The sequence below is a fragment of the Podarcis pityusensis genome (assembly GCF_964106645.2).
Source record: "Podarcis pityusensis genome assembly, chromosome: 12".
Classification (NCBI taxonomy): domain Eukaryota; kingdom Metazoa; phylum Chordata; class Lepidosauria; order Squamata; family Lacertidae; genus Podarcis; species Podarcis pityusensis.
Window position 1 is genome coordinate 37,237,121 of NC_138037.1, and position 122,436 is coordinate 37,359,556.

The following is a 122,436-nucleotide window of genomic DNA, read 5'->3' on the forward strand; positions in this document are numbered from 1 at the left end:
CAGAGATAAGTCCAAAGAAGAGACCTGTGTCATCTCAGTATTTTAAACCCATAAAACACAGACTCCAAGAAAGCTATATTTTCTTGCTCTGAAATTCCTTAAGATGTCCTTCAAAAAGAGTTATCTTGTTGTTGTGTTTGCTTGGAAATTTTTCAGACCATTCCACAAACACATTGTACTTACTTTGAAACACCTGAGTTTCCAGGTGTCCTTACTCAAGACATCCAGAGCCACAAGTACAAAATTTCCTATGATTCCCAAACACTGCCACAGTTTCATACAGGGCCGAGAAAGGAAACTCAAGGTCCTTCAGAAGCTGCCGGACTCCAATTCCCAGCATCCTTGAACACTGGCCATGCTGGTTCGGGCTGATGGGAGCTGAAGTCAGAGGCAGATTTAGGGCAGCACGAGTAGTGCAGCCACACTGGGCATGCAGCTGAGGAGGACGCCTTCACAAACCCTGGTAAGCACTTGCCCATCTTTGGGAAGGAGGCATGAGGGCTCTAACAGGGTCCAAGAGTTCTCCTTACTCTTTCCCAAAACCGGGCAAGTGCATACTGGGCTTTGGTAAGGAGCAGGGAGGGCTCTAGGACCCTGCCAGAGCACCGTGACTCCTTGTCAGGGACTGGCTGGATGAGAAGAGTGGTGGGAGATGCCAGTCCAAGACCCTCTCCAGGGATGACACAGAGGAAGAAGACTTGGACCCAGGACAGTGGAGGTGGGGCACTGAGGACCAGTTTTTGGAAGGGACAAGCTGAGAGGTGATAGAAGCAGGAGGTCTGAGTGAACAGACAAAGCCGGTCAAGGACAGGGTGGGTGCTGAGGGTCTCAGAGTGGGCTTTCTTTAGGAACGGCATCTCTCTCCATATAATTTTGCCCAATGTTTGAGGTCAGCAGGGGAGGCCACTCTGGCAGTGCCATTGTTGCTGAAGATAAGAAGGTATTCTCAGTACTGTAATACCAATCTGTTTATCAAACATCCATCACTTTGAACTTTGGCTGGCACCAACTTTGGTACTTTTATGGCAACAGCTGAAGACTCTCCCCTTTTGCCAGGGCTTCTGGGCGGGTTGCTATGTGCCCAAGAGGTACTTGGCTGTGTTAAAAGGTGGAGATTAAAAATATATATATTATGGATGCTTTTATTTTTTATTGTGCTTTAAATTTCTGTAGCTTGTGTGATGAAGGGCAGGATATAGACAGATGATAGATGATAGATTAGATAGATGATAGATAGATAGATAGATAGATAGATAGATAGATAGATAATAGATAGACAGATAGACAGACAAATGATAGATCTGGCTGCCAGCTTAACAGGTCCATACAATTGCTCTTAATGTCTTTTCAGCTGCTCTGTATTTCTTTAAGTATATTAATAATGTCAATCAATAATCTGTAGATTCTTTGTCCAAGAGAAAATTAGTTGCCATTTTAGATGCAAGGCCAAGTAGTACAATTCTGTATTGAGAGAGAGAGAGAGAGAGAGAGAGAGAGAGAGAGAGAGAGAGAGAGAGAGATGGTAATTAGGGATACAAATTTAAAAATAATGGTGTAATTTAAGTAGAATGCAATGCATTCCAATGTACTGGGGAAGACTGTGACCTGGAGACCTGAGTGCCTGCTCAGTCTGCTATCCAAGTGCTCACTAAGAGGCAGCTTCAAAATCCCAGCCCCCTTTCTTATAGTTCTTTACTATTATCTATTGTTAGACTGAATTTGGACTAGACTGCTTTGCAAACAGTGGATCCCTTCAAGCAGAGCACTGGCCTCTGCAGAGGAGGACACCCTCACACCATAACATTTCTGCTCTATACCTGTTTTATTCATGCTCACTTTCACCACAACCTTAAGAAAGGAAACTCTTTGACTTATGATTTTAGAAATCACACTTCATTTATTGCATGCTGATGAACACTGACAACCTTTCCCTGAATTGCAACGTCTTGTAATCATCTCTTGATAAATCAGTTGTCTTGTCCATATTATCCTTCCAAATGCTGAGAAGTATTTTACCACTTTTCTGCAACTGACCAAGTCTAAGGATGTGGCAGGGATGACCTCACCTCTTGGTCACCTTTCCAGTAGTTATATGAACATCCTAGCATCTTCCTTCTTTATAAAATGGTTCTTTGCATTTGTTCATTGTCTTGCCCAAGGTTTGAGGCAGGTGTAGGGAAGCTTTAGCACACAACTCCCACCAGACCCAGCAAGCATGGCCAGGGGCCAGGGATGATGGGAGATGTAGTTCACCAACATCTTTAAGGGCCAAATGTTCCCCACACTTGATTGAAGACATGGACAAGGATCAAGTTCTCTGAAAACAAGCACTGTCACACCTTTGATCTTCCCACTCAGCTGAAAATCCATTTTCTTATTATTTGTATACCACTTAATTGCAAAAACCTGTAAGATGCTTACATAAAATATAAAATTTACACTACAGTTATGGATAAAGGCCAGAAGGTTACCTATTTCCTCTCAAAATGTATAAATAAAACCAATAGGGTTTTTAAAAAAAAAAATGCATTGTAAAATAAAATTACGTATTAAAATACGTGTCAGCTTTGCATATTTGGGTAGGCATGCCAAAACAAAAAAGACATTGTTAGCAGGTGCCAAAACCAGTACAGCAAAAGCACCTACCTAATGTCAATAGGCAGGGAGTTCCAGTGTGTATGTGCCACCATGCTACTAGGCTGATTACTTACAGCTGAACTGATATTAATTGGCATTTGTGAGTTCTGCAGATTGAAGTAGTTGAATGAGCGTGTAGGAGGTAAGACAATCCTTCAAGTAAATGAGGTTTGGTTTGGGGATAGATAACTAGTAAGCAGTAATAAAAGTGTGCAGTCTATAGACCGTTAAGGGTGCACGGATAAGAATTCTCCTTCCAGCCATCTCATAAATGAAATGTGATTTGTGAAGTGCCAGGGGCTCCCTTTCCCAATTAAGAATATCTGTAGAACAAATGCGGTTGAATTAGGAATCACTTCAACCATTGAAATGTAACAACAATGAAATAAACAGCCACAAGCTTTAAATTCAAAAGAGCTTATTTACATTTTGGAGAAGTTGCCTTTTCAAAGGAAGACCTGTTCATTTAAAATGTGTAACATCATTATCTTCCCTTTGGCTGTTTCCCCCTTCTCCTTTTTTTAATTGGTGGTTGGAAAATTGCAGCTTTGCAATCCACAGAGCTTCATTCCCTTGTCCTTTCAGAAGAGAAGGCTGCAACTCAATTAATATATATTTAGGCAATATTGTTGTTGTTGTTGTTGTTGTTGTTGTTGTTGTTGTTGTTTTGCAGCCCAAGGCTTACAGCACTCTCATTTGCTTTCAGTGGTGCTTCAGACCCAGTGACTGCCATCAGCGAAAGAATAAATTTTGCAAGCATTACGGATGTATCCATTTGGGAAGCAAAAAAACCTAAAAAACAAATATGCTGTAGACCCAGCTTTTGTCATAGATAAATAGTTCTTTATGTAGCAAGCCCAGGAGTATTTAGAGCATCGCTGCAAAGTCCAATGAAGTGTCAGCTTAAGACGGCAGTGTTATCATTTATTGTCAGCTAGGACCTTCATCATTTACAGCCATCATCGGAAATATTGCTGATGATTGATACTGATGGCAATGATGATTACTCTTGCAATAAGCTTAATTAAAATAATGAAGTACTGTTGCACATAAGTTGGTTGGTGCACAGTCAGGATAATGTATAAACAGCACAAGGAAGTCACAAGCTCATAGAGCGCTCATCTTTTAAAACTGACACGGCTGAGGAGCCAATAAGACGCCACACATTATTTCCATCCATTCCCCCATATGCATACATGTAAACATAATTGCGGAGAGAGGCACAGCAGCAGGAATCGCTTGGATATTAATCTTATGGCAACAAAGTCTATATTGCTGTGGACCTAGCGACAGTCTGCAGGTTCTCTGGAGAGTTCCTAAGTAGGTGTCATATTTGTGGCAGTTTAAAGGTAGGTTTATTTCTTGCTGTTGGAAACCAACTTGCAACAGTTGCCGGGGGCTTGTTTAAGATGTTTAAAAGAAGAAGAAGTAAAGGTAAAGGACCCCTGGACGGTTAAGGCAAATCAAAGGCGACTATGGGGTTGCGGCGCTCATCTCGCTTTCAGGCCGAGGGAGCCAGCATTTGTCCACAGACAGCTTTTCCAGGTCATGTGGCCAGCATGATTAAACTGCTTCTGGCACAACGGAACACCATGATGGAAACCAGAGCGCACGGAAATGCTGTTTACCCCCCCCCGCCATAGCAGTACCTGTTTATCTGTTTGCACTGGCGTGCTTTCGAACTGGATGCAATGCTAATTCTGCAAAAGCAATTAGCATGACATGTTTTTTCCAGTGTAAACAGCATCCTCTAAGCAGAATGGGGGTGATAGCATGTGAGGATGAACATTAATGTTTCCTGATGTTCTCGTTCACAAAGCTCTTGTTAGTCCTTGGAGGGAAGCCACCAAGTGGTAGGTATGATGTCATGTCCCCACCACCTTCAGCAAACTTAAGTTACCATGTTGCCCTATTGAGTCACATTACCTGAACTTCTCTGAATCATGACCCTTGGCTTGACTTCTGTTTTGCAAAGGTCACAATTGGCATCCAGATAACATCATATCGCTTTAAACAACAGCCCCTATGGTATTTCTCAGGAATGTTCAGAAGGCAGGCAAGTTTAGGAATGGAGAAATCCAGAACATGGGAAGTCATCTAAAATTGTTTAATTTGATAACATTATGTTTGCTGACTGGGAACAGTTATGGACCACAGGTATGAAATTTACGGCATGTAATGCCTTAAGAGAGAATATTATGAAAATGATATACAGGTGGTACATAACCCCAGTCAAGCTTGCGAAAATCTATCACTTGCCCGATAACAAATGTTGGAAATGTAAAGAAACTGAAGGTACATTTTTTCACCTTTGGTGGACGTGCCCAAAGATTAAGGCTTTCTGGGAAATGATATATAATGAATTAAAAAAGGTATTTAAGTATACCTTCCCTAAGAAACCAGAGGCCTTTCTCCTGGGCATAGTCGGCCAAATGGTGTTAAAAAAGGATAGAACTTTATGTATGCAACAACAGCAGCAAGAATACTCATCGCAAAGTATTGGAAGACACAAGAACTTCCCACGCTGGAGGAATGGCAGATGAAACTTATGGACTATATGGAACTGGCTGAAATGACTGGTAGAATCCGTGACCAAGGAGTAGAGTCGATGGAGGAAGACTGGAAGAAATTCAAAGATTATCTTCAGAAACACTGCAAAATTAAGGAATGCTAGAGTGATGTTGGACTGAAAACAAGTGGTTTCCAGCTGCACAGGTTAAAGTTAAGGATAGATTAAGATTAAAGATCAAGATTAAAGATGTTTAAAGAAATGGAAATTTGATATTAAAAGGGAAAACTTTAAAGTTATATGATATTAAGATTAAGGATTAGGTTTAAAAAAGCTGAAGTTATATATTTTAACATTTTATTAAATTAAAGATTGGGATTAAAAAAGTGGAAAAGAAACTGCTGGACAAATAATGTGGACTGGAATACAAAAGAGGGAGGTATGAGGAAGTCTAGAAAATAAGTAATTTAAAATTGGAAATGGAAAAGAGAGTTTGTTTTTAATTGTTGTGTTTTGTGTTTTATTGTTAAGTTTTGTACTGTTTTTTGTGTGTGTTGTTTTTCTTGTTTTGTTGTTTAAAACCTTAATAAAAAATTATTAAAAAAATAAAATAAATAAAATTGTTTAATTTGGAATTGGATAATTGACTTTTTAAATTGAATTATAATTTGGCATTGTATTAATGTGGCTTTTATTGGATTGTTATAAATGGAAACTAATAAAAAAATTATAATAATAAAAAGTTTAGGGATGGAGACTGAGCAGTTAAGGATTAGATGAAGGATTCCCCAAATGCATGATGGCAGTAGACAGGAGCCTGCCTGGACTTCCTGGAATGCTTTAGACATTATGAATAAGTAGCAAGCTGGCTATACACACAGTTAAAGCACCTTATTAGAGAAAACATGCTTCCAATCCACTCAAGCAGTGGGTGTGCGGAGGGTGAGTTGTGTGCAGAGGGTGTGTTGCGGCAGAAGGTTTGTTAACTGCATCCTAAGCTCTGTAATTGAAACGTGAACTCTGAGGCTGAACTGTGCAAAGATAGGTAATATCATTGTTTGCTAATACGGACTCCTGAATCTTCTACAATTTTTCTAGTAATGGTGCCAAGCACATCCAAGCAAGCCACACTGCAAGTCGGTGGTTTGATTTAATATCCAGTTCAAAGAGAAGGGTGAGATGTTGCAGATAGTTTGCTTCCCTCTCCTCTGTTCTCTTTCTCATGCAAAGAGAGGGGTGGGCAATGTTCTCTTATCCAAAGATGTCTGAAACACTTCTTACAAAATTACTGTATATGGCGGAGGGAGTGGAATTATAATGGCAAGCCCTGCCTCCCCAACACAGACATGCTCAGTAGACTGCATGAGTCCTACAGGCATACAAATGGTATGTCTAGTTATTGATGGTGCATACAAACACCTAGATGCATGCACTTTTCACATGATGCAGTCTACTGAGCCTGTGTAGGACGGGGCAAGGCTTGCGACCCACTCTTCCACCCGCACACCCCCAGACATGTTCGCTGTATACATGATGATCATGCGAAATGTGCTTAGCCACACTGGGAGATGCTGTGTTTTGTCACTATATCTGCCATGCAGTGGTGATGGCTCCTGAATCTTTGGTTGCAGATGGTTCACACTCACAGCTTGGCTACATGTACATCATGCAACAACAACAACAATTTTATTATTTATTATATTTTTAGGCCATAGCTTCAACCAAGTTTCACAGGCTGCTATATAAAGGGCAATAGTTTATCGAAATGAGTCTGCTGAAAAATAAATTAAACAAGAGTAGCTGAGCGATATTTCATTCTGTATTTATATACTTCATGATTTAAGCATGTGTCTTATATCACTTTTGTGCTTACATAATTTAGAGAATCAGAGCCAAGACATATGCTGGAAAAAGGATTTGTGGCCAATATGTATATTTACGTATAGCAGGCCATCAGCCTAAACAGCATCTGGTTACAAAAATCCATATGCTACACTTCGAAATTATTCACATTGGAGCATCATATAGGGGGCTATGAATCCAAGACTTGCATGTTTCAATTAACAAGATGTGCATGGATTTTGATAGCCATAGAAAATCTGGTAAAAGAACTGATGCAATAGCAATATTGAAACAGAAAAATACAACTAATGTATAAAACTGTAGACTTCTTGGCCTGATAGTTCTGTTAGACTAAATTACAGAATAGCCAATATGAGAACTGACACAAATAATTAAGGGATTGAAATGCAATTAACGGCAGTCAGCACGGCAACATGGCTGAATAGGAATCAGACAGATTTATAATCTCAGAAAATAACATCTTATTTGATAGTTTAAAGCAAATAGATAATATGAATGTACAAAGTCTACATGTACAAAATTCATGGCATCATCTATCCTACCAGTGGCAGTGATTCTCCAGGTTTCCAGGTAGGAGTCTTTAGGAGCTCTACCTGGAGATGCCAGTGTCAGGGACTGGACTGAGGGGGACGAGACCGAGGAGGAATGGTGGAGACCACCACCTTCCTCCTGAACCTTCCAGAGAAGAGGAAGGCAATATTGAATTACAGCAGGGGGTTGAGGAAGGTCACAGCTCAGAGACAAGTGAAGAGAAGAGTTGAGAGGTGTTGGGAGAAGAGAAGGGGAAGACAGAGACAGAGCAGTCAGCTGACACGTTATCACTGGAGAGCATTTCTGACCCCCCCTTGTCTCAGAACACAGTGTGCATTGAAAGTGGGAGAGCAAAGGACTTAGAGACAATTAGCCCCTGGCAGCCACTGTAAGGGGAAGTGCTATTGCTAGGAAGGGAGTGTGGGGAGCTCAGTTGGAGCAACACAATTAATCTAAGAAGCAGTGTACATGAGCCTCTCACTGTGAATTACTGAATACTCAGTAAGCGCTTCCTTGTCTACTTCCTTGACTGTCTGCCGTGAGAGGGGGGAGGATCAGAATTCACTGAAGCCTGATGGCTGGGGAACCTTCTGATGCAAGCAATGCTCTATTACTGACCTATGGTCCTTTCCCATAGTTTCTAATATTTAAATCATACTAGGGCAGGAGGGAGCACAAACACTTTGTGGATTTCTTAATTCTTGTACTTGCCTTGTGGTAAATTAAAGTAACCTGACCATTAGGTCCAGTCGTGGCCGATTCTGGGGTTGCGGCGCTCATCTCGCTTTATCGGCCGAGGGAGCCGGTGTACAGCTTCTGGGTCATGTGGCCAGCATGACTGAGCCGCTTCTGGCGAACCAGAGCAGCACATGGAAACGCTGTTTACCTTCCCACCTATTTATCTACTTGCACTTTGATGCGCTTTCAAACTGCTAGGTTTGCGGGGATTTGAACCACCGACCTTCTGATCGGCAAGCCCTAGGCTCAGTGGTTTAACCCACAGCGCCACCCACGTCCCTGTGGTAAATTAGGAACAAATAAATTCAAAGAGAAATTGATGAGCATGTAGCTGCCTCTCAATAGAGAGAATACATACAATGTTAAATCAGGGCTAGATCTTCCATTTCATGACTTGTAACCAATAACGGGTTTTAAGAGCATTCCTGTCCACTTTTATTGGACTAATCAGAAGGCCAGAGAAAGAAGACAGTGTCTACATTACTGCAGCAGGATTCCCTCCTCCCTGTGAGGTTTTTTGTTGTTGTTGTATCCTTAAAACTGCCGGGATCAGATCAAATCTATGGAAAGATCATTGAAGAGTTCAATCTCATTCTTGAAATATAGATTAGTCAGGAGGATAGCCTGAATTCAGCACTTCTAAGTAATGCTGTTTCATTGATTCTTTAGGCCAGCTGGACTTCATTTTAGACAGATACTTAAAAAACAAGTTTTAATACTTTACTGGGGTTTTTTTTAACAACCCTTTTAAAAACCTGTCAGAAAATTAGGTAGGAAAGTTTTCCCCTCCCTTGGTATTAAGGAACAGGTTTCAGTGAGGGAGGGGGAATGTTTTTGCTAAAGAACGAACTTTTTTACACCACCCTGGAAAATTATTTTTTAATGTTATTGTTTTATTATGCTTTTATATGTGTAAGAAGCCACCCAGAGTGGCTGGGGCAACCCAGCCAGATGGATGGTGTATAAATAATAAAATTATTGGTATTACATTATTATTATGAAGGGCACGGAAGGAATGCTTTAAAGGAATAAAAATGCACAAAATAAACTAGCTATGCAACCTGTGGCCCTCCAGGTATTGTAGGATCCAGTTCTCATCAACCCCAGCCAGCAGGGCAAATGATGATAGGAGTTGTAGTACAGCAACATCTGGAAGGCCAGAGACTGGCCACCTGTGCTACATGTAATCCAATTCTGGAGAACATTCAGATCAACATTGCATCAAATATTAAGTGGGGCAATATGCAGTAGTGTGTGTGGTCCACTGTTATGGAGAAGCACAACAAAACCAGATTTTGGTACTGAGCACAGATTTCAGCATTTGGTCAATCCCAGAGTCTATTTTTTAAAAAAATTAATTTAAAAAATCACAAAGGCCTGAAGTATGGCCACCATCTTGGACAGCTTTAAAAAGGGATAAGAGAGTGACTACTAGCCTGACATGGACTGGCAGGACAACAGGGAAGAGAAAGAGGATCCCGCGGCTGAGGGGTTCAGCCGTGACTGGGACCCACTGGGGCAAGCTGGGGATGGGAATCGAGAGGTTGGGGTTGTGGAAGGACACACAAGATGGCAGAGGACGATAAGGGGATTGGGGTCAGTGTGCAGGGACCAGAAGACCAGGACCCCTCATCAGAGCCAGAGAGGCCCCTGTCTCCACGAACAAGGCAGGTTCTGAGGCGTAGGGAGCAGCAGGAGGTGTGTGTGTGTGTGTGTGTGTGTGTGTGTGTGTGAAATATTTTATTTATTTCTATTACGGATACAAAATTATAACAAACCAAAGGCATTTCCATATATAGCGATTACTCTGAATCTCACGACTTCCCCCCACCCCCTCCGTGGGTCTTATTCTCAACTTTTATAACTGCGTATTATTCCATAATCTATATTTTATATCAATCCCTATTATCCATAGTATTTGTTACATTACAAACAAGATTAAAATCCTGCTAATGTTTCCATCTGCTTGCAGTGGTCTCCTAAATAACTTATAAAATTTTCCCATTCTTTTTAAAATTCTTCTAGGTTCCTGAGTTTTCCAGTCAGCTTTGCCATTTCAGCATAGTTCATCAGCTTGACTTGCCATTCAGCTCTGATAGGCACTTTTTTTGGACAAAGGTTATTTTAAACAATTTTTTCATTTCATTATATATCATCTCCCAGAAAGCTTTTATTACGTTACACGACCACCACATATGATAAAAGGTACCTTCTTTTTCTTTACATTTTCAGCACGTATTTGTTCTTGTTCTATACATTTTTGCTAACTTACTGCATTTTCTGACTGCTGGGCTTTGGACTTTGCTTCTGTGGATTGACCCCTGGATTGTTGAACTTTGGACTTGACATACTGTATACGTCAATGGGACTTGCTGCCGGGTAGGCTGGGGGTACAGGACATAGTCATGATAGCTATGTTCTTCTTCCACTGTTGGAGACAATAAGTGTCTGATTACCAGATGCTGGAAATCACAAGTGGAGAGATCAGGTTCGGCTTGTGGGCCTCCCATGGTGATCTAATTGGCCATTGTGAGAACAAGATGCTGGACCAGATGGGCCATTGGCCTAGTCTTCTTATAGTCTTATGCTCCACCTCACATTTTGTGAGGGTAAGCTATGGAAGGAGAAAACCATGTACAGTGGAACCTTGGTTCTCAAACGCCTTAGTTGAAGAACAAATCGGCTCCCGAACGCCGAAAATCCAGAAGTAAGTGTTCCGGTTTCTGAATGTTTTTCGGAAACCGAACATCCGACGCAGTTTCCGCTTGGCTGCAGGAGCTTCCTCAGTTCCTCAGCTCCTTGGTTTTAGAACATTTCGGAAGCCGAACGGACTTCCGGAATGGATTACATTCGAGAACCAAGATACCACTGTATACCACCTTGAGCTCCATGGAGTAATGTAATGTAACAATCCATAAATTAAATAAAATCTCAAATGAGCACAGCAACCTTATGCATGCTTACTCAAAAGTGAGTGCCATTCTAATCCCAGGAAAATGTGCATCTGGGCTGCATCCTAAAGATCTTCATCAAGGTGACATTGAATAACCAGCTGAGAAAGATGTGAAGCTTAGAAAGCAACGTACAGTTTATGGTGGAGTGAAGGGCAGAGTGAATCCAAAGTGTGTCTGTCTCTTAAAAGATCAATATGTTTGTGCCACCAGACATGATACAGCACAGCCTGATTGAATAAAAACTGCAGGTCACAGGCAGCTGAATCTAAAATAAATGTGGATGGTGATGGGTTTAGCCTCGGGGATGCAGGAATTAAATTGTTTGCCTGGCTGCACTGGGATGGGAGAGGGTGCTGGAAGCCATAGCAGTTCCTTACTTTCACAATACTGTAGTGAGTCACACACAGAGAAAGCAGGGGGTGGGGAGTTCTAACACAGCCAATTGCCCCTTTGGTTTACCTTGCAAGAGGCTGACAAAAGATGCTTCATTGCCACTTCCTGCCCACCTGCCTAGTTCTTTCAGAAGCCAGAACTCCATTAAACCAGGAGGTATTCCCGGTCGGAAAATTTAGCCCTAATGTAAGCCATTACAAAGTAATCTAGATTTCTCCCAATCCCCCACCCCCAATAAAGGAGCAAACCATGACATTCTTCTACATTTAAGTCACACTGATGGTGACCATAAATGCTTCCCTTTGCAGAGGAGGAAGGGCCACATTCACAAATGGTGCAAAGTGACATTGCTTTGATGAAGCCAGGTGGATTTCCTCCTTCCAAAGCTCTATTGTGCGCTCTCTCTCTCTCTCTCATTGTGGCTTTAATAATTCATGTGCCTTGTTCGCCTTACAAGAGAGGCTGTGCTTTGCAAGTGGTACAGGGTGATTAAAGTACCTTTCAAGATCTTGTTGGCAAGATCTCCTGAAAGTGTTTAAATTTTAAAGAGATATTCTTAACACGATATTGTTGCTATGCATGATGGGAAACTGGCTTCCTTTCCCAGAGCCTATCTAGCCCAATGTCACTGAAGAATGGTTTAATTGGTTAATCATATAAATTACATTCACTTAATCATTTTAATCACCGGCAACCAATTATCGCAAAGTTATGGGCACTGAGATAACACTTATGCAAATGTTTGCTCCAACACAAGCTACTAAGAGCTTTGGGAGGGGGGAATCAACTTGACAGTGACTGATTTTAAGAGGAACGCAAAGGAAAGCAATCATTTGTTGGCCAGGACCTTTGGTTTAATAAGCCCATTTAGCATTCTGTATTCTGAACTTTGATAAAAATGGATGTGAAATTTAGTAAACATGTTCAGCACACAATTCTATATTTTAAGGTCAACTATCACATCTCCCACCGCTTGTCTAAAGGGGAGAAGGGAAATGCAAGATTGTGTGGGCAAACCAGTTGTGCTCCCTTAAATCTGCCTCTGAGGTGATGCACCCAAAGTTTTATGTTGAGTCTTGAATCCAGGTTTCCCCAAAATCTCAGCCGAACACTCCATTCAGACCAGTTTGAAAACAGTGAACAAGGTACCTTTTTTCCTGACTGCAACTCTTTGTGTTGCACCAGCCCACCAAACCTAAGATCATTTAATGCCTGATGCTTCCCTGTAGAATAGCCATACATATGCTATAAATATACTTTTACTACGAAGGGCATAAAGGGAATTATACAGCATGTGGAAAGGAAGGGAATAGTGAGTTACCATTTTTGATAGCTCGCCTCCCAGTAACGGTGCTTACAGAGTCAAGTGCTGTTTAATTGGTGGGTAAATAAAGACAAAAATCACACTTGTGTTGCAGAAGAAAATTAGAAAGAGGAGTGATACAGTTCAATTAACAGGGGTGTTTTGTTGTTAAGACCTGGCAAAAAAGGAATACAAGACTGGCCTGGGCAATGAACGTTAAATGCTGCAATAAATGGGTAACGTTAAAAGTATGAAAGGACCATTATAAAACTTCTAATTTGGTTTTCTTAATAAAATGTGAAAGTTGTCATTGCCTGCAGCAGGGAACACACGAAAAGTTGGGCCTGTGTTAGTACAGGGGGCCTAGTGTGAATGAGGGAGCAGAGGTGAAACAAGAATCAAACCTGGAACAAACAGGTGTGATTTTCTGCACATGTTGAGTTTGACTTATTACTGTTTGCAATGAAAGGAAAGCAATGAACAGTCTTCTTACAGCTAGATCTTAATATAAGTCAGGGCTCCATTCAAGCTAACACACTAGCATCCTAGCTTTCTCACAACCGAGGGGCTTTTGATGCGGGGAGCATTCACACATGTAACCCAACCACTCCTGATGTGCAGATGAGCACACATGCATTCACAATTAGCACAATTTGCACCATTGGTTCTTGAGAAACTATTTGATGCTGATATTACTTATAGAACTGAAAGGCAAAAGAACATCACTCATGTCATAGGGTCCTGATGCAGTTGCAAATGCTGCACACATTCTGAATTTTCTTTTAAAGGAAATGGGACTAAACAAGAGATATTAGATAAGCACTGTATTGACAGTTTTGGTTCTTGGAAAACCTAGGATTTCAACAAATAAAAGATGACAGGGGCAGAGGTGGATTTAGGGCAATGCAACTAGTTCACTGAGCCTAGGGGTATTGCAGGGTGTTTAAACTATGAAGTAGTGGACCTAGCAGAATGGAAGGCAAGAGGTGGGGGCAGGGGTGCCAAATTTTGGCCTCGCACAGGCAAACCAAAGCATCTATTTCCCAGTCTTCTATCCATCGGCTATTATTACTATTATTAAAAGATTGACTGTAGGTCTGAGGTGGCTGGTACCCAGTTCAGGAGTCTAATGTGCCCCTAAGCAATTTTCGTGACTGCCCCAAGACCCGCCAATTTTGGAGGTGGCAAAAGGGAGGAAAATCGAAGCAGACACAGTGGATGGAGCCCAACAGTATGACCAGGATCAAAATCACTGCCTCCCTAGTCATCAGATTGATCATTGGATGAGCAGAGAGGTGGCAATAGCTCCCCGGCTCAGTTGACCTGCATGGACCAGCTGGAGGGAGTGGGGCTGTGTACAGGCGAGGGTGTGTGATAGCCACACCCACAGCTGGCATGCATTTTCAGAGGGTTGGACATAACTGAATGCAGGTTAGCCACTCCTGTTCTAGATAATCAGGCATTCCAATGCGTATCAGACATTTAAGATTATATACCTAATACAGTATGCTTCTCTGATGTAGCAAACTGGGATTGCATATTTAGCAAAAAAGATGAAAGACCCTAAGGCTTTTGGTGTGTGTGTGTGTGTGTGTGTGTGTGTGTGTGTAAGCTATAGGAGCTGTGGAAATGAATGGGGATGCTAACCTTGCAAAATGGCCGAGTAGCAGTGGCAAAGGCAGTTCACACAGATAGCTGCCTTTCAGGTGAGTTAAGAAATTGTCTGGCCTCTCTTGCAAATTTCATTAGGCCATTTTTGGATTAATGCAAATGATTGGATTTGTTACCCACCAGGCTGGCCTCTGGGGATTCAGGGAAAGCTGTCGTTTCTTCCACAAGAATTGCTGCTTTCACTTTGGCAGCAGTGAATCCAGATTTATGGTATTCCATTACGGAGGAATGCATTAAACTCTGCAACTGTCACCGCCACCTTGATGTCAACGGAAGTGCATTGCCTAGCTTTGCTGACTTGATTGATGAAAGAGAGTATATCAGGCTAACCTCTCTCTCTCTCTCTCTCTCTCTCTCTCTCTCTCACACACACACACAGAGAGAGAGAGAGAGAGAGAGAGAGAGAGAGAGAGAGAGATAAGTAAGGCAAGTAGCCTGGACCCCCAGCTCAAAGCAAGCTCAGTTTTGCACTCTTGGCTAATTTTCCTGCATTATCGGTCACCAGCCCCCAAAACCCCACCTCTGCAAATGAGTTTCTGGTTTGGAAATGCCAGCTTTTTTTACATTGATCCAGCTTGAGCGACAAACCATAACCTGGAACAATTTGGATCCAGTAGTAACGACAAATTTCAAGTCAACTGCCCATGCTACAACGTCCCATGCCATCATCCCAATGGCCATTTCTCCTCTCATTATTCATTCATCTTTCCCAGGCTAAAATCTACAAACAACAACAACAACAACAATTTATTATACCCTGCCCATCTGGCCGGGCCTCCTTGGCCACTTTGGACAGCTCCCAACAGAATATTAAAAACACGATAAAACATCAAACATTAAAAACTTCCCTAAACAGGGCTGCCTTCAGATGTCTTCTAAAAGTCAGGTAGTTGTTTATTTCCTTGACATTTGATGGGAGGGCGTTCCACAGGGCGGGCGCCACCACCGAGAAAGCCCTTTGCCTGGTTCCCTGTAACCTCACTTCCTGCAGTGAAGGAACCACCAGAAGGCCCTCGGCACTGGACCTCAGGTCCGGGCTGAACGATGGGGGTGGAGACACTCATTCAGGTATACTGAGCCGAGGCTGCTTAGGGCTTTAAAGGTCAGCACCAACACTTTGAATTGTGCTCGCGAACATACTAGGAGCCAATGTAGGTCTTTCAGGAGCAGTGTTATGTGGTCTCGGCAGCCACTCCCAGTCACCAGTCTAGCTGCAGCATTCTGGATTAATTGTAGTTTTTGGGTCAAAGTTAGCAAACAAAACAACCAACCAACCAACCAATCAACCAACCAACCAGACAACAGTTTGGCAGTCTAGGAAAACCCATTCTCACTGGATGAACACACATGCTGCCTCCATTGAAACTGATGGGGAAGCTATTGTGTATGGGGAGCTCTTTATTAACATGATGCATCACTTTTCTGTCTCATCAGAAAGAGAATTCACAATTCAACCTTCTTTGCAGTTGTTGCTTACCATTTATCTCAAAAGCCAGCCCCAGACTCTTGCTTTATACAGGCCTTTCCTGAAACAATTCATTCAGGCAGAGTGGGTGAGGGCATCTTATTTTGCTAAGCTCTCAGCTTTAAGGATCGTCCATAGGGAAGCAGCTCATGCTCCTGGTTGGGTTGCCATAGCCCACAACTGGCAGGTGATACCCCTGAGAAAGGAGCCTTTGCTCCTGGACCATTGCTGTTCAGACTAGCTATCTCAAGCTGGTCCATCCATGCTCCTTGTCACCTTGTGGACAAGGCAATAGGATTGTTTGTATGCCCTTGGTACAGATGCACATCATGATGGCATCCATCCCTGAGAGCTAGTGTGATTAGTTGCCAGAGGGTTGAACAAGGAAGAACAGCCTTCAGAACCCTGCTCAGTTATGAACTGACAAATCACCATTTCTCAGTGTAGCCCACCTGACAAAGGGTGTGTGAGGGTGATGGGGCAAACCTTGCACATTCCACCCCATTCCACACCTTGGAGGATATAAAAAAACCCAAGTACATCTGAAGGAACTGCCCACTGCTTGCACAAAGTGCTCTATGAAGTGCACAGCATTCTTTTCCCATTTTTATTGGGGCATTGTCCTTGTAGACCAGGGGTCAGCAAACTTTTTCAGCAGATGGCTGGTCCACTGTCCCTCAGACCTTGTGGGGGGCCGGACTATATTTTGAAAAAAACACACATATGAACAAATTCCTATACCCCACAAATAACCCAGAGATGCATTTTAAATAAAAGCACACATTCTACTCATGTAAAAACACGCTGATTCCCAGACCGTCCGCAGGCCAGATTGAGAAGGCGATGGGGCCGGATCCAGCCCCCGGGCCTTAGTTTGCCTACCCATGTAGTAGACCTAATTCACAAGCCTTCACTAATAGGCTATCTGAAAACAGATGCAGTCAATGAACGAAGTGGTGGGACATGGCTGTTCTCTTCCTGCATGTGTTAGAACAATATTGCATGTAGCATTGTTCACCCTGCCAAAAAAAAAAAAAAAGGTCTGGTTTGTGGCAATGGATCTATCAACTTTCCTTGAAAGAATAAAGTAGAAGCAAATACTTGACACTTAAGCTGTTTGTTTCTAAATAGTCTATACATTTTGCCTTCAGTTTCAATTTGTGTGAAGATTCCCATGAGCTCAGCGGTATCATTTGCTTGCTTGCTGCATGGAAAGATTAAATAATGGCTTTAGAAACAGAGATTAAGAGATAGAGCTGATGCACTGATGCTCCTCCAAATTCAACTATCTTACTAGAGAGGATTTGCCATGTGGAATGAATTTGCTTATCTAGTGAAGTATTTACATGGCACCTCACCATGATATCTGAGTGCTGGAGAGTCTGAAAACACTGGATTCGGTTGTCTGCAGGGTAAAATGTGCAGCTAAATGTGATTTGTAGTGCTGTTGTGTAATTGATAATTATTAGATAACAATGGGAAAGCCATTTTGGCTGGCAGGCTTCCCTACTGACTATGAGAAAATGGTGAGACAACAGTTTTCAGTGGATGGAGTAAGGAACCTAAAAAGTGAGCTGAAGTGTGGTTCTGTATTGCAAAATGAAGATTTCCCACACTGTCTCCATTGCTAGCAATCTACAAGACTGAGCTTAAATTCTAAAGTTGTCCTTTCACAAATTTATAGAAATTATAGATTTAAAAAACCTGCTGCGTATTTTGTTATAAGCTGTCCTGAGGCACAGTTTGTAAATAAATCGTGCCTTCACTTTGCTCCATCTTTTGTGCATTGAGAAAACACATAGTTAGACCTCTTCCTCTTTGCAGAACTTGGCTTCTTTCCTTCTGAAGTCACTACACATTATCAGCACCCTCTCTCACAGCAGGAGGGAACCTGTGGCCCTCCAGATGTAATTGAAGTCCAACTCTCATGATCTCTGACCAGGAAGGGCTAATAGGAATTGTTGTTGTTGTTTAGTCATTTAGTCGTGTCTGACTCTTCGTGACCCCATGGACCAGAGCACACCAGGCACTCCTGTTTTCCACTGCCTCCTGCAGTTTGGTGAAATTCATGTTGGTAGTTTCGAGAACACTGTCCAACCATCTCGTCCTCTGTCGTCCCCTTCTCCTTGTGCCCTCCATCTTTCCCAACATCAGGGTCTTTTCCAGGGAGTCTTCTCTTCTCATGAGGTGGCCAAAGTATTGGAGCCTCAGCTTCACGATCTGTCCTTCCAGTGAGCACTCAGGGCTGATTTCCTTAAGAATGGAGAGGTTTGATTTTCTTGCGGTCCATGGGACTCTCAAGAGTCTCCTCCAGCACCATAATTCAAAAGCATCAATTATTCGGCGATCAGCCTTCTTTATGGTCCAGTTCTCACTTCCATACATCACTGCTGGGAAAACCATAGCTTTAACTATATGGATTTTTGTTGGCAAGGTGATGTCTCTGCTTTTAAGATGCTGTCTAGGTTTGCCATCGCTTTTCTCCCAAGAAGCAGGCGTCTTTTAATTTTGTGACCACCATCTGCAGTGATCATGGAGCCCAAGAAGGTAAAATCTGTCACTGCCTCTATTTCTTCCCCTTCTATTTGCCAGGATGTGGTGGGACTAGTGGCCATGATCTTAGGGGTTTTTTTAATGTTGAGCTCAGACCATATTCTGCGCTCTCCTCTTTCACCCTCATTAATAGGAGTTAGTGTCCTACAACTTTGGGGGGGGGGGGGCTCTGGTTCCCCATCGCTTATCTATCAAATCACCAAAGGCATGCCTTTATGAAGTGAACGGCAGTAAAGAGCAATTAAGGAATGTGCCAAAGATTTTCAAGAGACAGTTCGGGTTTTAAATCAGTCAGAAGATACCAAGTTTGTCAAGCTACAAAGCCTTGCTATGGAGGCAATCTGATCTGTGCAACTCCCACTGATTTCAGCAGGGCTTACAGGGGGAGAATAGGAACATAGGAAGCTACCTTAGATCAAGTCAAACCAGTAGTCCATCTATCTTGGCGTTGTCAGTACTAACTGGCTGCAGCTCTCCAGGCTAGAGTTTCGGACAGGGGACATTCCCATCTGTTATCTGGAGAGGCCAGGGATTGAATCTGGGACTTTATGTACACAAAACAGATACTCTACTATTGAACTACCACTGCTTTCTGAGTTTTTCTCCTTAACTTCCTGTTTAATTATATTCATAGTGAAGGGTCCATATAATCTGAGGTGGGGGCTTATACTCAGCATGGTAGGGTGGGGTGGAGGATGCACAGCTTACCCAGCTTCTCAACGTTGTGGGGTCACTGCCTGTTACCAAGAGGGAGAGGCAGTAGGTGGTGGGGAGGTCAGCGTGGTGAGAGCACTATGGTGGAACCAATCCAATGTTCCTGCTGCTGCACCTGCACTGCACCAGCCTCCTTGCTGCCTCGCCCCTCTCAGAAACAGGCAGGCACTCTAATATTGGGAAGTCAGGTAAGCAGTGTCTTGAGCACCAGCCACTACGGCTTCCAAATGTGCCCTGATCTATATCAAATCTAGTACAGCTTGAAGCCTTGTGTTCCCAGGACCAAAGCTATATCCTTTTACCCCTTTGGAGCAATGCAGTTGCAATTAATCCTTTCATTATAACAATGTGATAACAGAAAGATACTAAAACAAAGGGAGTTTCCTTTGAATAAAAAGGGACCTCCAAGAGGATTTTTCCAAACTGGGTGAGTGAGCAGGACAATTGAAAATGCAGTTCAGTGCAAGCAATTGTAAAGTGATGCTCACTGGGGCAAACAATTGTAACCACATATATGTTAATGGCATCTGCATTGACTGATCAGGAAAATGATCTTGAGTTGTGGTGGACAGTTCAATGGAGATGTTGACCCATCACACAGCAAATTGCATTCTAGGGATCATTAGGAAAGGGATTTAAAATAAAACTGCCAATAATGCCATTATACAAATCTGTGGTACGACCACACTTGAAAGACTGTGTACAGTTCTTGTCACTGCACCTCCATGTTTTTTTCCTGAGAGCTGGAAAATGTACAGAAAAGGGCAACCAAAATCTTCAAGGAGCTTGAGCTGTGAGGAAAGGTTATACATTAGGGGCATTTAGTTTAGAAAAACAGTGAGTAAGGGGGTATCCGATAGAATTGTATAAAATTATGCCCAGGGTGAAGAAAAGGAATAAAGAAATTTATGCTTTAAATGTATGGTGTGGATGTTCTTGTACCATTTTAAACTGTCATGGCCTCACTCATAGAATCCTTGGAATTACAGTTTGAGAAGAGTGCTGAGAATTGTTAGGAGACTCCTATTCCCCTCCCAGACTTACTCACTAGATCATCACCTTGTTGTGGTGAGTGGGCTTGCATGTTCCTCTGATCCTTGTGAGCGAAGCCGTCGGGAGTATCATACTCCCAGTAGGGTCACCCAAGGCAGTGAGGTCAAGGGGGAGGAGCTTGAAAAAGAATGATCCAAGAAGTCCTCAATGGCAGAACAGGCAAAAGATAACAAGTGGTATGTTTCAACAGTTGTGAAGGCGGATGAAGGCTGCAGCAGATAAGAATCTACTGTTCATCATGATACTCATGCCATCAGAATAGAGCCTTACTGTGAAGACTGTGCATTGGTCAACGTGCACTAATCTACACACATAAAACAAATCCATGCACTGGCGTCTTCCCAAACCCAAACCCAAGAAAGTCCCATGGCAATCGACAAATGGTAATAGGAGCAGGACCGTGAAATCTGGAAGCCCTTAGTCATAAACTGGTATATGGGCGGTGGATACAGATTCAGTCATTTTGACTCAAGGAATGAGGCAGTTGAGTAGCTTGGCAGCTGTACCCATGACTGAGCAGTCCTATTCAGGATCCACTCTGGTCAATCTTGAATAGGGGGAGGGGCTAGAAAAGGTGCCCTAAACATAGTCTGCCTTCCTTTTTCCCTGACTGGAATACCTCACCCAGTGGGGTTACCATCCAGCGGTCGTAAAAGACAATTGAACGTCCCCTCCCAGAGCTACCATTTCCAGAGTGCTCTCACAATCAATCCCACTTCAGAGGTAACTCTGGAAATTATAGCTCTCTGAGGCGTATCATTGTGCTTTAAATGTTTAGTGTCAGTGTGAACATAGAGGAGCCAGGCACTGAACCTTTGGTATGCACCCCTTGAGCTACTACATCATTCATCGCATGGCTTCAGCTGAAAATGTTTCAGCATTATTTGTTATGTGTTTCCATTTCCCCTTTTATTTGACACAGGATACTTGTTGCTTCTCCTAAAGCCCATTGACCGACAGTCGAGTTTCTTTTCATTTCTCTTGCTGAGACATAAACATAAGAGGCGTTGCTGCAGCATCCAGTCCAAATGACTAACACATAAACCTGGATCGATACATTACATTAACAAATTTATTGTTCCTATCCCCTGCTTAATTCCTCAAGTTCCATCACTAACATAAAATGCGAAGCGAACTATAGATTTCAGATGATAACTGAATTACAGCTGAATGCAGAAGAAACTTAGGCAACTGGTAAAAATCCAAAAGGCACTGTGGAGGTAGGGAAAATATTTATTAGGACTGGCTAAAATGTCACAAAGTAGCTTCAGGTTGGATATCCAGCAAAACAACACTGGGGTGAGAGAGAGAAGAACTGATCATACTGCTGTAGGCCCAAAGTCTGCTGTTTGAAACAGTCTTAAGATGGAGTGCAGGGGGAATCAGAAGAACAGCAGAATCCTATTTGTGGGTGGTTACTGGCACCCGTTGTGATTGGTGGTACAGAAAGCAGAGGGGCCAAGGATAGGTGGAGCCAGGGCCAATCACAGACAGAGCCAACTAATTCTAGTTACTCATCCTAATTCTAGTCCTTGTCCTCCTCTCTGCTGAATTCTACAGCAGAGCAACACTGAAACAGAGCAGGAGGAAGTTGACAGACAGGGTCCCCCTCTAGACTAGTTGTAAGATGGTAGGGCAGGTGAGAGCTTGCTGAGGGCAGACTGAGGTTGGTAGGACAGCGTCCCTTTTGCCCTAATAAACCAGCCACGATGGCTGCATATTTCCACTCAGGAGTCACTCAGTGGGGAGCATTATTAGGCTGCAAGCCTATTTGCAGTTAGCTGAAAGTAAGTCCTACAGATCTCAATGGGGTAACTTCTGAGTAGAGATATATTGGACTGCCCTGGTAATTAGATTAGACTCTGTTAAGTGCAAACCTGAATTTTGGTTGCACTGAGGGCAGCTGGTGGAAAGGAACCATGATGCCAATAAGTCAAGGAGATAGTATGAACTGAATATATTGCCATGTAACCAACAACGTGGACTATGGCTGCAACCCTGTGCACAAGTGTCACCGAAAACAAAAAGCTGTCTTCTACTGAGTCAAAGCATTGCTCCTCCTTGTTCAGTATTGTCTAGACCAGTGTTTCCCAAACTTGGGTCTCCAGTTGTCGTTGGACTACAACTCCCATCATCCCTAGCTAGCAAGACCAGTGGTCGGGGATGATGCGAATTGTAGTCCAAAAAAAGAGCTGGAGACCCAAGTTTGGAAAACACTGGTCTAGACTGACTGGCAGCCGTTCTCCAGGGTTTCAAGCAGGGGTCTCTCAATTCCTTACCTGGAGATGTCAGGGATTGAACCTGAGACCTTCTGCATGACAAACAGTTGCACTACTATTGAGCCACAGCCCCTCCCCACCACTCAGGTATAGCTCTTCTCCGAACTCAGAGAGTCATCTAAATAAACATGCGTATTGTCTATGTTTGCCAATTCAGCAGGCTGACAAGTACAACACTATATCACCAAGGTATTCTACTCAACAACTAAAATATATTTTAGCATGGGATGATAAACATGTTGTTTGGTCAACATAAAATCTAGTAGTAAAAGCTACAATCAACTCAATAAAGTTTATGGAAATTGAGTTAGAAAGCATGCATATTTAACACTCAAGTATCTACTGGTTATATCCAAAATTGGCTTTTTTAATGCTGCAAATGTTTTCTGATGCCACCTAAATCGGTTATCTTAATTGCTATGCATATTGATAACAATAAAGTCATTGGGCTGTTAAGATGCTTCATGCATGGGGCCTTCAGTGGGTTGTGTTGTGTTTATCTAAATGCATTCCTCCCATTCAATTGTTCAAAATTTGAGGGATGATCCATACATTACAATTACAACTTGTTTCCTTCTCCCAATTAATCAAGTGTCCTAGCCATGTGAGCAGTGTAATGTGTAAAGTGACAGAGTGATGTGGCAATTGGAAATATCTTCTGCTCCTCTGATCATGGAAGCTGCTTCATAATAGTCTGTCAGTTTCTGGTTAACACGTTATACTTAGCTTAGCAGACCATTCGGCTATTCACAAGGAGGAGGGGCAGGAAAATAAAGTGACTGATTAAAACAAAGGAATCAATAATCTTTAGGATTAACATGTATATGTAGCCACTACTGATTGTTCTAGTGTGATGATCCTGAGGCAAGCAGCATCTCCCAACCAGGAGAGACTCCGAAGGCCACCAGTTTCTCATGCCTAAAGGCATACCCCATGGTCCAGCATCACTGGTTAGTCATTGTTGTTGGCAGCCATCTGTCTCAAGAGACAATTGAGTATGCCTCCAGGGTGAAGTCAAACTACTGTGTTAGCAGCACCAAAGTGGCCATCCATAGTGCACAAGCTTGGGTGGTGTGTGTGGGATTCTGGGCTAGCCAGATGCAAAGACCTTCCTCTCAGCCTCATTAATGTGGTCCAAAGGAAAGCTGAGCAATACATTTGGCGCTAGCTTGGCTGCAGGAGTTGCTGGAAGGAGGTGTACAAGGCGCATAGCTGTCAACTTACAGATTTGAAAATAAGGGACCAGCAGCCTCGAAAATCAGCAGCCAAAATAAGGGATTTTCCGAACACAGGTATGTTCAACTTCTGAGCCCCTCCGAGCCAAAGGCAGAGAACCCAGCCAGGAGCCAAACGAAGCCTCAAGCGGTGGTTCCCACAGCGCAGCAACCCGGCAAAGGGGATGCAGCAAGGAAAACCACCGTTACCTCTCCCCTGGGAAGCGCTGAGCAAAGGCGAGTCCCCAGGCAACGTGGCCGATTTGATCGGCACAAGGCATGCAAGCTCCATCCCCCAGTCGTTCTTAGACTCCTTATTGGGTGAGCAACGCAGCCAAGCAACACAGTTGGAGCCTCCCTCCTCCCTGGCCGGCAGGGAGGGAGGGAGAGGAGCTGCTTCCTTTGAAACCCGGGAAATTTAAGGGACATCATCAATAAGGGCAGCAGCAGGACACAGCGCTGGGATAAGGGACTTTCCCACCAAATAAGGGACAGTTGACAGCTATGACAAGGCGCCCTAGGGACTGCACTCTGGATTTGTGTAGGGTTTACTCCCAAAGATATCTCACAAGGCAGCAGAAGTTTTGGCTCAGAGTTTTCCTTCTCCTACCTTCCCAGGTTGACAAGCCCCATCTGCCCTTCACTTCCCTCTACATTATATGCAGAAACTGCCTTCCTGAATGTTGGACCCACTATTGGCCTCATCTGCTCAAGCTGCCAGAGTCTGCCTTTGCATGTAGGGAAGTCCCTAACTCACAGATGGCTTGAGACCCATTGGTTACCCTCACCTGATCTAGCTGGCCAGTTGAAGCCAGTCCCATGGTGTGGCCACTGTCGCATGCTGACAGCTTCTAGGAACTACAGATGAGAGTTGAGGGGACCAAAGGTAGACAAGCTATCCCAAAAGGTGCACGACCAGAGGTACTACCCCTCCCTTAACACCCCACACACCCCAGTGAATGTTACAGAGCAACATTAATCAGAACATTAATTGGGTACATAGAAGGAGATTGCTTGTCTTTGAGAGATTTACTCAAGAGAGAAAGGGAGAGCTTTCCCTAAGATCAACTTTCCTTGGAGTTTGTTCTTTCTTCTTCTTTTTGCATTAAACAACAAAAAACAAAAAAGTGTTGCCTAAGTTGCCCATGTGCAGTGTACAGCCCTGAAAGAAGCTCTTAAACAGCAGCATACCTTGTATATTACAGCACCTTGCAGCCAATTACAGTAAAAGGTGGCTGCTTCCCAAGAATGTGTTTCTGCCTTCTGATTTATGGCCATTCTGTTTCCTGCATTATCTCAGACCACCTCTCTCTTTTGCTCTGGATATGCATTTTAATGCGAGTTCCCAAAACAAGGAAGCCAGTCTTTGGGCTGGTTTGTTGCTGTGTCCTTATATATGGCTAATTAGCCGTCTTGCTGGTAAGTGTAATGGCACTTCATCATTATTTAGATCCGTTCAAATCTGGGTTCAGGCCTAGCCGCAGGACTGAGTCTGCTTTGATCGCCCTTTACAGAGAGAAGGGACCTTGCTCTTGCTTTTTTATTTTTCTATGGCTCTCAGGTGTGCTAACTCCCTGGGGCTGAGGCCCCCCAATGTCTGCTGGGATGGGACACAGCCCCCCAATCTTGAGGGGGCAGAGAAGGCTGGGTGGGATGTTGCCATGGGCCGCACTGTGTTGGGAGACACCATGAGGACCAGCACAACCTGGTGGGTGAATGTCTCATTGGGAGGAGTCCTGCTTGACCTCTCCTGATGCAACCATCACACATGCAATGCACATCATGCGTGACGTCATGCACACACACGTGTTAGGTTCGCCCCCTGCTGCTCCCCAGTGTCAGGCACAACTTGGTGCCTGTGGTAGCTCTCAGAACCTTTGACCCTGGTATTCTCCTGGACTGGCTCTGTAGATAAGGAAATTGGGGGCACTGTACTATAGCAGATCTGGTCCTAGCTACAGGACCAAGTCCAGAAAATAGCATTGGAAGAGCATTTTATGGCCCCTGGTCATTACGCTATGGGGTGCTGCAGGGCAATATTTTATCCCCAATGCTATTCAGTATCTCTCTCAAATTACTGGAAGAAGCGGTCATTAGGGGCTTGGGGGCAAGTTACCGTCAGTATGCTGATGACACTCTGTTCTATTTATCCATAACATCTAAATCAGGAGAGGCCACGTGGCACCTAAACCTGGATTCGGTGGGATGGATTTGGGTGGGATGGATGAGGAAAAATAAATGCAACAAGATGGAGGCACAGTGGCTGAGTGGTTGCCATGTCTGAGAAATTGCTCAATTGCCCACCCTGGGCAGGGTTGCACTGCCCCTGAGAGGGCAGTTAGGGAGCCTGGGGCTGCTTCTGGATCCAGCTTTGTCACTAGAAATGTAGGTGGTCTCCATGTCTAGAAGCACCTTTGACCAGCTGTGATTGGTATGACAGCTACAAATGTACCTGGACTGGGAGAGCTTGACCACCGTTGATTCAGGGATTGGTGACTTTTCTGCCGCAAATGTGTTCTGAGTTGGGCTTCCGTTACACGTGAACTGAAAACTGTCATTTGGGCAGAATGCTGCAACACGGTTGCAACAGGAGTAAGACAATATCATCTCATGACACCTCTGCTCAGAGATCTGCACTGGTTGCCTGTTTGTTACTGGCTAAGTTAAAGGTGTTAACTATTGGTATATAATGGCCTTAACAGCTTGGGAACAGGTTACTTGCAGGATCACCTAATTCCATATGTGTCAATTTGACCACTTCAATCTGGAGAACTGCCGCTGCTACAGGTGCCACATAATGTTCATTCCACAGTTGTAATAAATCAATCTTTTGGTGTGGCAGTGCCAACACTTTGAAATTCCCTGCTTATTCCCTGCATATAAATTACTACTAATGCTGTTGACAACAGGCTGACACCTTCCCTGGGCTCTTTTTGGTGCCTGCCGAAAACATTTTGCTTGGGCAAGCCTATCCAAACACATAGATTCTGACGGGTTTTAATCTTTTGTACTGTTTACTTTAACCATCTTTAGATGTTTTTAATTGTTTTAAGACATTTTATAAAAATAAAGCCACCGATTACCTCAGGTAATGGGGGTGGCCACCTCACCAGCTTGATCAGTAGGTTTGGATTGCTCACATAAGACCTGAAGAAGACCCCTGCTGCATCAGGCCAGGGCCCCCATCTAGTCCAGCATTCATTTCTCACAGCAGGAACTGATTGTAACTAGTGCCAAATTACCAAATAGGCAGAGCAGGCACCGGCCTATGGGCCCAATGCCTTTTAGCGGATCAAAATAATATTGTGTCAGGCAGCAGAGGAACCAACCCCCACGGCAGGTTGCTAGGAATGGACAAGACAAGGGAAAGCTCTTACCATCTGCTTTTATTCAATATTCACAGAGAGAAGCTTGGGAATGTGGCCTCTTGGAATAATGGCGTTGCTCCGAGTAATTTTCCTGTCCCCTCCTCTCCCACTTCCTCATTCATCATCCCTTCTATGGCTGGTGCTGAGAGCCTTTTGCTTCTGAGTCCTTTGCTCTCCTATTTTTAAGGCTCGCTGGGTTCCAAGGGATGGTGGGCCTGGAATGCTTTCTAGTGATAAAGTTGTCAGCCAGCTGCTCCAGCTCTGCCTCCTCCTCCTCTCCCATTATTTCCCAACTTTTCACCTCATCTTCCTCTGAGCTGCGATCTCCCTCAAACCTCTGTTGTAATTCTGAACTGTCTTCTTCTCTGGAAGGGTCAGGCTGGGGAGGCAGTCTCCACCACTCCTCCTCTGCCCAGTCCCTGACATACGGATTTAATCTTGAAAGAAAATTACAAGCTGTCTTAGTTCAATGTTATTCCACTAGAGTTGGGGGAGGGCAAGGTTTTGACTGCCTCAGGATTTTAATCTGGCACCGATTGTAACCACAATTGCCCCTTTTGTTTCGGCCTCCTCCCTTTATTCCAGACTGGGACCCCCAATTTACAGTAAAGCAAGTTTGGGGAACCTGTGGCTCTCCAGTTTTCGTAGGGTTGCCTCCTATCACCCTTCACCATTGGCCATGTTGGTTGGGGCTGAAGGGCATTAAGAGTGTATGAACCTTGGAGTAATGAGGTCACTGGTCCTCTTTCCTTGGAGTAAAAGGAAAAGGAACAGTTTTGTGTACCATAAATTTACAAGTTGACGTTCACCCCAAGTCCAGCTTCAGCTCCAGTGAAACCTGACACATATGTTTCAAGTCTGGCTTGGATGGGATGAAAAATAATGTGGATAATTGGTTGTCCGATCTCATGCTGAACCATTTACCACAGATTTCCTATGTGGGCCTCTAAGGAAGACTAAAAAAAATATTATACATATCCCCTCTATCCTCCATTGGAATATGGTCTTGCGTTGCTGGCAGATAGAAAGATGAGCTGACACCAAAGGTTGACATCTGGTGTAAAGCTGGAGTAGTGATCTAACCACTAGAGAGGATACACAGGTGAGAACTCATTCCACAGGAACATTTTCTCCCAAAGGTATTCTTTTAAATGGAAGTTGGAAAAGATAATTACCTGGTAATAAGAAACATAATGACAAACTCTTGGCTGGCTGTATTTGAAACAACACCAGTATTTATATTAAGTCACTTCTAAACTACATCAAACAATGACCTTGCTTGTAATTTATTTCCCCAGGAGAGCCTAGCTCACTCGCAGCATATGGCTTCCAGCAGTTTATCCAGCTCAGGTGAGTGAAACAAGTTAACTTGGATTTCCATAAGGTCACTCAGATGTCTGCCGCTGTGCATGGCGAAAAATCTCCTGTGAGGTAAAATGTGCCCTTAACTCCCAGCCAAAGTTTTAGGTATCATTAAGTGCTTGTCTTGGGTATTGCACAAGACATAACCTCCTGCCAAGATCTCTATGATATATTCTCCACATAACAATAGTGCCTACTGGGGCTTGACTGGCTGTGCTATAAAGATGATGAAAACAAAGACCAAAATTCAATCATTTTGCGCTTTTCACCTAATACACAGCCATGAATAAAAAGGTCTGATTTTTCAAAGGCACTGCATAGATGCAAACGCAAAGGCCTCCTCCTGGAATATAGGCTTTCTGGTCAAGGATATCCTGAAACAGAAGAGGGGAGGGTGACCACTTATGCCTCCCCTCAGAAACAAAAGGATATATATAGCCAATAATAAATAAATAAAATTTGGGTGCTGATTTGCATAAAATTTGCATATGGTGATTTACATGCTAGATGCACATTTAGAAATAAATAGAAAAACAGCGCATCTCACCCTAATGAGAATCTGGGGGTGGTTGTTCATAGACAACCAGGACCTTGAAAGTTGGAATAATGGTCAGTATATAAATAAGCTGGACGTGGGTGTCGCTGTGATCTAAACCACTGAGCCTCTTGGGCTTGCTGATCGGAAGGTCGGCAGTTCGAATCCGTGCGACAGGGTGAGCTCCCATTGCTCTGTCCCTGCTCCTGCCAACCTAGCAGTTCGAAAGCATGCCAGTGCAAGTAGATAAATAGGTATTGCTGTGGCATGAAGGTAAACAGTATTTCCATGCCCTCAGGCTTCCTTCACAGTGTTCCTTGCACCAGAAGTGGTTCAGTCATGCTGGCCACATGACTGGAAAGCTGTCTGTGGACAAATGCCGGCTCCCTCAGCCTGAAAGCGAGATGAGCACCACAACCCCATAGTCTCCTTTGATTGGCCTTAACCGTCCAGGGGTCCTTTACCTTTACCTTTATATAAGATATCAAATGTGGAGTTAGGCCTTACATACAGCTACTCAGGGTGTTTATTATTTTTTATAGAAAGTTTTACTGGATAGAAGAGTTCAAAAATGCTGGGAGGAAGAACATTGTTTGGGTTTTGTTTGCACACCAGCAATCTGTTCTGATTTTACAGCTATGTTACAGAAATGCTGATCTATGATTACTAGACAAACACAGTTGGGGGCAGAGGAGGAGGAACTTGGGTTTTGTTTTTTCCTCCTTCTTAAGAGGTTTCCTCTGCCTCCCTATTTTTAATCTTCACACTTCATCAAACAGCAACTGATTTAGCTAGAAGCCTGTTTTAAATATACCTTAATTTCTATGGTCAACCTTTCTGATCTGGATTAGAGGCTGAAGGATGAGAGCAATGTCAATCAGCACAGCAAAAGGCTGAGAATTCCACTTTGAAGCTTGCTAGCCTGGTATCTAAACCATAGGACTACTAGGGAGATTCAACTGCTGTGAAATGTAAATGAATGAAGAAAGCAAGCTATTGAAAAGCCATTGACTACTAACTACAGAGCTGAGCCTGGGTCCTTTAAAATAATTTGTTATATGCAAAAATTATATGCTTTGAAAGTAAAATGTAACCCAAGCTGCAACCATTACCTGGGAGTAAGTACCACTGAAATCAATGGGGTTGCTCCCAAGTAGACCTGTGTAGGATCAAAGTTTTGCTACCAGGAAACAAAATTAAAATTTAACTGCAACTTTCAAAACACAAAAGTTCCTGGAATAATGGCCTACCTTTCAATTTACCACACCAGGTTGCAAAGACAATTGTAAATGCTTCCGGAAGTAGCTGAAAAGTCATCTGTTTTAAAGTAAAAACACAGGCGTACCAAAAAGTGGCAAACTTTCCTTCTGTCTATAACTTTAGTTGAAATCAATGGACCATCCATATATGCAGTAGTAGGCTATCCCATACCATCCAGTCTGCTCTGCAAGAGCAGAAGGAGATGTCCCATCTAAGTGGAAATATGGTTCAATGTGGGGAGAAAAGGGCCTGTTCTGTGGCTGCCCCCAGAATATTATTTAGACATAGAGGGCAGGTTGCTCCACCTCCTCCTCCTCCGGTAACTAAATGTGTTTTTATTCCATCAGGCCTTTATTTTATGAGGCCATTTTTATTTTTATTTTTAAATGCCTGGTTTTTCCTTGCAACTTCTGTGCATTGTTAAATTAAATTGTAATGTTTCATGTTGTGAGCTGCTCTAAACAAACGAATAAGCAAACCTGCCTTCCACTTCAGAAATTTCCCCACTTTAAAGCAGCTTGCAAGATTTTCTGCCATCCCAAGGCAGAAAATCCAAACAACGCCCCAACCCGATTCCAGGTGGTGAAATAATAACCTCAACTGACATCTTGATCTCCTCCTAATTGTAGGGCCAGTCTTACACCAAGCTAGATTTTATTACCCCAGGGGAGGACCACAGCACTCTTTTAGCAACTTGTTTACCTTTCAATTAGCCATGACAACTGCATAGTAGATGCAGTGACCTCAGCCACAGATTGCTGGTTTCTATTTCCCTCTCACCTTAGCTCAGGGCATTTTCACATGGGAGGCTTAAACGGAAAATGTAAGATGCCCATGGGAAGCCAAGGTGCAGTCTGATCCCTGCAAGCATCTTGCATAAATTAATTCAGTCTGCAATCTCCATCTACAGAAAGAGTCTAAATTCCAAGTGCAGCCCTTGCTTTGGCCACTGAATTTTGGTGCCTGCAGAGCCCAGTGCACAGTAACCTACTGGACTCCCTGCTGTGGGATGTAACATAAGCAGTCAAATACAACATTTCCTGTTTGCCTAGAGTGGACATGCAGGGGAATGTTGGTCCAGCCAGTTGAACTTCCTGTTACACCTGGTCTGGAGCATCCTTCCTTTGCTTGTGACCAGGTAGGTGGGCATGACTGTGGGATGTGAAACTTATAGCAGTCAAGCACAACATTCCTACAGTGGACATGTTAAGGGATGTTTTGTACCACTCAGAAGAAAACTTCCTGCTTCCTCCTGAGCTGGGACAGACTTTCACTGCATGTGACTCAAAGAGGGTGTGGCTTCTTCTGGGCAGAGGAGCAGACATTCCTCCATGTTGTTCTGTTCTTCTTTTTCTCCATTTTTGTGTTCCTAAGAGTTAGGAGAAGTGACTGCTGAGTCGCAGTCACTTGAGACTATTTCCCTTATGGGATAGTTCACATAGTTATACGTTGTTCTGTAAATTAAGTGTGCCTTCAGGGATCTTATTGTGAACTGGATGACTGTAAGTAAACTAGTTTTATGTTAACTTTAATCAGATGGTCGTGTCTATTCTTTTAGGATGGATATAAAAAGGGAAACCAGGAATCCTAAATAGTGAGGCTCAGACGAGCAGCAACTAGCCAACTGCTGTGTAATTTAAAAGGGGGGTTGTTTAACAACTCTGCTAAGTCATAGAACTTGCTGACGCAAGTTAGGAAGGATACCATAAAATAATATATCCTCTCCTGCCTCCCTAAACATCCCCACGCAGACCCCACAAAAGGTCCAGTCACGCAACCACCTTCCTCTTTTCATGCCATTTCTTCTCTTGGACTGCACTATACCCACATGGGATAAATCCACTCCTTCTACTTTCTTTCTCTCCCCCCGTACATCTTTTAAGCACCCCCCCAAGACCTAAATGCCAGGTGCTGCTGTGGACAGATAACAAGACAAAGCTCTTCCCTTGCGTATCCTGCAGAGATGGCTTGTTCTTCTGAAGACACTGCTTGAGCTTCTCTTGGAAGGAGGTGGTGGTGATGGTGTAGAGGATTGGGTTCAGAGCACTGTTGATGGGGCTCCTTCTACTTATTTGTAACTCTAAGCTAAAGCCTGCCTTCAGGGATCCAGCTGTGAACTGAATGTGAGCAAACTTCTTATTACTTTTAAAAGAAGACTGTTGTGTCTTTATTCTTTTAGGAGGGAATCAAAAGGCTCTTACCAGGAATAATAGAACTTAAGAGATTCTAACGAATCTGCAAATAGCTTCCTTGCTGTGTAAAGAGGGGACTGTACTCTGCTGTATGAATAAACTCACTAGCGTGAGTTAGGAAGGATAATATTTAATCAATATATCCTCTTCTGCTACCCACAACAGTCCCACACCTGCAAGCACCTGATCACTGGTGCTTACAAGGAGCTGTCCATGGTGCTTTGAAGCCCCAACAGTTAGCTAATAGTTGGGGCTGCAAAGCACCAGGAAGAGCTCTCTTCAAGCCCCAACAGAAAGCTGAATGTCACTGCTTGCACTTTGAAGTCTGAACTCTTAGCTGATGGTTAGAGTTTGAAAGCACCAAACACGCATGCATGTTACCTTAGGTCATTGTGATATTAACTGACAGGTGTGCAGCAGGGGTAAGCAAACTAAGGCTTGGGGGCTGGATCCGGCCCAATCGCCTTCTAAATCCGGCCCGCAAACAGTCCAGGAATCAGCATGTTTTTACATGAGTAGAATGTGTCCTTTTATTTAAAATGCATCTCTGGGTTATTTGTGGGGCCTGCCTGGTGTTTTTACATGAGTAGAATGTGTGCTTTTATTTAAAATGCATCTCTGGGTTATTTGTGGGGCATAGGAATTCATTCATATTCTTCCCCCCCCAAAAAAAATATAGTCCGGCCTCCCACAAGGTCTGAGGGACAGTGGACCGGCCCCCTGCTGAAAAAGTTTGCTGACCCCTGACTTAGGAGATAAGTTTCTCACTCCAATCGAAAGGAAGACCTCAAGGCCTAATTTTTGAAATTTTAAGTTGTGTTCCTCACCATCACCACCTGCAATTTGTGCAAAATTAAGCCTGATCAAGAGTTCTGGAAAATCTTAAAGCTTGCTATTTTGTGCTATTTTCTTGGGTCCTAATGTAGGTATTGCTCAACTGTGGATTTTGAAGGTTTCCCTGCACCTCCTTCTAGGTTAACAGGACTGCCTTTGTTTTTTACACACCACAAAGTATTGCCATTTCTCTATATGATATAGTCCTGGCATGTCCAACTCCCAAGAGACTGCGATCTACTCCCAGTATGAAAAACCTGGCACTGATCTACCATTGTTATTGGAGGGGGGAGGAGCATGCGTAGGGTGGGTGGATTGCCCAGAGTTGTCAAGCTTTTTGGGGGGGAGGATTGCACAGGTTTTTTTAGCTTTCCTCCCGTAACTTTTTGTACACGATAAGGATCCTGAGATCTGTCAGGATCCAGTAGATCACAATCTACTGGTTGGACATCCCTGATTTCAAATGGAATAACAGGGACATTAAAAAACAGCAAGTGGAGAGAGTTAAATTAAGGGTGAGGAATGCTGTTGAATGACAACTCCCATAATCCCTGACCACTCTCCATGCTGATGGGAGCTGAAGCTCAACACCATATGAAACAACATCCCTTTCTTTTTAAAGAAAGTTGAAAGGAGTTTGGGCAGCCTTACTTCCCATGGTGTTTTTGTAGCATTACATCTGAACCTGAGCTCATAGTTTATCTCCCTCAGAGAAACCACAAGCTGTAAGCCTACTTGGCTACAGCTCAGTCTGGAGCAAGATAAACCACACACCTTGATTCTGACATAAGTGAAACTATAGTTTGCCTAACAACAGTGTAGCAGGACAACTGCTAAATTTGCTTGCTAAATCATGGCTTGGTTTAGGATTATGTCCTAGCTGAGTTACTGAATGTACCTTCCCAACAGTGCTGATCTGTAACCCTAGACCTGTCTGTCTCTGTTTGTTTTTTGGAAGACCTTTCCCTTCCAATAAGATTTTAAAGCTGATATCTTTATCAGCCTGCATCTATATTGGAATTGTTTTTAATATGTCTTTATTGTTTGGTGGCTTGTTTTTTTTTGCCACCCTGGGCTCCTTTGGGAGGAACAGTGGGATATAAGTTTATTTAATCAATATATAAAAATGAACAAACATGTTTGTGGCACATAATGGCTGACCACCAGAAAGCCAAAATCATAGCTATATCACTATCCTGTATTTTTATGAAGCAGGCATCTATTTTCCCATTCAACTAAATGGATGGCAAACAACTCTACTCTTAAAATGAATGCTTTACTGTGCACATAATTATCTCATTGCAATTTCAGGCTCATAGAAACAGGTTTTATTAAACTTCCAACAAACAAATTTTTGTTGATGCTGGCTATGGTGAACTATACAGTTATACTATGCAAATTGGGGCTGATGAGCACTTAACTAATCTGTTTACAAATGAGCACAGCTGGGCAGGTTTCAGCGATTTTCTATCAAAGCAAAGTACCGGCCTTTATGGGCATCTGGTTGTTCCTGAATAGGTAGTTTAAACCTATACTCCCGTCTTCAAAGAAAGATCAAAGGGTTTATTACTTCTCAAAGAGTGCATTATTTCTACTTGGTACTTTCTTGTTTGCAAATTTGCATTATTAATAGCACAGGTGCCAATTTGCTTCTAGGCTGGCTTGCTTCTGGAACGAAGAGGTTCTTTGATAGAATCTGAATACATTTTATAAAACAATGCAGCCTGTTCCATGACTCAGTTAAGGAGATTAACTCTTCCTGAAGTCAGTAGACCTCAAAAGTCGCTTAAATCATAGTGTAGCATTTCAGCTACTAGCCTGGTCCACAGCCGAGTTAAACAACATGCACTTCACATAAGTAGGGATGAATACAAGGTACAAAAAGGAGAATCTTGTAGGCAAGGTATTTGGAGGGCTAGCCTAAATCTATGTATGAGTATCAAACCCAACCCTTCAGTTTAGAGTAGCATAACTAATACTCTTAACAACTGGTATGGTATCTCATATGCCAATCTCCTTTATGGACCACACAAGATCAGCTTCAAATGGGGACCACTTTTTGCTTTATTGATTTGCAATTAATATTGTGTTTATCACTGTTTTTATTTGTATTTTTTTTGACGTATCAATAAAATAAAATAAAACAAATGGAAATGAACATGAGCATTTGAATAAAGTAAAGACAGTGCATGCTTTATGTTATGTAAGGGAGAGCTGTGCCTGTTATCAGAGGTAGCTTTGCTCTAGTTTTTATATACCGGTATGAGAATACTATGTGGGTATCAGTGGCAGACTTTGGATAGCTCAGCTGGTTATAGCGTGGTGTTGATAATGCCAAGGATGCTGGTTCAATCCCTGTATGGGGCAATTGCATATTATTCCTGAATTGCAGGGTTTGTGTGGACCAGATGATCCTCAGGGTCCCTTCCAACTCTACCATTCTATGAAATTTCAGCAGCCCCCAGTGTAACACTAAAATCTGGTGCCACCTTGTCTCTTGCTCTCCATTCTACATCATTCTGCAGCGTGGCACCCCGTGCGGCTGAACCCTAAAACTGCCTCTGTGGGTATGAAGTTTTTTTAAAAATGCTTCTGGAAACACCACCTGCTGGTGTCTAACAGTGTCTTAAAATTAAGCTTACACAGAATAAGGCACATCTCTATCTTTCAATGCATGTAAAGGGCACACATACCTTCCAACATTTCTCCAATGAAAATAAGGACATCCTATTCAATAATAATAATAATAATAATAATAATAATAATAATTTTATTATTTGCACCCCACCCATTGGACTGGGTGGCCTCAGTCACTCTGGACAGCTTCCAACATATATAAAAACATAAAAAATAAACATAAAAACCTTCCCTATACAGGGCTGCCTTCAGATGTCTTCTAAATGGTTGTATAGTTACTCATCGCCTTGGCCCATGGGCCGCATAACACATACCAAGTACATTTGTACACCCAAGCATTTAAATATCTAGGCTTTACAGGAATCATTAAAGAACAAAGGAAAGAGAGAGCAAGTTCTGAAAATATTGTGGTTTGTTTCCCCACTATTGCGGTGCATGTGGAGCACGTTTTTAATAAGCTTGAAAAGATGTTATGAAAATCGCCAATTCACGGCGTTAGTTAAAAGCAGATTGTAAATATATGTGTGCACGATGCCCATTAATTACGTGGAATTTATTTTGCTTGATGATATCCTAATCTATTTGTAAATTACTTTGTAAAAAGGAGAAATTAAATCCTGCGTTTGCAGCAATGCATAAAGTGTTCCCATGCTCCCCCCCCCCTCGTTTTTCCTTTTGCTGGAGTCTCTCATACAAGCCTTGGCAGACACACCACTGCCCCCTCCCATCGCTTCGGCTTACAGCAGATTGAATATCCACCATTACTCTTAGAGTCAGGGCAACATATTAAATATACACTTGTCAGCTCGGTTGTGTACATATGCAAAACAGTAAGATCTAAAAAGCTTAATTCAATCCAAGCTGGAAACCTAGCGCTACATTAGGTCATAAACAAAAGCGGGATGTTAGCAAGGCACCAGGCTCCTGGCAACCAGAGCGAAAGAATCAGGCACTGCTGCCAAAGCAATAGCCTCCAGGGGCCTCTGGAGAGGCAAGACATTTTGGCATGGCCTTTATCGCACAGGCTTCTGTTTTAGTAGGAGATAGCTTCTGTCTTTCCGACATCTAAACAAGCTCTGTCAATAGTCAAAGCTCTTTGCAGAGCTGTGAAGTTTCTCGCTCTTCAAGTTTGGGTTGCTAGCACTTCTATTGGTTTAGCCTACAAAAAGCAAGGTGAGCGAAAGTGACGTCCGTTACCATACATCCCACTTGCAACAAACAAAAATATTACTCTTCTCCCAGCAATGGCCACTGAATTGTGGGCAAGGACAAAAAAAAAAAAAAAAAGAGTTTTATGGGGTGTATGTGTGTGTGCATCTATATTGGTAACTATAGAATGCTGCAGATAAGCTACCTTGTGACTTTTGGACCTACAGTGAAAGCAGGACATAAATTTATTAAACTGCTTTGAGGTTTTATTACAATCAAGTGGAAAAGAATGGTTTAATAAATTTAAATAACTCTGGAAGCTACCCAGAGTGGCTGGAGCAACCCAAACAGATGGGCGGGGTACAAATAATAAAATTATTACTGTATTATTATTATTATTATTATTATTATTTCAGATAGCTGATCCAGATATTCCACTCTCCATGGTAAATGGCATGAAATACATTGTATAAAATATTGTATGTAGAAGTGTATTTCAATTTAAGTTCGTTTAGCCTCGAACACAGCCACAATCTATCATACCCAAACAGTTCTCCAGTTGATCCAACTTTTAAGAATGAAAATGCACAATACTAGTGCAACAAACTGGTTGCAGCACGCAGTGAGTGTTTTGGTTTAGTGTTCCAGCAACTGCATTCAGTTCCCCTCCCTAACAACCATGTCAGTTTCATGTGTCCGCTGAGCATACTCAAGGCTGTATGGACATGTTTGTGTACACAAAAATTTACATGATCTTTGTGTTCCTAATTTTTTAAAAAATAGGGAGTTTTGATCAGACAATTTGCACCTACATGCAGAGGTTATATCCAATTGGGTACACAGAGGGAGGAGAACCCATTGCTGCCATTGTGACCCGCCCTCCACACATACCTATGCAGAGGGGAGTGGAAAATGGAATCTGCAAAGGGCTGGTCTACCCTCAAAAAGTGCTGTAGAACCATTTCTATTTGCTGCTAAATAACATGCTGTGATTCAGCAGTTGGTGACCTTTATCTGTTGTGCGATCAGATAAATTTTGCAAATGCTATGGGATCTGCCACATAAAATGAAAGATCATGTATACTCATTTATTTCCAACTCAAGGGTAAAGCCTGGTGACTAATAGACTATATAGTTACCACACTAACAGCCTTGTCTTCCTGGGAACTTGGCTCAGCAAACCTCAACATTTAACAAGCAGACATAACTAATTACCTCCGACCCCTAAGGAGAAGGAAGACTCTAGGTCACGGTTATGGAGAATGAGGAACAGCAGCCCCAGTCTTCTCTTTATCTCTATCTACAGAGGGGTTCCATTCAAAATTTGTTCGCAAAAATATGCAGATTTTAACCTGTGGTATTAAATTAAATACCATTGACTCAAGAAATTGTAGAGGCCAATCCCCCCCCCCCGCCATCAATGACTCATATCTTTTAACAAACTATTTTCACAAATCATTATGTAAAGCACACAGGAATATTTGAATCTGTGTTTATCTTTTCTTTAAAAAGGAAAGTGTGCCTTCATTAGGATTTGTCAACACTGTCAGAGAAATACCCAGATTTTACTGAGTGATGGATATTTAAGTGCCAACATCACAATTCAAGTTTAACTTAAAAGGTGGAGAGTTACAGGTAGGTAGCCGTGTTGGTCTGCCATAGTCAAAATAAAAAAAATCCTTCCAGTAGCACCTTTAAGACCAACTATCTGAAGAAGTGTGCTTGCACACGAAAGCTCATACCAAGAACTAACTTAGTTGGTCTTAAAGGTGCTACTGGAAGGATTTTTTTTATTTTAAAAGGTGGAGAGAATCTTAAAAGAATAAACACTCTCAAAAAGCACAAAAGCCAGTTAGTAGGTTTAAAAATAAAAATATATATATCAAGTCTATTTTATGCAGGACTCGTGATTTGAACATGTTGGTTTCTTAACTCATTTTCCAACCTGACTTCCATTAGCAGATAACCATTTATGTGTCTGTGCCATCAACTCAACAAAGTTTCTTCAGGACTTCCCACTGTAGTCTACATCATGGTCCATGGTCCATAAACATACACACACTTCTAATTTTTCTGAGTGCTATCAGCTGTTGTGCAACAGGATAGTTTGTAGGTTAGGGAAACACACTGTATTTCCTCCTGTGTTTCTTTTCAAGCTGCTTCCATGCCATATATCCACAAACTGCTTTTATAAAAGAAAACCAGGAGATTTCAACAGTGGGAACTGCTGGAGAAGAAAAGCAGAAGTAAAAAATAATGTGCGAATGAGTACTCCGTAATAGCAAATGTTTGTGCTACAGTTATCATTCCACAAAGCTCTCCTGCCATTAATGAGAGAACTATGAAATGTGTTCTGTGATGTCCTCCTAGGTACAGCTGTTGGAATGCCACTTCCCCAAACACTTGATTTATTTAAACAGCAAAATTTAAACACCTGTATCCAAAATTTTCTTTCTGTGGGACTTTCCTCCACATCACATCTTGGGGCTTGAGATGTAAAGACTGGGAGAAAGCCCCGATGAACTCAATAAAGCCCCTTTCTGAGTAGACATGTATTGGATTGCAATGTGAATGCGTTGATGGAAACAAAGAAAAAAATTGACCTTATTCAAAACAACTAATGGGAATATACTTGCACTATACTTACATACAATTGTCCCTATTCAATGGTGCTGCATCATCCAGGATAAGCATGTATTAGGGATTCCTACACACACAATGGCCCATAGCTTACTGAAACCAATAGTAAATCTTTACTTGGTCCCCACCATTAAGCAGAGATGGGTATACTTAAAGAACACATCAAAATTACACAATGATTGTTAGGTCTTATGCATGGGTAGTTTTTCTCCTACCCATCCCTGGCCAAAAGCTGTGGAAATTGCCAGCTCTCATTAACAATTTACTTCTCCTCATGAATAGGTTCAGAGGGTTCCTTCGTGTGCAAAATAAAAAGTATACTCACGTGCTACATTTATTATGTAGAAAGACTAACAGGTCTTATTGCTCTGGACTGTAGTCCTCAATGTTAATACATATGGACTGCAGTGAAAAACGAGGGAAACTTTAAACAATGTAGTCGTCTATAGAGTTTTACACAGATTTTATACAAATACATATATTTGTACACCCAGAGTCCTATAATTATGGCAGGAAAACAAATGTAATCACACACAAAAAACCACATTTAGTGATCATTCACTATCTTGGTTTTTATTTGCCTTCGAAGGCATGGGGTTTATTTATTTAGATTTATAATAATGCAGGATATACCTAAAGTAAATGTGTAACAGTGAGGTTAGTAGACATGAACCTTTCGAAAATATGTGAAAAGGGTAAAAATATATATATAAAAAATCAGATTAGCAAAGATTAATCACACACAGTGTTATTTTAACTATGTCTACCATTTAAAACCGTATAAGCAGCAGCCTTTCAATAAACTCGCAAACCTCTTCTAATATAACTTTCCACCAGCATTTATAATTAGGCCAAAGTGAGATGTAAAAAATATCAGGAAAATTCTTCATGGGAATAATTTTTTTTAAAAAGATGAAATGGTTTGTTACTTAGATAGGAAGCTCAGAATCAGTCCCTTAAATCACAGTTACATTTGCACAGTTTAGAACCACGCTAAAGTCATTTTGTATACAAGGATACTGAATTTTATTTAAACCTGATTACAGGTCTTTAATTAAGTCAGTTATGTACCGTAAAGCTAAAGCACACACCAAAACCCTTTCTCTTTATAATATTTCAAAATAAATCCTGGCATCTGCTGTAGCCCAGCAAATTAGAGGTGGGTGAGATCATGATTCATGACCTTCGATTAAACCCATGTATTTGATGAGTAATCAGCAAGAAGGCTCCAAAGACAGTTTGGTTGTTAACAGTGTCCGTTGTCCAAAGAGATTTCACAAGGTCTCCTCTTCACGTAGGAACTGGAACACAGACGAGAAGTCTTTCTGGGAATAGCCCTTGGCACACATGACCCTGTAGACTTGATGGGCCAGAGAGCCCAGAAGGACTGGCGTCTTGGTGTTGGTAGCGGAAACCTGGGCCAAGCCAAGATCCTGAAAAACAAAACAGAATTGGGGGAAGCGGAGCAAAAAAAGGAAGAAAGTAAAACAAGAATTAAAATCTGATTGTCGTTTTTATTATACAGCTTATACAGTGGTACCTCGGGTTATGAATGCTTCAACTTACGTTTTCTTGGGTTACGAACGATTGTAACCCAGAAGTAAGTTGTCCAAGCTCTCGGAGGCCTCGCCGCTGCCTGGAGGCAAACCCGGACATCGGCGGGGCCTACGGAGTTCTCGGAGGCCTCCGCAAATGCAGGGAACCAAGCCCCGACATCCACGGTGCCTAGAGCGGCTCTGTGAATGCCGGGAGCCAAGCCCCGACGTCCACGGTGCCTGCAGGGCTCCGTGAATGCCGGGAGCCAAGCCCCAACGTCCATGGGGCCTGCAGAGGCTCTGCAACTGGGCTCCAGCCGCAGGAGCTCTCTGAGACCTCCACGAATGCCAGAAGCCAAGCTGATTGTGATTGTGGAAGAGGACCCTGAGCCGCCTCCAAACAGTGAGTGCACGTAAGAAAAGAAACGTTCTTTTTTTTCATCTAAAATACTGTCTTATTTATTTTATAGTATAGTACATTGATTATTGCCTTCATTTTATGGATCAATGGTCTCGTGAAACAGTAAAATTCGTGTTAAATTGCTGTTTTAGGGGGTGTTTTTCATCGTCTGGAACGGATCAATCCACTTTCCATTACTTTCAATGGGAAAGTCCGCTTCAGGTTAAGAACACTTCAGGTTAAGAACAGACTTCCGGAACCAATTAAGTACTTAACCTGAGGTACCACTGTACACAGAATCTGGCTTGTCAGAACAATCAGCTGTGTTCAGAAACCAAACATTCTTCTGGGAAGGAGTGTGGTAGGGGGGAATCCTGCTTAGCGCTGGGTTTGGGTGCCCATGAAAACTCCCCGCAGAAGGCTCTCTCGCACACCTGGAGCCAGTGGCATAGCATGGGTTGCCAGCACGGAGGCACCGGTGAGTGGGAGAGAAACGGACAGAATACACATTCGCATTCAACTGCCTAGTAGTGGCATCCGTGTCACACAGGTGATCGCAACCACAGATATAAGAAAAGGAAGAGCAGTTCCGTCATGTGGAGAGGTCACTTCCTGGTTCGCATGGAGAAACTGTTTACGACGGAGCCCAGTGACAGAAGCATGCAACCGTATTGAGGCAACGTCGGGTGTTGAAATTTTGCGCACAGGCCCCAAATGAAAGTTGGAAAAAACTATTGTACTTGGAACAGCAACAGAGGGAGGAAAAAAGAACAAACAACTGGGGGGGTGGGGAGTAGTCAGCGTTTAAATTTGTATTAATTCGTACTAATCTGGTGATAATTTGTTTAAAATCCTGGAAAAATCAATAAAATATAAAGAAAGAAATTTTGTGCCCCCTAACAATTTTGCACCTGGGGCAACCACCCCTGTGGCCTCCCCATGCTACGCTACTGTCTGGAGCAAGCAGGATCGTCTTCTCTTTGCATCAGCTGGTGCGGGTATGGGTACCAGTCATGACTGGTAGAAGGCACTTCTAGCCACTGAGGCCAGCTAGGCCTCTGGTAAAAAAGCTGGATCCAGAAGCTCCCCGAGACTGCGTCTCTTCAGGTGGACTGTAACCCCATGCAAGGTGGGCGATGGGTCCGTTTCTTGGACATGGGAACCACTCACCCACAGTGCCTCCAGGAGTCCAGCTCAGCTTATTTTCCTTCATCCATCCAAGAACCAGCCTATGTTTTATAACACACATTTTTATGCATTACATCTTAATTGGTTGGTTTAATGTGTTTTTCCATGTGACATCAGCTTTCCCAAGCCCTTAGGATTTAGATCAGGGGTTAGCAAACTTTTTCTGCAGGGAGTCGGTGCACTGTGTGTCAGACCTTGGGGGCAGGGGCGGACTATATTTTGAAAAATATATATGAACGAATTCCTATGCCCCACAAATAACCCAGAGATGCATTTTAAATAAAAGCACGCATTCTACTCATGTAAAAACACCAGGCAGGCCCCACAAATAACCCAGAGATGCATTTTAAATAAAAGGACACATTCTACTCATGTAAAAACACGCTGATTCCCGGACCATCCGCGGGCCGGATCCGGCCCCCAGGCCTTAGTTTGCCTACCAATGATTTAGATGGACGCTGCTTTGAACTGATTTTGTCTTTTTCTGTGAAATGCAGGAAAATCTTTACACAATAATAAGATGTGCTGCTAAAAGTCATGAGCAGGAGAAGGTACTGAAAGAAAACATTTATTCTGTCCAGCAAGAAGGACAAGTAACTTTTCTATATGAGCACATTTATGTTGTTTTTTTCTATATACGTACCTTGGCCATGAGGGTCGTTCCAAAGCCACCTTGATAATTGTTAGCAGAAGGGACGCCATCCATTACTCCTGGCACTGGGTTGTAAGTATCGCTTGACCAACAACGGCCTGAGCTCATATTTAGGATTTTGGCCAGCAGCTTTGGGTCAAGCCCTAACCTGTCAAAGGTCAAAAGAAGAGAAGTGTTCGTGTCAAAATGCACATGTTATGGGTGACTTATTTTTATATGCAAGGCCCGTGTTGTCATTTCTCTACCTTTATTCCAAGACTTGAAAAATGATCTGGAGCACTGATATGAAGAGAGGGGAGACCCTTCCTTAAATTAAAGGTCATCAATCGTCCATACACTTTTTGCATGCAAATTGTGAGGTGAAAGTAGGAATAATAATAATAAAAAAAAGGCGCTTCAGAGCCAGAGGCTCCCTAGAAGATAATATTATATCCTTAAAATTCAAGTGATATTCTTGGAAATGAGGTGAACCATCAACTGCCAAGTTAGAAGCATGGCTGCTATACACACTGCTGTATCAGTAATAAGACTAAGAACTTCTCCTTATTATTATCTTTCTTTTTATAAAATCTTTATTACACTCTCTTGCTCAAGAGGCAAGTCTACACAACACTGTGACATATGCTCTCTATCTATTCAGAGACATGCATTATAGTTCTGGGTCAATTGCTGAGAAGGTTACTGATCCTGATAAAACAAAGCTTGTCCAAGCAGAAACATCATTTGTTCTATCGCCATCACTGAGTTGAAAGAACAAACCACTATGCAGTGGAGGGTAGTCTTTAAAACATAGTGGAAAATATTTTAATACTGCACGCTGGTTGGTTTTTGTTTTTTTAAAAAACAAAATCTGGTATGTTTCTGTGGTTGTTGCCGTCAAGCTGCAAAGTGTGATTTTATAGCAGTTATACTAGCAGGTATAATCAGAAACAAAAGCTGTTAAAAGTTAGTTTCACATAAATGCTAGGTATGTAAAAAGGAGAGACTTACAGAGATTTGGTTAACAAGAGAAAGAAAAGTAATGGTTCTAGGAAAGCAAAACACCCACACTTTGTAGTTTTAAAACTAGAAGTTAAGTTAATAAGAGAAAGAGGAACAGAACTTTTTATAACATTAACCCCCTGAAAATGAAAACCTCACAGGAGTTACTGCTTTTGTTAACAGGATTTCTCAAGGACTCTTGTTTGAAAACTATACTAGGCAAAAAAACCAGAATTGTTTTCCGTGGTACAACAAACAGTGAAAGCAATCAGCTATTCTTGTCTGTAGTATGCCATTTAAGAAACACGAAAGCTCAAGTACTAAAGCAGTTCAGTCCCCATCCATCCACACAACACATTATGTATTTCTTTGCATTATAAATCTACAGGTTCTGATGCAATTTTCCAAAATCCTTCTAGAAATTCAATATTTATATATTTTAAATAATTTATCACAGTGGTCCTGATTAACAGTCATCCTCATATTACAGTCAAACCTCGGTTCTCGAACAGCTCCATTTTCAAACATTTCGGCTCCCTAACACCGAAATCCCGGAAGTAAATGCTCTGGTTTTCGAACGTTTTTCCAACCCAAACTTCTGACGCAGCTTCCGCTTGAGTGCTAGAAGCTCTTGCACCCAATTGGAAGCCGCGCCTCAGTTGTCGAACGATTACGTTCGACAACCGAGGTTTGACTGCATTAGGATTTTACATCACTCTCCCTTACAAAAATGATTGAGGTGGTATACAAAATGTTAAAAAATATATAGAAGTACCCCCCCCCCAAGAAGACAACCCCAGCCACCTAAAATTGGCAAAAGCAGTGGAATAAAAGCAGCAGTAAAAAATAATAATCATAAAAGCTCCTTCAGATAGTACAAAGTCTGGGAGGAAGAAAAGGCTATCCCTTGGTGCTGAAAAGGCACCAGGCGAGGCCTCCTGGGGAGAGAATTTCATAGATGAGGTTTCACAACAGACCCTCTTCACAGTTGCCATCCACCTTACCTCACATCATATACTGGGGGTAATCAGAGAAAGGTTTCTGAAGATGACTTCAGTGCACAGGGAGCAGAAATTCCTTCTCCTATCTCAAAACCACGTACAGCTTTAAAAGGTAAGTGACAGCCCTATGAATCGCGCTTGGAAACAGACCGTTAGCCAGCAACCCTCTGTCAGCACAGGCAAGATGTCCTGACGTTCAGCCCCTGCAGTGGTGGACTCTGGGCTCCCAAATTTCAGCGGTGACCTGTGCGACACTAAAATTCCTCCCCACCCGCCTCTTGTGCTCTGTTCTACAGCATTATTTTGATGTATTTGGCAGGGCAGCACCCAGTGCGGCCACAATGGTTGCGCTACTCTTAAAACCACCCCTGGCGCCGCTAAACTAACCTCCAGTCTAAAGACTGATCCTCAATCATGTGAAGGGTACCTCGTCCATCTTTCCCATTTTAATACAGGAGACTCACTTGACAACATTTCGTGCATATGTTTAATTTTCAATGCACTCCCCACATAGGTACACTTCCAGCAACTCACTAAGGTAACCCATACCGCCATGGTTATAGACAAGTCAGTGGACCATATACTGGAATGTTAGTTAAGGCTCCACTGAAAATTATTAAGTACCATGAGAAGAAGATGAAGAAGAGTTTGGATTTGATATTCCGCTTTATCACTACCCAAAGGAGTCTCAAAGCAGCTAACATTCTCCTTTCCCTTCCTCCCCCACAACAAACACTCTGTGAGGTGAGTGGGGCTGAGAGACTTCAAAGAAGTGTGACTAGTCCAAGGTCACCCAGCAGCTGCATGTGGAGGAGCAGAGACGCGAACCCAGTTCACCAGATTACAAGTCTACCACTCTTAACCACTACACCACACTGGCTCTCATCAACGAGGGTTTGATTCACTCAAAACTCTTGTTACCAAATTCAGGATTTAGATACTTTGACATTATACCACTTCCAGAACGGAACTTCCCTCTGTTATATAAAAATGGGCATATTGCATATTTGAAATTTACCAACCACCCAAGGAGGTGTATTCTGAAGTGCAAACTTGGGGGGTGGGGGGAATGGGGAAAGAGAAAAGTAGTTTTCCATGTGGAATCAAACTGTTGCAGCTCCACTGTCAAGGCAGGAGTAGGTCAGCAATAACTCACAAGGTGTCAGTGAAGTTAACTCCTTGTTCAAAGAAACAAAACAGCTCAGTCCTAGTGAGCAGAGCACCTCTTCCCAGTAGTTTTTGCCCCAATGACGCAGTTGCGAAGACTGAGGGTCCCTGCCTGCCCACCATTCTCTAAGTCTCTTCCTCTCCCAAGTCCATCCCAAGCAACCAGAGACTTCTCTGCCTTGTCTGTCTTTGCTCCACCCTCTTCATACCTCCGACTGCTCATCGTCATCCCACCACTCTGAGCCCCAGCTGGTGTCTCCCACCACTCGTCTGCATCCAGCCAGTCCATGACATCCACTGATGGAATGTATCCATCAGCATCATTTGGAGGAAGGCAATCCTGGACAAGTCCTGGTGCCCACAACAACTCCCTCAGCTGGCATGGCCAATGGCAAGGATGATGGAAGTTCTAGTCCACAACATATGGAGGTACAACGTTGGCTACCCCTGTTCTAAAAAAACTCCAATGCATTCACACCACTCAATTTTAAAAGAAAACTAAAAAAAAACCCCCAGAAAGCCCAATGTTCAAAATGATGTGTTCTCACACACCATGTGATGTTCTTCAAGCGACTCCTTTCCCTGATCCTTCCCTTTTTATCTCTTGCAGCAAGTATATCATTAAAAGGAGCAAGTTAGAGGTGTTTTGCATTTCATCTTTCCGAAGATTCGTCTACTGGTGCGTAGATAACTGACAGCTAAAATTAGACACGTATTAAAATCAGTTACTGAAGAAGTCCTCTGTCTTCCACTGCGCCCAAAGCTTGTAATGGTCTGAAAGCGGGTAGAATATACAGTAATTGTCATTCAGTAAGAGTCTATCCTAGAAAGTCATGCTTCAGTGGAGAAGACTGAGTTTCCATTTGAAATCAACAAATTAATCCAAGACAGGTATCTGAAAGGGCAAGTTTAATAGGAAGCAGCTACTGGGCTCTCAACCATGATAAAATGTTATTGCTGTTTCCCTGTAAATTGGCTTGGAACATATGATACTTTCTGCATAAGAGCTCTATTGCTGTTCAAGAGATATACTGCTCAAGCTATCAAAACGATGACAGTCTGTCAGTCCCCATAATAACTTGCCACCGGACATAGCGAGAGGATGTGCAACGCACGCATGCATTTACAATTGCAAAGGTGTTCCACATTTTGGGCAGGGGGTGAGGAGAGAGAGAGAGAAAAGTACCACATTGTCTGTGCAGCATCCCGTCAATAATTGCAGCAGATAATCCACACGGAAATACTTAAAAGTCTTCAAAAGCTAGCAGGGAGTTCAGGTCTACTGAAGTGCATAACATGTCTAGTTTTGTTTGTTAAAGGTAAGTTTGAAACTTTAGTTATCTGACTAGCTAAATCTTGTAGATTTTCTTATGCAATTGCAACCTCAATGGTAACCGACTTCTGGTTCACGCTTGGTCTATTCAGGGGCATAGCTGTTGGAAAACGCCCTGGGGGGTGAGCCTGCAAGCCCCTGGAACTCCGAGTGTCCTCAAGTATGCGCAGCTCCAGAGAAGGCATTCTTCCTTCATCTCCAGTGCGCTCAGCGACATAAACCAGTTGGTATTATGCACACTAATCTTCTAGCTTAACACAGCAAGTAGCTTGAGACATCGTAGAGCTAATCTACTATTTATTTACACACTACGTACAGACAAAAACATAATGGCGTCTGTCCTCTCCAGCTCCGAGAGAACAAACAGGACAAGTAAAACGTGGGGCTACCTTTGAAGGTGACCCGGAAACTACAACTAATCCAGAACGCGGCAGCTAGACTGGTGACTGGGAGCGGCCGCCGAGACCATATAACACCGGTCTTGAAAGACCTACACTGGCTCCCAGTACGTTTCCGAGCACAATTCAAAGTGTTGGTGCTGACCTTTAAAGCCCTAAACGGCCTCAGTCCAGTATACCTGAAGGAGCATCTCCACCCCCATCATTCTACCCGGACACTGAGGTCCAGCACCGAGGGCCTTCTGGCGGTTCCTTCATTGCGAGAAGCCAAGTTACAGGGAACCAGGCAGAGGGCCTTCTCGGTAGTGGTGCCCTCCCTGTGGAACGCCCTCCCACCAGATGTCAAAGAGAACAACAACTACCAAACTTTTAGAAGACATCTGAAGGCAGCCCTGTTTAGGGATGCTTTTAATGTTTGATGTATTACAGTATTTTAATATTTTTTGGAAGCCGCCCAGAGTGGCTGGGGAAGCCCAGCCGGATGGGCGGGGTATAAATAATAAATTATTATTATTATTATTAAAGTGAAAGTACCGTATTTTTTGCTCTATAAGACGCACCAGACCACAAGACGCACCTAGTTTTTGGAGGAGGAAAACAAGAAAAAAAATATGCTGAATCTCAGAAGCCAGAACAGCAAGAGGGATCGTTTCACAGTGAAAGCAGCAATCCCTCTTGCTGTTCTGGCTTCTGTGATAGTTGTGCAGCCTGCATTCGCTCCATAAGACGCACACACATTTCCCCTTACTTTTTAGGAGGGAAAAAGTGAGTCTTATAGAGCAAAAAATACGGTATATTACAGCGGAAGAAAGAAGACTGTCTTCAGCTTCTCACGCTCTTCTCAGACAGGTATGTGATTTACAACAATCTCATCTGCAGCACTGGAGGAATGAAATACTAACAATAGCGTGGGAGGTGCTGGGGGCATGGTGTGGCCAGGTGCACAATTTTTGAGGGGGCACAAACCAGGCGCTCCATGCAGGCAACCCCAGCCCAGCGCAGTGCTCCTCACCACTGCCAAGGGCCTTGTTGGCCGGCCAGACTCCCCCCTGCAGGCAGCTCAGCATGGCCGAGTTTTGCTCTGGAGGGAGTGGGGTTGCTTTGGTGGCGGGGGCTGGGCTGGCGCCCCTGACCGGCACACACGTGCACCCTGGGCACCGGCAACTGCTGCTACGCCACTGGGTCTATAGTCTGAAGCAAGTTTAAATAGCAGCCACATTCCTAGGTTAGTTTTTGTTATCTCATCCCAGCTAGGAGCAGTGAGAGTGGCAACTTCTTCATGTGCATTTTAAAGGACTACTTGATCCAACAATGTATATAGATCAGGTATGTCCAACTCCCAAGAGACTGTGATCTACTCCCACTATAAGAAAAACTGGCAGTGATCTACCCATTGGAGCAGGGAGCCTTCACGTGTGTTTTTGGGGGCAATCAATCAGGATTACGCAATCGACTCCGATCGACCACGGATGACCCGTGATCAACCACTTGGACATGCCTGATATAGACTATGGAGAATTGCCTTGTAACTTACAAGGCATGGATTTCTTAGTAGAATAGAGGTAGAGTGAAAAGAAAGGTTTATGGTTGGAAGAGACCTTTCATTTGAGAACCCTTTCCTAGCTTCTCTCACCACTTCATCTCACCTCCTCTTGAGACACATCAAAAGGAACAAAGAAATTGGAAGTTGCTGGATAAGCACTTTCAACATTTCAAAAAATTGTAAAAAAAATGCAGTGTTACTTTTCTATTCTACCTTTCCTGCAGAGCTCAAGGTTTCCCTCCTCCTAGTTTCGTCCTCACAACAACTCTATGGAGGGTATGTTAGGCTAAGAAATGATGAGCAGCCCAAGGTCATCCAGTGAACTTCATGGATGAGTGGAGATTTGAACCCAGCTCAGGCACTCTAACCACTACATCATAACTTCTGAAGGAGTTAACTGAAACTCTACAGCCAATGTGGGTTAGGGGTTGGGATAGGGGTAGCCAATGTGATGCTCTCTAGATGATGTTGGACTACAATTCCAACCATTCATAGGGCCATGCGGGTTGGGACTGATGAGAGTTGGGAGTCCAGTCACATTTGGACTCCACATTGGCCACCCTGGGGTTGGAGTTTGGGACTAGGACAGAGGATACTGAGGTTTAAATCCCTGCTCAGCCCACAGGGTAACTTTGGCCCATTCATTAACCTACCTTATAATTTGAAGTTTCATTTCCTCTGCAATCCCACACCCAAGATAAAACTAGGGGTTATACAACTCATTACCATAGTTAAAACATTTTGGCCTGGAATAAAAAGAAACAATACTTCAAGGTACTTAACTGGGACCGAAGTAGCTGAAATATTGAAAGATAGTGTTGAGCTCTCTCAGATTTAGGGGTGCTATCAGGAATAAACAATGCACAAATAATGAGGCAATCGTTTAAACCAGACCAACATTACTAGCGTAGTTTAATTTGCTGCCAATCTTTCAGTGGGATGATAAAGATCTAATCCCAAACTTTTAAAAAATGCTTTTCAGACTATATGCAACCAATTTGAGAAACCCAAATTGATTAATTTTGGCTGAGTCGTAAGTTTCCTTTATACTTGGATGTGCTATATAAAGAAAAAATTGACATTACTACCTAAGTAGACAGAAATATCTAAAATGTTGCATTGTACAGAGGTATTAAGACAGGTTTTACACATCATTCTGTAAAATGGCCAGTTTCAGAATAACAGCAACATGCCGACATTCATAAATATTTCAGGGTGTTTATTTTTAAGAGAAATCTTTTTGATTTGAAAGCTAGCCTTCATGTAGCACAAGCCTACTGCATGTTTACTCAGAAGTCAGTCCAACTGAATTGAGTGTGGATAACTCCCAGGTAAATGCTGAGATTCAAAGCACATAAGCAGTGTCACCATTTTATGCTGGAGATGTTCCCATTCCTGCTTCCAGCGCCAGCAATGCCTTTCCTCTTCTGAATAACCTCCCCTCGTCCAATGGGCAACAGCAGCTTCACTCCATACACCCCACCCTCAAGGGCACATGGAGGCACTTCCTACTTGTACCCTCTGTGTTTGTTGAGTCCTTCCCGCCATATTTTATTCCTATGTACTTTATGTTGTCCAAAGTACATATCCCTTTTCATCCCCTCTTCTTTGCTCTTAAAAGCAGAAGCCACGGAAAGTAAGATCTGCACACATACATGTGAAAACAGTTTACAAGTCCGTCTTTGGCTTGAATAATCTGCTTCTCCGGTGTTCGGAATGAAGAATCCTACAAAACTAGCCTTACGCTTTAATTAAGCGTTCTAGTGACATAAGCAGAATAACAATGCATTCCCATCATGATAATGTATTCTTCAGGGGAGAATTTACTACAGAGGGATTTCTACTTGCTGAAACAATTTTCTTTTCCAACCTAGCAAAAGCTCTATAAATTGCAAACACGGTGTGTATTTTATTAGAGAACAATTCTGTCACTTCGAAAAACACACTTGTCAGCCCCAAAGAAATTGATAGCAGACAACATTCATTTTTAGTGGTTCTAAGCTACTTGAAGAATGTTGGTAAGTGCTTACTCGCAGCTATTCACATGCACAGAACTATGCTGCTTTGATTTTGCTAGTAGGCGGACACTGCTGCAAATTTAAGACTATGGCAATTTCCAAAAGTTAGAAGAAAAGTCAATCAGAGCTGAAGATTCAGTGTGCATATTTTCCCCATGCTGTTTTGAGGATGGCCGAGTTCCCTGTCATGCAGAACAGTTTCCTTTTTTAAAAAGCAACTGAGAATCTGAAAACACTTTCAACGTACAGTCAGGTTTATAGTAAATGAGAAAATAATGTTTCAGTATAACATACTATCCTGACCCATCAGTAGTAGAAACGGCGAAGAGTGTAATGGAGTCGTAAAAGGAGAAGAAAAATTAATGCAGGACAGATGCTTGAGTTCTCCAGCCCAAGTCACTGTTTCATATACACAGGCACACACTCATGTATTTTGTAATAGGAGAATGGATGTGCTATTACCTGATACTGTGGGTGGGAGCCAATCCTTCACAATCTAGCATCACTTCTGTGCATTTTCTGATCTCATGCACACATTAGTGATCCTTCAATGGGTGTGCAGAGCTGTATTCCAGTATCCTTTGCAACTAGCCTAATTTTTGCATTTATTGTTCCTTAGGCAAGAAACCAACATTCAAAGTTCATAACACTTTACAGGATTTTTTAAAATAACCCCCCACCCACCCAGCAATATCAACTTTCATTAACAGGCATGAGAACTTCTAAAGAGCAAGATGGATTGCCAAGTGTTCCCAACCGTTACACTTCATTGTGCAGCTTTGCTACAAGACAGTGGACCACCGTTTCTGAACATACATGCAAATGGGCACAGCAGATGATGAAATGACTCCATGGTTTAGCAGCCAAGGTTAGAAGGAAACATGCACCATCTTGGACTAGTTACTATTTCAACCCGCTAATAGTTCCAAAGGACAATGCCCAAAATCCGGTGAGTATTTATGATTAGAATAACTTGACCACTGTTGGCTAGGAAATGGTTTTCACATGCAGATTGGCCAACCGTGAGATCCAGCTGCACCCACATTTGTAAAATGTTTTAGAACAGAAAAGAAAACTGAAAGAAAGACACTGTTTGAAGACTAAACAGATTTGGGTCAAACGTTTTCTGGAGGAAGAAAACTCGTGTGCCTTCTTGTAAAATGGAAAGAGCCATGTTCAGTGGTAGAAAATATGCCTACGTGGGGGAAAAAACCCCAACCCAGTTCAATCCTGCCATCTTTAGATAAGCCTCGGAAATATTCCTGTCTGTAATCCTGGAAAGCCCCTGCTATAATAATAATTTATTATTTATACCCCGCCCATCTGGCTGGGTTTCCCCAGCCACTCTGGGCGGCTTCCAACAGAATATTAAAATACAACAACCTATTAAACATTAAAAGCTTCCCTAAACAGGGCTGCCTTCAGATGTCTTCTAAATGTAGTTGTTTTTCTCTTTGACATCTGGTGGGAGAGCGTTCCACAGGGAGGGTGCCACTACCGAGAAGGCCCTCTGCCTGGTTCCCTGTAGCTTGGTTTCTTGCAGCGAGGAAACCGCCAGAAGGCCCTTGGAGCTGGACCTCAGTGTCCGGGCAGAACGATGGGGGTGGAGACGCTCCTTCAGGTATACTGGACCGAGGCCATTTAGGGCTTTAAAGGTCAGTGCTATTCAGTGCAAATGAGAGGCAGGGAAGTTGACCCATGTGATGGCCTTTTGTAGCAGCCCAACAGCCTCTCCTCAGCCCCCATGCATCTTCTGGCTTCTATGTTATGACTTGCCGAAGAAGGAAGAGTCTCCTTGGGCGGATTGTAGTGTTCCTGTGCTGCATGCTGAGAAAGAGCTATTTTCAAAACTGCAACCCATGGATAAAGAGATTGTTCTCCTCTTTTGCCAGATCACAGGATTGTGTGTGTATGCGTGCATGGTGCACATAGGATGTCCCCACCTGCTTTTGGTTTGGTCCTAAGTGCCGCTGACATGCCCCCTCCCCACCAGAGGGTTGGCCACAAGGGCTCGCCACACTTGAGCAGATAAAACTGACCTAGATGGACCAATGGTCTGACTCACAATAAAGCATCTTCCTACATTCCTAGAAGTCAAAGTCATTTATATCTGCATAAAATGAAACTTAAACCAAATCTCAATGCTTTCTGTAAGACTTTGCTCACACAGATCTGTTCTATTAGCAGTTGCATCAATTCACTAATTGTGTGTGAATACACACACACACACACACCCTTCATGGATCACTGCCTTGTGGTGAAGGGGCTTGAACGACTACGAGAAGCTATGAGCTATGCCGGGCAGGGCTGCCCAAGATGGACAGGTCATAGCCAAGAGTTTAGACTAAATGTGACCCACCTGGCGAAGGAACTGACAAACCACTCCAGTATTTTGCCAAGAAAACTCCATGGACATAAAAAAGGAGAAGCTTTGAGAAGAAAGTGAGTTTCTCCAAGGCATGCTCTGGTTCATGGGGTCACGGAGAGTCGAACACAACTAAGACGACTAAACAACAACACACACTCTCTCTATCTATCTATCTATCTATCTATCTATCTATCTATATACATACACACACACAAACACACACACACCCCAGGCTGATTATATGCATGACCTCCTTCTCTACACGTAGGAAGTAACAAATACCAGCAATATTTCTCTGCTCAGATCCTCTTAGATTTGTATACACATAGTAGGTAGGGCGGGGGAGATAGCAGGGAAAGGTAAGAAGCAGGGCCATTTATCCTGTGTTATAGACTTGGAAGCATAGCTTATGGACTAGTCTAGTTCTCCACTCTGGGGGCAGGAGAAAGACACATAGGCGAGAGTGTCACACTCACCATGACTGGGAATGTTGTTGCCTCGAGAAGTCTCTTTCCACCATTTCATTTTCTTCAAGATAGAAATGCTTTCTCTTTATGCAATCTGGCAATAGGGGCAGACTTATGCTCAGGAGAGGCAGATAATTTAGACTGCAGACAATGCTGCATTGCTAATGATGTGGGCTAAGACTCATAGAATTCCTTAAACCTGGCATCAATCAAAGCAGTCAGAACCTAAACAGAATCCAAATTTGCACCACAAACCTTAACCTGGAATATGAAAACCCAGAGATACTTGCACGCTACAGTGGCTGCAAAAACCAATTAGGGTTGCATAGCATTATGGTGCCAGATACTGCAGGCTACTGAATATTTTTTATAACAGAAAATGTGAGTTTCTACTTGAACTAAATACAATGAAGTCATAGGTGATTGATTTTTCATTAAGCAAACCATGACTTAAAACTGACTATGATACAGCTTTACAATCCTCAATTACAACAGCACTATACCACCTTATGGGTTTTATTATGGCTTGTTAAAGATACGCTTCCCTATCTTACAGATGCTCAATTTTAAAATGTAAATGGTAGAGGATATTGATAAACCAATTAGCACTGATGCAAAGCAAATTCCTCTTTTATCTCAATTACAACATGACAACTTAATAGGTCAAGATAGTCTAACATCTGAGACAAGGGCAATTCAATAAAACAACTGCATCTTGATATGGTAATTAAGAGGAAATGTGAATCCATTATCCTGCCTTTTGGGTACATGTGTGTGCATGTGTTAATATACATTTACTTATATATATACAGCTTTGCACACACTCATGTGTTTCTTATTATCTTCGCCAATATCAAAACAGGAATTTATTATTTAGGATCAGGACCCACAAGTATTTACAGGGTACACAGCTCCTAGAGAGCAACTGAAACGACAAATATAAAACAATGTGGTCAACATTACTGAAACCCTCGCAATATATAGGAACAAAACGGTCAAAGACTGCAAAGTTAAATTAAATGTATACTGTTCATAAGGAAGCACATCACTACATACGACATGTAGAGCAGAAAATCATAAATATGTTGACAGGGAATCAATCTCTTAACAACAATAATCTCTCTCAGTTTAATTAATAAACGTCATTCCATGTGGGAGCTGGATGCGAGGGTTTGTACTTAAGTGATGGGTGGCAGAAGAAGAACAGAGATCTTGCCGCTGTACTACCCACCTTCCTTAGTGAACTGGTAGAAGCAGTTGAAATGTAAGATAGCCTTCCTCATCTTTACTCAGGACAGGGATAAAATGGAGATACAGTCATACCTTGGTTCTCTAATTTAATCTGTTCCGGAAGTCTGCTTGACTCCCGAAATGGTTCGAAAACTAAGACATGGCGGACATTCACAGCGGACATTCGGCTTCCAAAAGAACATTCGCAAACTGGAACACTCACTTCCAGGTTTGCGGCGTTTGAGAGCCAAAACATTCGACTGCTAAAGTGTTCGTCAACCAAGGTACGACTGTAGTAGCCAGGTTTATGCAACACGCGTGAATGCTATACAACGTTAACTTAAGTGTTAGATGCAGATTTTGCCGAGTGATTTGATTGTACTGAACCTTACTGGAATCTTGTATATATGCCAATGAAGGTTTGAGAACTGAGAACTGAATTAGCTGGCAAAATCGAGTTTAAGAGGATTGGCTAGATGGTCCAAGGAGTAGCTAATGGCTCACTACAGGAGGCAGTTATGCTTAACGGTATGCAAACTATAAGATCTGGAATACATGGCTAGAAAAAGAGTTAAACACAATAAAAAAAAATTTTTAAAGAACAAAACGAAACTGAAGGATAGACATTGAACATAAGTATAAATTGCTTTAAACCATCCCTTATCCTTGTTCCAATTCAATTTTTTGAGTGTCCTTGTTTTTGTATCCCAAATAGCAACAGCTTTGCAGTTCAGAGTTTGCAAATCCTAAGGGGGAAACCTGGGGAAAAGGTGAGAGAACTCTCCATTGCAAATGGGCCAAGGAGTGCTTAACATGCTTAATGTCCATGGAAAAGGTAAAAGGTAAAAGGGAAAGGGAAAGGACCCCTGGACAGTTAAGACCAGTCAAAGGCAACTATGGGGTGTGGTGCTCATCTCACTTTCAGGCCAAGGGAGCTGGCATTTGTCTGCAGACAGCTTTCTGTGTCATGTGGCCAGCATGACTAAACCGCTTCTGGCGCAATGGAACACCGTGATGGAAACCAGAGCGCACAAAAACACTGTTTACCTTCCTGCTGCAGCAGTACCTATTTATCTATTTGCACTGGTGTGCTTTCAAACTGCTAGGTTGGCAGGAGCTGGGACAGAGCAACATGAGCTCACCCTGTCACGGGGATTTGAACGGCCGACCTCCTGATTGGCAAGCCCAAGAGGATCAGTGGTTTAGAGCACAGTGCCATCTGCATCCCCCCATGCCCATGGAAAGTTGAATGGTTAGCAAGAGAAAACAAAAACAAAAAAGGAGTGAAGAAGAAGAAGAGTTTGGATTTGATATCCTGCTTTATCACTACCTGAAGGAGTCTCAAAGCGGCTAACATTCTCCTTTCCCTTCCTCCCCCACAACACACACTCTGTGAGGTGAGTGGGGCTGAGAGACTTCAGAGAAGTGTGACTAGCCCAAGGTCACCCGGCAGCTGCATGTGGAGGAGCAGAGACCCAAACTGGGTTCACCAGATTACGAGTCTAACACTCTTAACCACTACACCACACTGGGGAGAGGAGGAATAGAATGGAGTAACTTGGGAACAGAGGATGGAGGGGGGAAATAGATATAAAAAGGGTAGAGAGAACCATTCCAGTGTCTGTATAGGCCTTTTCCTGGTCCACATTAGGAAGTACTGTAATGGAAGTGAGAGCTTGCTATAGCAATCAAGGGAGAAATGAAATATCTTGTTGTAGCTTGAACTGGGCACCCATTGTACTTACCCAACATCTCCCAACTCTCCCCTTGGAAACCTCTCTCCCACAAAAAAAAAAAAGTTCAATGAAAACTGAGCATGCTCAGTACACACCAAACGCTGACTGACAAAATTGTGTGGTGGTGGGGGATGGAAAACCATTGTTCTGTTTTGAGCAATGGACCCAGCATGTTCCAGGTGAGGCTTCAGCGGCACCCTGGACAGCTCCATGCAGGGCTCAGGCGGAAGACTATGTACCAGCAGAGCTTGGACATTGTTTCAGTGGCGGCAGTGTTCTCCACACTTTTGATTCAGCTAAAGTAAGCAAACCGAGCAATTACATTTCCTGAGTGCTGAATTAGCAATACCTTACTTGTAGTCTAATTGCTAGCCTCCTTTTCATGGTGTGTGAGGTTTTTTATTAAAGTGTTTTGTAGCATATATTTCAGGACGTCACATTTTAAATGAGCCAAGATAAAATAAGACAATGAGAAAAGTCAACAGAAAGTCCCATCGGTCGGTTTCTAGCCTAGTCATAGAGAATATGCTTCACAGAAGAGGGAGGAAGCTCATTCTTGGAGTGGGGAATTAAACTGATAGGGCATTCCATACATTGATGCAGGAATAGCTAACATAGTGTTCTCCAGATGTTGTCCAACTACAACTCCCACCAACCGTTGCCAGCATGGTGGCCAAGGATGATAGGATAACATGCAATTGCCTACCTTTGCATTAAGGCATAGGAATATGGAGGGTCAGTTATTTGTTCTCAAAGCCTTTCGTCAACTCACAGCTTACATTAATGCTCATGTATGTTGCTGTAGGTCTACACATCCCATAGTTCATGGTGCCAGTGATGTCCCTACTTTTCTAAAACTTCCACACTGATCTACCAACACATGGATCTTCTCCCACAGTACAGCCCTTTAACAAAACCGAGGCACTTCTGCAATCAATTAGATGCAGACTTTTTTAAAGGAAAACAAAATGCATTGTTTCCGCATGAGACTTAAGATGACACTATAATCTCCATAAAAATCCCTTAATGCATCTTGCCCATGGCCAAGATCTTAATATATGTTATTTCCAGATAGCTGAGGCCACAAATGTCATGCTGTTTAGTTATTTAAAAAAGTCATGCTTCTTATTTGTAGAATGACCTTTGTGATAATTTTCTTAATTTTGTTTTTTACTATCCTAAACAATGGTATTGTTCAGGTTATAAGTAGAAAACAGTTAACTATGGGAATGATTGCTGTGGCCAGCAACTATCAGGACATTATTAAAGGCCCAGTATCAGAGAAATGTTTCAGTGGTACTTAACCAGTCCATACTGGACAGTCTGTCCAGTCAAAGCAGGTTTTTAAAAATAGGGGAAGACAGCAGGGGAAAAGACTAGATTGCAACGGTATGACAATGACTTCATCCAGACTCTCCAACTAGTGAATGAATGGCATTAATTCTAAAGAAAATGGCTAGAATGAAAACAACCTCTGTCTCTGGACTTTTTACATGATCAATCATGCTGTGGTGAGATAGATTTTCTGCAAGGAGAAACAGACTCCTATATCTCAAGGCAAGATTCTTACTGACTGAGATCCTTATCTGTACTTCTCTATACATGGGAGCCACCAGAATGGACTGTGATCTACACTTGTCAAAATATTAAAAAACAAGGAATCAACAGCAGCAGCAATTTTTCCATTTTTCACATAAAACAGAACTGGGTGCAGATTTGAGACAAGGAAGCACTGTGGCTATTTGCTATTGTGTCAGAATATGGAAGAATAATTTATAACCCACCTGTCAATCCAATGATCCTCAAAATGGCTTGTGACAGACTGAAGTAACATAAAGCAACCCTCCCTCTCCCAACTCAGCAGCCTTTAGACCAACTTCCCTACAGTTTCTCCTTCTCAGGCCAATTGATGGGTCCAGGTTTGTTTTGCTCTTGTCATGAAGATGCAACTTCACAGTGACCATTAGTCCTCTGACTAATGTACAGCAGCCAGTGTACTGGAGGCAGTTTTATAAATACAGTGGTATCTCGGTTTTCGAATGTAATCCATTCCGGAAAACCGTTTGAGTTCCGAAATGTTCGAAAACCAAGGCACAAATGGCAGTCTGCAAATTCAAATCAGAAAAGTGAGAAACACGCAGCGGAAGATGTTTGACTTCCGAGGCACGTTCGAACACGGAAGCTTTTACTTCTGGGTTTGCAGTGTTCAAGTTTTGGTTACGAACTTAATTCGTTCCGGAGGTCCGTTCTTAACCTGCAACCGTTCTTAACCTGAGGTATCACTTTAGCTAACGGGCCCTCCTGCTGTTGGCACGCCACTGGCGCGCGATTTCTGTTCTCATCCTGAGGTAAAGTTCTTAACCCGAGGTACTACTTCCAGGTTAGCGGAGTCTGTAACCCGAAATGATTGTAACCTGAGGTGGTAGTAACCTGAGGTACCACTTTAATAAAAAGCAACAAAAGCAACACTAATGCTATGTTGGGAACGAACCTGGGTTTGCTGCGGTTTATAATCACAGGGATGCAACTATTATTTAATATCTATTGTGGTTTTCAGAGTCAAGGATCAAGTAGAAAGAAAGTAAGACAGGAATTCCCATGTCTGGGGCTTCCCAGAAACCTTGCCAGCTTAGTAAGTGCATGCTCAGCAGTTAGTAAATACAGGACATGATGCCACAAAGCATGTTTCAAAATGTGGCAGTTAAATGTCAAAGCTGCATATGGGGGAGTTCACACAACTGCAAACTTCTAGATCACATAATTGCGTGAATAATAATTTTAAAACCCTTTGTCTTTTGCAAGTAGTTGCACCCATTATTCTTTATCTGTTTCATGTTTCGTCTGAAAATAAGAAAAAGAGCTCCTATATATATCAATATCAAAATGTAACTTCATTTTATGGTCTTTATAAATAATGTTCCTTCTTCCTGAAATCCTAGCCTAGATTAACAAACAAGGTTGTCAGGGTTGGGGTTTTTTTCGTGGGGGGGGGGAAGCATTGCAATAATGAAATACTACACTTATGCTGCAAACAGCTGTTAATCTACATTTCTGAAACATCATTCTTCCCCCATAGAGGAGTCAGTCAGAAAAACACATAAACACAAACCGATATAAAAAGGATATCATAAAATGCAAACATACCTGATTCCAAGATTCATGGCCTCAGCAGTTCCAATCATACTAATGGCTAATAACATGTTGTTGCAGATTTTTGCAGCCTGAAAAGAAATTCAACACCCCATGAATTTCTGCTATCCAGATAACTATCCAACAGGAACTCAAATTCTATTATGAATGCATTTGCTCCACAGCCAGTCCCTAGAACAGACAGCAACATGTTTTCAAGGGCAATGATATCAAAAGCTGCAAAACAATTTTTGGCACACTTGCACAGTAATTTGATTTGGTATGCCTCAGACATTAACAGTCATCTGCATTATTGCACTTGTAAAAGAACTGTATAAATATTTGTTCTTGTTGACAATCTGTTGATGCCACTGTCTAGTAACCAACCAGAGAAGTAGAGTTAGCAAACTGCAACAAATAAGTGCTTATAGGTTTGGATGTGTAAGCAGAAACCGCCATAGAATGGACTGAAAAGATGGTAGGTACATATTCTGTTTTATGCGCCACCAATCACGATACGTTCTTTGTAGGCTTCTTATGTTTATTATTCAGTTAACAAAGTGAGAAGTAAACAAGAATATTTGTACCCCACCCATCTGACTGGGTTACCCCAGCCACTTTCGGCAGCTTCCAGCATTTACAAAAACGTAATAAAACATTAAACATTTAAAACGTTCCTATACAGGGGCTGCCTCCGTACAACTTCTAAAGGTTGTATAGTTATTCATCTTGGTTTATCTTCCACTGTAAACCAATACATGCATCCCAGGACTTAAGGTAAAGGGACCCCTGACCATTAGGTCCAGTCATGGCCGACTCTGGGGTTGCGGTGCTCATCTCGCTTTACTGGCTGAGGAAGCCGGCGTACAGCTTCCGGGTCATGTGGCCAGCACGACTAAGCCGCTTCTGGCGAACCAGAGCAGTGCACGGAAATGCCGTTTACCTTCCTGCCGGAGCGGTACCTATTTATCTACTTGCACTTTGATGTACTTTCGAACTGCTAGGTTGACCCCGTCGCGGGGCTTCGAACCGTCGACCTTCTGATCGGCAAGTCCTAGGCTCAGTGGTTTAACCCACAGTACCACCCGTGTCCCACCCGCATCCCAGGAATTAGACCTTTGCTTATTCTGTGATATACAAATTGATCTAAGAAGTATTCCAGGCATCTTCATCCTTAATTGGTTATCTTAAAGTCTTCTATACCATTTCCCAGTTAAATGTTGATATAGAGCAGGCTTCCTCAAACTCAACCCTCCAGATGTTTTGAGACTTCAGTTCCCACCATCTCTGACCACTGGTCCTGCTAGCTAGGGATTATGGGAGTTGTAGGCCAAAAACATCTGGAGGGCCCAGTTTGAGGAAGCCTGATATAGAGAATAAGGTCAAATAAACCATAAAACCCTACCACCACCACTCCCCCCAAAATAATCACAAACGCGACAGGATCAAAAGGCAATATGACAACTTAGTAACCAAGGACACATTGAAACAACAACAACAACAATAACTTATTTATAGCCCGCCCATCTGGCTGAGTTTCCCCAGCCACCCTGGGCGGCTCCCAACAGAATATTAAACAGAATAAAACATTAAAAACTTCCCTAAACAAGGAAAAAGATAGTCTAAGCCTGTCTGTGGAAAGATGGCAAGAAATGTCTAGGATTTTTTTCAGCCTGTACCTGTCCAGTTCCAACCTCTCCACAGTAGACCACATTGGAACCCATACATGTAAGCAGCTCCTTTGCAGCATCAAACTCTTGCTCTACTCCTCCAACCATGAAGGTAAGGTTTCCTGCTCGGGCAGCTCCAACACCTAAAGTTCAAAACAGCAACACATAATGGAGTTTAGCTTCTTTTCAGGTCACTCTATTCGCAACTACTTAATGATGCAAGAACGTGAAGACACAGAAGCACAGTGGTACCTCGGGTTACATACACTTCAGGTTACATACGCTTCAGGTTACAGACTCCACTAACCCAGAAATAGTGCTTCAGGTTAAGAACTTTGCTTCAGGATGAGAACAGAAATCGTGCTCCGGTGGCGCGGCGGCAGCAGGAGGCCCCATTAGCTCAAGTGGTGCTTCAGTTTAAGAACAGTTTCAGGTTAAGAACGGACCTCCGGAACGAATTAAGTACTTAACCTGAGGTACCACTGTAATGCTGTGGAGTTCAATGCAACAAGTACAAAGGCACTGATTTGATTTATTGTATTTCTATGCGGCTTTTCATTCAAAGGAACCTCAAAGCCACTTACAAACCATTAAAAAAAAAAAAGAATATCACAAATGCAGCATAAATCGTATAAAATAATTAACAAACCACCAATAAAATAATTACAATTTATTAAGAAAACAGCAGTCGAAAAATAAGCTAAACATCACTATTGCAGCAAAAGTCGTATTATAGGATTAACAAATCCATATGGCATTTATAATCTATAAAGCAATATTAACAACATTAACAAAATGGCAACAAAAAATAAGCTAAGCACTGTTAAGTTCATACACACACTCTCCAAGCCTCGGTGTCTATATTCAGTTCATAAAAATACACATAAAGTACACATAACGCTCACTGTTAAGCCAGTTTGGTCGGATGTTGTATTGACTGGGGTCCTCAGGTAAAGGTAAAGGATCCCTGGATGGCTAAGTCCAGTCAAAGGCAATTATGGGGTTGTGGCACTCAACTCCTTTTCAGGCCGAGGAAGCCGGCGTTTATTCACAGACAGTTTTCCGGATCATGTGACCAGCATGACTAAACCGCTTCTGGCACAATGGAACACCGTGATGGAAACGCCGTTTACCTTCCCACCGCAGTGGTAACTATTTATCTACTTGCACTGGTGTGCTTTCAAACTGCTAGGTTGGCGGGAGCTGGGACAGAGCAACAGGAGCTCACTCCGTTAAGGGGATTCAAACCGCCAACCTTCTGATCAGCAAGCCCAAGAGGCTCAGTGGTTTAGACCGCAGTGCCACCGGGGTCCTCAGGTAGTCCTCAGGTAGTAGGCTCTTGGGCCTACCACCAATGGTGGAAGAAAGGGCTATTAATGGCTACTGATTGCAAATTTCTACTATTTCTACCATCAGACAAAGTGGTTTGCATCCAATGTTGTGTTTGGATTAGACTCATTAAAACTAAAGAGCATGACTTATTTACATCCTTTGATTTGAATAGATCTACCCTGAGTAAAACTAAACTGGTGTGTGCCTCTGAATACCACCAGCTGCTGAGAATCATGAGAGAGGAGAGCTGTTATTGTGCTTATGATCTACCTGTGTGGACTTCCTGGAGTATCTTGTTGGCTAGCCTAAGAACAGAATGCTGGACCAGATGAGCCTTGTGGTCTGATCTAGCAGGGCTCTTCTAATGTTCTTACTGGTTTTAATGTTTCAGCAAGCTTTTGAAATGTTTTGTGTGGCCCTAACTGTTCCCCACAAAAAAATTCACCTCACACCACTAGTTCTTTTTGTGGGAAGGAGAGCAACCTGATGTAGAGTAGCATTCTGGGTGCCCCTGTTGTTTAACACTTTTCTCGTTTTTTCCTTTCGATTTTCTAAAAAGTTTTAGTTGATGATGCTTTTGGGGGTGAGCTTTTTTTTTTTTTAAGGACCAAAAAGCTGATAGAAATTGCTTTTTATATGAGTGGTTTTGTATCTATATATATTTTTTTTCAATTTTGTTTCTTTACTTAAAATATTCATATCTCACTTCCCAATTAAAAAAAAGGAACTTGAAGGTGGCTCATAAACATTGACAAACAGGATAGAACCAACATAATAGGAAACAAAACAAAAACAGCTTAATGAAATCTGAAAAAGATATAACTTTAACCTGGTGCTTAAGTATGGCGCCACTGAGAGGGTGTTCTGTAAGGGGGGGCACCACGGTTGAAAAAGGTATACCTGGGCATAGCCAAGGGGGGGAGGCAGGGAAGGGCAGCTGCCCCCACCCAATCAATAAAAATAAACAAAAATACATAACAAACTGAGGTTCTGCACCCTAACAAAAGACATGCCCCCATGGTGCTGGAGGAGACTCTTGAGAGTCCCATGGCCTGCAAGAAGATCAAACCTATCCATTCTGAAGGAAATCAGCCCTGAGTGCTCACTGGAAGGACTGATCCTGAAGCTGAGGCTCCAATACTTTGGCCACCTCATGAGAAGAGAAGACTCCCTGGAAAAGACCCTGATGTTGGGAAAGGTGGGGGGCACAAGGAGAAGGGGACAACAGAGGACGAGATGGTTGGACAGTGTTCTCGAAGTTACTAACATGATTCTGACCAAACTGCAGGAGGCAGTGGAAGGCAGGAGTGCCTGGCGTGCTCTGGTCCATGGGGTCACGAAGAGTCAGACATGACTAAACAACTAAACAACAACAAAACTGATTATTTAGAGAGACAGGAGAATTCTCCAAGGCTATTTCTCAAGAATTAGCCAGGGAATTTTCTCAGTTCGGAGCAGGGGGCAGGGGGGGGGAATAAACTGGATCCAGACTAAGTTCATTGACGTTGTGTCCTTTTGGGACTCAGTGGGCCAAGTTAGTCATGACTTAGTTTCTGTTGAAATGAGTGGGACTTAAGTTCAGCACAGTTTGTCTGCCTCCAACCTAATAATAAGGGAATAAATAATAACTAAATCTAGAAAAGCTTAGAAAGATTTCCCAAGCTATTCTGAAGGTTCGGAAGAATTCTGCACCCCCTAATACTCTGCCATCTTCCTTTTAACTCAAAGAACATGGTGGTGGTGGCAGCAGCAGCAGCAAGTACAGTGCTGGGAAGAAGGAAGTAGGGAGGTTTCTCCCCTCCAACCTCCATCCTTCCATTGCAACGCAGAAAAGGATTCCAGAGTTTGAAATCTCACCTCTTTTATTAGCAAGCTTGGTGAGCAAGCTTGGTGACTCTGGCTTGGGAGAAATTTGCAGATGTCTCAAATTATGTTTATCTTGAATCTACCTTGGAAAGAGATTATGAATGCATAAAGCTCTACCTTATATTTGATTCCTAGAGAATAGCTAGCAGTTACAATCTTGCTTTGCAAATACTTCATTACAAACACATTGCACCAATCACTACAGTTTTGAACATAATTTGTTGTTTGAACAAGATCACCAAGGAAAAGGAGGTCAAAGTTTCAACCCTCTCCAATTTTACATCCTTGACTTTTTATTAAGGAAATTAAAGCTCTTCCTGCAGTGCCTCTGGAAGTGGAAGAAAATGGAGGGTTTTTTGGGGTTTTTTTGCAAATAGGCATTTTAAGGGATTAGCACCCATTGTAGTTTGCTACTATCACCTCGTTGTTTTTGGCAATTGTTCTTATGTGACTTTAAAGCCTGGAACATTACCCCCCTTGAAATTCCTGCTGCATCACAAGAAATATTTTTACCATTTGCTTAAGGAAACCAAATTGTAAAATGAATATTAAAAACAAATAAACACTAAGATGTAACATGCTAGTTGCTAAAGTTCAAAGTTAGTGATTGAATTATTTCCTATGTATTTGCAAACTATGATATGCAAACATTAACTTTATTCCACTTACAACTGAACCAAATGTGTGTTCAAGAGATATAAATCTTCTTGAATCTAGCATACGCATACATTTCAGCAGAACAGCACCTTAAAACAGCATTTACGGTTAATTCCACTGAAACCAGTAAATCACTTAATTTACTAAAATGCACTTAAATGTTTTAACCAGTCTACCATCAAATGAGATAAAGAAGAGGACCGAGGGGACCAGGCTGCTATGTGAACTGTCTTTAAAATACAATTGTTTTAATCATTTTCTACAGATGTAGCCTCACAAGGGTCTGCTGTCACAGGGACCATTTACGACTTGTCATGGTGTCTCTATTGTTTACCAGAGACATTCGTGCTAAAAAGGCGACAGCTGGGACAGAAAGCTGCTACTCAACAGAACAATATAATCCCGTGAAAAGTAATCAACAAATTTAAGAGTGTTAATTAACTTTACACTTTATCATGTTCAATTAGTTGCCCTTTCTAGAGAAAAGATTGCCGTGCACAATCGGTTTAGAGCGTGCCATGTTTGATTTGTAAGTGATCACTGTTTCGGTTTTAGAGTCGATGTCAGCTGTTCTCTTGGGTTTTGGTGACACAGATGAATGGCTCTACACATGTTTCAGGGGTGATCTGGTTTAACATAAAGTAGCATAACATAACCTCTTGTTAACATATTGCTGGTTTCACCTAGAAGGGAAAACAGCAGCATATGTGTGTGCGCGCACACACACACGTATTTCCACAAACAAGCAAGCAAGAGGGCTCTGCAGAAAACAAAATAAAGTTTAATCTTCTTCTGAAACACAAAGAGACACTGAAATGAACCATTTTTCACCATTATTTCTCAAGGAAAGTCTTTCCTTTTAGGGGCACGTTAGGATCATTTCCTCACAGCAAGATTTCTGGTTCTGCTGCATTATGCACAAGCAAACTCCTACATTTTACCTGTGTGCATTGCCTTTAATAATGGCAGCTGAAATAAATGTTGTGTGGCTTTTCTTAGTACAGGCACATATCTGAAACTACAATGGGACTTTTACACATTTCTGAGATACATTTATAATGGGGGATTCTGTAAGAAAGTTAGATTCATCTACGATTATGATCTATCTTTATTTCCTTTACTGCAGGTTTTCTGCTTGCTAATGGGACAAGGCAAAACATGATGAAGTGACAATGTATTCAGAAGTGCGTCTTAATGAACAAGTCTGTGTTTCTCAGTCAGCACTGACAAGCAGAGCTCCAGATCAGATTATTTCTTACCTTAGCAATGCAATCAAAACAAAACATAAACAAAAAGCAGGTTTGTCTCAATGCTGTGGGAATGCATCATAAAGAACAGCCACTCATTACTGCAACTCAGTGTACGACAATCAGTGGGAAACGTTTAGAAAATAATTACTTTGTTACTGACTGTTTAAGCAAAGAAAAGGAGAGCTAGCTGAACACACAAATTAAAAGATGGCACTGAAATATGCAAAACATTTAAATAGCAAGGAATTATAACTGAATCTAATTCCTAAAAAGAAACAAAGTAAGCTTTTAACTGGAAAAGTTAACTCTGAAAGCTAATCATGGACTAAGTTAAATATTAAGGAGGAAATTATAGGGTAGTTTTACAATAGCTAAAATGACAAAAACACAGCAGCAGAAAACACTAGATTTCTGCAGAAGATCTGTAGGGAGAAAAGAAAGCGGTCGATAGATCTTTAAATTGGTAGCAATAGCTGTTCTTCTATCCCGAGTTGGCAGCTGCTACATTTGCAGACCTGGTTCATTATTTACCCATAATGACCATCAAGCTGCAGTCAAAGTCGGATCACAACAACTGTCAGCAGCTCTTTTAATTAGCCTTGTTTGAATTCAGATAAATATCACAATGGCCCAACTTCTGCTGAAAGAGCAACAGAATACCGTAAAAGATGAGCTGAGCTGACTTTAGAACTACCCATACGGAGAGGAAGTAGAAAGAACTGTGCTATGCAAGCATATTTAAAAATGTACTTGTATATTAATAAGGATTTGTGAACATCAGGCTTCCCACCACCAAAGGCTCTCAGTTTCTGAAAAGATTTTTGCATCAGCCTTTTTTTTTTACTCTGGGATATATTTTAAAACACAACTTACTGACACTTTTATTGTTTTCATGTATATATATATATATATACACACACACACACACACATACACACACACACACACACACACACACACACAGAGTTCTATTTTCTTTGAAAAAGGCATATTTTAAAGATCATTCCAGAATTAAAACAGATTAGCCTCTCATCCTATTTATCTCCTTTATTTTGTTTAATCTCGAAGATCATAATCTTCCATTGCATTATCAGAGCCCTCTCTTTGTGCTCATGTCACTAGAATAATGATCTCCCTACCCAGTGGGGACACAAATCAAACTGAGAGTGTGTCACCAGAGGGACCTACAAAAAAACCCCCACAAATATTTGCATAATATTATTACATAAGCAGAAGAAGAATTGTACGGTAGGGTTTGTGCACTCATATGCTTTCAGGAAATTAGCTCACCTTACAAATATTTCCATTCAGAGCTTGATCATTATAGAGGCAGTATACATCTCTATTACAAATAAGTTGTACTAAAACATTTACTATAGAAGCGGAACATTTTTGTTGTCAGCTTCTCTGGCTGTTGTTCACTCTGTAGCCTGTTAGGGGCCAAACTGTGTGCTGCGAACCATCCATTTCTCAGTGCTAAGGATGCTTTGTAGACACCAAGTTGTTGGGAGGAGATGTAAACGTAAGTTGCATATGGCCCACAGGTCAAGGTTTCATTCCTGGGTCTCTGAAGTAGAGATTCTGAGGTCCACTGCTCTAAATCCAGTTATCATTTCCACGTATTCTGAGACACAGACAATAGACTTTTGACAAGGCTGAGCGGAAAAGAAAAAGATTCCCAAGATGTTGCTTTTGTAGTAGCCGCAAGATGCTCTGTCATCCCTTGTTCAGAGGGATGAGGAAGAAGAATCGGAGAAAGAGAGTTCTAGAATTTTCCAAAACTGTACACAATCCAAATGCAGGCTTCAGAAACAACGAAATATACTGCTTAGGGTTGAGGAACGTTCCTGCTGCAGCTAGAAGCCTACTAATTATTATTATTTTTTATAGTGATGTGACTCAGCATAGGTTTCATTTACTTTTTTCACTCTATGGAAAAAATACGGGATAATTATGACACACTTCAAAGAATCAGGGAATTTGCCTTGCAGTCATTGTTTCAGTGTGCCCAGAAAAAACAACAACTAAGAAGTAAAACTTGCCATTCAAGGCAGCTCATACAGGAGACTTAAGGAAACTGCCTGACCCGAACAGAACAATAATGAAAGGATTTATGCTTCAAAAGAAGGTGCTGAGTGGCTATAAGGATTAAAGTGCTTGAACTTGACCATGGACATGAGTGGGAGAAAACAAACAGTAAAACTGCAGAGGAAGTTAGATATATCCTGGAGACAGAAAACAAGTCTAGTAAATGTAATAAAAAAAAGTTTGGCCAATAGGGACAAAGATGTTTAAAAGTCGTTAATACACACCATGCATGTCTGTAGGCACCAAAAGATTACGAAAAAAAGAATATAAAGTGACAAGGTATTCTAGCACCAGGAAAAACCAATCCAGCAAGATTAAGGATAGCATGATGCAATTTATAAAGCATGATGCTCTATGCTGGTCACTCTATGCAAAGAAATATGACAGCACTTGAAAAGTTACCAGGTAGGGCGAGAAAGGCCAAACCTACAGTGGCAGGCAAGTGTGTAAATTACAATGACACAGCAAAGGAAAAATCTGCCTGCCTAGCATGAGATGCCTCTCTTAGTGTTTAGATCCTGTCCACTCCCCAATGTCAAAAGTCTCTCTTAAAATATACACCAAAACTGGGATTGGGGCATGATTCCAGAGGCACATGGAAAACTGAACACATCTCCCAAGGTTCTGTTAAAACTATTTCCCACAAATAAAATGGTGGCAAATATTGAGGCTAATGTATTTTTTATAAACATGCACAGTGATCCAGACACCCCCAAGCTGATGCTTTCACAATGTGCATTTCTTTCAGTGGTGTAGCCCCTCTCCCCAACTGCTTTTCAAGGGAAATTGACTGCTTTTAAAGGGCTACCTAGGAAAACTTTAGGAAGCAAGTGTTTATTTTACATCCTGCCCTTCAACAAGTTCCAGAATGGTGCACACATATCACATTTGTTCAATTGCAATCTCAGGCCACAGGACGGGGGATCAGAAATGTGGCTGCTAGGTGGTCAATGGAACTGGGAACAAAAACCTTCTTTTTTAGTAACCCTTCTGTTACCAGAAAGCGAGATATCCGTCCTGACCTGTAAATTCTCTACACAGTGCAATAAACTCAGAAGGGAGCATAGACTCTTCACGTGTCAGGTAGAGAAGACAACACTCACTTGTACCCTGCAATTCCTCTGGCATACACAGAGATCTCAAGCCATCAGTCAGGTTGTTATTGTTTGTAGCCAACATCCACCACAATATAAATTATATAAATGCAAAAGACAATCTAAGAGCAAGTTAAAACATATCAACACAAAGATCTGATGGGAGCAATCACTCCCAGTTTGCACCAGGCATTGGAAACATTCCAAGCATCTCCAAGGCTTGTCACAAAATGAGAAAACCACTTCGGTTCCTACCCCCAAATACTCTCTATGTGTAGTATCAGAGGTCTTGAGGAAAAGATTAGGAGGACAACCAGAAATGATGGCTGGCTATTAAATCAAGACTCTTCATAGGATGACTTGTACACATATACTCTACATTGCTGGTCATTTGTCAGTTTTCCACCCATGCAGTATTTTATATTTTAAAATGTGTGTGAGGTTGTTTAAAAAAAAAAGGTGTGGATTTCAGAGCAAAGAAAGCTTGTGTACACGAACGCTTCACAGTTTTGCTTTTTAGATATTATTTGGGTACTTTTACAAATCACATTTGGGAAAACAGCAAAATGGCACCCTTCAATTTGCAGAACAGAACAATCAATTCACATTTGGCCAGGTGACCTGGCAGTTATGAATCAATGTCATTAACTTGATAGGTTATTGACAGATACAATGTTGTATCCATAAGAATTGATCTGGTATACCTGTTTCACTCAACCAAGCCACCACAGGGCGAACAGAATTGTGAGAACTGGTCCTTTGCAAGAGTCTGTGGCAAAACCCCAGAATCTTCTACTCTGAGCCTAACACTAAGACTCCAGCTACTTAAGAGATCTCACAAAACTAAACTGGCCAGAACACCCCCATGTTTAGGGAAATGGAGTAAGAGACTTTTGTCTAAACTGTGCAACTTTTACTATCAGTATAATTATGGAAGGTTCCTCTCTGTTTAGTCAAACAGCATCCAATCCCAAACTGAAGGGCAGTCAATAAAATCTGTTAGCAGATTTATAAAAACTCATGGGGTTTTTAAAAAATATATATATATATTGCTTTTCAGCCCTGAAAAGTTATCCATGAGGAATATTATATTTTAAAAATTAAACTAGGCTATCATCTCAACTGATGTCCATTTAATGACAGTAAACAGTTCCTTTCCTTTGATTACACATAAACTGATCAGTTACCATCATGATAACCATTTTCATGCAATGCTTAATTCCTACATTTTAACATGCAGAACAGAATGCCTGGTCATAATATAACTCAGAAGTTGCTTTAGAAATAAATGCACTTGTTCAAAGATATTGAAATGGTAACTTATTTTGCTATCTAACTCCTAATTAGAGAACTGATTTGATAAAATAAAGGTATGGATTTTTGATTATTATTATTTTTGAAAAATCCAAACATGACAGCATTCTACCTAATAAAGCTACAGTAAAGCAATTATTTAGTTAAGGGTTTATTTTTGTAGCTGGCGAAGCGTTCGCACTTGTTCTGCACCAGCACTGACAAAAGGAGGTCATGCTTCGCCAAAGAGGTCAAAAGAGGACACACACTTATATGCTAATATATATGGCATAGATGTACACTTAGAAACTATTATTATAATTTAAGATGAAATGCCACAGTAGGAAGGTTTGTGACAAGGTGACCTGTGCACCTGTTCAGTCTGCTGTCCAGGTACTAGCTGCTGACAGGCAACTTCAAGACCCAAAGTCTCACTTCTTACGGCTCTTGAGGATAATAATAATAACAGTAGTAATAATTTTATTATTTGCACCTCAGCCATCTGACTGGGTTGCCCAAATCACTATGGGAGGCTACCGGCATATACAAAAACATAATAAAACATTAAACATTAAAACTTCCCTATGCAGGGCGGCCTTCAGATGTCTTCTAAAGATTATAAAGTTACTCATCTCCTTGATATCTGATGGGAAGGCATTCCACAGGAACTGGCTTGCCACATGTCGGGGGGGGGGGTGGTGTTGCCAAATTGGCAAAATATCAGGGAAAACCTGGATGTATGGCAACATGATACATAGATTTAGGAAAAGGTTTACCCAAAAAAGCTCAACAATTATGGAATCTTCCTTAAAAAAGCTCAATAACTCTGCAGGTGTCCAGAATTTTACTTTTTGAAATATGGCATCCCTACACAGGAAGGGTGCCACTACCAAGAAGGCCCTCTGCCTGGTTTCCTGTAATTTCACTTATCACAGCGAGGGAACTGCCAGAAGGCCCTCAGAGCCGGACCTCAGTTGAACGATGGAAGTGGAGATGTTCCTTCAGGTATACTGGGCCGAAGCCATTTAGGGCTTTAAAGGTCAGCACCCAACACTTTGAATTGTGCTTGGAAATGTACTGGGAGCCAATGTAGGTCTTTCAGGACAGGTGTTAAAGCCACACTGTTTAAGCCACACTGAAACCAAACGGACATCTTCTTCAAATTGAGAATTATACTCTGTAAAGCAGGACACACAGTTACCTTACTCTGCACTTATTTTAAAAATGTTCTCCGACATGTGAGAATGCCTTGTGAGGTTTCGCCTAAAAAGGCTGATTGCAAAGAAATCCAAAGTGAAACAATTAATTCACATAGTTGCACATTACTTAAATATTTACTTATAGCAAGATCCAAATTGCAGCAGTAGCAGACACAATCAGATTCCCATTCCTGTCCTGCCCCCACACTCCCTCAATCCTCCACAGCAAATTTTTTTGGGTGGGTGAAGGCTGTAGGTTGGAGGGAAGGAATGGCAAATCCCATTTGCAAAGGCAAAGGTCTGTTGGATTTCACCCTTAACATTGATTTAAATAGCTTAAATTACTTATACATACTCCTTGAACACCTATTCTCATGCAGCATCTTTTCTCTAGTTTCTTTGGTTATAGTCTCTCTACTATTGCAGTCATAGTATTAACGCATAGTATAACTCAGTATCTGAAATCAAACACATCTGATCCTCTGTATTTTTTTATTTGAACATTCTCCATTACACAGAAATCAGAATGTGCCTTTTATGTAAAATGCCTTTTGGTGGTAGTATGAATTTTCTTTTGCTGTGAGTAGCATCAAGAGGGTAACAAAGTTAATTATTTCCCATAATAAGTAATTATGATTAGATAAGAGAGTCTTTGGTAATGACCTGTTCTTATGATGGAAGACCTGCATCTCAAGAAATATAATAATACATGAGCATAACTGTGTATGCAAAGTACATAGAACTACTGCCTCAGTTAACTTGTCAGTGAATGATTAAATAGGAATTCATAATTAGAAAAGTCCACAGTGTAATTTATTAGCTTTCCTGACAGTTCTGGTTCATTAAAGGTTGATTACCAAAGACTGACCTCTAGTGGCATAGGAGTCTCTCCTACCAGCTTGCTTTCCTTTACAGACAGACAGCATGGAGCTGCCTAGGTTTTAACCTCAGAGTCCGTCAACAGTAAGAGTTAAATTTGTATTTTTCTGCCAACCACTGAGGTCAGTTCCTGATTTCTACATCACAACCACACAAAGTGTCAAGTACAACTCAGAAATACAAGTGAACATAAAATAGCACATTGACTAAGTTAGAATTGCACAATTCCACCTGAGACTAAAAATACACCGTAATGTTTTACACAAAAAGTTCTGTATCTGATTTGTGGTTTAAGCTACTTTGGTAGTTTGCTACAAAGCTTCTTTTACTTGCAGAATTTAAACTGCAACCCTGCAACTCCTGCAAGTAAGCCCCTTTGAATTCAATGGCCTTACTGATTCACTTCTGCAAAACATACATATATGAGATTGCACTTTTAAAGGGCCAAGGGATTCCTGTGTATATTTTAAAACAGCAAGCTACATTTCAAAATCTAGCTTATAAAAATATCAAGACCCCACTTTGCATTTTCAGATTATATTCCCCATTGTTTTCAACACAAGCATGAGGCCAGCTGAGAAGTTGGCACTTCATTTTTCTTTACAGAAAAATCTAAGTGATATGTAGAAAATCCAAATCCAAATAAAAAAGTAAAACGTTATCATAAAAACAGAGATAAAAGCAGGTTCTTGAACTAAGGGCATTCCTACCATTCCTTTATCAGCAAATATATTTATATTCTACTAGAACCAGGGAACACTTAAGGGTAGAGCTAAATATAGGATGTGAAGAGAGACTTATCCACTTTGCATGCGAGCAAAGCGACATGTAAAAGTACCAGTTGTTTGTGGTGATGATTTAATATGCCGACTGAATAATGAGCTGTGCTTTCCACAGCAAGTGAATCACCATTTAATGCTATTATCATCAGTTCATGACCCACCAGCACGAAATGTCAACCTGATTAATCTCATCTCAGTGAAGCTGACCTCAGAGAAGGAAAGCAACCCGGCTGTCCGAATACTGCTGCTAATGGTTACTTGGCTTTAATTTTTGCCTGCGTCTCTTACACATCTAAAAACCAATGAAGTAGCTATCCAAAAACAAACCAATACATGCAAAAGGGAATTTTTGGAAATCTACTGCTTCAGTTTCAGTGTTTTCTTAAAAACCTGTAAAGTCATCTGATAGCATATGCTAGGTGTATGTTGGGTGTAATATATAGTATCTGATCAAACAGTCGTTTTAGAATTGTTGTTCATTTAAAAAAAGGTGAACACTAAATGCTGCCCTCAGAAAGGAGAAAAACATATACGGCACTTTTGTAAAATGACTATACAGTGGTACCTCTGGTTACAAACTTAATTCATTCCGGAGGTCCGTCCTTAAGCTGAAACCGTTCTTATCCTGAGGCGCGCTTTCGCTAATGGGGCCTCCCGTTGCGTGCGCACGTCCGGCACGAAATTTCTGTTCGCATCCTGGGGCAAAGTTCGCAACCAGGAGCAGCTACTTCCAGGTTAGCGGAGCTCGTAACCTGAAGCGTTCGTAACCAGAGGTACCACTGTATGTTGTAAATATTAAGATTTTGTTTTTTTCCACAGTTGAGTGAATCAAATATGTGGTGGTACATTAATGTCTCACCAAAGATCTCAAAAGCTCCTTTCCATTAGAGGTGTTCCAGAAGATGTCATCATAAAATAGACGCACTGTTACTTTGGCACATTCGAGCACATGTTAAACACAAAGTGTGTTTCCTCGGACTGTGCATACTTCTCTGCAGTGCTGCATAGCTATCAAAAGTTAAAGTAAAGAACAAAAACAGAGTTGTATGTCTCTTGGGCAATAAGCATTTCTGTTCTTACTAGGGGACAAACAGAGTATTGCATCATTAACAATGAGTTCAGGAATTAGAACACTAAAAATTAAATTTTAAAACAAACAAGACTGTGGTTGTAGATGATAACTAGAAAGATCTTTAGATGTCAGGTAAATGAAGTTGCGTTGATATACACTTCAGTCTCCAGACACAGCAGAAATTTATGGTCTATCCTAAAATTCAGACCTTCTGTTCAGCAAAGTGTAATTATTCCCTCATAGGATATAAGAACCAAGATGATATTTAAGGAGAGCTATGAAAATTATTCTCTATGACTCCTAAAAGAAAGACATTCCAGGCTATATAGCTCATTTGGGTACAGAATACGAAGTGGTACAATAAAACCAGGACAGGGGGAAAGATGGAGTAAGAAATAGTCTTCCCTTTACTTCCATATCATCGTAAGATTTTAATCGCAATACTCAATTAGCTGCAGCAGGACAGGTATTTCCTAGATTTGCTTTTATTAACACAACCAACTAATAAAATATTGGCAGTTCATATTCATATGGACTTGCCACAAACACAAGAGTGGTTTCACTGAATAACTAAAACAGCTGCAAATATATGACAAGACCAAAATGCTCCCCTTGTACGTAAGAACATGGATTCAGGCATTGATAGCCCAAAGGAAAACTTGTTAGGAATCATGGACAGTACCTTTTACCAGTGCTAGGAACGCTATGTCCAATACGATATTATGTATTCTCAAGTCTGTATTTGTATTTGTATTCTGTACCCAATTTACAGAATTTACAGGGCAAAATATGTTCTTCCATCACACAACCTTTGAAGCAAAAGGAGGTGGGGAAAATACCTTGCCTCTTGCAGGCATAATTTAGGAACGGGTTTTGAATAAATAAGGTCCAAAATTTGCTTCCACTCTATGCAATGGCACTGCTCTACAAGGAAGCATTTCTTGTACATACTTCTAGCTTGGCTTTCAGTGCAGGGAAGAGTAGTGGCTAACTGAAGCATGGAGGCAGGGAAGGGAAGGAGCTGAACACACACTGGTTCACATGAACAGGCTTTTATGAGAGAGAGGCTGAGGTGACTTGGCCTTTTTTATACAGTGGTACCTCGGGTTAAGAACTTAATTCGTTCTGGAGGTCCGTTCTTAACCTGAAACTGTTATTGACCTGAAGCACCACTTTAGCTAATGGGGCCTCCTGCTGCCTCTGCGCTGCCAGAACACGATTTCTGTTCTCTTCCTGAAGCAAAGTTCTTAACCCGAGGTACTATTTCTGGGTTAGCGGAGTCTGTAACCTGAAGCGTATGTAACCTGAAGCATCTGTAACCCGAGGTACCACTGTATATATAACTGAGACACAGAGTAAGCTAGCACTGGTTAGCTTAGTAAAACCGTAGTATACAAAAGGTGTAAAAACAGATGCTGAATGCTTTAGAGAACATCTGACTGGCCGCCTCCAAGCCATTTAAATGCCACAAAGTGGTTTAGAGCCAGATGGCTGTACATAAATAAGTGAATTAAACATTTGGCAGCAAATGGAAACCATACAGAAATTGGTTTCCACACCCCCACCCTGAACGGCACAAAACGCAGTGTTTTGTTATGTAAGGGAGGCGATGTACATTTTAACCACCCTGGGATCTTCTGCCATAACTACAGATTCTGAGTCAAGTACAAGGGAAGGCCAACATTGCAGCAATCAAATCTCAAAGACACCAATCCCTGAATTACTGTGGTCAAGGTCTCCCAGTCCAGGAACCATCAAAGCTGCCATACCAAGCACAACTGGAAAAATAAGTTCTAGCCACTGATGTTACCTGGGTTTCCAGTGACAAAGCTGGATCCAGAAGCAGTCCCAGACTATGTACCTGCTCCTTAGAAGGAAATGTAATGCCACCTAAGACAGGGAATTGACCAGTTTCTTAGAAATGGGAACCACTAACCCACAATGCCTCCATCTTGCCAGTTTCAGGCTCAACTTATTTCCCCTTGTCAATCACACCATTGAGTCCAGGCATTGGTCGAGGCGCCTACGTGGCTTCTCCTGATTTGGATGTTACAGAGAAATAGAGCTCTTGCCCCCAAACTCCTAATGACCACTCCCAATAGCTTCATATACATATTAAATAGCATCAGGGATAAGAGAGTACCCTGAAACACCCCATAATGTAACCACCAGAGGGCCAAAAAGCACTCTCCCAATGCTACTCTCAGCTTAGTCTTTTGGGAAGAAGCAGAAGTCATGGTGACTGACACCAACTCAATCCCATTGCGAGGCCTGAACCCAGATGGATCTGAATATGGGTACAGTTTTGGTCTGTGTCAGCTTTGCAAGAAATAGCACAATTGCCTGAACACACTCATACCTACATCTGGTATGGCAGAAACTGCTTGAGTTGTACTATCAAATGAAATAATAATAATAATAATAATACTTCCATTATGCCACTGAAGATGAATAACATACAAAGTTTTCTTTCCTACGTACAACAGTTTCCAAAAGTCATCACAGAAACTGGAGAACCATTTTGAAGAATATGCTTAGGGAGACCATATGCCGTAGGCATGAACTTACTTTGAGAGTTCTCTAATTGTTTTATATGCTCCCTATAAAAATTCTTAAGATCTTTTCAGAAAGCTAGAAAAGAACACCAATTTCAATTTTTATGGGCCTTTAAAAACCTGAGTCAAAAGGGAAAAAAAGGTTTACAGTTGCTTTTAGAAAAAAAAGTTCAATCAAATATTTAAAATGATATTATTGAAGAGCAGACTTAAAACAAAAATGTAGGCTGGAATGAAGATTAAAAGTAACAGAGTACCTATGTACCTATGTACAGATTCTGGTGGTCTGAGAATTGTGGAACTATGTTCTTCAACAAGGCTACACTAAATTTTGGATTTTCATAATCCGGAACTGTAAACCAACACTAGTTACTGGAGAATTAACAGAAATGGTTTAAAAGTGTGTTGGGGGGGGGGAGGGAGGGAGGGAGAGCAAGCACATATATTAACATATTATTCAAGTTGTGAATCTTAAACTATATAATATATTCCAAAAGCGCATTAGTATCATAAGGTTGTAATAAAAACAGAAGGAATCTCCTTGACTTTCTTATGCAGTATATCTTCAGGATTTTTAAAAACAATTTTGCAATAGAAAAGAAACTAAAAACTACTGGTGCATATATAATTCCAAGAGGAAGAGGATTACAGGTAAAATTTATGGAAGTTTATGTAGTTTGGGAAACATTTTAAAAGTTAATCATAAAGATAAATGGGTTGAAAGTGCTTAACTTCCATTTGGAAGTTGATGAATGGAATGGGATAATAATTTATGCAAGCAGCAGTCCTATTACCTGTAATTTTATAGAAAGTGGTATAAATTTTTGCTTTGATGGAACCTATTATACTACTTCCACATTACCATCTAATAAGCAGTTTTGGAGAAAAATGCAATGCATGAGAAAACCGAGATGATATAATTTAGCTTGTCTCACAATATAAATACACTGCCAGAGTATTAACTAAAAGTGAAAACATTATGTGTATCAAGAATATTGAACACTCCTTCTGGGAATAGGTTTTAGGACTAGCTAATGTAAATATTTCAAATGCTAACACACAAGACTGCAATACATTGTTCCTCCTAGGAATACATACTGCCGCAATAAAGGTATAAAAACTGGTAGAGATTTGTTAGGACTGCTGCTTGTCAAAACAGTTACGCAGATAGAACTTACTCATTTCAAAAGGGGCAAATGTGTGACATCAAAGGGCATATTTTGGGCCTTAAAGGTAAAGGGACCCCTGACCATTAGGTCCAATCATGACCAACTCTGGGGTTGTGGCGCTCATCTCGCTTTATTGGCCAAGGGAGCTGGCGTACAGCTTCCGGGTCATGTGGCCAACATGACTAAGCCACTTCTGGAGAACCAGAGCAGCACACGGAAATGCTGTTTATCTTCCCGCCGGAGCGGTACCTATTTATCTACTTGCACTTTGACGTGCTTTTGAACTGCTAGGTTGGCAGGAGCAGGGACCGAGCAACAGGAGCTCACCCCGTCGCGGGGATTCGAACTGCCGACCTTCTGATCGGCAAGTCCTAGGCTCTGTGGTTTAACCCACAGCGCCACCCGCATCCCTTTTTTTTTGTGTGCCTTAAAGTATTTTAAATATTAAATTCTCATGAAGTAAGGTGCAATCAGTTTTGTAAATAGTTTTTAAAAAGTATACATTTTGAAAATGTTTCTTATCCAGTTGCTGACTCTCTCCATAAACGCACCAAAATACTGATGTAACCAGTGCTTTTTTTCTGGGGGTACGCAGACCCCTAAACATTTTGTGAATCGAAGTTAAGCTCATTAAGGCCTCATTAAGGGGCAGTATTTCAATATGAGTAGGAAAATGAGAGTACAGTGGTACCTCGGGTTACATACACTTCAGGTTACATACGCTTCAGGTTACAGACTCCGCTAACGCAGAAATAGCGCTTCAGGTTAAGAACTTTGCTTCAGGATGAGAACAGAAATCATGCTCCAGCGGTGCAGCAGCAGCAGCAGGCCCCATTAGCTAAAATGGTGCTTCAGGTTAAGAACAGTTTCAGGTTAAGTATGGACCTCCGGAACGAATTAAGTACTTAACCCAAGGTACCACTGTACCCCTAAACATTCATTTGGGGGGGGAGCACTGGATGTAACTAATCTCCAAAGTGCTACATGGTCATAATAAACATGTTTATTCTTTATTTATTTTATCAATATGCTGTTAGATAATCCAATACAGGGATGAGCCACAGGCTGCCCACATAGGGCCACTGACTTAAATTTACGTGGATGACAAGGAAAGAAAAAATGGGGGGAAATGAGGTGGCAGGGGGAAAGGGCTTAAGGCTCATCCACTGTCAACATGTGGCCCCCAATGGGGGGAAAAAGGCTCCCCACTATGCTCTCTAATTCATATGCATTTATGTGCAAACCAAGAATACCGTGGTACCTCGGGTTAAGTACTTAATTCGTTCCGGAGGTGAGGTCCGTTCTTAACCTGAAACTGTTCTTCACCTGAAGCACCACTTTAGCTAATGGGGCCTCCTGCTGCTGCCGCGCCACCACCACGTGATTTCTGTTCTCAGCCTGAAGCAAAGTTCTTAACCCAAGGTACTATTTCTGGGTTAGCGGAGTCTGTAACCTGAAGCGTATGTAACTTGAGGTACCACTGTATAAGAAAAGCCCTCCTGGATCAGACCAAAGACCCATCTAGTCTGGCCTCCTGTTCTTGCAGTGGTCAACCAGATGCCCTTGGGACAAAGCAGGACCTGAGCACAACAGTGCCCTCCATACCTGCGATTCTCAGCAACAGGTATTCAGAGGCATGCTGTCTCCTACAGTGGAGGTAGCACATAGCCATCGTGGCTGGTAGCAGTTGATAGCCTTCTCCTCCATGAATCTGTCTAATCCTCTTTTAAGGTAAAGGTAAAGGCATCCCTGACCATTAAGTCCAGTCACGGGCACATCTGGGGTTGCGGCGCTCATCTCGCTTTACTGGCCGAGGGAGCCAGCATTTCTCCGCAGACAGTTTTTCCAGGTCATGTGGCCAGCATGACTAAGCTGCTTCTGGCGGACCAGAGCAGTGCACAGAAACGCCATTTACCTTCCCGCTGGAGTGGTACCTATTTATCTACTTGAACTTTGATGTGCTTTCGAACTGCTAGGTTGGCAGGAGCTGGAACAGAGCAACGGAAGCTCACCCCGTCACAGGGATTTGAACTGCCAACCTTCTGATCAGCAAGCCCAAGAGTGCCACCCCACAGTGCCACCCGCACTTTTACGGTCATCCAAATGTGTGGCCATTGCTACTTCGTAGGGGGCAAATTCCATAGTATAGCTTGGTGGTGGTGTGGAGTTCTTTATTTGCCTGTCCTGAATCTTCCAACATTCAACTTCATGACAAGAGAGGGGGGAAATCCTGTGTCTGTCCACATTCTCCAAACCATGCTTAATTCCATACATTTCTATCTTGCACCCTCCTACTCACACACCTTTTTTCTAATGTAAAAAGCCTCAAGTCTTGTAGCCTTTCCCCATAAGGGAATTGTTTCAACCACTTGGATGTCCTTTTCTTGCAACTGGAATGGCGGACAAAAATTATTCATTTTTTTAATGCATAAATTGCAAACACAGATTCTAAAACCAGTTGCATCCTGTTGATGATATGTTTCTTTATAAGCTAGTTGGTCAATCAATCTTTGTTGAAATAAGAGAGATAAAAGATTCTACAAAAGTGTTCTCCTAGGTAATACTTCTGACATGTTCAGGTGAGTTCTGGCTGGGGAAAAAAGCCCTGCTCTTTAACAATGCTGAAGTCTTATATATGAGAGAATAAGCCTCAACTCATGGGGAGAGAAGACCCATATAAATTTTCACTTTATACGTAAGGGCTTCCATTTTAAGAAAAGCTTGACCCTTAGCACGCAGTCTGAAGTGGTACAACTCAGAATTCTACCAGTTCATTCTGTATAAATATATAGATCAACTTTCTGTTGGCAAACTTAATAAGTGTAGTGCTCTTTTTTTAAAAAAAAAAAGCCTCTGATTTAATACCTAACCAGTCAGCCTGCAATCTTCAGTATCATCATCAAAAGGAGAAAGACGGAATGATGCAGTGTTTGGAACAAATTTAATTCCCTTGGTTCAGATGTGGGGGGGGGAATAGATTTCGTAACATAGGGTTCACGATAAACCACGACCCATACTTAGCACACAAACACAGAAAGGTTTTCATCACCTTTGTTCTAGAGCTGCAAGCATTCCTGGGAGGCTGAGTGCCTCCAAAGCAAAGCAGCATCCACATAGCCAAAGCAGATTTCTAAAGCTTTTTAACTATTCTCAGAGGCGACTTGTTATGTTTGCTGCCAGCAAGTCCCTGCAGGTCCAGTGGGCTGACAAGCAATGTGAAAACTCAGCTAACAGGGACCTAGTCTGTTGGAAGCCACCAGCTGGCCTGCCAGGGCTTTGCAATTGCATGGGGCAGCTGACAGCCTGGGCATTGCTGACCATGCTGAGCAACGTGCCACCCAGCTGCTGCGTGGTCACATCCATCTGGAGAGCTCCAGCCAGACAAATCTCTACGCCTGTCAGATCTTTTCAGCAAGCCTTGTTATGCAAATTCAATTACTCAAGTGTACCCCATTACTGCTGGCTAACTGCTCCTTGAACCAATCTCACACTGACAGTCGGCTCACATTTTTACTTACCCAAAGTACCTCATTTATTCCTGCTCAACTGTTCACTTGTATTAATAATGCAGAACAAAGTCCACAGCACTGTAACCTCTCTGCAAGTGGACAATGGTTCACTTACGAGAAAAAGCTTTGAGGGGGAAAATTTTTTTTTTTAAAAAAAAAAATATTTTTTTAAAATATTTTTTTTTAAAAAACCCAGCACTTCTTATCTTAACAGAGACTTTATATCAACACAGTCTCCAGTATCATTTTATTGTTAAAAATGTGGACTTGAAATCACAACCGACCGGCCTAACAAGTTTTTTTCTTTTTTAAAAGATTGAAACAAAACATTATGTGAATATTTCAAATACCCACCTAATCTCGAGTCATCTCCCGTGAAATGACAGCAGCCCTTTTATGTTTGAAAATATATAGACAAGGATACTCACTTTTATTCATTTGCTTTATAAGCATTCGATAGAAAGAAGGAAATCAGTCACAGAACAAAAGTCCCCACTAAAGGATAAAACATTAACAAAACGCTGTTCCTAATCTAGGGAAACAAAATGAGCTGTTCCACCCAAAGCTATGAGGCAATAGTCAACCTCTTTATAAAAGCATGCAATATTTACTACACTAGTAACTTGTGAACATGGAAATCTGAGATGACTACTTCCCAGTAGTCTTGTAAACCTTTGCCTTTGCCTACTGAAAGCGTTCCTCAAACTTTTAAAGACAAACGCAGGAAATAATATGAAGAAAAATATAGTGGCGAACACAACATACGGAAACTAGTATGTCTAAATTTCAGTAACTAAAGTGAGTGAGAGTAGCTGAGTTGGTAGAGCATGAAACACTTAATCTCAAGATCATGGGTTCGAGCCCCATGCTGGGCAAAATATTCCTGCTGGGGCTGGACTAGATGACCCTCGCGGTCCCTTACAATTCTATGATTCTTTGGTATGGAAGAATATTCAGATATGTGAGTCCCCATGTCTGAGGCGATATACCCTAGAAACAGGTTTACCTTCTCACCTGATGTTTAAGTAGGCCATAATTTTCTGGGTGGCATTGACGGTAAATTAATGTAAAATTAACCTGCTGTGAACATGGTTTTAGCTGCAATTATTAAATGAGTAAAAGGTAAAGGTACCCCTGCCCGTACGGGCCATTCGTGTCCGACTCTAGGGTTGTGCGCCCATCTCACTTAAGAGGCTGGGGGCCAGCGCTGTCCGGAGACATTTCCGGGTCATGTGGCCAGCGTGACGAAGCTGCTCTGGTGCGAGCCAGCACCAGCGCAGCACACGGAAACACCGTTTACCTTCCCGCTATAAAGCGGTACCTATTTATCTACTTGCACTCAGGAGTGCTTTCGAACTGCTAGGTGGGCAGGAGCTGGGACCGAAAGACGGGAGCTCACCCCGCCGCGGGGATTCGAACCACCGACCATACGATCGGCAAGTCCTAGGCGCTGAGGTTTTACCCACAGCGCCACCCGCGTCCGTTATTAAATGAGTATGTAACCCAGAAATAAAAGAAAAAAAGAGGATGGCGTTCCCACAAACTGGGTACCACCACTAGCTGGGACATCGGACAGGGAATATTCAAATGTACCTCTGAAGGCAACAAGAGGCAAGTAGGGAATCCAATGATAAAAAAAGCAGGCAGGCAGATGTGTGTGGGAGAGGCTGGACCATTTAGGCCAACCATTTAAGCCCTCGAAGCCAGTAGAAATGAAGCCCCTTTCTATCCCACCTACATAATACGTGTATTTAATCTTGATAAAATTATTTACACAATCCGACTGACCACCAGGGCTTGTTAACATCAAATTATCTCAAAGTAGTATCCCATTCCACCTGCGATCGAACTGGATGCTACTCAAGGAGCCAGGCACCGCCATGGATTCAGGAAGGTGTCTCTTAGCTTAATAACTGGTTTTAAAATATAAAAAGCAGTGCCAAAGATATGCGGCTAACTAGTGCCTTTAAGAGGAAAACACAAACAGTCCACAGGAAACTGGCAACAGCTGATAGAACTGAGTTGTGCCCCACACAGGGTTGCCAGAATTTCAAGATCCAGCATAAAAGGGGAGAAGGAAGTTCATGACAAACCCCAATAATGTGTTTTTGAAGTTGAGGCCTCCCTTTGTCTACTATAATTTCAAACTGGATTCCCTTTCTACTTGTGTGGTATTTTTATGCTGGTGTTCAACGTCAGTGGCATAGTGTCTTTATACAATGTGAAACAGACAAACTAGTCTGCTCTCTCTAGCTCTATTCAGTTGATCCCCTGATTCACACAGATTCATTTGAACATCAGTACAGTGGTACCTTCGTTCTCAAACTTAATCCGTTCCGGAAGTCCGTTTCAAAACCAAGGCGCGCTTTCCCATAGAAAGTAATGCAAAATGGATTAATCTGTTTCAGAGTTTTAAAAACAACCCCTAAAACAGCAATTTCATTGATCCATAAAATGAAAGCAATAAACAACTTACTGCAGTCACTCAATCAATCAATATCAGTAACTGAACTGGGTTCCACACAGTCACAAAAACAAAACAAAAAAGAGCCACAAAAACGCAAAATAAATAGCAAAAGCAGACAGACCTCAGCGTAACACTCAAAACGGAGCATGTTCAGCTTTCTGAAAAATGTTCGCAAACTGGGACACTTACTTCCAGGTTTGCAGTGCTTGGGTTCCAAGTTGTTTGAGTACCAAGGTGTTTGAGAACCAAGGTACCACTGGATAGGGTTACAGACGTTTGACATGCATAGACTAGGGGAAGTAGGTGGCACCTGGCTGCTTCAATGGGTAGATGCTCACCATCTACTGAAATCCACTGATCCTGAATGCAGGTTTTCCAGGAGCATCATCAGATAGTACAATGATTAATTCAATCACTGTCTGACACCATGAAATTTTGGGTTTGACAGAGGAAATTTAAAAATGCCAGTTCAGAATTTGTGAGATGCAGGAATGGTAAAAAGCTTATTACTCAAGACGAGAATTCTTAAACTTAGCCAAAAGCTGTTTCAAACAGAAGTGAGCAAGTCTGGTTATATGATTCTGTTGGTAAATTGATAAAAGTTAATGGTTTCTGCAGGACATTGAGGAGGACATGGATTTATTAAAACATTCTTGAAGCAGCAGAATCACAAACTGAACATAACTGAAGGTCATCTATTTAAGCCAGGGTTTCCCAAACTTGGGTCTCCAGCTGTTTTTGGATTACAATTCCCATCTCCCCTGACCACTGGTCCTGCTAGCTAGGGATGATGGGAGTTGTAGTCCAACAACAGCTAGAGACCCAAAATTGGAAAATTCTGATTTAAGCCCTCTGTCTTTGACCCATGCCACAGCTGCAGTGTTAGAAGGAAAACAGTGCTTTTAAAAGAGATAAACTCATTTCCCTCAGGCAGTATTTCTGTTAACTGGCTTTTTAAAAAAACGTATGTTTCATTCCTCTTTACATGTGTACCAACCAGAAAATCAGTTTCAGAAAGGAAGTCATATGCATGGTTTGCAAAGTCAGACCTTTCCCATAAACTCCATCAACAGCTACTATATAACTCACAGGCTGTTAACTTCATGACAACTCTTTAATGTAGCGCACTATTTGTTCTTATTTTCATTAAGAGTGGATTCAAAGTCCAAAACAATACTCCAGAACAGGGAATGAGAATCACCGAAACAAGTGTCTGCCTTGGCCAGGGAGCTTTTTATATCTTATTCTGCTTTAGGGATAGGAAGAAATTTCTGTTTACCTTGCCCTGCTGCTTACTTACAAGGTGCTGAGGGTGTTTCCTTATTTTTTTGAATTTTTCTTGCTTTGCGTAAGGGCGTGAAGCTCTCAGGTGGTTGCACTTCCTGCACCCCAGGCAAGACATGAGAGCTTCTTGGTTCTGATGGTTTCCCCCACCCTCTCTCTGGTCCAGCAGGGGGAATTATCTCACCCACTTGCCATCCTTTCATCCTGCCTATTTTAGCTGATACAGAAGACTAGAAGGACAACACCTTGGGCGTTTCTTAAAAGAGCAACAACAGGGCTGAAAAACAGGTAATGCAGAGGCTGCAGGCTTAGAAGTCCCGTCTGACAAAGGGAATATAGTCCTTCAGGAGGGGTTAAAAGTTTCACCGCTCTACTATAAAAGGGCTCATCTGATTACCTTGGACTATTTGGGGGGAACGACCTACCTATGAACTAAAATAAATAAATATAAGTAAATGTAATCCTACACGTAGGTCTACTGAGAAACCCCATTGGTTCAAGTTAGTGGATATAGGCCTTTAGGATTGTTTGCATTCACACTGCCAGAACAGGCTCCAGGATGGAGGGGGTGGAAGAGAACGCACCCTCTGCTACATGGGTAGGCAAATTAAGGCCTGGGGCCCGGATCCGGCCCAATTGCCTTCTATATCTGGCCCACGGACGGTCTGCGAATCAGCGTGTTTTTACATGAGTAGAATGTGTCCTTTTATTTAAAATGCATCTCTGGGTTATTTGTGGGGCCTGCCTGGTGTTTTTACATGAGTACAATGTGTGCTTTTATTTAAAATGCATCTTTGGGTTGTTTGTGGGGCATAGGAATTTGTTCATTACCCCCCCAAATATATATATATATATATAGTCCGGCCCCCCACAAGGTCTGAGGGACAGTGGACCAGCCCCCTGCTGATAAAGTTTGCTGACCCCTGCTCTGGTAAGTCCTCCTTCTTCCGTTGGCGCTGGTGGAATTACCTGGTAGCAGTGGTAGGCAGCAGCAGTAGCAATCCAACCTGTCCTGCGTGGCTGTAGTCCAAGATTTAAACTTCCCAGAACACTCTTGATCACATCAGGGATACTGTGGGAAATTAAACTGGCAGCTGCACCAGCCACACAGTGGTGTTCAGAGTGCTGGACCAAGGAATTTTGTTTAAAGGGGGGGGGGTGTCCCAGGACAATCAGCAACAGCAGGACCTGCCAGGGTGCTGATGCGTTGGCGGCTGCCCAGAGATGCTAGATGTTGTTGGTTTCCCTGCAACTATTGCAATGTATAGGGATGCTTTCAATAGGTGGAGCATTGCATCACTTACTAAAAAGAGGAAAAAATTCAAGAACTAAATTTAAATGTCAAATATATGTTATGCTACTAAACAATCTTATTTAAATATATATATGTATATTAATAGTTCATTTGGTAGAGCATGAGACTCTTTAATCTCAAGGTTGTGGGTTTGAGCCCCACACTGGGCAAAATATTACCAGTATTAGACTAGATGCCCCTCGTGGTCCTTTCCAACTCTACAATTCTATGATACTATGAAACACAACTTATTACTCCTTTAGAGTTAAACTCATTAGGAAGCCCAGTTAGCCAGCATCCTGCCAATTAATAGTTGTATTTAAGTTTCCCCATTGTCACAGATACAGGTTGAAAGATAAAAGGGAAAATAATGTCCATACAACAGTGTATCTATAGCATCGAATCATTAATATTGAAATGATACTTTCAAGAATAAGGGCAGAATCCTACCTGCACAATCCCATATAAATCCCACAGTTTCAGAGAACCACCTTTCAATGCGGCATACAACAGAACAGTAAGAACGTCAATATAAGCTCACGGATAAAATGGACACAATGCAAAACAGCAGCATAAAAAAATCAGTGTAAAAATTCAATGGTGGGGTTAAAACCTATTTTAGTAACTAATGCACATCCCACGCATGAATGCCTAGACAAATAAAATTATCTTCACCTGGTGTTGAAAAAGGAAAAAGCCGCCAACGCCACAAATGGGGCGACAAGATTAAAAATCCCATCAGCTATTGAACACCAGCTACCCATCTAACTACTAAAGCCCTCTCACAACTGTTAACCTGAAAAGTAATTTCCACACACACACTACAAAGAATACTTGCTAATTTCAAATAAACACAACCTGATCGTTGTTCTAAGAACCCCCCCCCCCAATTTTAATTTATTTACTAAATATAGACAAAAGCATTCTTAAACATATTGGAAGACTCAGGGAGCAGAAAAAATCGGAAGACATAGATTATTAGACTTCCATTGCAACACATACACATTATGTCAATAGATCATTTAAGCCGACAGCTATTATTCAATTTTTCCTTTAACCGAGGCCTACTTATCTTTCACCTCTATGCGGAGGTTCCCATGGCAACATGCGCTAGTAATAGGTGCCATTCCAAACCGAACTAGTGGAGAATCTACTGTATAGTTATGATTTAAGTGGCTTTATTTGTTGTAACTTGCGGGATTCCCCCCCCCCCAAACGACCATTATTTTTAATGAGACCAGTTTACTTTGAGAATCTTTAGCAGAAAAACACTCATTTACTCCAGACCTAAAGCAATGTCTGTTTAAAAAAAAAAAGTGGGAAAACACAAAGATTACATGCAATGTAAAAATCTGCATGTGCATGTCATTACTCCACAACATCATTAAGTGCTCTGAGAAAAAGGCCCAAGCTGTTATGTGTGTTAATGAATTGGGCAGTTACTCAAGCACAGTCTCTGCTGTATCAGATTTGATAAAGACTAGTGTGTTAGCTAAAGTCTTGCTTATTAAGGGCTCTGGTGAGAAAATCTGACACATTAAACCAAGCAAGGTTTCAGGGACAGCAGGAGGCAATTCCAGAGCACAGGCACCATCTATAAAGGCAAACTGCCACAGCTTTTTGATGTTAAATAAGTAGCAACATCGAACACAACAACAAAGCTTAGAAACAGACCGTTGTATCAAGTTTAAAAGTGTAACACGGAGGGTCAAAAGTCACAATTACCGTATACTGCTGCTGTTTACCAATAAATGTGTCTGTTCAAAAACCCATATATGTAAATTATAACATGACATCTCTTTTTCTCAACACTTTGGGGATTTCAGATATAAAATATTCAAGCTGCTCTTTGAACAAGTAGGCCGTAAGATATATACTCGGTCCGAGGACAAGGTGGGAGGTCACAGACATTCACTTTGAAAGCATATACATTTCTCAACAGATTATACACATTAAATACTTGAAGAGAAAGAGTAATGGTGTAAGATGAATGGCACTTCATAAAGCTGTTGATAAATTATCACCTCCATGAATTAGGCAAGGATAATACATGGAAAGGGTAAAATACTATTACGAGGAGAAACAAATTCTTTAAGTTGCCATTTTCCAGCTTGATTTAGTAAGATTTGATTTCTCAGAAGATGGCATTTTTAAAAAAATAATAATTTAAATTTCTTCTATAAAAATTCCCTAAGTATATTCTAAGAACTAATGTTCTGCCTACTGCATGTTGGGGGGAAATAACCATACTTTGAAAGGGTAATAATCTTAATTTTAGAAAATATAAGAAGAGTAAACATTGAGTTGGATTATCTGAAAAAAGGCTTATTCTGTGGGAGAAATGCACTTTTTTCAGAGGACGTTTCTCTGTATCCAACCTAGTTATCCAGGTTTCTATGGGATGGGCTGGAGTAGGGGAAAACCCATCACAGAGATTGTAAAGATTCCCTCTCAACCGAACCAGTCGGTGTAATGGATTTCCAACGCTCAAAACATCTATTCCAGCTAGGATGCAAAGATAGCTGCATGCAATAACTTGTTACATACAACTAGAGACAGTCATACAACCATTATTCACAGCACAGCCATGTCTGGATACCATGTTCAATAAATATGTGATAAATGCGCTTTTCATTGCTCACTACGGGTTCAAGGGCAACTATGTGAAATAATGAGCCTCCAGTACTCATGAAGGCTCCTCATCACGTAGTTTGTGAACATGGCGGTGGAACACCTGCATCAGGCTGAAATTATTGCCAAGCATGTGCTGTGTATTTCAATGGGGACCAAAGTGGCTGTCTAGCATGCACACTGTTTTCAACACAGTCCATATCCAGTCCCGTCCAACTGGCACCTCTTTCTGCACACATCAGTTTAACCACATCCAGAGTTGAAGACTCCTCTGGATCCGCTTTTTCTTCACTGCTTGCAATAGGATCCGGGGGCACCTGAAACAACTGCACAGCCCCTGCCCCCTCACTGCATGCCTAAAATCAGGGGTCAGCAAACTTTTTCAGCAGGGGGCCAGTGAACTGTCCCTCAGACCTTGTGGGGGGCCGGACTATATTTTTTGGGGGGAAATGAATGAATTCCTATGCCCCACAAATAACCCAGAGATGCATTTTAAATAAAAGCACACATTCTACTCATGTAAAAACACGCTGATTCCCAGACCGTCGGCGGGCCAGACTGAGAAGGCGATTGGGCCGCATCCGGCCCCTGGGCCTTAGTTTGCCCACCCATGCCTAAAATGCTTGCTAAATTAGGTGAAAGGGTTTGAAAGAGATGGGTGAATAAGCCGCCTTGAAGACTTCCTTTTGGAAAAGTTTCAAATAAATAAAACAGCAAATTTCAAAATTCCTTTCTCACGGCTGAACTAAAAGATAAATCAGTATACAGCTGATTCATATCAACAAAGGATGAATCATCATTTCATAGCAAAGCACTTTGACAGATCATTTCGTTTTCCACTCCAACAACCATTCACTTCTATTCTCTTCATATTGTACCATCCTCTCTTGAAGCTCAAAGATCTGACTTCCTAAGTCATCCTAAGCAGCTACTACCTTTCTGTATAAAACAACAACAAAAAAGAAGTTTTGAAAATGGAAGATTTTCTTTAAAAAAACAAAACAAAGTATGATACTCTTCTACCCAAACACTTCCAAATGCAGCCGCCAACTATTTTGAAATCATGCTTGGTTGCAATGCCACCTGGTGGTGCGGAAAATGAATGGATTCCTTTGAAGAGATTGAAAAGTTTTGGGGGAGGTGGGGGAAACACCCAGCGTTCTTAAGAATTTTCCCTGCGCTAGGTATCTATAGCTGCATCTGTTAACAGAGCTTCAAAAAGACTTTTATCCTCTGTGCACAACCTAGTAAAGTGTTTAAAATTTACACATATAGCAGAAACTGAAACTAGGATTTCCCCAGTTGTTTCAAGTCTTTGTAAGTTGAATGCCTGGATCAGTTTATGTACACATCAGGCTTCTTGACATTAAATAAAAACTGTTTTCTCCCCCCCCCCCCCAGTTCCAACTTTCTGAAGAAGAAGAATAAAATGTTGCTGAAGCCTTAAAAGAAGGGTTACTGAACTGCTTTGTAAAATTACACTGTATAATTAATTCCATAGTAAGAATGTTTTTATGGCGTGTTTTGGTGACCCTTTATTACCATCAAGTTCACAATGCTGGTGGGCTGCCTTTTAATCCCTCCGCAGACAAAGACCCTAAATAAACACAGATCCCTTCCTGGGAAAGAAGTCCACTCTGGTTAAATGGTAAGGAAATGAGTAAATCATTAGTAATCTTTAAAGCCAAAGCTATAAACTCAAGTTACCTTAAGTTAAAATGAAAGTGTCCTGCATAAGTTTCAAAGTTCTGTCACAGATAGAAATCTCCAGCTCTTGACTCCAGACTAGGCGCCAGCTGATAAACAAACAATTTAAGTCAAGAACTGGAGAATTACCAGCTTTTTGGTTTAATGGGTTTGGCCAACAGTATTTATTGCCTTCAGTTTTATTCTCACTTAGCTCTAAGAGGAAATTTAAACTCATCATTATCTTAAAGCTCCATATGGGCAGCAGTCAACTCACCTGATAGAGCTCCTTTTACTCTGAGGGAATTTTAGTCCTCAGCAGAAGTGAGGTAATAGTGTAAACTAATTAACTGCAGTTTAAGGTTGACTTTTTAATAGGTTAAATAAATTTTGTTCAGAATGGTTTATAATCTCTCTTGGGCCAGTGTCAATGCTGAAGAGTATAGCTTTACCATTTCCAGTCTGAAGTACTAGTAGCATATACCCATAAAAACACTCAACCACTGTGGTGAAGTGAAGTAGACAGTATTGGACTTTGGAGAGATCTGGGTTCAAAGAGACACTTGGCCATAAAGCTGATTGGGTGGTCATGGGTGAGTCTCTTTCCTCCTCTCTCTTAAACCAGCCTACCTCACCGGGTTGTTACAGGGATAAAACAAAGAGATGGGAACCCAATTATGATGCTCAGAGCTCCTTGGCAGAGAACAGGATACTACCCTTTGATACAGGTGAGAAGCCATCAGTCAACCACTTCTTAGCTGCCTTAGTATTTATTTAAAAGTTTGTATCCTACCTTTCCACTGGCCAACAACGCGGCCTACAATCAACATAGTTAAAATTGCAACACGATGCAAAATAAGATAAAACCAGAAAGGACAGAGGGGACTGGCAGATCCTGGTCCAAAATGTTCAAATGAGTTCATCATCATATATTATTATTCACACCCCACCCATCTGGCTGGGTTTCCCCAGCCACTCTGGGTGGCTCCCAACAGAATATTAAAAACACGATAAAACATCAAACATTAAAAACTTCCCTAAAAAGGGCTGCTTTCAATTGTTTTCTAAAAGTCAGATAGTTGTTTGTTTCCTTGACATCTGATGGGAGGGCATTCCACAGGGCGGGCGCCACCACTGAGAAGGCCCTCTGCCTGGTTCCCTGTAACCTCACTTCTCACAGTGAGGGAACTGCCAGAAGGAGCTAGACCTCAGTGTCCCGACTGAACAATGGGGGTGGAGATGCTCCTTCACATGATTGTTGAAATGAAATGTCATCAGAAAAGGAGACAGGTGGATCTCCTGGAGCAGACAGTTCCAAAATCTGGGTATTGCAGTAGAGAAAGCCCTCAGCTGTTTACCCAATAATTGAAATTCTGGTGAGGGTGGAACTCAGAGAACCTTTCCTAGTGACCTTGGCAGGATCATGCAGGACAAGGTCCTTCAGATTACCTAGTGCAAAACCATTGGCCCAAGTGCCTCATTACAGCAACAGACAAGCCTGTGGTCAAGTTTGGAGAGGCACCACATAACCTCACCCATCCAGTAAGCATAGTACTGCTGCACATATTTCTGTGGATTCCAGAGCAAATAACTATGCAGTGAGTCAGAAGTGGGAAAGCACTCTTTTTCTCCCAGTGTGTGACAGAAGCCACAAGTTCCACATGTTTGAACATTACGAACGCTGCAATCCAACATCTAATTCCAAGTAAACTCAGTGGGACTTCCTTCTGAGCAGAAATGTAGAATATTGGATTATGGAAGTTACACGCCATTACAAAGGATCAATAATAGGCACTGCTGTTTGGCAGCCCCTTCTGAGACTGGCTCACTATAGACTTTTAACCCCCTCCCCCCCCCAAAAAAAAGAGGTCACAGGTGTACTTAGTCAGGAACCCTCAGCATTCAGGAAGTTCCTACCATATGTGTGGATAAATTCTGCTTCAGATATTGATGCTTTAAAACCCCATTGTTGCTTGTTAACAGTGCAGTATGCATTTATGCTGATTTTTTGGCCATTTTTCTTCTGATCTGTGGTGCAATTTACAGTGCTAGCCAACTGTCACCTTTTAAAATACCTGAAGCAAAATAATTATTCTAATAATCTGGAAAACCTTGCAAGATGAGAGCTGATGTTAGATTTTATAGTGTGATTTTATTGCTTTTAAAAGAATTTTGATTTATATAGCAGGTCTTCCTGTGGAAATATGAATGTTGACTTAATTGCAATTTTCCTGCCATTTGCTAAACCAGCTATTTGGCAGACAATCAAATGACCTTAACCTTAATGTGAAGCAAGTCCTTCCCCCATTTTTTATAAAGAGCTACATTAGTTCAAGTTCTCTGCTGAGAGCTTAGGATGGTAATAATGCATGCATTATTATACCAAATGAGATAGTGGAAATGAGTTCACTCAAATGTAAGAGGTGGGTGGAATAAACTGCAGACTTAGAGTAGATTCAGAAAAATAATTTTTCCACTACATAATTATTACTTTTAAAAATAATCACTGGTAGGGAACTAGGCTCTCCAAAGGGTTGGATGTGATCTCACCAGTCAGGATTATGCTAGGAAATCATGTCATCTTACAGTGTATATGTAACTTATGTAAACTTATTCTGCAAGAGGGCCCAGAATCTATGTAATTTCTAGGTCCTGTTGCATCTGATCTGTCATCCACAAAGGCTTATGCCTTTGTCTTCCCATCAGATGTCAAGGAAATAAACAACTACCAGTATCTGACTTTTAGAAGACATCTGAAGGCAGCCCTGTCTAGGGAAGTTTTTAATGTTTGATGTTTTATCGTGTTTTTAATATTCTGTTTGGAGCCAGCCAGAGTGGCTGGGGAAATAATAATAAATTATTTTTATTGTTAGTCTTTAAGGTACCACAAGTCTCTTCATAGGAATCTATAAGCAACCACACAGCTGAAATCCCCAGAATTCTCTTAGGGCAAGGTGTGTTTGAACCAGTTTTTAAAAACAACTTCTCTGAAAATGCCCTCTGACATTGCTCTTTTAAGCAAATGTTGATATTCTGTCTGGTGAAATCTAGGGGTAAGACTCTGCGTGGTTGAAGATTATGGATCGCAGTTGTAACTACAAGAAGCGACAAGGTCGCAAACATTTGAAGAGCGAATTACATGGTTTCTGGTCATTCATTTACACCCAATAATACAAGTGCCACCCATTCTTTATGATGGATTGAAAACACTACAAATTTGTTACTAAGTTTGCCACAATCCTCAGGGAGGATGCTAGCCACTTTCTACCTCTGAACAACATTTTAATCATGTGGCTGTTGTTGTTCCTAGTGACACAATGGCCAGGATCCAGGGGCCTCCTTGTGTGAACAAATGGCACTTCTGCTCACAGAAGTGAGGGTGGGGGGAGTCTCCAGTTTTTGCCAATTCCCTCCCCCCCCCCATTCAAAGATCATAGCACCTGACATTACATTACTCTCCACAGTGGCTTTTGTGCAAGAGGCTGCAGCGGGAAAGTCCTATTGTACAGATGGAACTCTGCCTACCGTTCTCTACATTCTGTCCACAATTTTCCTGAGATGCTTCAGCTTAAATGACTGTTATTGCCAACACCAAAAAGTTACCTACCTTCGATTTTAAAAGTGCAGATACCTCTATTCCATCTTGTAATAGCACTCTCACCTGAATCATGCATTTCAGCAATCAAAAGAATATTTTCTGTGTTATATTGATTGTACACCACTTAAGGATAATCATAGTTAAGTGGCATATTAATGAATCAAATGAGTTGTGGGATATAAGTACAGTGGTACCTCGGGTTACATACGCTTCAGGTTACATACGCTTCAGGTTACAGACTCCGCTAACCCAGAAATAGTACCTCGGGTTAAGAACTTTGCTTCAGGATGAGAACAGAAATTGTACAGCGGTGGCGCGGCAGCAGCGGGAGGCCCCATTAGCTAAAGTGATGCTTCAGCTTAAGAACAGTTTCAGGTTAAGAACGGACCTCCGGAACGAATTAAGTACGTAACCAGAGATACCACTGTACTTCAGAACAAATAGTATCTAAACACACCTTGCAACCATTCCTCATTCCAGCTAGCTATGTAGGTTGCCTGGTTAAACCTTTCCTGTCCGGACAGCCCTTCACTTCATGGCTGTCTCAGTCGCTAGCAGAATCCATCAGTGGGCGTCTCTTAAACCTTTTCCAGCATAAAAGCTGTTTGACGCCAAGTCTCCTCCTACTCTCCCTGCGCGGAAGTCTTCTGCGCAGGGAGGGTGTGGGTAGCGGAGGACCCGTGCTCTCCCCGCTGGTCTCCGGCGAGGAGTCCTGGAGCCCCCTCGCCGATTCCCCCATCTGCCCCCCTTTATCCCTGGTGTTACGCTGATTTCCTTCCCCACCTGATGAGCTGCCTCTCTCCCTGCTGGGCCCTTCTCCAGCATCACTTGGGAGCCTAGCCTCCGCCTCTGGCCCCGATGTCAGTTCCCTGACACTATGCAAGAGTTAATTCCTAATGAGAAGTCTGCTTGTAATGTACAAAATGGAGGGGAGGGTGTTATTATTTTGTTTTTAAAACGTTAAGAACATTGCTACTAGCAATATATCACAGCTTCTATTGCCTACATATCTAGTAGGGGTATTTAAAATGAGAGTCATCATAGTGAACTGTAGTTAAAAGTAGAAGTCGGAAAATGTATTCTTTTTTTGCTCTTCAGAATATGGCAACTTTCCGCCCTACTTTGCACCCTCCCTCTCTTTCTTTTGCAAATGCTGTTCCCACCCCCACTTTGTTCACTGGAAGCAAGGGAATGCCCTTATCTGAGGCTGAATGCTGGATCCTACCCTTAGTGGGGGTAAAGAGCTTTAAGGCTCTGTTATATTCTACAACGGTTCCCGGTGACTCATGAGTGGCACAGGCTGGGGACGAGATGCAAAATCCCTAACTATAACCTAATGCAAGACCAGCTGTGTAAACAGTAGCATGAGGTTTAAGAACAAAACATGCAATATTTTGACTAACCTTTGTAGGTTTTCGCCTGGAATTCTAGCTCTGCTCTGTGGCCAAAGCCATAAAGCAATAAAACGCTGCATTCTCATTTTGAGATATATTTTAGCCTGTTTCTACCAAAAAAAAGTATCTTGAAGCTAATAAATGTTCATCTCCTCGCAACAACGCTTATATTTTCAGGGGGTTGTTTATTACTGCATATATTCAACATGAGAATGGAATGGGGGGGTATTCCTTTCCACTTTTATCAGCGGATGGGAAAGATATTTAAAGTTGTTAACACCATAAAACGTCAAGAATGCCATTTGTTTCCAGAACTGAGTTTTCATTGGAAACAGTAGTTGTCAACTCCAGCCCAAACAGCTGTGGAAGAGTGGGGACAGAAGAATGTGCCTCTATCAGTGAGCTGGGCAGCTAGGGAATCAACTGAATCGGAGCCAATGGCTGAAGAGCAATTGTCTGATACGATGAGCTGTAAACAGCATCACCATATTTCCCCCCCCCGCCAAAAAAATGCACACAGAGATCACTCCGATTTTCTTTTTTCAAAATTCAACAAATCCATCCAGTAACATCATAGTATTTCTGCTTCTCCATTCCACAATGAATTACAGTGGACGCTCGGGTTGCGAATGTGATCCGTACGGGATGCACGTTCGCAACCTACAGCGTTCACAACCTGCAGCGGCGCATCTCCGCACGCGTGGGTTGCAATTCAGCACTTCTGCGCATGCGCAAAGCGCGATTTAGCACTTCTGCACATGCGTGACCCCCAAAACCCGGGCATAACCCGTTCCAGTACTTCTGGGTTTCGGCAGGTTCATAACCTGAAAAAACGCAACCTGAAGCATCTGTAACCCGAGGTATTATTGTAATTTGAATCATTTCCTGGCATCTCTCAAGTCAGGACTGGCTTCAGAACTTGGCCATAGCACATGCTTTGGATTGAAAAGGTTGTGGGTTCAATGTCTGGTTTCTGTAGGTAGGGCTTGCCAGGAGTCACTGCCAATCAGTATTGACAACAGCAAGACTGATGGACCAATGGTCTGACACGGTAGAAGACAATTTTCTGCCCTCTGGAAGTGTCCACTGCTTTAGATTTTTATTCTGGCCCGGCATGCTGAACAGCATCAAGTAGCTGGGTCAAGTCACAGCTTAATTTTTCCCCGCAGTACAGTATGACACAATATCAAGGGCACCACAAACAACCAAAAACCCAACCAACAAGCACTGTTTGGCACTGCTGCTGCCTACACCAGCTTACAAGGGCCCACTGATGGAGGAGGTGGCCTGTTGAGAGGTGGCCTCTATGCAGGGTCCCCTCACAGCTGGAGCTGACCTTGTATTAAACATACAGAATTCTTTTCTCAGGCACACCAATGAAACAAGGATTTGCAAACTAAAGACAAGGGAAGATGACAGGCAACAACAACAAGAAGAAGAGTTTGGATTTGATATCCCGCTTTATCACAACCCTAAGGAGTCCCAAAGCAGCTAACATCCTCCTTTCCCTTCCTCCCCACAACAAACACTCTGTGAGGTGAGTGGGGCTGAGAGACTTCAGAGAAGTGTGACTGGCCCAAGGTCACCCAGCAGCTGCATGTGGAGGAGCGGAGACACAAACCCGGTTCACCAGATTACGAGTCTACCACTCTTAACCACTACACCACACTGGGGAGTAATGTGAACAATGTGAGCCCTTCCAGTGAAAGAGCTTTGCAAGCACCAAAAATTCAACTCACATGGCAACTACGCAAGACCAGAAAACTGCTTCTCATCCAACTGGACTCTCACATGCAGTCCGAACTGGTAACTGTAATGAAAAATTCACACAAACTACTAGCTGGTCCCCTTTTCTTGAGCTATCCTTTCCTACCAGTTCACTAACGCTAAATGAAGCTGCCTTCATTTAGACACAGAAGAGGAAAAATACAAACTGATTTCAAACGGGGAGGGAGGGAGAATTTGGGATTTAAAAAAGGAGGAATCATAAGTCTGATAAACACGGGTTCATACATCCACAGACTATTTTTGTGGGTTTTTAAATATTTATCCTATTAAATGTGCGCTGCTGACTGTTAAGACCTCTCAATGAAAAGATTGGAATGTAGAGCACTATGCCAAAAAAAAAATATGCACGTAAAAACTGTTGCATGTATACTTGTGCCATTTAGTAAATAATAATAAAGAGTTTGTAAAGTCCCTTTAAAAGCCACTATTATTTTATTTCACTACAGTTTGGGCCATATACCATTCTCAAAACTCTAGCTTGCAGTACTAGTCGTGAAACATAAATAAGTGGCCCAAGCTTATTTAAATGATTTTTTATATATTTTTTTTAAAAAAACCCAATTGTGCTTGGACAGAAAACAGCATGTTTAGAGCCTGAAGCAAAGTAAAAATGCCAAGTTATAAAGTTGTCCTAGGGAGGATTTATAATGGAAATGCCAACAGACTCTTAACTACAGTGGTGCCGTTTTGTGCCAACATATAAATAATTTTAGTTTTTGTGGTCACGTCATAAATTAGACACAGCACCAGTGGAAACAGTAGGGTTCTGATTCAGTAAATAGAAAGAGCAAGAGTGTATGTTTGTATTTTTAAAAAAGACAAGCACTGTACAGACTTGATGCTGGCTCTGAAACGAAGTCTATATGAGGGTTTCGATTAAAAAAAAAAGGAGTCAAGCCATATTCTGAATTCTTTAAAGCTTGTAAAATAAGAAGTATTTAACAAGCTCCGCTGCCTACTGTTTCAATCTTCTAGAAAGCATTTATACAAGTTAGTAAAAACGACTCTATTCAACATATGTTATTTTCTCCAATGAGAAAAAAAAATGCACACAGATGCACTCATGCATGCATATATATATATATATATATATATACACACTCTTAAGATTCCTTAAAGGACACATTCGTTTGACACAAGCAACTGCTGCAAATGCCACATTAGTAACATGATGTGTACAAAGAAGCTCTTATGCATACAAGGCCATAGAGGAGTCACTTTCTTCGTTCTCAGTTTACACTTGTCACTACAGCGTCAATAAATGACTTAACATATTCCAGTTTCCCTTCAGGCAGGCGAGATGCAATTGGAGGGGAACCTATCCAGGCAATATGGAGAACTTCAAATTACATTCGCCTACAGAGGTCAGCTGCTTGTACAAGGGAAGATGGTAGAACGTACCAATGGAAAATAAAGACAGAAATAATGGAGACCAGCGTACAAACATAGCTCTCTCTTGAATAGGGCAAGTCAATGATGTGTATTTGCATAGTGTTACATTGTGGGAAATGCAAATATAAGAAACTGGATTTTCTCCTACAGATTGAGCCACAACATGGCTATCTGCCCTCTCTCTCTTTTTTCTAGGTTTGCGCTGAATAAATGCCTTTTTCCTGTACCTTTCTTGTCTCTCCACCATTACTGTAATCAGCTACTTGGGTTGGCAGCTTGCCACACTGCTGCTAGCCTATATTTTCTTATATTGATTCTACTCCTGTTCATACTCTGACCTTAATCCAGGTTCAGCCAGATACCCATACCTTCTCCACTATCCTTTTAAAATCCAGTTAGGCTAAATACCTTTATTAGAACCAACCAAAATGTCACCAAGCCATAAACAAGCTATTTAGTTTTCCAGCTTGCAGAGGTTTATCTAGAAGCGGGAGGTCATGTAACCCCACCCCACCTGCCACAAAATAAAAGTCCCATTTTCAGGCGGTCGAAAGTAATCTTCCGGTTTTGATATCATCTGTGGCATGGGTAGGCAAAGTAAGGCCCGGGGGCCGGATCCGGCCCAATCGCCTTCTATATCCGGCCCACAGACGCTCCAGGAATCAGCATGTTTTTACATGAGTAGAATGTGTGCTTTTATTTAAAATGCATCTCTGGGTTATTTGTGGGGCATAGGAATTCGTTCACCCCCCCAAAAAAAATATAGCTCGGCCCTCCAAAAGGTCTGAGGGGCAGTGGACCGACCCCCTGCTGAAAAAGTTTGGTGACCCCTGATCTATGGCTAAACTTGGTATCCTCTAAGATACACAAAAAGCAGGGGAAGTTGTGTTGCTCCATTAGAATAAATTAAAAATTTAATCAGACAATTATTCAGGGGCGACCGTAGCTCAGTGGCAGAGCTATGGGTCCCTGGTTCAATTCCTGGTACTAGGATGGGAATTTCCCATCTGAAATAATGGAGAGCTGTTGCAAGTCAGAGTAGGTAATACTATATGGACCAATACTGAGCCTCTATGTATACAGAAGCTTCCTATATTCCTAGGACTAACCAAAATGTCACAAACAGAAGAGTTCCAAAACTTTTCTTCAAGTTGAAGGGTAAGAAAAAGTGTGGAGAAGAAGAGCTGGCTTGACAGTGAAGCCAAAATGCCAGTAAATTGCTCAAAAGCACTGGTTACGAACATATACTCTCCTTTTCATAGGTTCATTTGCCTTCCAACCTGGTCAGTGGCGTGACCTATTATGCTCTTCTGTGTAAGACAAGCAGTTAAAGTGGTACCTTGTTTACTGTAGAATTTCAAAAGTACATTGACATCTGCAAATATCAAAGGTTTCACCAAGGCAAAATGAACAGACAATAACTTTCAGCCAAAAAGGAGGTATCACTGGACAACCCTCAGTGAGATACTTCTATTGTTAAACCTCCAGCTTGAGGAATCCAGTATACCCAAAACATCAATTTTTGTTGAATCCATCAATCTTTTGCTGAATTTGCTGGATTCTAAGTCTAGAGAGCTCCCATTGCTCAGTCCCTGCTCCTGCCCACCTAGCAGTTCGAAAGCATGTCAAAGTGCAAGTAGATAAATAGGTACCGCTCCAGCGGGAAGGTAAACGGTGTTTCCGTGCACTGCTCTGGTTCGCCAGAAGAGGCTTAGTCATGCTGGCCACATGACCCGGAAGCTGTATGCCAGCTCCCTCGGCCAATAAAGCAAGATGAGCACTGTAACCCCAGAGTCGGTCACGACTGGACCTAATGGTCAGGGGTCCCTTTTACCTTTACCTTTAAGTCTAGAGAAATAATCCTTCTTAATAGTACATTCAAATTCCGTGTTTCATATTGCTGACCCTCTACTTTACAAGCTTCCAATATACTAAGTAGAAAATTACCAACTTGATAATTTGGAGAGAAAATACAAAATATGTAGTATGAGGACCCACAGAACTTGTCCTATGCATCTGATGATTTACACTTGTTTTCAGTGAATTCCAGCTCCTCTTGCCGCATGGCAAATTTCTTTTCAAACAGAGGGGACTATTAAAAGTAGTTTGTAATGTGGTGATCAGGTCAACAGAGACAGCAATTGTTTCACTCGGCTAGCATGAGCCCCTCTGCATGAGCCTACATATCTTTATGAATCTTGGATATGAAAATTCAGGGTTCTTTTTTATTTTTTCCTAATGAGTGGTACGTATATAGGCCAGCCTTCCCTAACCTCCAACATCAGGGAAAACACAAGTTTAGGGGGGGAAAGCTTACCACCAGAAACAGGGGCATCCATAAAAACAGCTCCCATTTTTTCAGCTTCTTTAGCTAGATCTTTTGAAACTGCAGGATCAATAGTACTGGAGTCTATTAGCAAAGAACCTTTCTTCACTTTCCTGAAGAAGAAAAAGAAGAAGCAAAAGACGAATAAGACAGAGAGCTTTGTAGATATGTAAAAAAGTCAACAAAGTTAGCTTAATTTTTTTACTGATACCATCTGGCCTAGAGGCAACACAGCTTGAGTACAGAAGCTGGCACAATCAAATGAAGATCATCGCAGATATAAAAAAAAAGTATCAATGAGATCTTCAATTCGGATATGCTATTTCATAAATTCACATTGGTAATTGGCTATAACACAATTTACCAGGGCATTCTGCCACTGACCTTAGGTGCCCATACTTGGAACAAAGGAATTTCTAAGAGAGGCTCCTGTGTGAATCTTCTAAATAACAATTTATCAAGTTGGTCAGCTCTATCTGAATAGAGACAATGGTTTTCTTTCCCACTGCAGATGTTAATCAAAATAATAAGCTTGGCAATGCTGTTATCACTGCTGTTGTGAAGGGCCAGTGCTTCTCTTGCATATCTTCTGGCCTGGTACACACAAAATTTTACTTAATTATAAACTATGGTTTAATGTGAATGATCAGCACACTGGCGCTGCTCAAACATCCCCACTTCTCTCCCTCCTTCCCTCCCTCCCGCCAGGAGCACAAAACAAACCAGCAGCTGGTGTCACGCTACATGTGAACCAGAGCATCTTCACAAACAACAGGAAGTCAGCCTATGGTTCGTTTCCTGCCTGACATGGCCAATTCAGCATAAGTGAAGCAGAGACTGTTGAGCAGCACGCACAGCACACTGCTCATTCATGTTAAATCAGGCAGTTTTAACTATGGTTTAAAGTTAAGTGTAAACTGAATTCTTACCATCTACACTTCCTGCATTTAATTTCCTTTGCATTTCATTCACTTCTGAGTCCACGGTTTACAACTCTTTCCTCCTCTTTTATAACTATGTGTTATACACCTGCAACTGAGGATTATGCTTCATGCATCTGATGAAATGAACTCTAGTATAGTGGTACCTCGGAAGTCGAACAGGAATCCGTTCCGGAAGTCCGTTTGAATTCCAAAATGTTCGGAAATGAAAGCACGGCTGCGGATTGGCTGCAGCCAATCGGAAGCCGTGGAAGCCCCATCAGACATCCGGGTTCCAAAGAACGTTCGCAAACCGGAACACTCACTTCCAGGTTTGTGGCATTTGGGAGCCAAAACGTCTGAGTACAAGGTGTTCGGGATCCAAGGTATGACTGTATATGAAAGCTTATGCCATGATAACATTTGCATCTGATGTACAAGATGTGACCGAGAGGTGATATAAATAAAAGAATTTTTTAAAAAGTCCAGTAGCACCTTAGAGACCAACTAAGTTTGTTCTGCATATAAGCTTTCGTGTCTCTAAGGTACTACTGGACAATTTATTTCTTTATTTCGACTGCGTCAGACCAACATGGCTACCTACCTGAATCAAGATGATAGACATCTTAAAATATTTTGTGAACAACCCTGAGATCTACAGAAATAGGGCAGTACAGTCATACCTCAGGCTACATTTGCTTCATGATACGTTTTTTCGGGTTGCGTCCCGCGGCAACCCGGAAGTACTTGTGGGTTTCACCGCTCGTGCATGCGCAGACGCACAAAATGACATCACGTGCATGTGCAGAAGCGGCGAATTGCAACCTGCGCAGGCATGTTGCGAATGGGCCTCGGGAACAGATCCTGTTTGCAACCAGAGGTACCACTGTATACAAATTTAACAAATAAAAATATCTAAAATACTATTACATGGAAGATGGAGCAATCTTGTTTTTTTGCTGCTCCGGAGGGCAGGACCCAAACCAATGGATTCAAATTACACTAAAGGAGGTTGTGCCTAACCATTAGGAAAAACTTTTTGATGGTAAGAACTGTTTGACAGTGGAATGGACAACCTCAGAACATGGTGGACTCTCCTTCACCGGAGGTTTTTAAACAGAGGCCAGATGGCCATCTGTCAGTGATTCCTGCATTGCAGACGGTTGGACTGGATGACCCTTTGGGTCCCTTCCAATCCGACAATTCTATGCTTTTGCTGCAGCAGCCTAAGATGGCTACTCCTGGCTCTGAACAATTTTCTTCAAAGTCATCAAAATATCAACTTGTGTTATTAGAAATTCCTTACAATCTCCCCTTTGAGTTTCAACAGGGAAAAACACACACATGAAGGATTAAGATAATGGACTTCTAGCTATTATTTCTTTCCAGAGTCCTGCAAGAGCAGCAAGATGTTGCATTCATATACTAACGGGGATTAGTGCTCAAGTTTGGGGACAGACCATCACACACGCATATCTAGGAGTAAAAGTCTATTGCCAAATGCAGTTTGTTGCCATAGGTGCAGCAGGGAATTGTTTGCACACACGGATAGCTGATAGACACTATGTGCTTAGCAACGTTTTAATTCAGCAGGCAAGTAGAAAATGAATGCAAATAACACTCTAGGCAGAATGTAGCATAAAATGCTTTATTTTATTATTAGGCTTAGAAATGGGGGAGAGGAGGGAAGATAAGAGGAAATTCTCACTTCAGAATTCCATTGGAGCCTACGTAGACTTCTATTGCATTAGCATTAGATGGAAGCATCGTAATAATCCTGTCAGCTTTGTCCGCTACATCTGCTGGGGAATCTGTCACCTTTCAAGAAAGAGGGTGTAAGAAAAAGATCAGTGTTCTGTTCCCTATTGAAACAGAAGTTATCCTTTCATGTTTTATTGTTTCAACCTTTTAAGCAAGTATTACAAGTACTTCAGTAGAACGGAAACAGCGCCGTGTAGCTAAGCCACAGAATCAGATGCGACAATGGAAGGGTGAAATCTTGCCGTATCCTCCCACTCCTATGAATTTTAACAAGAGACAGCACAAAGATGTAACAGCTGATTGGTTAGAAGGAGGGCATCATGGGTCCAGGCAGAGTACAAGTGACAGTAAGAACCCTTTATTTCAGGCATAGGCAAACTCGGCCCTCCGGATGTTTTGGGACTACAACTCCCATCATCCCTGACCACTGGTCCTGTTAGCTAGGGATGATGGGAGTTGTAGTACCAAAACATCTGGGGGGGCCGAGTTTGCCTATGCCTGCTTTATTTGTTCCATGATGCTAATTACTTCACTGTTAACCAAATCATCATTACCATTTCCCAAAATAGGCACATACATTTCATCTTAAGACAATCTAGTCAACTATAGCTTATCCATATAGTTACAAAAAAGGAAAAAGAATGGGTTTAACCATCCAGGTGGGGAGCTTGTGACCCTCAGTGACCAAAGGTTATGGGGGGCTGTAGTCCAACAATTAGAGGCGTAGGGTAAGCAGGTCAGGATCAGGGCCCACTTGACCCTACTCAAGCCTTTATCCCTCTCTTGCTTGTGCACATCGGGTGGAGAGTGACCTATTACTATTTTGAACTGAGAAATTATACCTGAACTTCACAAACCACAGCTTGAGTCTACAGTGGTACCTCTGTTTAAGAACAGCCTTGTTTACGAATGATTCGGTTTACGAACTGTGCAAAACCTGAAGTAGTGTCCCGGTTTGCAAACTCTACCTTGGTGTAAGAACGGAATCTGAACGGTGGAAGGGCACCGGCGGCAGGAGGCCTCATTAGGGAAAGTGCACCTCGGTTTAAGAACGGTTTCGGTTTAAGAATGGACTTCCAGAAAGGATTAAGTTTGTGAACCGAGTACCAGGTACCACTGAATTTTGTTTTAACTAGCCATGGGTGCCCATGATGTCTGAACTAGGGCACAATCACATCCAACACATAGGAAGCACATATCACTCAGCCCAGACACTGGGATCCAGCACTGAAGGTTTTCTGGCAGTTCCCTCACTACGAGAAGTGAGGTGACAGGGAACCGAGAAGAGGGCCTTCTTGCCAGTCGTGCCTGCCCTGTGGAACACCCTCCTAGCAGATGTCAAGGAGATAAATAATTTTAGTTTTCAGAAGACATCTGAAGGCAGCTCTGTATAAGGAAGTTTTTAATATTTGATGTCTTACTGTGTTTTAACTTGTTGGAAGCCACCCAGAGTGGAATTTTTTTTAATAACAATTCCTATCTTGAGATGGAATTAATGGAATTTCACAGCCCCCACCCCTTATGAAGTAAGATTCTTAAAATAAGATACCAACTACTATACCTGTGAGCCCAAGTCTTGAAATTCTTTACACGCTTCTGGAAATACATCATATGCTATGACAGGGTACCCATGTTTTACAAGGTTTTTCGCCATTGGATTTCCCATGTTGCCCAAACCAATGAATCCAACAGCAGTTTTGGAAGCCATTGCCCTAGAAGACACTAAAGACAGTTCCAAGAGTTTCAGCATTAGTAAATGATCTTGAAATACATTTCCATAACAAAAACAGATTATACAGTTATTTGTGACCATCTACAGTAGCAATTTGATGCTGTTGTTCATCTCTGAGTTCATACTGTTAATTATTATGTCATATATTATTAGCGCTATGTTTTGACCCAGCTTCTCTGCCCTGGCAAGAGTTTTTATCTGCTACTAATATGCAATTGAAGACATCTGTACTATTCCTGTGTTTTATAATAGCCACTGTACCACGCACAGATAAAATCTATTTATGTTGTATTTCCGTTAGAATTTAAACTTGCTTGAACTTGTTCTTGCCATTTTTTCATCTTTAAGAAAACTTTAATAAACACAGTATTTTTTTCTTATTCTTTAACACATGTTTATCCTAGTTTATCTTTATAAACTCGGAACACCCAATAAATAATATTAATTTGTAATGGTTACCATTTTGAGTAATCTCATGTAACAAAGCGATGCAAAATTTTAAGGTGTGCTTTGCATGTTGCCTTTAACTCTCAGTTGCAGGGGCATTTCTAATTAAATTTTGTCATGTGAATGTAGTAATTCTAAAACAATTCCACTTGGTTACCCATTGTTCTTGGGTTACAGGGCAAAGAGAATGAGTTCAACCTTAATATGGACTGGCAGGAAAAATTGTACAGATTCCATGCATAGCTGATCCCTTTTCTTTTCCTGACTGCCAATCCAGCCAGTTAGTATCAGCTGTAATTCAAGACACAAACAGCTGTCCACCAGATGTTGAGATGTGCAAACTACTATCATATGGCAGTTTGTCTGCATGGACTAAAGATGCATTTTTTAAAAAGCATAATGGAGAACTTTCACACCACAGTTATTTAATGCCTTTCCCCAGCAGTCTGAAAGCTATCCTCTGGTGTTAGTAGAACATTCATGAAAATTAGGTACCGTAAATGACAGACACTCAAATGCCAAGAGTAGCCATCAACAGAATTAGAACCTGTAACACTACAGTTTGGTATGGGTTATAGATGTAATTCGGAAAAAGTGTATTCAAGACCCACTGAAAAAAATCTTAGAGGCACTCAACTCTCAGTATTGCACCTTGCAGTCATAACGTAAGCACAAGCTACTAGGCATACATGAACAGGGAATGTTAGGCAACAGGATAAACAATAATTTCCTTTTCTAAATGAATACAATCCTAGCTTAGAGCTTGAATGCCATCTGTTCTCAGTTTGACTGCCAATTGTAAGAAACGTTGACTTAAAGCAAAATAAAATGGAGTAGAATCATACCAGGCATCATTATGAATGAATATCAAGCTTTCATGAAATTTACCAAACTGCTCAACCTCAACAGCGTATCTAAAGAAAAATAGCATTCATATTGAAAAATCAGGAAGTAACAAGAGTACATTGGAAGTGTTACTTCTTAGATCAGTAGCATCAGAGTTATTAGTCTTCGGATGTTAAGCTTAGAAGACAGATGCAGCTGCTCTCCACACGATATTGTTGGTGCCATGATTAATACGCCAACATCTTGTATCAGACTTCCTGATCAGAGTCCTAACCAGTTACCTCCGACAACTATCAAGCCAGCAGAAGATGTGCAAGCTGAGACAAACTGTTCTCTAACCATAGAAAGTTACCCGGAAGCAGTATTATTATAAATATTTTTAATAAATAGGAGTACAACAGTTTAACAACAATACACAAGGCTTCTATTTCACACCTCGTTTCACACAGATAGGGGACCTGTAGCTCTTCACACGTTACTAGACTCCAACTTCCATCAGTCCCAGCTAGTATGGCTAATAGATAGGGTTAATGGGAGCTGTGGTCCAACTATATCTGGAGGACCACATGCTCTCTACCTGCTCGATAGGGGGTTTGCGATGATAAAATGGGAAACAAGAAATCTGGCTTCCAGTCCTGTCACACAAAGATGCTGAAGTGTCCCCCCCCCCCCCCCCAGATATGGGGACGGGACAGTGAAAAGCAGGAAACCAAACCTTCTATTTCACATGTTAAATCAGTAGCCATACAGACAAAGGGGCATACACAACAGAGATGCAGGCTCTGTTCCAGATGTTGAGGGACAATCTTCCATCATCCTTTGCTAACTAAAACTAATGGGAATTGTAATCAAACATCTTGAGGGCTACCGATTCCCTACCCCTGCAATATATCAAGTAGTGCCAAACATAGAGTGATTTGTGGAGAGGTCGATATCAAGGTCTTAGAGAGGGAAAGAGAAGAACAAGTCCTGCTGAATAACAACTGTTATGGCTCCTGCAGGTGCAAATCCTGTCTCATTAACCTACACTGTCTATAGTGACTAGCAGCAGGTTTTCAGAATTTCATACAGCTCTCCTAGCACTATATAGGGATGCTATAGATTCAGCCTCAGACCCCTTACATGCTGTCTATCCCTGAGCTACAGCAACTGAAGGCTCCCGCATTTTTAAAAAAATGTAGTATTATTTATGTAATTATGGGACTTGGTCACAGAACAGCCAAGGGTGACTTACAAACACTAAAGGACAGTAAACATAAGGAACGAGTTAATGTCCACAGACAAGAAGTCTATTTACCTTCATGTCATAAAGGGACTAGGAAATGAATGATGTGTGGCACCAATCCTATTCATGTTTACTTAAAAGTAAACACCACCACTGTGCTCTTTGGGGCTTGCTCATGAGCAACCATGTTTAGGATTTCAACTTTAATGCCATAAGCATAATAAGCTGAACAATCCAGCAACTGTGTAAAGTGTAAAGTGTGTGGATTTATGTATGCATAAATACAGTATATAGCTCAGTTGGTAGAGCATGGGACTTTTGGGGACATGGCTTTGAGCCCCACATGGGGCAAAAGATGCCTGCGTTGCAGGAGGGAGTTGGACTAGATTACCCTCAGGTTCCCTTCCAACTCTACGATTCTAACATGACCAAAGAAGAAGAAGAAGAGTTTGGATTTGATATCCCGCTTTATCACTACCCTAGGGAGTCTCAAAGCGGCTAACATTCTCCTTTCCCTTCCTCCCCCACAACAAACACTCTGTGAGGTGAGTGGGGCTGAGAGACTTCAAAGAAGTGTGACTGGCCCAAGGTCACCCAGCAGCTGCATGTGGAGGAGCTTATGTGACTTATTGACACATGATGGCAACAATATATAATATACATGCAAGCATACATATATATGTACATATATATTATAACTCATTGCTTATACAGTAATTTTGAAGTGCTCAAAGCGCTCAGTGTATATTTTCCTGGTAATCCGTAAAACAACCCTGTAAAGCAAGCCAGCTTTAGTATTATCATATTACAGATCTGGAGATGGGATGAGAAATGTCTTCCCTAAAGTCAGTGCATGAGTTCATGACAGAGGGGCGTTTTGAATTAAGGACTTTTGCACTCATAGGGCACAGTTTTAATGATACAGAACTTCTATACACGTTCTACTGAGAACCCATTTAATTTATTGAAATTCACTATTATGCAGTCACATGTTGTTCTATTCAAAGACACTAGGAATTGAAGTCATTTGGGAAGTTAAACAAGCACCACTGTATGTTGGATGTCAATAGTTTCACCCAATAAAACAAGCTGGTTTATACAAAGCCAGGCTTTTGCTAGTAAGACAGCATGCAAGCCTTTTGAGAGCACAGAGCTCCTTATCAAAAAGAATGGAAAAATACACACAGAGATTAATTAAGGGCAAACGAGAGGGCTTTAAAACATTTTCTTTTATATTATTTGGCATTACTAATAACCTAACTAGGGCAGACAAGTAAAAGCATTCAATTAAACTTGCTCCTTTAAAGATGAGAAACTAACCTGCAATCCTAGATACTATACACTTATCTCAGAGCAAACTTCATGGAATTCAGATGTTGGTTTGTGCTGCAGCATGAATATCGCTTGTGCAAACCCACAAGGCTATGGCTAACTTTACAAAAAGGATAATGTACATGGTACAACAACACTAACCACACCTGTACCAAGTTTTACATGTATGTATAAAACTGTCCAGGATCACAGCAATTAATAAAATGCCTAGTTCTCTGCGAGAAAAATAATCAGTATTATGTGAAAAGCAAATGTGAGCAGATTATAAATACCATTAACTCGATATGTTAGGTCACTAGCGTCACATAAACTTTTGTGGCCTGTTTTAAACACGGTGTGCGTTATTTTAAGTAAACACGTTAAAGTATTTATTACGCCGGCCTTCTCTTCAGCCGACCGTACATTCTGATATTAGCCCAATATAATTTTAAAGCTTGTGTGGGTTTTAACAGCGCGGGTACAATACTTGTAAAGGGCGCAAAATGCAAGTCATACAACCTTGCCTTTCCTTCTGATCAGCACCTTGCAAGCCTATGCAAACTTTAGACCAGGAGGTTGGGGGGGAAAAGCAAAAATAAAAGCAGGCTAGCTCTGGAGAAGCAAGACCCAGATGTCACCGTAAAGGAAGACTGCATTTCTAACGCACCATTTCTTTGCACCTGATTTACTGCCTATGCAGTTGCCAATAAGTTTGGGCAAAGGGTTGTCAGACCCCTGGACTTGGTGACAAGGCATGGGGCTGTGGGGTGGAGGGGGAAACAGTAGCCCCATCTCCCCTCGGGGCTTCCTTAGGAAGAGGCCAGGCCCTTCTTCTGCTGCTGCTGCTCCTCTGCAAGGATCCGCCAGCAGCTCAGCCGAGCACATCCCCGCAGCCCGGCGCTCCTTACCCATCGCCACGCTGCCCGCGCAGACCCTCCTCTGCCTGCGCAACCAACTGGCGGAGCCTCTCAGCACCAGAGCCGCTGCCATGCTGCCTGCCCGCCTCCGCGCCGCCGCGACCTCCAGCCCAGGCGCCGCCCACCTCCGCCCGCCGCTACCCTTGCCTCTCACTCGCGGCCGCCGAGCACGGGAGGAGGCGGGCGGCGGGAGTGGCGGCCTCGCCAGCCAACCGCCGCGCCCCACGGGAGGCCGAGCGCCAATCGGAGCCAAGCTGAGCCTGGCTGTGACCCGCCGTGGCTACACCCACCCAGACCCAAGCAGAGTCAGCAGAGCAGTCCCCCCCCCCCCTTAGAGGAAGGGATCGCCCTGCTGGGAGGATCTGGCCGGGATCCCTCCCTTAGCCGGATGAACCTCCTCTTTGCAGGCAGCGATTCCTTGCTTTGATGCAAGATCTGCCTGCTACCACCTTTCAGATGAGGCTTCGCTCTGGGACAGCTGTCAGTCAAAAGGGGAGATCCCCCCCCCCTTGCAGCTGCAAATTTCAATTCGAGGAACACATACTTGGGGGGTGGAAATCGACGGGACGTGCACGAGATGGGGCTACACGTTTTGTGGTCTTCTGCAACCCCCTATGCATGTTTATTTGCAGGTCTCTCCGGGTTCACTTTCTGTGTGTGCCTAAAGTAGGCGCTGAGTCTCACTGAATTCAATAGTTTGTGGGTGTAGGATGGCAGCCTTACTCCCAGGTGAGTGCGGGTGACTTGCTAACTTGGGAGTAACGCCTGGTGTGGAATTTGCAGCGCTGTCCTAATAATTGCTGTTGTTGTTTAGTCGTGTTCGACTCTTCGTGACCCCATGGACCAGATCACGCCAGGCACTCCTGTCTTCCATTGCCTCCCGCAGTTTGGTCAAATTCATGCTGGTATCTTCGAGAACACTATCCAACCATCTCATCCTCTGCCGTCCCCTTCTCCTTGTGCCCTCCATCTTTCCCAACATCAGGTTCTTTTCCAGGGAGTCTTCTCTTCTCATGAGGTGGCCAAAGTATTGGAGCCTCAGCTTCACGATCTGTCATTCCAGTGAGCACTCAGGGCTGATTTCCTTCAGAATGGAGAGGTTTGATCTTCATGCAGTCCATGGGACTCTCAAGAGTCTCCTCCAGCACCATAATTCAAAAGCATCAATTCTCCAGCAATCAGCCTTCTTTATGGTCCAGCTCTCACTTCCATACATCACTACTGGGAAAACTATAGCTTTAACTATACAGACCTTTGTTGGCAAGGTGATGCTTGGAATTAAGTCATGTTGAGTTCAGTGGGACTTACTCCCAGCCTCAGGTTTGAATAAACCTATTCCGTCAGTGATGCTTTCCTGCTTTCTTGTGTAACGCTAGCTCAACGTGGCCATGTTCAGTTTAGAGAACTGCTGCACCAGATAAGGGGATCTGGCTGTAGGTATTTCCAACTTTAAAATTGCTTCACTAGTCTACCGAGTGTTTTAAACTATGGACATTGGCTTGCAGAGAATATTCACACAAGATGGATACAATTCAAAACATTATCAGAAAGTTGCATAACAAACAATGGAAAGAAATGTATCATCTGTATCCATGAAAGGAAGAACTATCTCCTCCCAGAGCCAGGCTTCCTTGAGGATATTGTGCTTGTGACCTGGAAAATGAAGTTTCTGATTGTAGTTGTTTGCAAATTACAACTACAAATCAGGTATTCGTTAAATTTTATTTCGAATTCCCATGATAATCTGTTTCAGCATTGACAGGTAATAAGATGATGTGTGAGAAATTAGCACAAAGCCTAGTATATTGCATATTGGGTATTAATGAATTATAAAGATTTTGCAGGCTTTCTGTTTTTTTGTTTCAACAGTTGTGAAAGCTTACTACTGTGTTAAACTGCCTTTTTTTTAATGCTCCAAAGGGGTCCATAGAGCCACAGTATTGATAGAGCTGCCATTAATAATACAGACACTCAAACAGATTTGTGTATATTTTCAGAAACTGAAGGATATTTAAAATGTAAACAGGCATTAACTGCTTGTTAACTGCATAGCTTATTTCTACACACTATAACATTTTTGTCTCCCCTGTATTAAATATATGGGTGCCCATAACATTTAAAATACCTTTCAATATGAAAGCAAAGGCTAAAAATGTCTGTAAAAATGAGATTTCAAAATACTCATAAGCATTAAATAGGCTTTTTAGAAATGCACGATTATACTGAAAACTGTGTAACAAAAATGAACTGTTAACAAGCATTACTTTGCCTGTAGTAGGATGGCTGCCAAACTTTAATTGGCTTAAAAGCTATTCTTCAATCAATGGAGCATTGTGTCTTAAAGGCAATAATACTAGCTTTATGGTTTTAGCGTTAAACAGTTTTTTGTGGGGGGAACCCTTGGTAAATACAATATGGAACATATTTTCTCTACCTCACCACCAATGTATTTGCTATCTTTAAATATATATTAAGACTGCAGAGATGAGAGAGTGAAGTACAGGTAACTAACCAAATCTTTTGCTAGATTGGATACTTCAGTAAGTATGAATACTGTATTGCTTTTTTTGTATTTTTTGTAACAAATGAGGTGCCGATACTCATGTCTTGTTCTAAAATAGCTTGTTCTTAACATGTCACCAAAGGTGCCAGAAAGCCAAGTGAGACTCTTTAGGGAAGCAATGAGGAACTTGTGGGCTTCAAGATGACCTCAACAGATTGGAGAAGTGGGCCAAAACTAAGAAAATGAATTTCAATAGGGACAAAGGTCTAGTTCTGCACTTATGCAGGAACAACCAGCTGCACAAATATAAGATGAAGGACACCCGGCTTACCAGTAGTGCATGTGAAAAGGATCTAGGAGTCTTAGTAGACTATAAGCTTAACATGAATAAACAGTGATGCAACAGTGAAAAAGCTACTGATATTCTAGGCTGCATCAACAGAAGTATAGCAATCCAGTTGGATGGGTGGAGAATAAGTAATAACTTTTTATTATTATCAAGGGAAGTAATAGTACTACTCTATTCTGCCTTGGTCAGACCATACCTGGAGTACTGTGTCCAGTCGGATGGGTGGGGTATAAGTAATAAATTATTATTATTATTATTATTATTATTATTATTATTATTATTAGAAGTAATAGTGCTACTCTATTCTGCCTTGGTCAGACCATACCTGGAGTACTGTGTCCAGTTCTGAGCACCACAATTTAAGAAGGATATTGACAAACTGGAATGTGTGCAGAGAAGGGTGACAAGATGACAAAGGGTCTGGAAACCAAGCCTTATAAGGAACAATTGAGGGAGTTGGGTATGTTAAAGCTGGTAAAGAGGCGACTAAGAGGAGCCATGAAAGCCATCTTCAAATATGTAAAGGGTTGCTACATGGAGGATGGAGCTAGATTGTTTATTCTGCTCCATAGGCTAGGACCCAAACCAATGGATTCAAATTACAAGAAAGGAGTTACTGACTAAACATCAGTAAGAACTTTCCGACAGTGGAACAGACTCCCACAAGAGGTGGTGGGCTCTCCTTCCTTGTAGGTTTTAAGCAGAGGTTGGTTGGCCATCTATCATAGATGCTTTAGCTGAGATTTCTGTGTTGGACTAAATGACCCTCAGAATCCCTTCCAACTTTACAATTCTTTGATTTGGACTCCTCCAACTGAGCATTGGTCATAGTCGCAGAGGCTGATGGGAGCTGACATTTGGAGGACCACAGGTTCCCTACCTCTGCCTTAGTGAAAATATTTCACAACGAAGAGGCTATGATGAAAACGACTGTGATTGATTGGAGTATGAGTCTTTGTGTATATATCACAAATATATGGTATTGTTGTAAACAAAAATTGCCCTTTCCCCTTATGGGGTATCCAAGAGCCCATATAGTGTCCTTACATAGGATCCCTATTGGTAGGAGAGAATAACAGAGGCCAACCAGAGAATATTGAGAAACAAAGCAGCTAGTAAGCTTGATCTTTATTTATCTGTTGCAACAGGGTCTCCCCTCACCTGCGGGAGAGGACGAGGGACCCAGAAAAATGGCGTGCAAGGCCTTATAAAGACTTTTGAAATTGCCACCCTGTAGATCCAGACCACCCCCAGAAACATCATACATACATCACAGAAGGGGTGTAACCCAAGACCACCCCTCAGATACATCATACCTACATCACAGCAAAGGCGGTCTTAAAACAGAAATTTGAATGTTGTTTTTCTCCTGTCCTTGTTTATCTCCTGTCTGGCAAGTTACTTGATTGGATTGCCTGGGGAGCCTGGCCAATCTTTTGTAATGATAAATACTTAGTTCCTGGGCCAGGTCACAGGCTCACACCCTATTCAAACACAGACATACCCTTAAGACAGGATTTGTGAAGGAAAAAACAATGGGGAGGGTTTCCACTTTGACCATGTAGAGAAACATTTGCTCAGTTTAGAAATCAAAATGGCTTCAGGTCGGTCTTCCTGTGCTGATCTATGTACGTGCGGTTATGAACATTACCATATATCTAAGACATCAAAATTCCTATTACAGATGAGAAGAAGTGGCTTTTTAATTACCCAGGTCTGAGGCTTTAAAAGTAATCTCCTTTTTCATGTTTCTGTAAGGAATGAGGAATTACAAAGAAAGCATGTTGTTTTGACTTGCAGTATTTCTAAGCTCAGAATTAACATGGGTGGGTAACCCCTGGCTATTAACCTCAGGAGCTAGGAAGTACCGGTAAAGGCAGTGGGCACTTATCTCAGGAAGAGCAATTGACAAGATTAGAGCTGTGATTTGCCCAGTCATTGGCATCTTCTATGTTTGAAACATTCCTTCTGTGGCCTTGTCAACTGCACTCCTCTGACAGAGATGAAAGTAAGCATAACATTTGCATTCACAGCAGTTTCAAGATACTACATGAAATAGCAGAACAAAACAACAACAACTCGACACATGACAGTGTCTCCCTTGATAAGGCTGTGATTAACTGAAGTTCCACTAAGGCTTGCTTGTTTTTCTCCCAAGAGGACAACACACACCCCTCCCACCATGTCAAGATGCATAACACCCAAAGCTGCCAGGCTAGTTTGGCATCTAAGGCAGAAAATCCCACAAGCACTTGTTCCTGCTCCCTGGCATTAAAAATATAATAATGAATTAAATAACCAAAACTTGTCTGCAGCTGCCTGGAGCCTAAATATAGGGTGGGCCTTGGGTGAGCCTAAGATTGCAACCTACAGAACAGTGATCTGCAAACTCTGCCTGCCCCCAGCAGACTACTGGAAAATTAATGTGCATTTCAGACCACTTAAACTTGTTTTTTTAAAAAACAAAAACAAAAAACAAATCCAAACGTGTAACACATTTTAATATTTTGTATTTTAACTTGCATATGTTTTAAAGTATGGTTGTGATTTTTTTCTCAATTTTACTGTTTTATCTTTTGTAAACTATTTTGAAGGTGTTGGTTGTTTTTTTTTAACAGTCAAGTGGTGCATAAATTTTATGAAATAAATAAAATACACAATTTTAAAATAAATGTAGCACTTGACTTTCTAAAGTGCTTATGTTTGCAGTTTTAAGAAGTAGGTAAAGGACCCCTGAAGGGATGCGGGTGGCGCTGTGGGTTAAACCACAGAGCCTAGGTCTTGCCGATCAGAAGGTCGGCGGTTCGAATCCCCGCGACGGGGTGAGCTCCCATTGCTCAGTCCCTGCTCCTGCCAACCTAGCAGTTCGAAAGCACGTCAAAGTGCAAGTAGATAAATAGGTACCGCTCTGGCGGGAAGGTAAATGGCATTTCTGTACGCTGCTCTGGTTCACCAGAAGTGGCTTTGTCATGCTGGCCACATGTCATGCCAGCTCCCTCGGCCAATAAAGCGAGATGAACGCCGCAACCCCAGAGTCGGTCATGACTGGACCTAATGGTTAGGGGTCCCTTTACCTTAAAGGACTCCTGGACCGTTAACTCCAGTCATCTCGCTTCAGGCCAAGGCAGCCAATGTTTGTCCACAGACAGCTTTCTGGGTCATGTGGCCGGCATGACTAAACCGCTTCTGGCACAACGAAACACTGTGATGGAAGACAGAGCCATTTACCTTCCTGCCGCAGCAGTACCTATTTATCTACTTGCACTGGTGTGCTTTTGATCTGCTAGTTTGGTAGGAGCTGGGACAAAGCAATGGGAGCTCATCACCATCAAGCAGATCACCATCAACCTTCTGATAGGCAAGCCCAAGAAGCCCAGCGCCACCCACGTCCCTTTACCTTTTAGGAAGTAGATGTTCCTATTGTCATGGAAAATGATAAATCAATTGCAGGGCCAAGACTGATCTTTCCACAGACTACTTGACTGGCATTTGTAGGCCTTAGTTTGAGAACTTCTTCTGTAGAACTTTGTTCTCCCTTACAAATGCAAATAGTTAATCTAGTAGTAAAACTGATTTTAGTATATTAAACATGCAGTGGTCTATAATCGCGAGAGGACAGTGTTCAAACAGGACCATGTATCTTACACACCTTCCTGGATAAAGTAATGAGTGGGTCTCTGGAGAAACTTTAAAGAAGCGGTGCCTCTCATCATGAAGAAGTACACTGGAGGGGTGTTATGTACTGAGTTGAATAGGATCCAAACTGCAGCAGTCTGATTGGTCCTAGAACAATAGGATCCAAAAGGCAGCAGTCTGACTGGTCCTAGAACAATAGGATCCAAAAGGCAGCAGTCTGATTGGTCCTAGAACAATGCAGCAGTATGATTGGTTGGCAGGAACCACCTAATCATGCTCCAGATAGAAGTGAATCCACAACCTGATTGGCTTACAGTAGAATTCCAGAATTAGCCAATCATGTGCAGCCCATTGTGTAAATAATGTATATAAAGCAGATACTTTGAGGGGACTTTCATTCATTCCTCCTCACCACTATGAGCTGAATAAAGAGCATGAAATCACTTTGCGACTCTGAGTATATTTCATTATCTATGTGGTGATGCTGAAGATGGGGTTTATGGGGTGTTGGGGATGGGTAGTACCTCTGGTGGGGGATACATTGTGCTCCTTCTGCAGTAGTTTGTCCACCATTGCTCCACACCCTGCACTCAGCTCTCTCACCTGTGGTTCCTAGAAGCTGTCAGCATGTGACAGAAGCCACACCCTGGAAACAGCTTCGACTGGCCAGTTAAACCAGGTGAGGGTAGCTGATGGGTCTCAAACCCTCAGTGAGTTAGGGACTTCCTCTGCATGTGAAGGAGGATTGAGCGGATGAGACCAATAGTGGGTCCAGCGGTTAAGAAGGCGGTTTCTACATGTACTGTAGAGGGAAGGGAGGGGCAGATGGGGCTCATCAACCTGGGAAGGTAGCTCATCTAGGAGAAGGAAAACACTCCGCTGCCTTGCGGGATATCTTTGGGAGAATAAAGGGCCAAGCCGCTAAGGAGTAAACTTTACATAAATCTGGAGTAGAGTCCTTAAGAGAGTTGGGTAGCCCCTTGTATGCCTCCTCCTGGCAACTCTTGCAGCCATGATGGTGCCACATGTATTGCTCTGATTTCCTTTGGACCCCATCAGCGAGGCTGAAAGGGGGGTCTTGTTGTCTGGGCAGCCCAGGACCTTCACACACACTGCCCAGACCTGTGCGGCAAGGTCACTTCAGTGCCGCTAACACAGCAATTTGACTTCACTCTGAGAGGCACATTCCACTGTCTCTTGAGGCAGACAGATGCCAACAGCAACTACAAAATGCTGAAGTCATGAGTCCATGAACATGGTTGTATCTGGAGCCCAACAATTATCTGGACTGGGAAATTTCCTCATTAAACACTGAATTAACAGATAGCAATTTGAGGTAAAGGTAAAGCGACCCCTGACCATTAGGTCCAGTCGTGGCCGACTCTGGGGTTGTGGCGCTCATCTCACTTTACTGGCCGAGGGAGCCAGTGTACAGCTTCCGGGTCATGTGGCCAGCATGACTAAGCTGCTTCTGGCGAACCAGAGCAGAGCACGGAAACGCCATTTACCTTCCCACCAGCGCGGTACCTATTTATCTACTTGCACTTTGACATGCTTTCGAACTGCTGAGTTGGCAGGAGGTAGCAATTTGAGGTAGCAATGGCTAAAGCCTTATCTGTTAGCAGGGTTTCACCGTCAACACTGCAGGTATAGGACTCTGTTTCTGTGTATGTGAGAAGGTGTGCTAGAAGCAAAAAAGAAAAAAGGGGGGAAATGTGTGCTATAAATAATAAATGAAACACTCCCGCAGACATGGGTCTCCAACACACACACATTAATTACACACCAGAGAGCGCAACTGTAGCCAGTTCAAGCACTTAATTCATGATTTGCATTTATTAAAAAACATTCCATTACTTTAACAATACAGTCATCCAACTGTGAAATAACAGCAAGTCAGATGTGTTCATGGACAGAAAAATGTGGTTTCTTATGCCCATTGTACAGTGCAAAGCTGCCAAATTTCACACCTTAGAATCCAGTCCTTTCTTTTCTCTCTTTCCACCCTGCCGCACACACTCATATACACAATTAACGTGTCTGCTCTCACCTATCCCCTTATGGGAAAAGTCACAACTTTCATCAGTCTCACTAGTACCGATTTAAATAACCTGGCAACCCTTGAATAGTTTTAGTTCATCAATTCCAATTAAGGGTTGGCAAAGAAATCCAAAATACACACAGGATTTTCTCCTGAATGGGCAACACGACCAACAAGTTATTTCTAATATAGTCCAAAGGGATGCCGTCCGTGTCTCTCAAAGTATGCGTGACATGATTAGTTTGAGTGCCTAGGAGTCAAACACTGCCAAATTAAGTATAACAGGAATATCATTTATAACAGAAAAAGGTAGGCGAAGAGTGATGTAATAATTTTCCGGTAGATTATTTTATAAAGTACCGTGTACATCATATGCCAGCACTAGAATGAGCTCCCATTTAAGCAATGACTGGTACATACCTTTTGCATTTCATAGTAGCCTCAGGCTCTTTTGAATGAAAAGTCCAGCTGCGTCGTTAATGAAACATTTAAATCAACTTGATCTGTGCCACTCTGCATTGGTACCATTACATAGTATCATCATTTCACTGTATGTTTTTAGCATTGGAAATTGTATTCTCACAGAGTTTTTCCTGTTGCTTCACAATATGCAGACATAGGGTGGTATTCAGGTAAGGGCTCGTAGTCCTGCCACTTTCCCCCTGGACACCTGATCTCTACTACTGAATCGGAGCAAACATTCTCCAGATTGCTAAAGAGTGGGTTTTCCAGGGAAAGTGGTGGGTACAAGGGCCAAAACCTCTTGGATCCATGACTAGAAAGTGAAGCACAAGTGGGAAACCACTTGGACCCATCCTTTCTAAGCACAGGACAATCGGGAGTCTGGATGAGCCCCAAGTCCTAACCAGAGCAGACCCATTGAAATTAATAAACCTGTTACTCTTAACCATTAACTTCAGTGAGTAGGACTAGTAATGAATACCAGCCATATGGAATGGAATTGCATTATACAGCTAGCTACAGAAAAACAGAAGAGTGTCCCACATTATTTTGCATCAGAAAGTTCCCTGCGACATGTCTGTATCTTTGGGCTTGTTTGATCCAATGGAGTTAGAAAAAAACATTACTGAAACTAAACCACGACAATAGTATTTGGTTTTAAGTTATCTGGATTTTTAAAAGTCCTGTTATACTTGCCCTGGGAGTTCCAGGTAACATCCAAAACATTTAGGGTTATTGGCTCTGATCTGTTGTTTTACCAGTTCCAGGATAATGAATGATTATTCAGAGTAATGACTCCCACCCACCTACGTTTCCACCTGGCCTGCTGTCACAGTCAATTTTCCTGCCTGTCTCCTCCAATGTTAACAAGCAGATCTCTTGCTCTGCCTCACCATTTTCTGAATTCCATTTCACTGCTTTGAGGATGTTAAACCAACAGGTGCTGTCTGCTGATGAAGAGCTGAGAACCATAAAGAAGTAATTAACAAAATCCTTCAGAAAAATACACAT

General features: G+C 42.0%; 1 protein-coding gene and 1 long non-coding RNA gene across 2 annotated transcripts; one reads left to right on the forward strand and one right to left on the reverse strand.

Moving 5' to 3' along the window:
* Positions 1-35,561: 35,561 nt before the first annotated feature.
* On the forward strand, positions 35,562-39,087 carry LOC308459592. Its single transcript, XR_013978199.1, has 2 exons — positions 35,562-38,835; positions 39,017-39,087. It is a non-coding gene; the product is annotated as an uncharacterized lncRNA (long non-coding RNA).
* Positions 39,088-40,400: 1,313 nt separating this feature from the next.
* On the reverse strand, positions 40,401-112,554 carry HIBADH (3-hydroxyisobutyrate dehydrogenase). Its single transcript, XM_080975051.1, has 8 exons — positions 112,426-112,554; positions 107,518-107,678; positions 105,904-106,013; positions 103,267-103,388; positions 62,680-62,813; positions 61,016-61,092; positions 43,621-43,777; positions 40,401-41,287 (listed from the first exon to the last, which is right to left on the reverse strand). Exons 1-8 carry the CDS (start codon positions 112,505-112,507, stop codon positions 41,129-41,131), a joined length of 1,002 nt encoding a protein of 333 aa, XP_080831177.1. The 5' UTR covers positions 112,508-112,554; the 3' UTR covers positions 40,401-41,128.
* Between the last annotated feature and the right edge of the window lie 9,882 nt (positions 112,555-122,436).

Coding starts and splice junctions, on each gene's coding strand:
- HIBADH (XM_080975051.1), bottom strand. CDS start 112,507: ATGGCAGCGGCTCTGGTGCTGAGAGGCTCCGCCAGTTGGTTGCGCAGG. Junction 103,389..105,903: donor GGCTCCAATGGAATTCTGAA/GTGAGAATTTCC, acceptor TTTCTTCTTCAG/GAAAGTGAAGAAAGGTTCTT. Junction 43,778..61,015: donor GCCATGAATCTTGGAATCAG/GTATGTTTGCAT, acceptor GACCTTTGACAG/GTTAGGGCTTGACCCAAAGC.